This window comes from Eubalaena glacialis, chromosome 14 (genome assembly GCF_028564815.1).
Source record: "Eubalaena glacialis isolate mEubGla1 chromosome 14, mEubGla1.1.hap2.+ XY, whole genome shotgun sequence".
NCBI classification, from domain to species: domain Eukaryota; kingdom Metazoa; phylum Chordata; class Mammalia; order Artiodactyla; family Balaenidae; genus Eubalaena; species Eubalaena glacialis.
In genome coordinates, this window is record NC_083729.1 from 20,611,938 (window position 1) to 20,733,833 (window position 121,896).

Here is a 121,896-nt window from a genome sequence, read left to right on the forward strand (position 1 = left end):
AATTTATCCCTCCGCAACCCCTTTCCCTGCTGGTAACCATAAGTTTGTTTTCTACATCTGTGACTCTATTTTTGTTTTGTAAATAAGTTCATTTGTATCATTTTTTTAGATTCCACATATAAGCAATATCATATGATATTTCTCTCAAGAATCTTTTGAGGCTCCCTATTCCTTGTCTAACTTCCTAGCATGTCTTTTAGTCAGGCCCTACCAGGCTGACCCCACCATGCTTAATAATCCTCTCCCACACTACCATCACTCCAGTTATTATACTTAGTTTAAGAGCACAGGATTAGAATTTAAATATATGGTCTAAGCTTTCTGAATCAGCCAGGACTCTGTTAGTAGCAAGTAACAGAAATCAGATTCAAACTGGCTTAGAACAAGAAGGGAATGTAATGGCTTACCTCTCAGAAAAATCCTAGGATAATGCTGGCTTCAGGCACAGCTGGATCTAAACTCCCAAACAATGTCAACAGAAAATGGTCTCTTGGCTCTGCTTTCCTCTGCATTGGCTTTATTCTCTTCCCCAGTTTTCCAGCAAAGGTTCTGGATGTGAGTCTCATTGGCCTACTTGGGTCACATGCCCATCCCTGAACTACTGTGGTGGTAGTTCAGTAGTAGACCAGGTCTGGTTAGGCCCACCCTGGATTCAGGGGTGGAGTCAGAACACTGGTTGGTCTGAGAGTGGAGAGAGATGTTTTTCCAAGGAAAACCAGGATGCTAGATGCAGAAAATCGGAGAGAGGGAGGCTGAGCAAACAAAATCAACAGACACTCTCCAGTTTTCACTTTCTTTGTGAGTGGGAATCTCTGTTCTGTCAGATGCTTGAGGCTGCTGAGAAGATCAAAAAAAGAGCAGGGCTATTAAGTTTCTTTGAAAACTTTAAAATTCAATGGAAATGGGAGAGATTTTGAAGGTGAATATTTCTTTGCCTTTTCCTCACACTGTACACCTGTCCAGAATGCCCTTTGTTTGTTTATCCCAAGCCTACCCTTCCTTCAGGCCCTGTCCAGCAAGAATTGGACATTTCCTAGCAGCTGGAGCCTCTTGGGTACATGGGGATCCCCTCAGCCCACGTAGATTAGCATTTAATTAGATCTGGTCTTTCATTATCTTGTTTATTCATTTTTTTAGGGATATTACGGTTTATTTGACAGTTCACACATGGATCATCAACACTTACGGATGAACCGGAAACAATTCTGAGTCCCAGGATCAGGACACCTCCTCCCTGCCTCCTGGGATGCTTCACACTCTCACTGTTGCCCAGCTGGTGGCTGCTCAGGGAGTTCATGCTAATTTTCATTTTGGCTTAAAATAGAAACAAAAAATCATATCAGTTGTACTATTCCTTAGGCGTTTCACGTGCCTTGTTCTCCTCTCTCTGATGACTTAGTAGCCTCTTTGAGGGGAGACCCTGTGTCTCTTGTTCGCTGCTCCTCATAAGCCTCAAGCCACAGGGAACACATTTTAAGTGTGTACCCCTGTTGGTTGATTTAAAAGTTGACCTTGTGGGAATCCCCTAGCTGTCCAGTGGTTAGGACTCCACGCTTCCACTGCAGGGGGCATGGGTTCAATTCCTGATCGGGGAACTAAGATCCCGCATGCCACACAGCGTGGCCAAAAAAAAAAAAGTTGACCTTGTGAAGAAGCAGAAAAATAAGCCAAAAAGCTAGGTTGGAAAGGTATCTATTCATATCATAGTTAACTTAGTCCCAGGGCCAAATCTCCAGTTGACATCTGATCTTACCATGTACACTCTAGTCCCAGAGTTCTGGTGCAACCATGGAACATTTCCCAGGTTCCTTGCTTTGGCTTTTGTCTCTTCCTGGGGAGGTGCCATCTTACCACATCTTTCTTTCTTTTTTTTTTTAATACTGCTTTACTGGGGATGTTCCATCTTTTTTGCCTGATTAATTTCTAATAACATTATCATTAGTTTTTGCTATTCTTCTAATTCAATTTATTATTTTTATTTTTTTTTTAACTTTTTATTTTATATTGGAATAGAGTTGATTAACAATGTTGTGATAATTTCAGGTGTACAGTAAAGTGATTCAGTTATACATATAAATGTAGCTATTCTTTTTCAAATTCTTTTCCCATTTAGGTTGCTACATAATATTGAGCAGAGTTCCCTGTGCTATACAGTAGGTCCTTGTTGGTTATCCATTTTAAATAGAGCAGTGTGTACATGTCAATCCCAAACTCCCTAACCTTACCACTTACTTCTCTAGAGCTACTCCCTTTTTTGCCGGAGCCAAGAGAGAGTCTCTCTCTGTCATTCCCTGGAACCCTTGCATCAGTCCCAGTTTCTACTTTAAGGAATATATTGTCCAAGTACTTTTTGTCCGAGTAACTGGAAGAAAGGCAGAGCTTGAACATGAACCTCTCCTTCCAGAAGAGACCCTGCCCTCTCTGACAGACGGTGGATAGTTCCTTCCAACCCAACAGGTAGCCCTACTTTAACCATTTAATGCCCTTAATAAGCATACCACACACACACACACACACAAAGTGTAATGAGGGCTTATAGACAGAGTGTCGACCCAAAAAGTATCATTCTTTCAGAGGGATACCCTTCACTCTGGCAGGTCATGGGGAGGTATGTGGGGGACCTGGGATGTTCCTTTCACTTTCTTGTGCCTTCAGAAACCACTTCCAGTGCCTCAATGACACAAACCTAGGTGTTAGGTAGGTGGGCACAGCGTCCCATCCAGCGTTACCAATTTTCCCAGGCACAGGAGTGTGCTGAGGCTGCAGGCAAGAGAGGAAGCCCAACATAGAGGAAGGACAGGGCGTTGGTTCCTCAACTTGCTGAGACCAGAGTCGTGTAGCAAGACAAGCTGGAGCACACTCAGCATTTCTCCTTCCTGGCTTGGGTTTCACCCCGGCCGCACTTCAGTGGCAGCCCTGTTGGCTCAGAGGCTGAGGGATCCAAGAAGAGGAAGCTTGTACAATCCCTCATCTAGTAGGGGTGGGGGCAGGGTGGAGTTTTAAAGTAAGCCTCTGTCAAAATCTGAGTCAGTTATATTGTCCCAGTTCTGGATCTGGCTTCTCCTGCTTCTCTACCCCACCCACCCTGCCCTCCAGTCACAGCAAATTTCGTATCATCCCTGACCATTATAGGCATGGCTGCTGTGTACAGATTGATGAGTTGTGCACTGCATAATTCCTGGAGGTGCCATTCCCACAGACAAAGAAGTGAAAAGCAATTCTAAGAATTATGTACAATTGTACCAGGTAGCCCTGAGCCAGGTCCTTTTATGACTTCCTTTCCATGTATTGCTTCCTCTGCCAAGAATGCCGCTGTTTGCCTTCCCTCCCACCATATCTTCACCTGGTGAATCATCAAACACTGAGCTTTCAAATTCCACTCAAATAATGTTGATGAACACAAATGTAACAACCGAATCCTTTTAGGAATGCTCAAAGCCACTGAGAAGAAAACCTTGTATACAGGAGTCTCAAACTGGCGCACTGTTAGCTCATTCCACCTGGTAGTTTTATTATGTCTGTAGCGTGTTCTGAAAGGCAATGTAAGTAAAATCCATCAGAATGGCTAAAAAGAAAAAGACATAATAGCAAGTATTGGTGAGGATATGGAGCAACTGGAATTCTCATATAAACCTAGAAGGAATGTAAATTGGGATAACTACTTTGGAAAACTATTTGGTGGTATCCAGTAAAGTAGAAAAGATGCCTAGCTTATGACTCAGCAGTTCTACTGAAAATACAGACATATGTACACAAATAATTTGTGCAATCATGATCATAGCAGCACTATTCATAATAGCCCCCAAACTCGAAATAACTCAAATGCCCATCAACAGTAGAATAAATAATGTGGTATATTCATAAAATGGAATGTTACACAGCAACGGAAATGAATTAATTATTGCTTCACATAACAACATGGATGAATCTGACAAACATGTTGAGTGAAAGAAGCCAGACATAAAGTACATACTACAGGATTCCGTTTACATAAAGTTCAAAAACATGCACTGTGGTGCTACAAATTAGAACAGTGGTTATTCTGGGAAGAGAGGTAATGACTGGAAAGGAACATGAAGTTTCTGGGGTGCTAGTGATGTTCTAGTTATTAATATGGGAGGTGGTTACACAGGTGTGTTTATTTTGTGGAAGTTTATGGAGCCATTCACTTAGGACTTGTACATTTTTATGTATGTTTGCTAGGTTTCAATAAAAAGGATCACTTAAAAGAATAAAAGCAATGTCTACTTTTGGCTATGATGAAGTAGCAGGACCTAGATTTATCCTCTGCCTTAGTCAATTATAAAATTGAACAAAAGATATAAAACAATGGTTTTAAGACTTTGGATAACAGGCGGGACAGTGATCCCTGAGAGAATGAAAACAAATGAGATGAGTCCTACCAATGTCCCCGCTCACTGTCTGGAGAGAGTTTCCAGGCTACCACAGAGAGAGAGAGAACTCTTGAAGAGTTGGTGTTCCCACCAGCCAGAATAGAAAGACCTCCCAACACACTGGGCATAGATACCAAGCCAAATTAGCTCCCATCTAAGAGGTGTTTTGGACCCACCTAACAAAGCTTAAAAGCGCACAGTAAAAGGATTAAATTGTTTCCAAGTAACAACTGCATCCCATACTAAACTACCCAAATATCTAAAAGAAAAAATCCTAAAACAAAAAAAAATACTAGTACCCAACAACATAAAATTCAAAATATCTGGCATCCAATTAAAAAATTACCTATCATTCAAACAAGCAGAAGAAAAATCAACCAATAGAAACAGATCCAGAAATTATACTTCTAATTTTAGATAAGGACATTAAAACAGCTACTATTAATACATTTCAGATGTTCAAGAAGGTAGAGGAGAGCATGAGCATCATGAGAGTGAAGCAGAAGATATAAAAGAGGCCCAAATCAAAATTCTAGAGATGAAGAATATACTGAATGGTATTGATAGCAGATTAAACACTAAATAAGAAAAGATTATTGACTGTGAAAACATAGCAATAGAAACAATCCAAAATGAAACACAGATAGAAAAAAAAAAAGACTGGTTAAAAAAATGAACAGAACATCAGTGAGCTGATATAGCATTAAGCAGCCTTACACACATATAACTGGAGTCCCAGAAAGAGAGTGTGGGGTGGAGGAGAGGACAGAAAAGATATTTGAAGAAATAATGACTGAAAATTTTCCAAATTTGATGAAAACTAAAAACTCACAAATCAAAGAAGCTCAACAAACTCCAAGCAGAGAAAACATGAAGAAAACCACATCAAGGCACATCACAATCAAATTGCTAAAAAACCAATGATAAAGACAAAAATGTTGAAAGCAACCAGAGGGGAAAAACAGATGATGTGCAGAGGAACAAAGATAAGGATGGTAGCAGACATCTTTTTGGCCATGATGCAGACCAGGAGATAGTGGAGAGACATCTTTAAAGCACTGAGAGAGGACTTTCCTGGTGGCTCAGTGGTTAAGAATCCGCCTGCCAATGCAGGGGACACGGGTTCGAGCGCTGGTCCGGGAAGATCCCACATGCCACGGAGCAACTCAGCCCGTGTGCCACAACAACTGAGCCTGCACTCTAGAGCCCACGAGCCACAACTACTGAAGCCCACGTACCTAGAGCCTGTGCTCTGCAACAAGAGAAGCCACTGCAATGAGAAGCCTGTGCACCACAATGAAGAGTAGCCCCCACTCACCACAACTAGAGAAAGCCCGCATGCAGCAACGAAGACCCAGTGCAGCCATAAATAAATAAATAAATTTATTTATTTTTAAAAAAAAATGAAGCACTGAGAGAAAAACTGCCAACCAAGAACAAAAATATCTTTCAAAAATGAAGGTGAAATAGAAATACAAAAGCTGTGACTCTGCTTCCAGGTGTGACAGATTAAGATTCTACCACATGAATCTTTCCTACAGAAAACAGTGGTAAAATCTGGGCTCAATACCAAAAGGAACTACCTGAAGATACTGGAGACTCTCTACCTACCTCTCTGACCCACCTCGCTGACTCATGAATGGAGCATACAAAGTAGCCCAGCTAAAGGCAAACTGAACTGAGGCTGGAGCTGGTACTCTGCAGGTAGTGGAGAGTAAACAGAAGCAGATAGACTGAGCCCAAGGCCAAGTGTGTCCCAGGTTGCACACAAAGGGCAGATGGGTTCACAAGGAAAAACACACAGTCCTTATGGCCTGGGAAACCAGAAAAAAGAAGCCAGGAAAACAGTGAAGACTGAAGACAGTAGAACCTCAGAAAGAAGAGAACCAGAGAGGAGATCTCCAAAATCTGTCTACTCATATCTCTGACTGATTCTTGAACCACATATGCATGGAACAGACTCAAAGTAGCTCAGCTAGAGACAAATGACATGAACAAAGGATGAAGATGCTGCACAAGAAACAGGATTTGCCATTCCAGCCCAGCCAAGAAAATTTCCTGTTAAAACAAAGGAAATATACTCATTGGAGAAAAATTAACTGTACCAGACAGGGCTCTCCAGAGAAACAGAACCAACTGTGTGTGCGTGCATGTGTGTGCAGAGTGTCTATTGAACAGACACTTCATAAAAGAAGATATGCAATGGCCAATAAGTACATGGAAAGATATTTAACTTCATTAGTCATTAGGGAAATGTAAGTTAAAACCATAATGACATACCACAACACACTCACTAGAAATGTTAAAAATAAAAAGGCTGACAATACCAAGTGTTGGCAGGACTGTGGAGCAACTCTCAGTTTTTGTTGGTGGAAATGCACAAATCATACAGCCACTTTGGAAAAGAGTTTTGTAGTTTCTTATAAAATTAAACACACATTTACCCAAGAGAAATGGAAAAGTGTGTCTTACAGAAACATGTACATGAAGGTCTGTAGAAACTTTAGTTAAAATAGCCAAAACCCAGAAACAACACAAAAAATCCATTATTAATGGAGGGATAAGCAATTGGTGGTATGCCCATTCAATGGTATGCAATTCAAGAAATACAACTGATACATGCCCAACAGAATGAATCTTACAAGCATTATGCCAAGAGAAAGAAGCCAGACACAAAAGACTACAGAATGTATGGATCCATTTATATGAAATTCTGGAAAAGGCAAAATAACAGTGAGGGAAGTAGATAAGTAGTTGCCAGGGGCCAGAAGTTAGAGGGAAAGGATTGACTGCTAAGGGCCACAAGGGAGCTTTTGGTGTAATAGAGATATTCTATATCATGATTGTGGTGGTGGTTACATATCTGTATGCACTTGTCAAAAGTTATTGAATTGGTAAATTTTATTGTATGTAAATTACACCTCCATGAAGCTTACCCCCCAGAATTAAATACATAAAGGCCCACGTTACACACGTAGATTAACTCCTTGCCTCCTCTCTGTCTCCAGCATGCATACGAGTTTGCAATCCCTGACTAGTACTTCATGTTTTCAAAGCTCTTTCACATGCTTTAGAAAGGCAAACAGAATTTGCCTTTCAGAACTTGTCTCCTTGGAATCCAAGAGGAAGCAGAAGTTATAAAACTTGTTAAGATGTAAAAAGAGGGGAGGAAATACATAGGGCAAGGCCAGGGCTGCCACTAGGTTCTGCAAGTTAGGAAAAGTGTCCCCTTCCTCAAGTTAAAAACATTTTAAGTTAGCACATTGTTTGCACAAGCCGTGCAGTAGCGTGTGCTGGCTCAAATCCTGGGCTTGGCCCAGGCAGCCGGTCAGGGTCCTAGCATGAAGCATCCGTGGCTGCATTCAGGCCTACTCACACCTTTGCTCTTTCACACATAACCTAATGCCACTTCTTTCCCTTTGTCAACTTGTGAGCCCACCACAACTTCATCCTTCCCCCAGCTTCCTAGGTGAACTATGTCAAGTTTAGAGTTGGGGGAGGAGTGAGTGTTAGAAGTTGGGCCTCTGAGAGCAGCGAGTGGTGAGAAAAGAGACCTCAGGTCCACCCACCACGCACTTGAGACAGACATGGCTGGGCACTGGCTGTGAGTATGTGCAAGCGTTTGCTGTCAAGTCTGTGCATGGCTGTGTAGGCAAGTCGGGGTTTACATAGCAACCCTCCTGGGTTGCTCCAGCCAGGAGGCCTAGAATGTCTGCAACTGCTTGCCCATTCTCATTCAGGTTGGTATATGTCTGTCTGGCCATGAATGTTGCCTCCTTCAATGCGGTGCCTTTGTGGAGTGCACTATCTTAACCACTGTACCTGGTGGCCCTGGGTAAAGATCCCTAAAACCTCTCCTTCTTCCTGAGGAAGAACCCCTCCCAGTCACCTGAGAAACAATAGGTAGAGGTATCAAATCTATTTTCTTTCCACACCTCCCTGAATGCTAGTTATATGATACATGTCTCAAAGTCTCCATGCCAACTTTTCCACACAGTACCAGGAGGAGCTCTGTGGGCGTAGATGAGCAACCCCTACTGGCTACCTACATCCCTGCGGCCAGGCCACCTCATACAGCAGTCAGAGCCTCCTCCGTCCCTCATACCTGACCACCCAGAAGCCTCCTTCTTCCTTCTGACACCTTCTCTCCCAGAATAGCACAGTTGTCAGTCTTTGTATAGTTCACACTGTTGCTAACAAGTGACAGGAGACCTCAGCCTAGCATGGCCCCTTCCTAGGACCCTCTCTTTTCCACTGTGCAGATGCTGGGCCTCAAAGAAGGAACTGCCTTTTATGCTTTAATATGCAAAGGCTCATCTTTCCATTACATCTTGTTCCTTTTTTTTTTTAATTAACAAATCTATGTTGAGCAACTATTGTCTGTCATGTGCTGGCTAGATGCCAGCAATATTTCAATGAACAAAAGATATATATAAATATATACTGGACTTCCCTGGTGGCACAGTGGTTAAGAATCCGCCTGCCAATGCAGGGGACACGGGTTTGAGCCCTGGTCCGGGAAGATCCCACATGCCGCAGAGCAACTAAGCCTGTGCACCACAACTACTGAGCCTGCACTCTAGAGCCCACAAGCCAAAACTACTGAGCCCACGCGCCACAACTACTGAAGCCCGCATGTTGTAGGGCCCACGTGCCACAATTACTGAGCCTGCGAGCCACAATTACTGAGCCCACGTGCTGCAACTACTGAAGCCCGCGGGCCTACAGCCCATGCTCCGCAACAAGAGAAGCCAGTGCGATGAGAAGCCCACACACCGCAATGAAGAGTAGCCACCGCTCGCCGCAACTAGAGAAAGCCTGTGTGCAGCAACGAAGACCCAATGCAGCCAAAAAAAAAAAAAAAATATATATATATATATATACTTTCATGTCTTTATCTATTACATCAGGTTTTTTAAAGCAACCTAAGGACAATTGCCTTTACCAGATATTTTCTCCTCCCTGTGTTCACTGTCAAGGTAAATCTTTGCCCTCCAAAACTAAGTTCAAATAGCAAAGAGATTGGAAGGTACACACCACCAAATTGTTATCAATGGTGTCTTTATGGGTGGCTTTAAACGCCCTTTGTTTCTGTATTTTCTCAAATTTCAACAATTGTTATTTTTGTAAAGAAAAAAATAATAGAAGTTACTTTAAAACAAACAAAACCTCAGTTTAAATATCCCCTCCTCAGAGACACTTTCCTTGATCACCCGTCTCTCCAGTATGACTTAGGGACCCTCTTCTGGACACACAGCACCCTGCTCTTCCCTCTCTCCTCACGCATAGGAGAAGCACAGGAATCATTAGTGTGTGCCTCCTCCCTTGGACTGTGAACTGAAGGGCAGGGACCACGTCTTATTCATTTCTGAGTCCCCAGCCCCAAATTATTGGTGCCCAGGAGGAGTGCAGAAAGTATCTATTCAGTGAACAAATGGATGAGGTTATCAAGTCATGGCCTAGGAAACAGCACTGAGGTCCAGGGGCTAGACCTCCAGCAGTGAGGGAGGCAATGGATCTCACTGAAACACACCCTCTCAGGGTCCAGGTCAGACTAGAAAGTAAATTTGATGCTGAACCCTCTGAGATGGGGCTAAAGCCTCTTAAGTCTTCCAAGTGAGTATGGGAGGGGGAGGTTTATAGAACTTGAGGTATAGTTGAGCCTGTGGGAAGGAATTCAGTAATCCTAGGTGAGGAGTGTCACAGTTTGAAATGATCTACTGATTTGTTTGCTTTTCAGTTACGTGGTACCCCTCATTAGTGTGTGCACTCCATGAGGATAGGGATCTTATCTGACTTGTATCACAAGGGCTTGGACCAACACCTGCTGCATGGATGGCACTCAATAAATATTTGTTGAATTAATATTGAATGAATAAACTCACTCTAAACCAAACTCATGAGGGAGAGACCAGATACAGCATTATTCATTCATCCTGTAAAATATAATTGACAATAGGCCTGAAGAAACCCCAGTCAGCACATTCTTTACTCTGTGGGAAGGCGTAGTTTAGAAGCCAGAAGTAGATCTGAGAGTTGCTTGGTAAATACAGAGTCGGACAAAGTGACTTGGAAGATCTTAAGAGATTGTATCACTGAGCTGTGGCACCCCGATGAGTCATGCTTTCCCACATGGGGACAGACGTCCCTTGCCAAACAGGATCCTGCCTTGCCCAACGCTGCCATCCCTTTCCTGTCACTGTAGGGGAAACACTGACAGTCTGTCCTCCCCCATTCTTCCTTCTCTGTGCTTCTTATCAGTAATAATGCCTCAGTCCTTTAGGCTTGACCTCATGTTACAGTGTTGAGGATTACACAGTGTCCCTTATTGGTTACATTTTCCATTGTGGCTTCCCAGGGAGATTTCAGCCACAATTTCACATATCCTGCTCAAGATAAACAATCCTAGACCCCAGATCAAAACTTTCCACCAACTGAGCTGCACAGTCACTGGACCTCAGTTTCCCTATCTTTAAAAGGTGAAACAATAGAAATTTTTCATGTATCTCACAGAGCTGTGAAGCCAAAGAAATTGAAGACTATGAATATCAGAGGCTTAGAAGTTGTGCTTTGACCCTTATGATTAAAGTTCTATACCAGATTTGCCATTAATGAGCTACATGACATTAAGTCATTTTTATGAGGTACTTAGCTCAGTGTCTTGTTCTTAATAAGCCTTCACGAGATATGATATGATAAATCATATGATATGGCTCTATGACCATGGGATGAACTGAGACACCTCCCACTTTCCCAAGAAGAATGCTTGAGGAAAAGTAGTCGGTTGCTTTTCAGGTAGCTATTGTACTATTGCTTTGTTGAGTGTGTATAAACTTGAAACCAGGGACTTCCCTCAGTGGTTAAGACTCCTTGCTCCCAATGCAGGGGGCCCAGATTCGATCCCTGGTCAGGGAACTAGTTCCTGCATGCCGCAACTAAGGATCCCACAGGCCACAACGAAGCTCCCACACATGGAAACGAAGATCGCGCCTGCAGCAACTAAGACCCAGCACAGCCAAATAAATAAATAATTAAAAAAACAAAAACAAAAACAAAAAACCTTGAGACCATAGTTGAATGGTTTGGGGAAAAAAGGAGGAATTTCAAATGAAGTTGTATAGTAGGAGAGATGGAGAGAAGAGACCTGACAATAGGGTAGCAAGGGAGAAAACTTTGGGCAGAAGAACAGGTCTAGCTAGTCAAATGGAGGGATATAATTAAGTTTTTCATTGTGGTGTGCGATGTAATCCTCTTCTCCATCTTCCCATGAAGCCTTCAGTAAAATCTTATTAGTCATAAGTATTGTTGAATTTGAATGTATTGGGGAGGATACAAACAAAGTGCTCAGGCTGGCCTTGATGGTTAGAGGGAGTGACAGCAAAGCCAATCATCAATTTAAAAATGAGGAGGTGAATTTATGACTCTATGGGCTCTTCCATTTCTAATGTTCTGTGATTCTATATGTGTAAGAGACAGAATGTTCCCAGGAAATTCTGATGCAGTAGGTTGGGGTGGGGCTTGGGAATTCCCATTAAAAAAAATTTCCCCAGGTGATTATGATGCACACTAGCATTGGGCATCATTGTACACATGCTCATCATCTTCTAGTCAAATGTTTAATCACCCACAGAAAAATCACCCTCATCCCCAATCTCCAGCATGTCACATTGCTGACAAAAGCAATTGGGGTGTGATCAGAGAATATAAATTTACATTAATATTGTTCTAAGTAAAACATGTTTACAAAAACAATGTTGTATCCATGGAGGAAAGCATATAACAAATGGTTCTGGGGCAATTGGATAGCCGCACACAAAAGAATGCTGTTGGACCCCTACCTCACACCATATTAAAAAAAATTAACTTAAAATGGATAATATAACACACCATTGTAAAGCAATTATACTCCAATAAAGATGTTAAAAAATAAATAAATAAAATGGATCATAGACTTAAATGTAGGAGCCAAAACTATAAAGCACTTCAAAGACAAAATAGGAGTAAATCTTCTTGACCTTGTATTAGGCAATGCTTTTTTTAGACATGATACTAAAAGCATAAGTGAGAGGGGAAAAAAAAGGTAAATTAGACTCTATCAAAATTTAAAATGTTTGTGCTTCAGTGGATACCATCAAGAAAGTGAAAAGAAAACATAGAGAATAGGAGAAAATATTTGCAAGTCATATATCTGATAAGAGACTGCATAAATAACTCTTACAATTTAAAAAGACAACACAAGTCAAAACTAGGCAAAGGTTTTGAATATACATTTCTCCAAAGAAGATACATAAATGGCAATAAGCACATGAAAAGATGCTCAATATCATTAATCACTAGGGAAACGCCAATCAAAACCACTGTAAGATATTACTTAACCCATTAGCATAGCTAAAATAAGAAAGACAAAATAACTTGTTTTGCTGAGGATGTGGAGAAACTAGAATGCTTATATGCTGCTAGTAGGAATTTAAATGGTGTGGCTACTTTGGAAAATAGTTTGGCAATTCCTCAAAAAGTTAAATAGGAAGTTACCATATGGCTCAGCCGTTCCATTCCCAGGTATGTACCCAAGATAACTGAAACACATGTCCCACAAAAACTTGTACGTAAATGTTCACAGCAGCATAACTCATAATAACCAAAAGTAGAAACAACACAAAGGTACATCAATGATGAATATATAAACAAAATGTGGTATTTCCACAGAATGAAATATTATTCATCTGCTACAACATGCAAAAACCTTAAAAATATTATGTTAAGTGAAAGAAGTCAGTCACAAAAGTTCACATATTGTATGATTCTATTTATATGAAATGTCCAGAATAGGCAAATTCATAGAGACAGAAAGTAGATTAGTGGATGGTAGGGGTTAAAGGAAGGTTGTGAGGGGAATTGGGGCTGGGAAGTGATGCTTAATGGATACAGTTTCTTTGGGGGTGATGAAGATGGTCTAAAATAAGATGGTGGCAACAGTGGTACAACTCTGACTATACTAAAAACCACTGAACTGTATATGTTAGTAGATGAATTTTGTGGTGTATGAATGATATCTCAATAAAGGTGTTTTTAAAAAATGTTGCCTATACCACGTGACCACACAAAAAGTTCTTATACAAAATGGAGGATTTTAGATTATGCATTCCATTGCTCAACTGACAACACACACTCTATTAGTCAGGACTTCTTTTGCAAGTGACAGAAATCCAGTTTAAACTGGTTTAAGAAAAGAATAGAACGTATTGGCTCATGTAGCTGAAAATTACAGGGGTTGCTGGCTTTAGGCATAGCCAAATCTAGAGGCTCAAATGATGTAATACATCTTTCCATCCCTCAGCTCTGCTTTCCTCTGTGTTGGCTTCATTCTCAGGCAGACTCTCCCCAAGTGATGGCAGGATGGCCACCAGTGAATATGGGATTACAACCTAATTTAGCAGGGAAAGAAAATGTGTTTCCCAACAAAAATCCAGGATTAGACTTTGACTGTTGTGGCCTGGGTCATGTGTGTGGAAAGGGAGGCGTATTGGCCCAGCATTATGGTAGGGGACAAACTATAGTGAGTTACTGTTGATGCTTTCAATTTCAGAATTGGATTATTTAGAACAAGTCACCTTTGGGTGTTTTGGAAAAGAAAGATGGATACTTGGAACTAACATTAATTCACTTAAACAAATGGATCAGAATTCTTAATTTAAAAAAATAGATTGCTAAAGTGGCAGATAAGGGTAATGCTTGACATTTTGCATTTTGATTCTTGCAAGGCACTAGACAAGTTTTTCATGATATCTTTGTAAACAAAGACTGGATAATTGAGTTAGGTGGAATCATGTTTCATTGATCAGCCATTTCCAAAAAGGACTGACGAATGAGTCAACCTAGTAGATCTTGGTGGGTCACAGAGATCTGCTCTTGTGCTGACCTGGTTGACCTGTTTATTAACTACTTAGATACAGATACAGAAATCATGCTTATTAGATGGAGAGAGGTTACAGGACTAAGAGCAGTTAATACGTTCGATGACAGAGGCAAGATTCAAAATAATTTTCTTTTAATTTTTCTTTAGGATAATTTCAAACATTCACAGATTTAGACATTATAGTATAATAAACCCCATCTACCAATCATCCAGCTTCAACAACTTTCAACTTATGGCCCATGTTGTTTCTCCTATTCTCCTACCCCAACTTCCCTTCCCTCATTTTATTTTGAAGCAAATCCCAGACATCCTATTTGTTAAAAACAAAACTCTAACGTTATTATCACACTTAAAAAGAAAACTCAATAATTCCTTAACATCATAAAATATCCATTTTTCAAATTTCCACTTGTCTCACAAATATTAAAAAAAGTATTTTTTGCAGTTTATTTGTTCAAATCAGGATCTAAACAAAGTCTATACACTGTAATTGGTTGATATGTTAGGTCTTTTTTATTCTACCAGTTGCCCTCTCTACCACTTTTTACCTTGCAATTTATTTGTTAATGAACCAAAATAATCTTGATAACAAAATGACAGTTAGTAGAGATAAATAGATGTAATACTAAAATTAAATCTTATAAAGTCAGCTGGAACAGTACAAAATGTTGGAGACACCTGCAGTTCGTGAATAAAGGTCTAGGATTTTCAGTTGGCCACAAACTTAAAATAGTCAACACTATGATATAGTTGCCAAAGTCCCAATATATACTTAGGTTAGATTAACCCCAGTATATACACACACCACAAGATGTGGTGGGTCTTTTCTACCATACCAGGTCAAATCCTGCCTGGAATATTGTCCTGATTGTGCCTCCCAATCCAGTTTGTCAGAGGGACTGAAAACTGGCACACTTAGACAAAGCCCTGATCCTGGTTAGAGAGCTGAAACACACTTCCTTTGGCCAGAGAGCAGCGAGGGGAGAAGGGAGTGGGAGAGCTAGCTGTTTATTTGGGTGTGTGACTCAAGGCAGAGAGGGTCCTTAGAAACTGGGTATGCACAAGGAGATGGTGCTGGGAGAAGGAACATTCTTCTGGAATATTCACATTCAGGAGTTTTGAAGCTAAAGAAAGGGAAGAAGAAGCTCATTAGTTAGTGGGCGACAGAGAAATAATTAGGTGTGACTGCATGGTGGTAGCCAAGGGAACAAATTAAGAGTGCGTAGAATCATGGCGTCAGGACAGTGGTGTAGTGTGGTCTGGGCAGGCAGATGATCAGAAAACGACTGGCCCATGTGGGAATTATGGGAAAGTAGGTCTGAGTACCCAGAATTGAGACACAAGAGCTGGGGCAGCACTTGGTTTCAGGCCTGAAAACTTTGATGTCAGTCCAATTTGAGCAGAAGCCAATCCCCAGGCAGAGTGAAGGAAACTGATGGGTGTTGTGCACCTACTAAGTGCTATACATACACAACATTGTCTGACCCTCACAATAAACCTGCAAGGTAGGTATTTTATTCCTACTTTACAGACATAAAAACTGAGGCTTGGGACTTCCTCGGTGGTCCAGTGGTTAAGAATCCACCTTCCAGGATTTCCCTGGTGGCGCAGTGGTTCAGAATCTGCCTGACAATGCAGGGGACACGGGTTCGATCCCTGGTCCGGGAAGATCCACATGCCGCGGAGCAACTAAGCCCGTGAGCCACAACTACTGAAGCCCACGCGCCTAGAGCCCGTGCTCTGCAACAAGAGAAACCACTACAATGAGACGCCTGCGCACCGCAGCGAAGAGTAGCCCCCGCACATCGCAACTAGAGAAAGCGCGAAGGTAGCAACGAAAACCCATCGCAGCCAAAAGTAAACGAATAAAGTAAATAAATTTAAAAAAGAATCCACCTTCCAATGCAGGGGACGCAGGTTCGATCCCTGGTCGGGGAACTAAGATCCCACATGCCGCGGGGCAACTAAGCCTGCGCCGTAACTACAGAGCCCATGTACCACAACTAGAGAGCCCGCATGTCGCAACTACTGAGCCCATAGACCGTAACTACTGAGCCCATGGGCCCTGGAGCCTGGGCGCCACACCTAGAGAGAAGCCCACGCACAGCAACTAAGAGCCCATGTGCTGCAACTAAGACCCGATGCAGCCAAAAAATAAACAAATAAATAAAAATTTTAAAAAAACAAAAAACTGAGGCTCATAGAGGTCAGTTACTAGCCCAAGGTCATGAACGCCTAAGTGGCAGGGCCAGGATTCAGAACAGGCTGGCCTGGAGGCCAGAAGGATAGAGCTGACATGGGGGAAAAGCTAACCTTAGTGACTTAGCCATGGGGTCAATGTCTGGATCCTCCAGTCGCGGTGCCAGGGCACCAACACCTGGGGAATATATCATGTCAGCACTTGCTGTAGCTTCACATCTAGACCAAGAAATGGGTATAATAAGAGGACAATGGGGAGGGATGGGCTGGGATTTTGGGGTTAATAGATGCAAACTGTCATATATAGAATGGATAAACAACAAGGTCCTACTGTATAGCACAGGGAACTATATTCAATATCCTGGGACAAACCATAATGGAAAAGAATATAAAAAAGAATGTATATATGTGTACAATTGAGACACTTTACTGTACAGCAGAAATTAACACAACACTGTAAATCAAATATACATGAATTTAAAAAATTAGTTAAAAAAAAAAGAGGACAATGAGCATTCTCCACAAAAACACAGACCAAGAATTTGGTCTTCATGTTGCCCCAGCCCTGGTCTCTTCTGGGTTTGAGCCTAGGCATGGAATCCTCCTCTATAGGAGAGGGGAGGTGTCTTTGTATTTTCCTCTGCTTTTCTCCTAAAGCAAATCCCAGAGTCACCAAGCAAAGGAAGACTATCTTTGGTAGATGGTGGGAGATGCTGGGGCCCAGCTCATCCTTTCTACCCAGGGATAGATTCCTGAGCCCTGTCCATATCTCCAACAGCTCGGGGGTGGTCTTCAGCTCCCTTCAGAGCTGACAGGGGCAGTGCAAGGGTGGGAACCCCAGGTGAGAGTAAGGGAGCAAGAAGCCACCCACGGAAGAGGATGCTGGGATGGGGCAGGGCTGGGCTGGCCCAACCGGTTCAGCCCAGCCAGGAAAGGGCAAGTCAGATCTGGCTCAGCAAGGGGGACTGGGTGGGGGCGTGGTGCTGACTCAGGGCCTGGCAAGTCAGGTGACGGCCAAGGACAGCTGTTGCCTGGGTGTTTTTAGAAAACTGGCTGCCAAAGGCTCTCTCATGGGCTGCTTCTGCACCTACTCAGAAGCAGGCAGAGAAAACGGGGGCATCTTCTTTATAATAAGCTGTAGGCGTGGGGAATTAATAACCCGACCATACCCTGTTGATTCTTGCTTTAATGTACCTAGAGAACAGGAGCAGAAATTAGTCGAGTCTTCTGAATTCCCTCTGAATCCTTTGAAAATCACTAATCTGTTCCCCTTAGATCTTTTTAGGTACCTTGCCAGGAATACAGTGCAGAGGTTAAGAGAGCAGGTGCTGAAGTCAGGAGGGCCTGGGATCAAAACCCAACTTTATCACTTATTATTTGTATGACTTTGATCAAGTTTCTTAACTTAAAACAAAACATACTTTTAATTATGGAAAAATTCAAATATATACAAGTTAGACATAACAGTATGAATTTCCATATACCTGTTATCCAGCTTGACAGTATGAATTTCCTTATACCTGTTATCCAGCTTGAACAATTATCGACCCATGGGCAATTTGTCTCATCCACATCCTACTCATCCACCTCCCTCCCATTATTTTAGAGGAGATCCCAGGCATCATCTCATTCCATCCCTCTTTATTCCTTTAAACTTTTGTTTCCTCATTTGAAAATGGGGATTATAATAATCCCCACCTCAGAGTATTAATGTGAGGTCATGGATGTAAAGGGCCAGCACAATGTAGGAACTCAGTAAATGACAATTTATAGTATTAGATTAAAATATAAAAATAGGAAATGTCTCTGCTACCCTCCCATCTCTCTGCCTGTGCCCTTCTTTCCTCTTGGTGACCCTTCCTTCTATCTGAGGACTCTCTCCCCGGTCAGTACTAGGTCCAGTGCTGACATCACAAAAGGGTTAGGATGACTGCCCAGCTGTCCAGGCCTCAGGTTGGGCTGGGAGCACAGGGTGCTTGAGCCCTAGGGAGGGAGCTGGAGGAAGGCAGTGGAGACACAGGAAAGAGGGATCAAAAGTACAGCAGCCTGGGAATTCCCTGGAGGCCCAGTGGTTAGGACTCTGTGCTTTCACTGCTGAGGGCCGGGGCTCACTCCCTGGTCGGGGAACTAAGATCCCACAAGCTGTGCTGTGCAGCCAGAAAAAAAAAAAAAAAGTACAGCAGCCTTGGGAGAGAGACCGGCAGACAGGGGCAAATTCTGAGCAGGTCCAAGTGGCAAGGGCGGCAGAAGATAGGAAAGAGAAAGTGGACATGATGAGAATATCAGGCAAAGTTGGAGTCACCCTAGGAGTTCTACCAGAAACAAGTGTGTCCATCAGGAATCTTGGTTGCAGCACAGACTGACTTTGGCAAATAGAAGCAGAAAATAAATTTACTGAAGGGCTATTGGGAAGCTCTCAGAATTACTGGGGAGGCTGGAGAACCAGGCTAAGGAATTGGGGTGCAGAAACAGGCCACACATGCAGTCTGTTGAGGCCAGACAATGAGGTCATCACTGCCCTCTCCAGACACTAAAGAGATTCTGCAGCTGGCAGCAGGGCCAGCACTGGACGGGGGATACACCTAGCTCTGGGGCCCACAGGTGCCCTGGAAACCAGGTGCTCCTGCTGTACCCCACTGACTTTTCAGTACACACTCCACTGCGCCTGCTTCTTTGTGTCCTAAGCCCCTGTGTCAAGGTTCTGGGTTGGCGCTTGAGACTGGTAGAGCCCCACTCATGTCCCCACAGCCTAGGTGTGTGTTTGGGGGTGCAGTGGGGGTGGGTGCTGGGGAGAAGATAGTGGGAGGAGGGCTCTGCGTACTGAAAACTCACGGTGGAGAGTTTCTTAGTCAAAGAAGGGGGTTCAAGGCTGGGCAGCCAAAGACCTGTCAAATGTCCATTACACAAGGAAGGGAGTATGAATATGGGTGAGGGGTGGCAGACTGGCACTGGTAAGAACAAGGCAAAGAAACAGGATCTCCATGTGGCTGTCAGGGACACCAGAGCCCTGAGGTAGGGCAAAGGGTAGTGGAATGCTGGATGCACAAGCTACATGGGAGAGAGCCTCGCTTCCTCCTGGGGGTATTTTGGACAAAAGAGATGGCTGAGCTCAGATATTATCTTGGCAGTGTCTAATTCAATTGGTATGTAGCATGAGGGCTTTTGATACCCTGCGCTTCTACCCTCTCTCTGGCTCTGGGAAAGAGGTGGGGCAGCCTGCAAATAACTGGGTGCTTAGTCTGAAAAGCTGGGACCAGACAGGGCTGGGCAAGGGCTGACAAGGGACAGCTGAGAGCAGAGTACAAGCTTTGTGAACAGGCAATTCCATGAAGTCTGCGCTTCCATGATCAAATAAATGTGATCAAATCAATCTGCCACAAATTTTAAAATCTGCATAACTATTGTTATGCTATGTGTCAGTTAGGCATAAAAGCAAACAGCCAGAATTTGTGTTCTTTTTATCAAACCAAACCAAATATTTAGGGTTTTTTCCCCTCACTTTACTATTATTTTGATATCTATAAGGAGTATCAATATCAGTTTCCTCTATCTCCATGTACAATGTTAATCCCTTCCTCACTTTTTTTAAAGTCCTTATTTATTATTATTATTATTTTTTGCTGTGCAAACATCACCACCATTTATCTCCAGAACATTTTTATCACCGCAAAAAGAAATCCATGCCCACTAAGCAGCTGCTCCCATTTCCCCCAGCAACCATTAACCTGCTTTGTGTTTCTGTGAAATTGCATATTCTGGATATTTCATGTAAATGGAATCACACTTTATTCCTTTTCATACGTGTGAAAATAAAATATTTTCATACTTATGAATCATATAATATGGCCTTTTGTGACTGGCTTCTTTCACATAGTGTAATGTTACGGTTCATCTGTGTTGTAGCATGTATCAGTACTTTTTTCAAATAATATTTTGTTTATCCATTTGTCAGTTAATGGACATTTGTGTTGTTTCCATCTTTTAGCTATTGTGAATAGTCCTGCTAAGAACATTTATGTACAAGTTTTTGTTGAACACTTGTTTTCACTTCTTTTGGGTGTATACCCAGGAATGAAATTATGAGGTCATATGGTAATTTTATGTTAATTTACTAAGGAACTGCCAAACTGTTTTCCACAGTGTCTGTACTATTTAACATTTCCACCAGCAATGAATAAGAGTTCCAATTTCTCCACATCCTTGTCAACACTTGTTATTTTCCCTTTATTATTATATCTATCCTAGTGGATGTGAAGTAGTATCTCACTGTGGTTTAAATTTGCATTTCTTAATGACTAATGATGTTGAGCATCTTTTCACATACTTGTTGGCCATTTGTATGTCTTCTTTGAAAAAATGTCTGAAAAGACATTTTCTGACATGAAATGATCTGAAGAGACATTTTTAATTTATCTATTATTAATTTATTTTTTGGCTGTTCCATGCGGCTTGTGGGATCTTAGTTCCCCAACCAGGGATTGAACCTGGGCCATGGCAGTGAAAGCGCTGAATCCTAACCACTGGACCGCCAGGGAATTCCCCCTCTTGTTTTATCCCATTTTATATTTTTCCCTTCTCCCCTTCTCAATGTCCTCTCCCTCCACAGGTACCCTCTCTAATGTTGGATGGGTGTTATTAAATACCTATGAAACTTCATAAAATATAGTTTTGCATGTTTTTAATTTACATGAATGGCATTGTACTATAAATCAGTTTGTTTCCTTTGTTTCAGTTTTCTATGTTGCTGAATGTGTAGCTAGTTAGTAGTTTAATATTGCTATAAGGTATTCAATAGCATGTGCGGTAGGCCATGGGCAGGCCTGCTATAGGCCCAATAGTACGACAGGAATTTTCTTTTCTTTTAAAGTATTATTTTTAAAAAAAATTTGTGTATATATGTATTTATTTATTTGGCTGCGCCAGGTCTTACTTGAGGCATGCTGGATCTTTGTTGCGGCATGCGGGCTCTTAGTTGTGGCATGCGGGGCCTTAGTTGTGACATGCGGGATCTAGCTCCCCGACCAGGGATCGAACCCAGGCCCCCTGCATTGGGAGCACGGAGTCTTAACCACTGGACCACCAGGGAAGTCCCCAGCGGGAGTTTTCTTACATGGTAGATGGTAGACCCTTGAATGCTGACTCAGCCCCTCCCCAAGCCTAATCTTATAAAAACTTAGTCCTGACTGAACTCATTAGACAAGTTTTCTCCCTCTGAAAAGCCTGCTCTGATCACCAGAATTGGGGCATGTTTCTGTGAGGAACTAGGAAGGCATTGTTCTTTGCAAGTTTGCTAATTTATTAGTAAACTGAAGTGATAACAAACTTGACTTGGGTCTGAGTTGTCATATTAGCCAATTTTCAAACCCAAGCCAACTCTTTATCATCTGGACTAACTCAATTTGCATCCACAATGTTTTATTTACTCATCCCCCTAGCAAAAGACACTTAGATTGATTCCAACATCTAGCTGCCACAGAGAAAGCCGGTGATGAATCTATGTGAGAATTTCTCTTGGACACACCCAAGAGTGGTATTGTTGAATCACAGGCATGTATATCATTTAGTAAATATTGCTTGATTGCTTTCCAGAATGGCTGGACCAAATTGCACTCACATCAGCTATACATGAGAGTTCTTGTCTCTCTACATCCTCACCAACACTTGGTATTATCCATCTTCCTAATTTTTGCCATTCTGATGGGCAGAAAATTTTACCTTATTGTTGTTTTAATTTGAATTTCTCTGATTACAAGCAAATTTGAACTTTTTTTATATATTCTTCTCTTACATCTGTGAATTGCCTGTTCCTCTCCTTTGTCTATTTTAGATTTGTATATGTAAAATGTAATTTATATGATAATTTATTGAATGGCTTTAGTAACTTAATGGTTACAATGCAAGGTTGATCTGGAAGGCAGTTTCTTTTTTCTTTTTTTTTTTGGCCGCACCTTGCAGCTTGTGGGATCTTAGCTCCCCCACCAGAGATTGAACGCAGGCAGTGAAAGTGGGGAGTCCTAACCACTGGACCACCAGGGAATTCCCCGGGAAGGCAGTTTCTTCTCAGTCAGGTACCAAACCACCTCAGCCTTACAGAGTATCCCAACTGGCCCTTACTACTATAATAAGGTAGCCTGATCTGGGCATTTTCACAGGGTTACGTTATCAACTCAAGCACAGTGTTCAATTATGGATGCCACGTTCGACAAGGGACATGTGCAAATCAGAATGGTGGCACTAACAGTTATCTGAGGGTCATCTTATTTGAAGAGGGTTAGTTTGGAGCAGTTTAGAGGAAAATACCAATGCTATCTTTAAATAGTTGAAGAGTTGTCAAGTGAATATAGGGGAAGGTTTATTCTGTGTTGCTCCAGAGGACAGAATTAAAACAAATTGATGATATAACATGGAGGCACACTTAGACTCAGTATATGGAACACTCTTCTGTCAGAAATATCTAGCCCTGCAATCAGCTTTCTTGGCATCAGCAACCTCACTGGCAGTGTTCACACAGAGGCTGGACAGGCCATAGGTTGGTTTCGGCATTTCTTCACAGAGCAGAAATCAGTTTAGATGACTTCCAAGCTTTCTTCTAATGCAGACACAATTCAACCTAATTAATACTTATTGAGCCCCTATTACATGCAAGATACTGGGCTGGGTATTATAGGAGATACAACAGTGCTTCCTTAGATGGTTTACATCTTATGGGGGAAGAGAATCAGTATTTAATGAACCACTTGTTCTCCTGCCAGGTTCTTTGCATAGATTAGTTTAATCTTCACAATAGCTTGAATTTGGTAGCTACTGATAACCTCAGTTTCCAGATGAGGAAACTGACTTTCGGAATGCTAAGAAATGGTCTAAGATGACCCAGCTAAAATGAGACGGAACAACGATTCAAGATCAGATCACTGTGGGGACTTCCGTGGTGGTGCAGTGGTTAAGAGTCCACTTCCCAATGCAGGGGACATGGGTTCAAGCCCTGGTCCGGGAAGATCCCACATGCTGCGGAGCAACTAAGCCCATGTGCCACAACTACTGAGCCTGCGTGCCACAACTACTGAAGCCCGCGTGCCTAGAGCCCATGCTCCGCAACAAGAGAAGCCACCACAATGAGAAGCCCGCACACCGCAACTTAAGAGTAGCCCCTGCTCGCCTCAACTAGAGAAAGCCCGTGTGCAGCAACGAAGACCCAACACAGCCAAAAATAAATTAAAAAAAAAAAATCAGATCATTGTGACTCCATTATACCATGCCATGAGTCTACGAATTTATGTTAAGTGTAGCTTCATACTTCTTGTCTTGGCAAAGGGTTAAAGCATTCCCCTCTTGTCATTGTCTTTTTAAGTCGGATGAATCCTCTAGGTCTTGATGCTTGAGATACAGTTTTCTGGAGAGATATCTAAGTTTCTGTTCCATTGGGGTTCCAAGTCTTTCCTTGAGCAGACCTCTTTCCTCACTTTGCCAATGCTCCCCTGGGTTCTGCCTTTAGGAAGTGCCTTTTTTCTCCAACTCTATTCTGTCCTAACTTTTAGTGGCTTCTAGGATTTTTTCCAATCGTCTCATGCAGGTCAAGTTGCCATAACCTGTGCTCTCTGCCCTTTTCTCTCTCTCAGTTTACCTCAAGCCTTTTTTGCTCTTCAGAGCTCTGACCGCTGCTACAATAAATATCCCAGTTTTCCTTTGACAGCAGAAGTGTGCCTTATAGTCCTCTTTTGTATTGATCCATCTGGGGGTTTACTATGCACCTCTTCATGTTAAAAGAGAACCACTATGTTTGTTCATTTCTTGGTGCTCTCCATTTTCTAAGTAAAAAATGAATGAGCAGTTATTACTTTAATATATAGTTGAATAGCCAATTATTAGCAAATAATCATCCTTTGCCTTAGATGATTCTTTTGCTTTCCTTTAGACATTAAAAAAAGAGATTAACTTACATATTTACATTTTAATATGTAAATGTAAATATACAGTTCCTAGTGTGGTTAGGGTTCCTGCTTGACCGATAATCACTTTTAGAAGAGGCATAGAGTTGCAAAGATGGATTTAGGGGAAGTTTTTCCCTTCTAGGAGATCCCTATAGATTAACAGAATGCATTGTCTCAAAAATATGTGATTTTTTTTAAACTTATGTCCCTCTAGATTTGCTTTTTTCAACAAGCCAATGATCCCCAAATGGAAAAAGTTTTCTCAGTTCTTGTGGTGGTATTAACATTTCTGAACATTAACTAAAGGCCATACATTACGTCTTATTTCATCCTCACTCAACCCTATAGTAGTTTTTATCTTGTTCCTACTTTACAGATGAGGAAACAGGTTTAGAGAGGTTAAGTAACTTACCCAAGGTCTCTAACAAAGTGACGAATATAGAATCTTAGGTCCAGCCAACTCAAGGCCCATGTTTATAACCACTGTGCTGGACCAATTGCTCCAACAGAAGTCAGTAGAGATTCATCCGCTGGAGTTGATGGTGGGAAGTTTTTTTTTATCGGGGATAGTTGTCTGCTGCCTTCAGCCATTGTATTTCTTTCTTTTGGTCTCCTTTTGATGATTCCATTAAATCTTCACAGCTTGTCAGTTCCAATTCTTGTTTCTCCCAGTTTTAATCTTTCATTTCTCCTTCTGACCTATTCCTGTTCTTAGTTCAACTTCCTTTGGCACCATTTTTTGTCCAGGATGGCTTGTTGCTTTGATCATTTATAAGTATTCTAAATTTACTTGTAATTTTCTGCTTTCTTTTTCCTTATGGTGCAATTCATTGCTCTTATCTCTTAGTAATAATAGTAATCATTTATATTTGCATAGTGTTTTACACTATATAAAGTACATTTACTTGCATTATTTTATTTAATTTTTAAAAGTCTCATGAGGTACTATATTCTTTTGATGTATGAGGCTTAGTGAGGTTAAATGAATCACAGAGCTAGTCGGTAGCACAGTTGGTTTTTTAAAAAATTTTTATTTATTTTTGGCTGCGTTGGGTCTTCGTTGCTGCGTGTGGGCTTTCTCTAGTTGCGGTGAGAGGGGGCTACTCTTTGTTGTGGTGCGCGGGCTTCCCATTGCGGTGGCTTCTCTTGTTGGGACCACGGACTCTAGACGCGTGGGCTTCAGTAGTTGTGGCTTGCAGGCTCTAGAGCGCAGGCTCAGTATTTGTGGCGCACGGGCCCAGTTGCTCTGCGGCATGTGGGATCCTCCCGGACCAGGGCTCGAACCCGTGTGCCCTGCATTGGCAGGCGGATTCTTAACCACTGCGCCACCAGGGAAGCCCACACAGTTGGTTCTTGAGTCTATGTTATCTGATTCCAAGTTAAGTGTTCATTCCACTATATCACAGTTGCTCCATTAGTCCTAACAGTATTTCTTGTTCATAGAAATAAACTCTAAAATGGAGTTGAGTTCATGTATTTTCTAAAATTAATAAAATATTGCTCCAAAGGTATTATCTTCCCATTCACTTCTTTTGAATTTTCAATTCCACCCCCCCTCCCGCCCCCCACTCCCAGCATCTTGAAAGTTTCTCCAAATTAGTACTGCTTTCCAGGAAAAAAAAAAAAAGTGAATCTATCTCTGAATTTCATTTGCTTTTTCCTTCACTAAACATGTTTTGATGTTCTGATATATTCAAGGTACTGTGCAAAGTGATGTATGCAGTAGTCACAGCCCTCAAGGATATTCCAGTTTGAGAAAATAAGATATGTACATAAATGTCTTTCAGAAAATGTAGAAAATGTGTCATAAGAAATGTCTAAATAAAGAGTTGTGGGAAGAAGAATATCCACATAGCTATTCACCAAAATGCTAATAGTGGTTATCTCTGGGGTAGAATTTTTAATAATTAAAATTTTTGTTTTGCTTATCTGCAGGTTTTAAGTTTCTAAAAGTAAATATGTATTATTTGTGGAAATGAAAAGGAGGAAACATACTTGATTTTTTAGTGCTAGGGAGTTCAAAGGAGGAACAAGTTCCTTCTTAGAGAGTGTGCTGGGGAAGACAGGCTATGGTGAGGACATTTAAGTTGAAGGGATGTAGGTGGGGTGAGGAGCAGCGTGCATTTTGCATGGAGAGAATCACAGTAAACTAAGCATGAAATCAAGAAGATACAGAGTAACTGTGAGAAAGATGAGTAGTTCAGCCTGTCTAGAGACTAGTATGTGGAAGATAGATAGGGTAGGAAATAAAGTTCGTTGGCTAGGGCCTGGAGCTCCTTAAGTGCCAGGTGAGGAGGCCAGCATTTCAGAACTGAGATATTCCTGGAGATTAGAACAAACACATCCAATGTGCTGGGGAAGGCTCACGGGCCAGTAATTCTCAAACAGGAGGTAGGACTAAATCAAGATATGAAGGTAGAGCAGAATATTGGCAGGCTATGGTGATAAGAACAGTGGGTGGTAGCCTCTGGGCAATCAGTACTTAGCATCAGGAAGGTCAAACAAAGACCTTCCTCTAAGAAGGCCCTGGGGAAGAATGAGAGTGTGAACACAGGAACTAGGCAGTAGTAAATAGGCAAAGTCCCAGGAACTGGAGGGGTAGGTTTTACAGCAAGGTGATGACTTAGCAGTGGGGCTGCCATTCAAGGGACGATGTCATTCTTTTTTTTTTTTTTTTAATTTATTTATTTATTTATTTAATTTTGGCTGCGTTGGGTCTTCGTTGCTGCACGCAGGCTTTCTCTAGTTGCGGCGAGTGGGGGCTACTCTTCGTTGCGGTGCGCGGGCTTCTCATCGCAGTGGCTTCTCTTGTTGCGGAGCACAGGCTGTAGGTGCGCGGGCTTCAGTAGTCGTGGCATGTGGGCTCAGTAGTTGTGGCTCACGGGCTCTAGAGCGCAGACTCAGTAGTTGTGGCACACGGGCTTAGTTGTTCCGCGGCATGTGGGATCTTCCCGGACCAGGGATCAAACCCGTGTCCCCTGCATTGGCAGGCAGATTCTTAACAACTGTGCCACCAGGGAAGTCCCTGGGAAGACTTCATTCTTAACACGAACAGTGAGAGCAAGGGGCAGGGAGATTAAAGAGGAAGAAATCAGGGAGACAGACTGGAAAATGTATGTGGAAAGAATGATAAAGACAATCCTGAGTCAGTATCTTTTCACGCAGGGGTTTCTTACATGTTGTAGAGGCAGGTCCTGAAAGTTGAAGCTGAAGACTGGACCCATGAGCTGGCCAGCTGTGCACTTTCTAGAAAAATATAGAGACAATACCTTAATTACTGGTATGAACATATAAATATACCTATTTTCTTTCTTGGCTTTGCAAATATTTGGACTAGATTCTGTACAGAGCAATTTTTAAAAACAGGTATAAGCCCCAAGCTACTACTAAATTGGCTTTTTCACTGTTTCAATTATTATCAAATATTACTTTGCAATTCTAGGTTTACCTTTAGGCCTACATAGACTCCCATTTTATTCTTATTTTCTAGACTCAGAGATCATGCCTGATCACTCTAGTGGCCTTCAGTGGGAGACAGGGCTTGAGGCTTAGGCCTCACTGCAGCAAAACCTTTAATTAATTTTAGGGAAGCCAAACATTAAGTACTGGCTGAGCCTCCCAATTCTCACCTTCTTGCAGTATGATGTCCTGTAGAGGTGTTCTTCCCTTTTCCCTTGCGCATATAGTGGCCGGCTCTGCCACTGCCAGTGTGACCTCTGGCAAGTCCCTAACCTCCCTGAGCCTTAGACTCGTCTGTAAATTATGTGCAGGAGTTGAATTATGACTTAAAAGATATTACAGCTCTAAACTTCTAGGATCCTGATCCAATACTAAATAAACTTCGTTAATAGTATAATTAATTACTAAAGTTCCAGAATATTGAGTGCATGGAGAAAAGGCTCTAACTGATAAACCTGTTGGAAACAACTGGGATAAACAAAGAAATTTTTAAAAAATTATTTTTCATTTTTAGTTGCCCACTGTCCCCAACATTTATGTAGTGGAACTAATTAGGATTTCTATGTTTAAAAATCATAACTTTCTAAAATGCTTCACAACATTGGGGCTTGAGTTAATTGTAGTTCTTTTGAAAGGGAGAATCATATTAATACTGATGATTTTCCTGAATGTTATAACTCTGAATTGATGACAAACCTGTGAAGCACTGACCATAGCTCATTTTGTGATTTGCATGGCTAGGCTACTTTAGAATTGTGGCATTATTCCTAATAAGACATTCCCAATTGGAGAAAGAATGATTCATAGAGGATAAGGTTTAAATGACAAGAGCAATCCCAGAAACAAACTGGAGAGTGAGATTAAAGAAGACAGGCATCTTCAGAAACGAAGCTTTAGGGGTAGCTGGAAAAGAAGAATGTAAGACAAGTCTTCAAAGAACGGGAGACTGAAACACGATTACCCTACTGCCTAAAGACTAATTTTAATTACATTTTAAATACACAAACATTTTGGTGGTGGTGGGGTGTAAAAATGCAGTTTTTACTTCTCTCGCAATCCCTGTTTCTTGCTTTCCAGATGTCTCAGGGTTTTCTCCTGTATCGGGTTGAACCAGCCCACCAGGTTCAACTACTCTGCCATCACATCCTAGGTGTGCTTTGGAGCCATGACGCACACTAAGAAAGGTAGGGCAGGAGTATGAACATTTAAACTACAGAATGGAAGAAGAAAGGGAAGGTATACCTGAGACTGATGGAAAGAAAGGGAAGGAAGAGTGCTAGGCATATGAAAGGAAAGTGCAAGGAAAAGGCAGCGGGGTTGGGGTTGGCTTCACTATCTCTCAATTTGGTACACTGGTGGTTCGATTCTGGCAGCAGGGAGGGGCCCCGCTTCCTCTGCACGGTGCTCTTGGGCTCTCCCTATTGCAGAAGGGTGGCCAAGGGCTTCCCCGGTGGCACAGTGGTTAAGAATCCGCCTGCCAATGCAGGGGACACGGGTTCGAGGCCTGGTCTGGGAAGATCCCACATGCCGCGGGGCAACTAAGCCTGTGTGCCACAACTACAGAGCCTGCGCTCTAGAGCCACTGCACCACAACTACTGAGCCTGCGCTCTAGAGCCCCCGAGCCACAACTACTGAGCCCGCGTGCTACAACTACTGAAGCCCATGCGCCTAAAGCCTGTGCTCTGCAACAAGAGAAGAACCGCAAAGAGAAGCCCGCGCACCGCAACGAAGAGTAGCCCCAGCTCGCCGCAACTAGAGAAAGCCTGCGTGCAGCAACGAAGACCCGACGCAGCCAAAAATAAACATAAATAATAAATAAATTAATTAATTTTAAAAGAAGTGTCCAAGTTCTGGAGCCGGTTCTCCACGTAGACCACAGCACCGGCGCTTCCACTTGGCGGGGAGGTTCGCCCTGCACCCAAGTGTTCCTCGGCCCTCTACTCCTCGCCCTGGAGGGCAGATTACATCATCCCAACTTGAGCAGCGTGGCCAGTTTTTCCCATTTCAAACTCCTGCTCTCTTGAACGCCAACTCTGGTTCCTTAAGTAAACCGGGACGGAGCTTAATGTTTCCCCCGCCCCGACTAGCCACGAGAGAGGGCACTCCAGGATGCGCCTCAGTTTAGCAAAGAGGCTATTAAATGACCCAGGGCGCTACTTTTTCTCGCATTTACGAGCTACAGCTACACAGGAACACACGGCGACCCAAGCCCTTGGCTGCGCCAAGACTCTCAGCGAAACACACGCGCCAAACGCGGCCCGAAGCATCCTCAGCTGAGCCCGGAGAGCGACCACAGGAGGAAAACGGGGGACTGTCAAGGGGCTACTCCAGCATGCCGCGCCTGCGCAGTCACTAGGCAGCGCCCCCCGCGGGGCGTGCTCGTAACGCCGCGCACCCTATCAGACGGCCGCAGGGAGCGCGCCCGCGGCCTCGCCCTCTCTCGCCCCTCCCCTCTCTAGTCTCCATCGGGCCTTAGACTGAGGCTCGGAGACCTAGAGCTCCCCTCTGCGCCCCCGCGGGCCCCCACACCCTCTGGCGCGCGTGCGCAGAGACGGCCCGCAGGGCGAGGGCGCGAGGGGAGGGCGGGCGTACGTCCTTGCGTGCGTCTCAGGCAGCGCGCACGCCGGCGTGAGAGGGCACGGGGAAAAGGTGGCTTTGGCCGGGGCGGCTCGGCTTCCTGTGGCTATGTAGCTGAGCTCGTCGGCTCCGGGTCCTCCTTCGCTGCCATCGCCGCGTCGTAGCGCGGAGCGGCTGCTCGCGAGGGATACTGTCTTCACGCCCGCCGCTCTCCCTCGACGGCCGAGCTTGCTTGCTCGCCCGTGGGAGCGTCCCGGCCGAGCAGCCCTGAGGGGGGAGGGGAGGCCATTTTGTCCCGACCGACTCCCCGGAACCGGGCGGAGCGGCTGGGAGAGGCTGCGGAGCCGCGGTCGCCGCCCTCGGAGGCACCGGACGCAGCCACCGTCGGGGTTTCCTCGACGAGGCCGTTCCTAGGTCGCCCGCGCCCTCTCGAGCCCTCCTTTTTCCCACGCTTCCCCCGTCCTCCGGCCTGAGAACGCCCGAGAGAGGAGGAGTTGGCCGTAGTGAGAGGGACCGATCCCTTGGGGCCGCCGGCGGCGAGAGCCTGTGCCGCTCCTCCCAATGGCGAAGAAGACGTACGACCTGCTTTTCAAGCTGCTCCTGATCGGGGACTCGGGAGTGGGGAAGACCTGCGTCCTTTTTCGTTTTTCGGATGATGCCTTCAATACCACCTTTATTTCCACCATAGGTAAGACCTGTGGGAGGGTGCTGTGCGGTCTCTGCATCTGCAAACCGTTTCTTTTATTCCAGACATCTTGCTTCCAGTAATATACGCCTTTGTTTCAGTGATTCTGATTCCAAGCGACAGACCCAAGTTACTGTTTGAATCGGCATCGAGCTTTCTGGGGCGGGGTCTTCCCAAGCTTTGCATCCGGTCTTTTGCTTTCAAGTCTCTCACTCTGCTCAGTGCCTGCTGTTACAAAATATGCAGCATTAACAGCGTTTCAGAATCCTATTTCTTTAAGCGTCTGGATTGGCTTTTTCCATGTTTGTGTGGCGTTACTAGCTGTACGATATTTGTAAGGGATTTATTTTGGTGGTTGGGACCGAAGCACTAGGAGTCATTTGGTAAAGGCCTGGATTCATACTTCAGGGCAAAGAGAAGATTCCATGTGGTCTTAAAGTAAACTTGAGGATTTGTGTGAGGAATAATTAAGGCAAATTAGAAGGGAAAAGTGAGTTGCTCGGCGTTGACTAATCCATTGATGTGTCAAACAATCGGAGGCTCTTCGTGCTTGGGGTGGGACTCTCTGGCATGTTTGTTCACAGAGCTGTTCGAGACATCAACAGAAGCAGTAATCTAATGGAGACGATCAGCTTCTGTGCTCGAACCCGAAAGAATGAAGTTCTCCCTTCTGTTTTACTCTAGAATTTACAGGGAAGTGTCTTGCCAGTCATAGCCTTGGGACTTATAATGTACTTTTCACCTCATGTTTCAGAATTATTTAGTGTGAAAGTAAGAGCTAAAGATTGACCTTTTAAATCGGTTTCCCGTTTAGGAAAAGAAAAGGGAACGCTCTAGGAAAGTCCCATTTGACTCTGCTGAGAAAATTTAGTGCATTAACACGAATTGTGTTAAATGGGTTGTATGTGAAATCCGTTTTTTCCCCACACACAATAAATATTTTAAAGGACACATGGTTGTCTCTTGGGGCCCAGAACACAGCGTTCGGGCAGTGCAATGAAACCCATTTTTAAGTGTAACTAGTTTTATATTAAGATGATTTTTAAAAGAAGCAACTGTAGTCTTCTTTGAACTCTGGGCATTGTCACAATTAAGCTGATTTCAAACAGTTTATAGCATTTGGAATCGTTGATTTGGATTTCTTGTGGTAAATATTTGTCAGCTACTTAATTCATTTTCATAAAACAAATTTTACTGAATTTAAATTGGGCAAGTGATCATTTTAACTAGGTTTTGATTTTACTCCCTTTTTTGGGGGGAGGGGGTCATTGTAATCATTATTTTCTGAGTGTCATACTGCTCTCTAGACCTGTCATAAATTTCACGAAACTTAGAACTTGTTCTCTGCCTGTGGGTTAGCACTTCCTACCACTATGTTTACTTTTAATATTTCCACTTTTAGCTGTATCTGGGTGGGTCAGGTAGTTAGATAGTTCAGTAAATATTTATTGAGCACCTAATGCTAGGCACTGTTTTAGGCACTGGGGATAGATAAGTGAACACAATAGACCTCTTAAGGAGCAGTCTAGTGAGGACAATCACAATAGAGTGTGGAAAGTGCTACAGTGGGGGTAAGCATAGGAAGGAGGGGTGACTAGCCTAAATTAGGCGCTTGCATGGAGATGATGTCTAAAATGAAGTCTGAAGGACAAATAGGAATTGGACCACAGGGGTGGGATAGGGCCTTTCTGGAAAAGGGAGCATAGAATAAACCTGTAGTAAGATCAGGGATGTAATTCATGTGGTCAACTTTAACCTGCCGTTGAGAAGGGTAGGGGGTGGAGGGTAGGAAGCAAAACATTAACTCCATCTACTCTTGTCTTTTTTAATGAGTGCATACCCTCGACTAAAGCCCAATCCTGTAAGATAATGACATAATCTTCTTGTGTAGTCTTTCTTTTTTACTTTTTTTTTTTTTGGCTGCCCCGCAAGACTTGCTGGGACCTTAGTTCCCTGACCAGGGATTGAACCTGTGCCCTCTGCAGTGAAAGCTGGGAGTCCGAACCACTGAACTGCCAGGGAATTCCCTTGTGTAGTCTTTTTACTAGGGAAAATGTGTAGTAATTTGGGATCAAACCTGCTGGGTTGGAATCCTAGTTCCACAGGTTACTAGTTATGGAACCTTGGCAAGTTAATTAATCTCTGTCTGCTTGTTTCTTCTTTAAATAGTGTTAATAATAGTACCTATCACATAAGGTAGTTGTGAGGATTTTATGGGTCATTGAGAGCAAAGCACCTAGCATGGTGCCAGGCACACTGGAGGAGCACAGTGCATGCATATTAGCTATACATGGAACTTCTGACCCTTCTGCTGCTGAAGTGAGGCAGAACAAGTTACTTTATGGATTGACTGCCCTGCATGCAGTGGTCACACAAATCTTTGTTAGTGCTCTGCTAAACAGTTTCACTTTAGATTCTGAAATTTTCATATTTTGATATAAAAGTGTTTGATATGTGTGATATTTTGATATATAAGATATATTGAACAGTGTAAGCTGAGAAATGGATAAATACATGGGTGTAAAATTCTGAGTACAGCTCCAACACATTGCATGTATTAGCTCTGTGTGCAGGTTTAGAAGTCTGCTGGCATCTTACACCAGTGCATCCAAAAGAAATATAATGTGAGTCACATAGATCATATTTTTTAGTAGCCACATTTAAAAAGTAAAAGAAGTATTTAATACTGTATTTTAACTCATGTTATCCAGTCTTAAAATTTTATTATGTAATCAAGATTAAAAAATAGTTGAGACATTTTACATTCTTTTTCTCCAGAGTGTATGTTATATTTACAGCTCATCTCAATTTAGATTAGGCACATTTCAGGTGCTGAGTGTGGCTAGTGCTACCATATTGGACAATGCATGTTTAAACAGTATAAACTAGCCAGTTGGCTAATGTGCAGATGATTAGAGATACTTGGAATGTGTACTACTTCTAGGACATTTTAAATTTCATCAGTTGACTAGGATGTTTTTTTGTTTTGCTTTGCTTTTTAAAAAATCTAGAGCACTCTCTAATTATGAATGATACTGAAATTTGAGTTGTCACTTGATTGTTAAAACCTCTTGAGGTTTGGACAGGAGTAGTTACCTTGCAGGTGTTCAGTAGGGCCAAACTGCCAGTATAACGCTGGCCCTCATTATTTTAGGCACAGTCATTTCAATTACTTATTGGTTATTGATTCTTGGAAGAAATAATTTTTATAGGCTTATGGTGCTTACTTACAGTGCTTACACAGACTACCGTATTTAAATTTTTCTGTATATTTTCACTTCCCACACATCTATGCCAGAAATTGTGTATGATGTTTATGGTCAGATTTATTGCAGACAGAGCTGTAAAAACAAATTACTGGTATGTTCCACACTCACCAATCGCAAAGTGAATCCAAGGGCACTAGAATATAAGCTGCACAAGGGCAGAGGGCTTTGTCTTTTTTTTTTTTAGCTGATAGATGCTAAGCACCTAGAAGAATCCCTGCATTTAATGGGTGCATGGTAAATAGTGAATGAAGGCAGGCAGACAGACAGGTAGTAAGTATAATCAGCATCCTCTAGAATTGGCTAGTTTTATTTTAACATTTCTTGTCTACCTACTTTCTGAGCATTAAATATGTGAAGTAGATTGAGGTCAGATTTTACTTAAGAAAATCAGCTGTTTGGCTAATAGAGTAATTTTAGGGTAAAACTGGTCTTGGAAATTCAGATTGTTGAAGTATTTGCTAAAGAGAGTTACTGGTTTTGGATGAGCAGATTTCATTGGTTGATTTGGCTATAACCCTGTTGGCAGTATGAGCTCAGGAAAGCATTACCCTTTCGTGATACGGTAGTTACTTGGACTCGTCCCAAAGCAGAAATTTTTAGTAGGCTGTTATACTGAAAGTGCTATCTTTTGGTGTTGTTAATCCTCCCTCCACCCCTCGACTTCATATTACTTTTTCTATAAGGACTGTCTTTCACTGGGAAATGGAGTCTCTGGGTTCCATGTAAAAAATTAAATTGGTAAAGGCTCTTGCCTCTGGGAGAGGTATAATGAACACACCCTTTTTGTTGTCTTTCTGAGTGTTTTTACTATGCGTTGGAAGAGTAGGATGGTTCCACTAACATGCATTTAAGAATTGGTTTATTTAATTGAAATGAGCCCGTTTTATATGGAGAGGCTGCTTTTTAGAGAATTGAGCAAAACCTTTTTCATATTAAACGTGACAGGACTTTGCTGTGACACCCAGGCAGTGGCTCATGCTGCAGGAATGCCAGTGTGCCTAAAGAATTTCTTTCTTTTTTTAAAAAAATTTATTTATTTATTTTTGACTGTGTTGGGTCTTTGTTGCTGTGCGCGGGCTCCTCATTGAGGTGGCTTATCTTGTTGCAGAGGTCCGGCTCTAGGCGCGCAAGCTCAATAGTTGTGGCACGCGGGCTCGGTAGTTGTGGCTCATGGGCTCTAGAGCGCAGGCTCAGTAGTTGTGGCGCACAGGCTTACTTGCTCTGCGGCATGTGGGATCTTCCCGGACCAGGGCTCGAACCTGTGTCCCCCGCATTCCCAACCACTGCGCCACCAGGGAAGCCCGCCTAAGGAATTTCTTTCATTTGAACGTGTATTTTTTTTTTTTAATTTTACACTTTATTTATTTATTTATTTTTGGCTGTGTTGGGTCTTCGTTTCTGTGCGTGGACTTTCTCTGGTTGTGGCGAGTGGGGGCCACTCTTCATCGCGGTGCACGGGCCTCTCACTGTCGCGGCCCCTCTTGTTGTGGAGCACAGGCTCCAGACGCGCAGGCTCAGTAGTTGTGGCTCATGGGCCCAGTTGCTCCGCGGCATGTGGGATCCTCCCAGACCAGGGCTCGAACCCGTGTCCCCTGCATTGGCAGGCAGACTCTCAACCACTGTGCCACCAGGGAAGCCCCTGAACGTGTATTTTTAGGATTGATTAAGAACTGTCCCGAGATTTTCCCAAAGAAGATACACAAATGGCCAGTAAACACATGAAAAGATGTTCAACATCACTAATCATTAGGGAAATGCAAATCAAAACCACTGTGTGACGTTACTTCACATCCATTAGGATGACTGACATCAAAAATTAACTTTGGTAAAAAAAAAGAACTTTGTCATAGACTTATCTGTTCGAGTCCCTGCTTTCAGTTCTTTTGGGTATATACCTGGAAGTGGCATTGCTAGACCATACCATAATTCTATTTTTAATATTTTGGGAAACCACCATATTGTTTTCCACAGTGGCTGCACAGCTTTATGTTCCCATAGCACTGCACCAGGGTTTTATTTCTCCACATCCTCACCAACACTTGTTATTGTCTGTTTAGCACCATTATTCACAGTAGCCGAAAGGTGGAAACAACCCAAATGTCCATAGACCAATGAATGGATACACAAGATGTAGCATATACATACAATGGAATATTATTCAACCTTAAAAAGGAGTGAAATTCTGATAGATTTTACAACATGGATAAACACTGAAAACACTATGCTAAGTGAAACAAGCCAGACACAAATGGACAAATACTGCATCAAGTCATTTATGTGAGGTACCTAGAATAGGTCAATTCATAGAGAAAGTAGAATAATGGTTACCAGGGCCTGGGGACTGGGTAATGGGAAGTTATTGGCTAATGTGTACAGAATTTCAGTTAGTGGGGAATTATTGCTTAAAGGGTACAGAGTTTCAGTTTGGGAAGATGAAAAAGTTTTGGAGATGGATAGTGGTAATGGTTGCACAGCAGTGTGAATATATTTAATGCCACTGAATTGTATACTTAGAAATGGTTAACATGCGCAGAAATACAAATACTGCATGATTCCATTTATATGAGGTATTTAAAGTTGTCAAATTCATAGAAACAGAAAGTAGAATAGTAGAAAGTAGAATGATGGTCGCCCAGGGACTGGGGGGAGGGGGAAATGGGGAGTTGTTTAATGGATATAGTATAGTTTTAGTTTTATGAGATGAAGGAGTTTTGGAGATCTGTTGTGTATCAGTGCGAATACACTTAACACTACTGCACTATACACTTAAAACTGGTTAAGTTGGTATATTTTTATGTTATGTGTTTTTTTAACTGCAATTAAAAAAATGGTTTAAATGGTCAATTTTATGTTATGTATATTTTACTACCAAAAAGCCCCCAAAAAACTCTTTGCCACTTGACACAGCTCTCTAAAAGAGCATTTAATCACAGACAGCCCCTCACTGTTTCATGTGATAGCTACTGTTAACCAGTGGTCATTAAGTCAAGAGGATCCTTTAAGGTACTTTCCCATGCTTTATTATTACCGGTCTGTACTTTCAGATACTGAAGGCAGGTTTGTCTTTTTGTTGTGTGTATCTACATAGATCTCCTTGGAATATTAATACAGGAAAGCACCCTGCAATGAATTTTTTTTTCTTTTTTTTTTTTTAGCTGCGTTGGGTCTTAGTTGCTGCGCACAGGCTTTCTCTAGTTGCAGTGAGCGGGGGCAGGGGCTACTCTTCATTGCGGTGAGCGGGCTTCTCATTGCAGTGGCTTCTCTTGTTGCAGAGCACAGGCTCTAGGCAGGCGGGCCTCAGTAGTTGTGGCACGTGGGCTCAGTAGTTGTGGCTCGTGGGCTGTAGAGCGCAGGCTCAGTAGTTGTGGCGCACGGGCTTTGTTGCTCCGCGGCATGTAGGATCTTCCTGGACCAAGGATCGAACCCGTGTCCCCTGCATTGGCAGGCGGATTCTTATCCACTGCACCACCAGGGAAACTGAGTCAGGAAACTGAGACTGATGAGGGGAAGTAACTTGCAGAAGATTATATGGCTAATTAGTGAAAGAGTTTTGACTAAAATCCACATCCAATCCTGTTCATGGCTGTGTTTCTCATCCTGAGAATTTCATTGTTTTGTTTGAAAAAATTAATGATAGGATCATTCTCCTACTCATCAATTTTAATTTGAAAAGTGGAGTTACAGTGGTTTATTGTTGTTTTGTCTTTGTTTTGACAGAAGTGGGAAAGTAACAAGTCTCAGCACCAAATACCAAGGGGTTTGTTCAGGTTACTTGTCTTTTGCAAACAGAGCATACCACAGCAGAGCTGAGCTTATAATGTTAGAAATAATTATTTTATTTTCAAGAATTATGGTGTATAATGGTATACGAGATGTGGCAAAGGAAATACTGATATTCCTGTTTGGTTTGTAAAGGGAAAGAATGATAGGAGAAATACTGTCAATCTGTTTCAACTTTTAACAGTACAGAGTTGCCCAGCCAGTGCTGTGATAGCAATTGTGATTAACAGAGAAATAGGGGCTTGTTGAGTTGATTTACAAATAAGAGACCGTTATTTAGCACAAAATATAAATTTGTGAATAGCTAAGAGATCTGCATGGGAAGACTGCTTATGGAGATGGTTCAGTCATAAAGGTAGAGTGTAAAAGAGCTATAGAGAGTGTTGAGACCATTGTCTGAACGTAAAGACTGATAAAAGTCTTGTAAAGGTCATGGATTTGCTTCCTTCAAAGAGGTGAATATTGGGGGTTAATGGACTAAGTCCTTTAAATTTGGGTTATAAGAAAAGGAATTTGAAAAGATGACTAGAGTAAAATTTTGGTGAAGAAAACTCATCTGAAGGTAAATCTCAAATGAGAAAAAACATTATCTTTGAAGATAGTAGTACCATATATTTTGAGTTACAAGCAAAAGTGATTGCTTGATGTTTATCCTTCTTTCCAGAGATGAAAAATCATATTTTTGGGGAAAACAGCAACTGGTGATGGAACACTAAATTTCCAGCATGACCCAGAAACAGAGCATCCAAGGTTGTAAAACATTAGAAAATGGAAAAAACCATTATTCTGGAGACCCAAAAAGTACAATGTAGCAAAATCAGAACAGAGGACAGTATTGATTTGTTTCTTTCATATCAGTAGCAATGCTTATGCAGGCTTTTTTTAATTGACATTTTTATTAAGGCAGTTGTAGATTCACATGCAGTTGTAAAAAACAATACAGAAGGATCCCTTGTACACTTTGCCCAGTTTCTCCTAATGGTAACATTTTGTGAAACTGTAGTATAATATCACAACCAGGATATTGTCATCTGTTACAGCACACCAGTCTTACTCAAATTTCTCTAGTTTTACTTGTACTCATTTGTGTGTGTGTGTATGAAATTCACTACAATTTTTGTCACTTCTGTAGGTTCACGTAGCCACCACCACAGTCAAGATACTGAACAGTTCCAAGGGACAAGGATCCCTTGTGTTCTTTTTTAACTATACCCATTTCCTCCCTCCACCCCCCCATTCTCTCTTCCAAAAATTTGTCCTCCATTTATAAAATTTTGTCATTCACAAATGTAATATAAATGGAACCATATGCGATGTAACCTTTGGGATTTGGTTTTATTCAGTCGGCTTTATTCCCTGGAGATTCATCCAAGTTGTATGCATCAATAGTCCCTTTTTTATTATTGAGTATATTTCATGGTATGCATTCCCCAACTTTGGTTAATGACTCACCCATTGGGGAACACCTGGGCTGATTCCAGTTTTGGGCTGTTATAAATAAAGCTGCTATGAATTTTTATGTAGAAGGTTTTGTATGATCATAAATTTTTGTTTCTCTGGGATAAATGCCTAATAGTGCAATTACTGGGTCATATGGTAATTACATGTTTAGTTTTATAAGAAACTACCGAACTGTTTCTCGAGTGGCTGTACTATTTTATATTCCTTCAATAGCGTGTGAGTGATCTTGTTTCTCTGCATCTTCACCAGCATTTGGTGGTTTTACTATTTTGTGTTTTAGCTATCCTGATAAGTGTGTAGTAATAATCTCATTGTTGTTTTAAATCGCATTTCCTTGGTAGCCAGAGGTGTTGAAAAATCTTTTTATGTTCTTATTTGCCATCTGTGTGTTCTCTGGTGAAATATCTGTTCACGTCAGTTGCCCATTTTCTAATTGCATTCTTTTTTCTTTTTTTTTTTTTTTTTACTATTGAGTTTTATGAGCTCTTTATACATTTTATTTATTTGGCTGCGTTGGGTCTTCGTTGCTGCACGCGAGTTGTGGTGAGTGGAGGCTACTCTTTGTTGCAGTGCGTGGGCTTCTCATTGCGGTGGCTTCTCTTCTTGCGGAGCATGGGCTCTAGGCACGTGGGCTTCAGTAGTTGTGGCGCACAGGTTTAGTTGCTCCGCGGCATGTGGGATCTTCCCGGACCAGGGCTTGAACCTGTGTCCCCTGCACTGGCAGGCGAATTCTTAACCACTGCACCACCAGGGAAGTCCCTTGAAAGCTTTTTAAAGTTAATTTTTATCAGTGATGTGTACACATATTTGAAGTTAAGTAAACTGCTAAAAGATTTATAGTAACAAAAAAAGCAGTCTCCTGTCTCATTTCCTCTCCATCTTCAGTCCTGTTCTTTAGAAGCATCTTCTACCTCTTCTGTTATATACTCCTGTATTTTCAAAAGATAAGGTATACAGCCATCTCTTGAGTATTAATTTAATATTAGATGAAAATTTTAACCTGTTATAATCTCATCCCACTTTTATCCCAGTTTTTTTTGTTAAATTGATATCCAGTGGTTACATTAATATGCCCATGTGAATATTCCCTATCAAGCCAAATAGTCTGTTATGACTCTATTTCCTTTTTTCTGAAGTTGAAAGTTCTTTTTATTTGATTAATTTCCTTTACGCATTATCAAGTCTTCCTACATCCTCCAACAACCTCTCAGAATGAATTTCTACACAGTCAAGCCATTAGAGATATATATATTTCTTCCTGGATACCTCTCTTCTAGGTCTTTCTCCTTCTTGCTTCAGTTCCCTTAGCCTCTCTCATGTGAGATACTGTTGTTAATTTATTGCCTTGGATCATATCATTCTCTAGTAGCTTCTTGCAAAAAGGGTACATGGCAAAGGAAATTTTTTGAGACTTTCCATATTTGACAATGTCTAAATTCTTTCCTTTCACTCAATTGAAAGTTTGACAGGGCCTAGGATTCTGGTTTGAAAATAATTTTCCCTTAGGATTTTGAAAGTATTACTTTTGTCTTTTAGCTTCTGATGTTGTTGGCAGGTACAATACCATTCTGATTCTTTATCCATCATTTATGGCCTAGTTTGTCTCTGGAAGTTTTTAGATTTTTAATTTTTTTGAATTCCTGGTAACAGATCATGTACCTCAGTGGGTGGGTCTTTTTTTAAAATAAATCTATCATTCTCGATACTTGGTGGGCCTTTCGAGGTCCTTAACTTCTTCACGTTTTCTTACATTTTTCCCTCCTGTGATTTTCTTCCCTTTATTTTCTGTTTTTAGTTGGATGTTGGACTTCCTGGATTGATTGTATAATTTTCTATTTTCTAGTTTTGCTAATTCGTTCTTTCTGGGAGATTTCTTTGACTTTACCTTTTAACTTTTCTATTGAAGATTTTATTTCAGCTGTAGTATGTTTAAATTTCTAGTGCTTTTTCTGGTTTATTCCTTAAAATTTGTTTTTTAAGCATTCTGTTCTTGTTTTATAAATACAGTATCTTTCTTGGAAGATAGCTTTTTTGACATTTTCTTCTTGACTCTCTTTTTCCTTCGAGTTTTCCATACCCATGTTTGTTTTATTCTGTATTTTATTTTAGAGGCCTTCCTCAAATGATTGGTGATTTCAGGACATACATTCATAATTAAGAATGGGTCGTTGAATCAGCTGCACTTCAATAAGATTTTTTTTAAAAGTGCCAAAAAAAAAAAAAAGAATGGGTCTTTGAAAAGATGTTAGTGAGCTTTGTAAACATGGGTGGGGCTTTTTAATCTCCCTGGTTTTAGTTTCATCTCCACACTCCACTGAACCTCTTGTTCAGAGGTGTGTCAGAGTGTGTCAGTTTCAGATTTTCTAGAGAATAAATCTTTAGACTCCTGCTAGGTCTTGAGGAGTGGTAATATCTGGTTATGTGAAATGGAGGCTAGGTCTTGGGGTGTCCTTATATAAACCTTCAATCAGGCCTTTACTTTCTGCCTGGTACCTAATACCTCCTATTGCTAAACCTCCTATTTAGACATGAATTGGCTTGCTCCTCATTGGTATTTTCTTCAGTGGGTTCTGAGGTCATAAACTTCTTCATCTATTGTGGTTAGTTACAATGTCTGTCCATTGCAATGAAGGTAAACTCTTTATATTTCTTGTTTTCCTTAACGTTTTGGTGTGATTTTGGAGAGAAGGGATCAGAAAGATTTTTCTCTTCTAGTTTAACTGGAATTTGAAGTAATTTTTGACTCCAAATGATTTTTGACTCCACTTTTTAACTCATAAATAACATCCAGTAGGATTAGGGATGGATGATACTTTGCTACTGTTCTTGTAAATATCTAGTCCATCCTCAAAATACTGATATTTTTGTTATTTAGGGTAGTCGAATGTAGTAGGGAATCAGAGTATTCACAACAGCACCATTTAAAGGAAAGAGCTTTAATTTAGATGTATAATTCTTGGCTGATTTACTTGGGGGGAAGGGAGAGTATTTTTTGCTTTTTGAACAAAGTATGACTGTAGTCTTAAATTTCAGTCTTTTGCTCTCAATGTATACTATTTTATAAAATACTGACCAACAAATGATTCAGCAAACTCATAATCTATCAGAGGATTGCAGTGGGTCCTATATATTACAGCACTTGGCTTTAAATGATAAGGTATCGCCTGCTTGATTTTTAGCTGGTTTGAAACCTACTAGTAAATATTTTTCCTTACAAAGTGTGAGTAGAGTTATTCTACCTCTTTGTATATTCTCAGTCTTACTAAAATGGCTCTGCCTTCCTTAAATTAGACATTAATGGATACGTGTGAATTTTTTAAAATCCATTCGTGTCTTTTTGCATATTTTTGTGTGTGGGAATATATACTCAGCATAATAAGTGGACAAGAGTGCTGTGGAAGGTAAATATAATATCAAAATAACTGTTCAAGTGTTAGCTCTTTGCTTAAGTGAGTAAGAATTCTGAAAACTTTTTTCTTCTTTTGGAAAGTTTCAGACCTACAGTAAAGATACTTATTATAATGAATTCTCTTATATCCTTCCTCTAGATTCACCAATTGCCAATATTTTGCTACATTTGCTTTTATGTCTCTTTAGATAGTTTATTTTATGTATGAAGTGGTGTCTGATTCAAAATAGATTAAAGATTTGTATGCCATAGTCATTTTTCAAAAATAAAGTAGGAAATTAAGCTATAATCCTTTGCACTTGCCGTTGAGGTTTTGCAATGTGTCAGGCACTCTCTGTGAGCACCAGAGATGCAGTGGTGAGTAGTACAACTTGGTGCCTGTCCTTGTGGAGTTTAAGTTCTAGTGGAGAATTTTGAAAAGTGCACCAACATACCACTACTTTCTCAGCACCTAAGTTAGAATCTGATTCTCAATATCTTTGCTGCTCTTCTAAGACATTTCATATTTGTGGGAAATACAAGCTTTATGCCCTTTAAGACACCTTATTTTTCTGTTCTGTTTTCTTGTCTTACAAAGTTATGTTTGCTATACCTCATGAAAGAAAGTTTTGTTTTGTTTTTTTAAGATACAGAATTTTAAATAGTCAGGTAGTAACACTTACATGTATCTAGAGACTAGTCTTCCATTAACCTCTGAACATAATCCAGACGAAAACAAATATTATATTCACAAATCACCTAAATTAAAGCCACACGTAGTACTTAGTGTTTTCTTAGTGCCTTACTGACTTTGTTTTTTAATTCCATTTTATTAGACCCTGAAGAAGCAGCAGACTTTTGTTTTTATGCCGGTGACATGTCCAGCCAGCAGAAATGAGACCAGATAGACATTTAGGTAGGAGACCTGAAAACTAAGACAAAGATTAAAGATTGTATTACCGTACGATACAGTTACAGATTTGTGAATTGATGATTATGGCCAATGAGAAGTTCCTTTTTTTTTTTTGGCCGTGCCGCACGGCTTGCGAGGTCTTAGTTCCCCGACCAGGGGTTGAATCCCGGCTGTGGCAGTGAAAGCACCGAGTCCTAACCACTGGACCGCCAGGGAATTCCCTAGAAGTTCTTTTATCTTTAGTAGTCTCTGTTGAGGTAGAAAGTTTGATATATTTTGGAGACATAATAAAAAATGAGTTTTGGTGCCTTATGTATGTATAATCAGAGTTTAACTTTTATGGAATAATTTTTCCACAAGATGCTGGATAAATGCTTTCTTATAATAAAATGAAATTATTTCTTGTATTCAGAAAGAATTTAAAAAATTGGGATGCATTGATGGAAAAGTGAAGCCTGAAGGTGAATATAATCCAAACAAAGTTATGAGCTTGGATGAGGTAAATTTAAGATTTACTCACTAGTTCTCAAGTATTAGGATTGTTGGAGGATTATCCTTTAAAATGTGAGTGAACAGTTTGGGGGATAAATATAAGGATTTTTTTTTCATGTTGAATGAAACATTTACAGAAGTAATTTCTCTATTTTAAATGGATTCAAAAAGGGTCTGCACAGATGTGTAAATGTCAGGGCCATAAATAGCATCTTAATGAAACTGGCTTATACCTAAGCTCTAAGATGGACTTCCAGGAAGTCAGCCATGCTCTTAGCTTATATGCCTCCCTCAAGAATAGTGGGCTTTTTGAATAAGTCAGACAGGGTTTAGCAGTTTGTATTTCTCTGTACAATAAAATATTCTAATAAAAGTATTTAATAGTAATATCTTATATAACACAGGTAACTATAAATTAAGCAACAGGTGGACAGTTTCCTTTGTGGGGTATTTGTGACTGATGATCAATGTGTGCTTAAGGGAATAAAAATAATTTCAATGTTAACCTGATATACTCAAATAACTAATTTTTACACTATAATATCGTGACTTCCCCCTCTAATTTTTCTTTTTCTTTTTCTTTTTTAAAAAATACGGACGCAGTCCTCTTGGGTGTGTATTTAGGGGTGGGATTGCTGGGTCATGGTGTACGCATATGTTTAGCTTTGGTAGGTACTAGCTTTCGCAGATAGTACTGAACAATTTTACAAAGTGGTCCTATCAATTTTGGTTCATCTTTTTTTTTTAATTTATTTTTATGTATTTATTTTTGGCTGCCTTGGGTCTGCATTGCTGCGCGTGGGCTTTCTCTAATTGCAGCAAGGGGGCTACTTTTCATTGCAGTGCTTGGGCATCTCATTGCGGTGGTTTCTCTTATTGTGGCGCACGGGCTCTAGGCACACAGGCTTCAGTAGTTGTGGCGAGTGGGCTCAGTAGTTGTGGCTCACGGGCTCTAGAGCACAGGCTCAGTAGTTGTGGCGCACGGGCTTTAGTTGCTCCGCGGCATGTGGGATCTTCCTGGACCAGGGCTCGAACCCGTGTCCCCTGCATTGGCAGGCGGATTCTTAACCACTGTGCCACCAGGGAAGCCCCTTCCCCCTCTAATTTTTCTTCAATTTCTCTTCTGAAAAACTTTCTTTAATAAGATGTCTATATGTAGGTGCCACAGATTACAGGACTTTTTTTAAACTTTCTTCTTTAGCCCCCAACACATATTTTCTTGAGCTGATTTTTACTTTTTTTCTACGTTATGCTTTTTAGCAGGCACTGTTTAAGTCATTGGTGATGAATGTATATATATATATATGAATGCTCTTATTCTTTGCCCTAGGTTGTGGTCTTTCTATTAAATGATGATTTCCAACTCCAGCAGTGATTTAGTTAAGCACAGTTTGCCTTTTAAAACTTGCCTCAGTCTCAGGTAACATCCTCATCCTTGACATTCTGTCTCCCTTGGAATGCGTGAGCCCCCTGGAATGCTTTAGCCCCTGCTGAATGGACTGTTTCTTCAAACATTTGCCTTTTTTCCTGATCTTCTATTGAATTTTAGCAAACCTACTGAGTTTAAAATTGCTTCAATTGAGTGAGAGTTTTTTAGGGAACTGTATTTTCAAATACAGTTTGTTTATCATCCGTCGTTAGGTGAATTTGTTGGTTGATGGAAATGAGTGGCTAGAAGGGAAGAAATGGAGGTCTTAAAACATTAATTTTAAGGAAAGCATTATAGGTAACTTAATTTCAAGAGTAAGTAATTAAAAATTTTTGTTAGTTTGTTCTTGACTCTTCTACTGTAAAACACATCTTCCTGAAAGCAATGGTGTCAGTGTGCCTGCTTGGTATTGTATGATATATGCAATGCAATTGTACATATGTTGTTTTGTAGATTTTGAAATGTACCATGGAGTACTATTACAGCTTGGCTTATCCTCCTTGCTATTTGTCAGTTAAATTTTCTCACATAACTGCCATGATCTGCTTCAGTGGATGATTTTCTTTTAAGACCATATTTGACTTTCGTCAACCATTGAATTTGAACAATCTGTGGTGGGTTGATTTTCTTTAAAGATGATAAAGAATGATCCTTTTTTTTTAAATACCTTTATTGGAGTATAATTGCTTTACAATGTTGTGTTAGTTTCTGCTGTACAACAAAGTGAATCAGCTGTATGTATACATATATCCCCATATCCCCTCCCTCTTGAGCCTCCCTCCCACCCTCCCTTTCCCACCCCTCTAGGTTGTCAACAAAGCACCGAGCTGATCTCCCTGTGCTATGCAGCAGCTTCCCACTAGACATCCATTTTACATTTGGTAGTGTATATATGTCAGTGTTACTCTCACCTCGTCCCCTTCCCCACCGTGTCCTCAAGCCCATTCTCTATGTCTGCATCTTTATTCCTGTCCTGCCATTAGGTTCATCAGTACCGTTTTTTTTAGATTCCATATATGTGCATTAGCATCTGGTATTTGTTTTTCTGTTTCTGACTTACTTCAGAAAGTCAGAGTCTGTATGACAGACTCTAGGTCCATCCACCTCATTACAAATAACTCAGTTTTGTTCCTTTTTATGGCTGAGTAATATTCCATTGCATATATGTGCCACATCTTTATCCATTCATCTGTTGATGGACATTTAGGTTGCTTCCATGTCCTGGCTATTGTAAATAGTGCTGCAATGAACAAAGAATGATCCATTTTTTGAAATACGCAATGACTGTGAAGACAGTGGTTCCAAAGTGTGGATCTCTTCACAGCAGCACCAGCATCACCAGGAAACTTGCTGGAAATGCAAATTCTCACGTTCTACCTGTCAACTGTTGAATCAGAAATTCCTTGGGTAGGACTCAGCCATCTGTATTTTGACGGGGCCGTCCAGATGATTTCCATACAAGCTAAAGTTTGAGAGCCAAGGTTGTACTATTAAATACATCACAGAAGTAGTTGTATTTTACTTTTTTTCCTCCCTCCACAGTGTATCTTGGAGATCATTCCTCATGATTAGTTTCTTCATTTTTTAAAAACTGCTGCATAGTGTTCTATTAGATGTATCACGATTTAGTTAACCAGTTCCCTGTTTATCAACATTTTGGGTCTGGAGCATAAAGTGTTTAGAAATTATGTGGTGCCAACTGTGAAGGGCCTTATATGATCTGGCAGTAAGCTTGTACTTCATCCTGTAGATGGGGTAGTGAGTGGCAGGATTAGATCCATGTCACATAATCCTGATGCTACCACTGGCTGGGCGAATCGGTGCCACTAACTTAGGGAATATGCTAGTTAGGAGCATGTCTCACAGGCATGACGGTAAGTTTTTTTAACCAAAATGCGAAATTTGAGAAGTACATGGTAAATATTCCAAAGGTTTATTGGGGCAAAAACCGTGAGTACTTTAGGATTACGATTATCATAACTAGTCAGATAATTTAAAAAATAGAACTACTGTATGGTTCAGCAGTCCCACCTTTGGATATAGATTCTGAGGAATTGAAAGCAGAGTCTTGAAGAGATTTTGCACACCCGTGTTCATAGCAGCACTTGTTACAGTAGCCATGAGGTGGAAGGAACCCAAAGTCCATTTGTGCTTATCAGGAGCTGGGGGAAAAGGGGCAAAGGAGCGTTGTTTAATGCATGTAGTTCTGCAAGATGAAAAAGTTCTGGAGATCTGTTGCACTACAGTGTGAATATACTTAACACTACTGAACAGTACACTTAAAAATGGTTAAGATGGTAAATTCTATGGTACTTTTTTAAAAAATGAATTTATTTATTTATTTTATTATTTATTTATTTATTTTGGCTGCGTTGGGTCTTTTGTTGCTGCGGCTTTCCCTAGTTGCGGTGAGCTGGGGGCTACTCTTCATTGCAGTGCGCTGGCTTCTCATTGTGATGGCTTCTCTTGTTGTGGAGCATGGGCTCTAGGCATGCGGGCTTCAGTAGTTGTGGCACACAGGCTCAGTAGTTGTGGCTCATGGGCTCTAGAGCACAGGCTCAGTAGTTGTGGTGCGTGGGCTTAGTTGATCCCCGGCATGTGGGATCTTCCCAGAGCAGGGCTCGAACCCGTGTCCCCTGCATTGGCCTGTGGATTCTTAACCACTGTGCCACCAGGGAAGCGCTGGTACTTGTTTTTACCACAGTTTAAAAAACCCACATCACAACTAGGTTGGGATTGTATAGCATACATAGTTCAGGCCATACCACCATGGTCATGTCCAAAGCGCACTCAGTACAGGCGTACCTCATTTTACTGTGCTTTGCTTTATCGTTCTTCACAGATTCTTAACTTTTTACGAACTGAAGGTTTGTGGCAACCCTGCATTGAGCAAGTCTGTTTTTCCAACAGCATTTGCTCACTTCGTGTCTCTGTCATATTTTGGTAATTCTCATACTATTTCAAAAACTTTTTCATTATTATTGTGTTTGTTATAGTTATCTGTGGTCAGCGATCTTTGATGTTACTATGATTTGCTGAAGGCTCACATGATGGTTAGTATTTCTTAGCAATAAAGTATCTTTAAGGTATGTGCATTTTTTTAGACCGAATGCTATTACTGAATAGACTACAGCGTTGTATAAACATAACTTTTACATGCACTGGGAAACCAGATGATTCATGTGACTTTCTTTATTGTGGCATTTGCCTTATTGTGGTGGTCTGGAACAAACCCCCAGTACTTTGAAATATTTCGAGAATTATCAAAATGTGACACAGAGACAGGAGAAAGTGAGCAGTGCTGTTGGAAAAATGATGCCAACAGACTTGCTTGACACAGGGTTGCCACAAACCCTTCAATCTGTAAAAATGGGCAACGTCTTTGAAGCACAATAAAGTGAAATGCAATAAAATGAGGTATGACTGTACATTATTTCAGTTCATTCTCACACTAATCCTCTGAGGAAATTTGTATTATCCCCATTTTGTTAATGAGAAAATTGAGGATTAGGAACATTAGGTAATTGAGCCAAGAAGGTCACACAGCTAGTAAATGGTGAAACTAGAATTGTTAATCCCGGTCCCTCAGACTCTAAAGCCCATATACTTTCCAGTACATTATACCAGAGAAGCTGGAAATACAGACTTTTACAAAAGTGAAATCATTTTTAAAAACCTAGAACAAAACAATACTGGCCAGACCTGAAATATTGGTACAAAGGCTACCATTTTGTGACTCATAAAACTTTATTGAAAAGTATGTTTTCGGACTTCCCTGGTGGCGCAGTGGTTAAGAATCCACCTGCCAGTGCGGGGGACACGGGTTTGATCCCTGGTCCGGGAAGATCCCACATGCCACGGAGCAGCTAAGCCCATGTGCCACAACTGCTGAGCCTGTGCTCCAGAGCCTGCAAGCCACAACTGCTGAGCCTGTGCACCACAACTACGGAAGCGCATGCGCCTAGAGCCTGTGCTCCGCAACAAGAGAAGCCACCGCAATGAGAAGCCCGTGCACGGCAACGAAGAGTAGCCCCTGCTTGCTGCAACTAGAGAAAGCCTGCACGCAGCAACGAAGACCCAATGCAGGCAAAAAATAAATAAATAAAAAATAAAAGTAGTTATCAAAACACACACACACACAAATGAGAAGAAAAATATCTTTTACAAGAGTAATTTCTTTGGGTACATAATTTTGGGGATGGTTATAAACAGATTAGATGTAGTTTCTTTATAGACAAAGAATTTGACTTGCTTTTCATATTTTTAGGTTGAAAGAGCTGACACATAGTTGAGATTTTTTTTTTTCTATTGATCTCTTTTGTTGATAATTTTAAGCAGCCATTGCTCTTCCCAGCATCAAACATCATACCCCTTAAATGGGACTCACTGGAACGTCAAAATCTCTAACTACCACCAGCCTAAGGTTGTAGGAGGTTTCAGAAAATGGTTGGAGTTGGTTTCTATATATGACATTTTCTTTGGTTTAGAATATTTTTATCATGTGGTAAATCACTGTAGTAAGTGCCTTTACTCCTGGGTCAGGAAAGTGATTTCCAATGACAGGTGCATCTGTTTTTATTTGAATAATATTTTTTTAAAATTATATTTAAAGTAATGCCTATTAGCTTAAAAACATAGCATTAGAGTGTATAGCATAGAAAGGATAAGGACTGTGATGTCCCTCTTCTTTGCTGCTAATTGTTCCACATCCTTAATGTAATTTTGATGGCAATACTTTTTTTCAGTACATTTATGTATTAGGAGGTGACAGCTCCTTGCTTTTCCCTGCCCCCCCCCCTCCCCCCGCCAACCCAGCTGGCTTAAACAACAACAAAATGTTTATGTGTCACTTTTAGGGTTAGTTTGTTAAATGCTCAGCAACCTCACCAAGAACCCAAGTTATCTTTACATCCTGCCACTCAGTCAGTTAGTTTGTCCTCAGGCTAGTTCTCTTCATTGGTGTGGAGATACATGCAGCAATTTTAGGCTCCAGACATACTGAGTCATAACATCAGAGGAAAAGGGACAATTTCTTCCTCGTGTCTCTTTTTTTCCCTTCCAGCTTTTTATTTTAAAAACTTTCAAATGCACTGAAAATTTGAAAGAATATTGTAACTATTCACATATATGTCCTTCATGTAGATTTTCTATATTATTAACATTTTGCTGCATTTGTGCACTCATACCATTTGTATTTGTATTTCTTTTATTTGCTAGGCCATTTGAAAATTTGTAAGTAAGCTGCCGATATCATGACACTTCATCCCCTAAATACTCCAGTACGTATCTCCTCAGAACAAGAATGTTCTCTTATATAACTACAACCTCATAGTTACACCCAAGAAATTTAATATTAGTCAGTAATATATGCTTTATAGTTCTTATTCAAACTGCCTCAACATTTTTGCCTTTTTTGGGGAGTGGTTGGTGGTGTAGGTGTCCAGAGTCCAATTCAAGATTATGCATTGAATTTAGTTGTCCTGTCTCTTTACTTTTCTTAATCTAGAATAAATAAGATCGTGACATTGACTTTTTTGAGTGAGTCTAAATATTTTATTAAGAATGGCCCACATTTTGGATTTGTTTCCTCATGAATAGATTCAAATTAAACATTTTGGCAAAAATACTACCTAGATGATGTGTCTTTCTCAGTGCATCACATCTCAGTGCATAATGTCATTTTGTCCTATTATTGGAGATACTAAGTTTGAGCCCTTGGGTAAGATAGAGCCTGCCGGATTTCTCCATTAAAGGTACTTTCCCCCTTTGTAATTAATAAATTATAGGTAGGGTGATGATTTGAGATGGTGCAACTATCTTATTCTCTAGTAACATTTTACCTGTTGGTTTGATCTATGAATGAATCAGTTATTACATTTTTGGTTGCAAAAACTGTTTGTCTTTCATTTCTTTTTCTCTTTTTTTTGGGCGGGGGGCACACCTCTCAGCTTGCGGGATACACCTCGCAGCTTGCGGGATACACCTCGCAGCTTGCGGGATCTTAGTTCCCTGAGCAGGGATTGAACCTGGGCCCCGGCAGTGAAATTGCCTAGTCCTAACCACTGGACCACCAGGGAATTCCCCCATTTTATCTTTTAAGAGCATAAAAACTCTGACCAGAAGCCCTTTGGCCGGCTTACTTTCACATTTCAATAGCTAGAATTGTGTTAACATGGCCATGATTAAGCAAGCATTTGCCTGACTTTTTTTTTTAAAGTCATATTTCTAAATCATGTGATTATACTGCTGTTTATTTATTAATTTTAGACATTATTTGTTGATTTCCTATTGTGGAATATGAGAGTTTGAGTCCAGACATTCTGGAGCCAGAATATATAGGAATATAGGAATGGAGGAGTCATTGGTACATGGTGTGTTTGGGGACTGCAGGTAGTACAAAGAGGCTAGAATTCGAGGCATGACAGGACATAAATTGGGGCTAGATTGTAGAAGACCTTAAAAGTCTTGTTAAGGAGTTTGGATTTTCTAAGATATCATCAAGTAGGGCAATGAGTTCAGATTTAAAGTATGACATTTTTCTCTCTTTAAAAAGTGTGCTGTAGTTGGCCCTCTGTATCCGAGTTACAGAGGGCCAACCATAAGGGACTTGAGCGTCCACTGATACCGAGGGATGACTGTATATATACTTTGATGTGTGTGTTAAAAAGAACACAAAGAGATATATACCAAAATATTAACATGGGAATTAATGGAGGCAGAGAGACAGATTTGCAAAATGCTAGGTAGAATCCAAGAGAGAGAGATGATGAGGGTCCAAGCTGGGAAGGTGAGAATTAAGATATTAAAGATCTGGTGTGATTCATGCTGGGGACAAGATTGGTGAGATCAAGAGACCTAACTTAGGTAACTAGGAACTGATATCTTTAACTGAAGTAGTTAATGGTAGGGTGGGGATGGGGATTTCCTCCCCTTATTTGTGAATTCATTTATGTGAGGTCTCTACTAATCCATATAAACTCTATTGGAAAGATCAAAGGGATGAGCTCTTCAGTAAGTTGGCAAACATGTATTCAGTACTCACTATGGGCACTGTGCTAGGTTGGTGGAGAGTGAACGAAGTTGAGTATGCCTAGTGGCTGAAGTGACCATGTAATTTATCATCCAGACTGAAGTCTTGAGAGTGAAAGGGGTGCTAAAAATAGTTACATAATTTGTTGAAATATTTGACACTGTTTTTATTAATTTATTCCAAAACTATTTTTAAAAATAAGAATTTTTAATTCTTAAAAATGAATGTCTGTTTTCATGAAAGTAAAACTTTTTTTTTTTAGTATCAAGTATTTGATTGTTAAAAACATGATCCAGGCAGAATAGTCTTTGTGTCATAGTCATATACCTTTATTAACTATTAACTTTGTCTCTAATGCCATGTCCCTTGTATTTCTGTGAAGAATGTGTTCTTTCCAGTATGGTTGCGTTTTTTAAGTAGAGTTTTCTGCAGTTCTCTGAGTTGTATTTTAGGGTTTATATATTGCAAATACATAATTGGAAATTTCATTTGGCACTTCGCTGTTTGCGACCTCTTATTTTCAAGAACTGCAATTTGCCAAAGGCTTCAAAGCCTGAAGATGTTTTTGGCATTCCACTTCATAAGTACTTTGATTAAATACTTCCAGCTGATTTTTAAAAATGCAACCAAAATTTAGAAGACTCATTTATTAAAAAAAGTTCAGTACCACTGTAGGATAGTTAGATTCATGAAGTAGTTCTTTAAAGGCTCAAACACTTCTAAAATATGATTGAGGACATGTAACAAATCACATGCTGCCCGTTCATTCATATGTATTATTAACAGCTTGATCACAGGTTTTATAGTTGAGTCACTGTGTGTATTTCTAAGGTTTAACATCTAAAGCTTGTCTTTCAGTTGGCAGAATATTGTAGCCTTTTTGTATGCAGTTATTTATTTTAATTTTAAAAAATTTATTATTTAATTTATTTATTTTTGGCTGTGTTGGGTCTTCGTTGCTGCGCGCAGGCTTTCTCTAGTTGCTTTGAGCGGGAGCTATTCTTTTTTTTTTTTTCCAAGTATAAATTTTTTAAAAATTATTTATTTATTTTTGGCTGTGTTGGGTCTTCGTTTCTGTGCGAGGGCTTTCTCTAGTTGTGGCAAGCGGGGGCCACTCTTCATCGCGGTGCGCAGGCCTCTCACTGTCGCGGCCTCTCTTGTTGTGGAACACAGGCTTCAGACGCGCAGGCTCAGTAGTTGTGGCTCACGGGCCCAGTTGCTCCGCAGCACGTGGGATCTTCCCAGATGAGGGCTCCAACCCATGTCCCCTGCATTGGCAGGCAGATTCTCAACCACTGCACCACCAGGGAAGCCCCAGGGGCTATTCTTTGTTGCGGTGCGGTGGCTTCTCTTGTTGTGGAGCACAGGCTCTAGGTGCGTGGGCTTCAGTAGTTGTAGCACGCGGGCTCAGTAGTTGTGGCTCGCGGGCTCTAGAGCGCAGGCTCAGTAGTTGTGGCGCACGGGCTTAGTTGCTCCGCAGCATGTGGGATCTTCCAGGAGCAGGGCTCAAACCCTTGTCCCCTGCATTGGCAGGCGGATTCCTAACCACTGCGCCACCAGGGAAGTCCCTGCAGTTATGAATAATGTGTTCCACAGTCATTCCAAGTATATTTTTTGTTGTATAGGTTTTTTGTTTTTTTTTAAGCTTAGTGGAAATACTGTCTTACCATGACATCTGTACTCCGCTGGAATTTGTATCCTCATTATCACTAAGAGAAAAAAAATTGTCTTCAATGTTACATATATTTTTAACTCAATTCACAGTAGCATTCACAGTAATATCAGATGTTTCCCCTTCAATGGAATGAACTTACAGAAGCTTTACTCTTATTATTATTTATTTACCCACAACACTTTATAGGGGAGAGGTGTGCCTAGGAAATGGGAGTATGGCAAAACCAATAGTTGCTCAAGTTCTAATTCTCTAGTGTTTTCATGATGAGTCCACTTGTGAAACAAAACCTCTTTAGAATAAAGTCTCCAGTTTTTTACCATGTGCCTTAAAGTGATTTCTGTTCCTGTTTGTTGCTCACATAAAGGCTTATTTGGTGTTTTTAGAAAGCACTTGTAATGACCCTGGGACTGACTTTGAAAATACAGTATTTTCAAAATTTAAAAAAGTGCAAATAACCATTTTGCCATAATGTTCATATATAACTAACTTCTTAACATGTAGTTTTCAAATTACATTCTGTTTTCAGTGCCAAAAGCTTAATTTTCATTCCATAAATTGGACAAAGTAAAACATGCCATTAATGGGATGATGGTTTTTCTATTTGAAACATGACTATCTCTTTGTCAAGTTATTCTGCTAATGAAGCCAACAGATTAATAATTATTGATTCATTAAAAATTTTTTTGAGTGACAAGAAACTTGGAATTGAAAAAATGAAAAATTAATTTAGAGGAACAGTCATTTGACCTAAATTAAGTCATGCTTCACAGAATGTAATGGCATCTTTTGTAGCTGCATGTGTTATTGTCATCTTCAGACACAGTGTTACAGTAACTACTACCTTCTGAATTAAATGCTGATGCTGCATCAGATTTTTTTCTTCTTGTCAGTATTATCACTTTAACCATAAACTTTTTCTGAGTAAATTGCTGCCTAGAGGGCTTACTGCAAAATATATAGATTAATTGTAGATATACATTGTATAATATAAAATTATCGTAGCAGAAACATTTTTACTCTCTGTATACTTTATAAAAGAACATTTCACATACACGTATAATTTTCCATGTTTCCCATTTATCCCACTGACTGGTGACCTGATGACTTCTTGCATCTTGTTGAGGCAGCAGCTTCAAACTCTCTTCCCAGCATCTGTTAAAACCAGAGGGAATTGAGGACTTCCTAGGTGGTCCAGTGGTTAGGACTTGGCACTTTCACTTCCATGGCCCTGGGTTCAATCCCTGGTCTGGGAACTAAGATGCTGCAAGCAGAGCGGTGCGCCACCCCCCTCCCCCCACCAAAAAACCCCCCAAAACCCCCCAAAAAAAACAGGGAACTGGCTGCCTTTTATTACACTTTGTCAGGTTGCTATGCTGGAAAGGGAAATGTCAGTTATTTTGCATTTGTAAAGGGTTGGGAAAGAGCAACAGGTTATCACTGGTTATCTTTTTAGATGCAACCATGTGTTAAAAAGTGATAACTGTTTACACTGGACATTTGTCTCACATAACTACTTGGTAAGACCTTGGCAGAAGTTAGTACCAATTCAAGGTCTGCCAAACCCTCTCCACATACTTTAACGCAGCTTTGTTAAAAATATGAAATCTGAGACATAGTAAATTTGGACAGGACATTGGGAAACATGACAAATGAAGACTGTTTTGGTCAAACAGACTTAATGATCACCATACTTGCAGCAATTTGGTGGGGGTGATGTGATGCATATTCATCAAACAAAAACACCAAACCAGAGTAGTCTCTAATTAGATAATTACTAGGAATACAAAATATATTGTGAAATTAGAATAAACAGGTTCTTAATCTGTTTCAGGGAATGGGGAGGCAGCTCATGGAATTCGGTCCTGAGGAATTGGAATTTATGCTGTTATCTGAGATATTATTAGAAGTTAGGTAGGAGAAAAGAGTGAGAAGGAAGAACACTCCAGACAGAGGAAGTAGTCAGGAAAAGGTCCTTGGTGAGTAAAGAAGCTTATCTAGTTCAAAGAACAAAAAGGTCTGTGTTGCAGGTATGAGTCAGGTAAGGTGAGCAGAGCAGTAGATGTTGAAGAGGTAGGCGTTGGCCAGATCATCCGGAGCCTGGTAGTCCATGCTAACGATTTGAATTCCAGTGAAGGTCTAAGCAGGTATGTGATGTGGTCAGATTCAGCTTTGAAAGGATGGTTGGCCCAGACAATGTGCAGAATGTATTGGAGTTGGAATTTTCTAGTGAAAGACTTAACAAAGGTGTGTTTAAACTCTTGTTTGTGTATTGAGTGATTTAATTTTTAAGGATCATGATAGAGTATATGTGAAAGTGCCTATTGGTGACTGACAATGAGCCTTTAATTTTTTGGAAATAATCTTTTAGTGCCCAAGTATATGTGAGCCGGGGGACAGAATTCTAATCATGGTTAATTTGCTCTGTGAGCTTGAGCAAGTAATTTAACCTCTGAGCCGCTTTCTTTATCTGTAAATTGGGCATGTTAGAGAAATGCGTGTTTAACCTAATTGTGTTAATCGCTTAACTCATATTGGGCTGAGTCTTGCTGAGTCATTTTCTCCGACTGACTATGTGGGCAAGGCTTAACAAAGGCCAGTTAAACTTAATGATATCTCATACCTCATCTGTAGAAGTCAGGGGAAAGAAAGAGTCGTTGTGTGTATGTTTTATTTATTGTTTTTTAATAAAAGGGTTTTTTGCAGAGCAGTTAGCATATCAATTCATGCAGATTCGTTGTTGAGGAGAGAGAATACAGTACACTATAGCTAGGGGACAGGACTACTGAGGCACCTCCTTGTATTTTAAATTTAAGAATTTCTGATTTGCCTTATGCCTATTATGTCTATAATCTCATATATTTTTTAAAAAATTTGAGCTGCTAATACATTCTTAGTGTCTAATGCAGCCTCTTTTTCCCTCTAAACAGCATTGAGATGCTTTGGAATTTTTTGCCCCAAAAGTTGGCTTTAATAGAAGTGGTTTAAATTTTCTGCAGCAGGACTGTGGTTGAAGCTAGTTGTCCTGTCACCAGTAGCAAGCACCTACCTAGTAGCATCAGTAAAACTGCATCTTTGTCTCTGTAAATAAAAACCATAATCCTAACTGTCCCTGGAACTGTTGGATTGCAGTGTTCCAGCATTTACAGATTTATGTTTTTCCATAATTTAAACTTTTTGAGGTATATCTTGAAGATATTAATGTATTAGATAGCAAGGTGTTTAAAAAACTTTGCTCAGATAGCTTTGTTGGTAACAGTCTTGGTGTGGAGCATTGTACTTCATTGCGTGTTAGTCTTAGATTTCTCTTTACTTGTCATTGCCTGTTATATTGAGCCATAGTGGACGTGTAAGCTACAAGTATTCTATGAGAGCTCCTTGATTTTTAATGCTTGGGCCCTTGAACTTGAAGCTACGCATCCTTGGCTTTATCACGGAAGTTGGTCTTCTTGGCTTTAAGTTTCTCTTTTTCTGTGTTTGACTTCCTGGCTTTTTCACAGAGTGTAGAGGACTTGATTTTGGTTCTTCTGGGGAGTTCAGAAATTCGAGCTTACTTCAGAAGGATAGGCTAGAGAGCTCAATAAGATTTGGTGGGGAAGACTAGATCAAATCATGAAGTTGTGATTTGAGCAAAACAGTATTAAATCTGGTTTTATCTGTTTGTGTGTGTGTTTTACCATTTTAAAAAACATTTTTTCACAGTCACTTAATAGAGTGACTGTACATCTTTTTTAACCTCAAGGACTGATTTTTTCCTTTTTGGAATTGATTTTTTTTATATATATAAATTTATTTATTTTATTTATTTATTTTTGGCTGCGTTGGGTCTTCGTTACTGCACGCGGGCTTTCTTTAGTTGCGGCGATCGGGGGCTACTCTTTGTTGCAGTGCACAGGCTTCTCATTGTGGTGGCTTCTCTTGTTGCGGAGCATGGGCTCTAGGCCTGCGGGCTTCAGTAGTTGTGGCTCACGGGCTCTAGAGCGCAGGCTCAGTAGTTGTGGCGCATGAGCTTAGTTGCTCTGCAGCATGTGGGATCTTCACAGACCAAGGCTCGAGCCCATGTCCCCTGCATTGGCAGGCGGATTCTTAATCACTGTGCACCAGGGAAGTCCTCCTCATCTGTTTTTTTAAAAAAAGGAACCAGTGAAATACATAATGAAAGCGTCTAACATCGTATGGCATGTAAATAAATTATCAACAAATGTTAGTGTACCTCCATGGTTCTCAAAATTTGGATCTCCACTCTCCCCACCTGGGGATCTTTTTTGACCAGATAGTCAAAACTATTTTCATATTAATTCTAAGATGTTATTTGCCATTTTCATCATGGTACAGAAACAATGGTATGTAAAATTGCTGGTCTCAGTGTGAACTAAGACAATGGCACCAAGCTGGCCTAGTTAGTTATTGTATTCTTCACCACTATGGACTCAAACAGGAGAAAACAAAGCTTAATTTCACTTAAAAATGTCCTTGATGAAGCGGAAAGAATTTTCAGTTTTATTAAATCTTGACGCATGAGCACACATCTTTTTTCTGTGACAAAATGGGAAGTAAATGTAAAATACTTCTGCCTCATTCTGTGACAGTGATGGTTGTCTCAAGGAAAAGCACTTGTGAAATTGTTTAAATTGGCCTCCTTTTTCAGGAACTCGATTTATTCTTGAAAGAAAACTGGCATCGTATGGTTATTCAAACGAGTATTTGGCAGATACTTTCTCAAATGAATGAAATGATAGTATTTGTTGCCAATGATAAATTCATGCTTTTAAATGAAAATTAGAATTTTGGAAAACTTGGGTCTGCCTCCATGAGCTTGACAGCTTTCCAGTTCTTAGAGATTCTCCTGATGAGGTCCATGGTGATATTAATGAATATGATTTTTTTCATATTGTGTAATGAGATGTGTCAACATTTGGAACTTACGTTGTTAAGCTTAGTGAACTGATGTTTTCCAAAAAATTAATGTTTTATATGTTATAAAATCATGCATGGATAAAAAGATCCACTCAAAGTGTAAAGTAACTGATGGATTTAATGTAATAGAATGTGAAAAATTCATTGACATGGTTTTAGGTTCCACATTGCAACTAATCTTTAAGAAAGTACCACTTGTTGAGTTTGGTAGTGTCAAAGAAGAATATTTAGGGTGATCTGAAAAGGCTCTTAAAATATTCTTCCTTTTTCCAGCTACATATCTGCATGCAACTAGACTTTCTTCATATACTTCATATTCTTTTTTTTTTTTTTTTTAAAGGAATTCCTTTATTTTTATTATTTATTTATTTATTTATTTATTTTTGGCTGTGTTGGGTCTTCGTTTCTGTGCGAGGGCTTTCTCTAGTTGCGGCAAGTGGGGGCCACTCTTCATCGCGGTGCGCGGGCCTCTCACTGTCGCGGCCTCTCTTGTTGTGGAGCACAAGCTCCAGACGCGCAGGCTCAGTAGTTGTGGCTCACGGGCCCAGTTGCTCCGCGGCATGTGGGATCTTCCCAGACCAGGGCTCGAACCCGTGTCCCCCGCATTGGCAGGCAGACTCCCAACCACTGCGCCACCAGGGAAGCCCACTTCATATTCTTAATGCGTTTCAGTCAGAAGAGCATATCGCAACAGACTGAATGCCGAAGTAGATGTGAAAATTGTGGTCTGTTAAGCTGGACATTAAAGTTACAAAACTATAAAATCATGCCACTCTTCTCACAGTTTATTTTTGTTTTGGAGAATATAGTTATTTTTCATAAATATGTTATTTATGGGTTTGTTGTTATTTTTAAATATATTAGTAAATATTTTAAAATGTTTTTTAGATTTAGTATCTAATGTGGTAAATATAAATTGATGTAATCCACATAAACAAAAGCTTGTTGGGCTCTTTAGTAATTTTAGAAGTATAAAGGGTTCCTCAGCACAAAAAGTTTGAGTCCTGGTGGTCTACCTCTTTCATTGCTTCTATGTATGGTCGATCCTAACTCAGTTTATAATCTAGTAAGATAGACTGACACAAAATGAAAAGTCAGATGGTAGGATAATGTATGAAATAATGGTACTGAGGAAAGTCACTTAAAGGGAATCCATTCAAAACAGTAAAAGAAATTTCCTAACAAGTAATGGAAAACAGACAAAAATGTTGGGAAATTGTTGAGAAATAAAATTAAAACTTATGAAACCTAGTTTGTTTTGTCTTGTATTTGACAAAATTTAGATTATAATTTTGATTCCTTGTTACTGTTAGGCACTGAGAAAAAGAATCTAACGTTGGAAGTGTTGGCATACTTTTTCTGACAAAATTATATAAATAAAATCCTTGAATCTTACTTTTGACTTTTATAGTATGAACATAAAAAGCCATTAAAAACACGTTTAAACAATATGGAATAACAGGAGATTAAAATAGGGCAGAGGGATCCAACAAAGAAGCTATTCTAACTATGAAAAATACATTAAGTCCATGGCAGTATCTCAGACTGTTTTATTTTGAAGTGATATTACCTCAATTCGCCCAAAAAAGTAACACAATAACATACTGTTATGATTACAATTTGTTTAGAAAATAAACATACATAACACCTTCAAAAAAAAAAAGTTTGAGTCTTACTCATTTCTTCAAGGGACTCTCTTAATCCTTTGTTCATATAATTTTTTTAATATAAATTTATTTATTTAATTTATTTATTTTTGGCTGCGTTGGGTCTTCGTTGCTGCCCACGGGCTTTCTCTAGTTGCGGTGAGCGGGGGCTACTCTTCATTGTGGTGCGCGGGCTTCTCATCGCGGTGGCTTTTCTTGTTGCAGAGCACGGGCTCTAGGCACGCGGGCTTCAGTAGTTGTGGCACATGGGCTCAGTAGTTGTGGCTCGAGGGCTCTAGCATGCAGGCTCAGTAGTTGTGGCGCACGGGCTTAGTTGCTCTGTGTCATGTGGGATCTTCTTGGACCAGGGCTCGAACCCGAGTCCCCTGCATTGGCAGGTGGATTCATTACCACTGTGCCACCAGGGAAGTCCCTGTTCATATAATTTTAATTTTAGGCCCACTTGTGCTGCCATCTTTATCTATTTCTGTTTATATGTTAACTGTCCACTCCTTTGTTTGTCAGTGACTTATTTCTTCCCTATCATTTTTCAGTGCATCTTTTACTGGATTTCCAGTCTCTCTTTATAATTAAGTTTACACTATATTATTAGAACATCTGGTAAGAGACATACCAACGATGTCTGTGTGATGGCTGAGGGATAGATGCTAGTAACTTGTGTATTTATTAGTATTTTCATGGTGTTATAACTTTAGCTTCTTTTTACAGCCTTGTGACTTGGAATCTATCAGTAGACAAGGAAGACTTCCGTAGGCATGCATGGAATCACACATGTTTCAGGAAATGTAAAGAGCAAATGAGGGTACTCCTTTCAGGAAGTTTGGAATTAATGCTTTCTGTATTGTTATTACAATTGTTAATTTCTGTTTGATTTAGAAATAGTTAATTTTAACAGTGTATTAGTAGAATGTTTTTAGCAGTCTAGGAACTCTCAAATAGAAAAACAATTCCTTATTCTGTGTTTGCAGTGAAAGATAACCAAGGTAACCAATTAATGGGAGGTTGATATAAACCAATATGAGTTAGAAATGGGCTTGAACTTCTTAGATTTGTGACTATCATCATCATTCTGTAGCACAAAGAGTAGAAGAAGAAAGAGCAGTTGATGAAAGTTATGGAATGGAGAGATTAAGAGTTGAGTGACTGAATGAATCCTTGGATTTTTAAACTAATTCCAGAGGCTATAAACTGGAATACTTTCTTTGTTCTGCTCTGGAGTAATCTTTTGGTAGTATAGTAGTAGACAGAACTTTGTATTGGAGACAGAAAACTAGCTTTGGTAACAGTAAATTTTTTTAATAGGCAAATGACTTCATATCTTGGCTTTCGTTTCCTGTCTGTAATAAAAGTGATATGATCTAACACTTAGGCTAACTAATGTGCTGGGAACTGTACTAAGGGGTTTATATGGATTGTCTTTGTGGTTCCTGTATTAGCATGGTCTGAGAGATGGTTTGTGCAGTCCTACATGTAGAGAAATAGCAGTGTACCAGCAGTAGTGCCTCTGTGAGAGAATAAAGAAACATTTCTTTAAGAGATTTGGAGGAAAGTGACTTAACTGATATGCAAAATAACTTATATACTACTTTGGGGCTTCAAAAGGGAGCAGTAAAGTGAAAGGCTATGATAGCAATGGTAGTGTTACATTGATTGGATCTTGAGGACTCTTAAATCTTTCCACCTTTTCTTTGTCATCTGTCACCTCTGGAAACAACATAAGATTGGTCCTATAAAGGAGGGAGAACCATTGGTCTGATTTCTTGCACAGGCATTCTGTAAGTTACAGATTTTATTTTTCAAGGTAAAAAACGGAAGCGGTGGCATTCATAGTTAAGAGCGTGGACTTTGGAGTCAAACTGACGGAGTTAAAAAGCCAGTCTTAGTAGCCATGTGTAAATGAGCCTTGGGTAAATTACTTATCCTCCTTGTGCCTTAGTTTTTCTCATCCACAAAACCCTAAGAGCTACTATGAGGATTAAATGAGTCAATGGGTGTAAAGTGCTTGTGTCTGGCACATAGTAAGCAGTATATAAGTGTTAGATAAAACAAAAATAGTAACAAAAGCCAGGGACCTCTGGGAGGAATAAGAAGTTGGGGCCAAAGGCAGAGGTTCTTCTCCCACATTTGTTGTGAGTGGAAACTGAGATTAATTTGGAGGTCTTGAAGAGGCATGCCTGGTTCTAAATTTTGAAGCAGCTACATGCAGCAGTGTGAGAGTACAGGCTTCCTAGACAGTAGAAGAAAAAAGATGCCAAGATGAGATAACTGCAAGTGGAATATTGCTAAGGAATTAGAGAACATTATGCTTAAATTTTATTAGTACATCCCTTTTCCCCACATCAAACATTCTTAACAAGCCATGTCTCCTAAATTCTTAAGTGCCAAAAGTAGAGCTATCCTTTATTTTCCAGTAGGGAAAACAGTCCTCATCTCCTCCATTAAGTCATTTATTGCCTGTTGCCATTTGAAGATCCTTCCCATCCACCTCCTCCCGGTTCTCTATTGGAATGAAATGGTTTTGTGCTTTGGCTGGCAGTGTCCTGAGTGGATCAGCACAGATTTAACTTGTTTAAGCAGATGTTTTTGTCTCTCTGATAAATAAGCTAGAGAAGAGGGTTACTTGAAAGGTTTTTTTTGTTTTTGTTTCTTAAGACTAAAAAAAGGAGGACTTCCCTGGTGAGTCAGTGGTTAAGAATCCACCTGCCAATGCAGGGGACATGGGTTCGAGCCCTGCTCTGGGAAGATCCCACATGCTGCGGAGCAGCTAAGCCCGTGCGCCACAACTACTGAGCCTGTGCGCCTAGAGCCCGTGCTCCGCAACAAGAGAAGCTACTGCAACAAGAGAAGCTACTGCAACAAGAGAAGCTACCACAATAAGAAGCCTGCGCACCGCAACGAAGAGTAGCCCCTGCTCGCCGCAACTAGAGAAAGCCCGTGTGCAACAGCAAAGACCCAACGCGGCCAAAAATAAATACATTAAAAAAATAAAAAGACTAAAAAACGAAAAACATTAAATAAAACCTCATCTGAAATCTAAAGGGGAGGAGGACTTAAAGATTTGGGGAAGTCAAGTGAATTAGCAGGAATTTAAAGTGGCTATGTTTTATCTAATACAGAATAAACAAATGCCATTGCAAAGTATTATTCTGATGTAAAAATTTCGTGACTAAATAAGTTGTCATATTACTTAGAGAGTAACAAGCATTATTCATTAATAAGTTTGAAACAGTTGATCAACAAGTCCTAGAGTCTGAAGATTTGGTGGCCTTTAAAGATAGTATATGAATTCATTTTAATTATTTAGAAAACCTTTTAATACTTGAAAAGTTGCAAATATCCATAAAAGAGGAAGGAAGATAGAAAGCAACAAAGGGTTAGAAGATAAGTGAGCAAGTTCTGGAAAAATTGAGAACAATGTTGCTGACTTGAGATGCTGCTTGGAATACAGTCTGGTCTGGATCAAGGAGGTATCAGGAGAATAAGATAAGGGCAGGCCAAAAAGAGGACAGTTTGACTCACTAATGGCAAAGCGTTAAGACTGGGAGAAGGCTGAAATTGGGTAGCTAGAGTAATGTTCAGAACCAATGTAATAGCTTAATTGAGGGCTTTTTTTGTGCCATCCTAGACTTTTTTTTTTTCTTTTTAATTAATTTATTTATTTTTGGCTGTGTTGGGTCTTTGTTTCTATGTGAGGGCTTTCTCTAGTTGCGGCAAGCGGGGGCCACTCTTCATCGCGGTGCGCGGGCCTCACTGTCGCGGCCTCTCTTTTTGCGGAGCACAGGCTCCAGACGCGCAGGCTCAGTAGTTGTGGCTCACGGGCTTAGTTGCTCCGCGGCATGTGGGATCTTCCCAGACCAGGGCTCGAACCCGTGTCCCCTGCATTGGCAGGCAGATTCTTAACCACTGCGCCACCAGGGAAGCCCCATCCTAGACTTTTTACACATTAATCCTCATGTAATCCTTATGTAATCCTCACAGCATACTGGTGATAGAAATTTTAATTCCTCTTGTGGATGGGGGAAACAGGTCTAGAGAGGTTAAAGTTTCACCCAGTGCAACACAGCTAGTACGTGGCAGAGTCAGAGAGCATGTTTGTCTGTATCCTCTTAATCACTGTGGTCCATACTGCCTTTCTTTTTCTTTTTTTAAAATTTATTTATTTATTTATTTTTGGCTGCATTGGGTCTTTGTTGTTGGGTCTCTGTTGCTGCACACGGGCTTTCTCCATTTGCGGCAAGCGGGGGCTACTCTTTGTTGCGGTGCGCGGGCTTCTCATTGTGGTGGCTTCTCTTGTTGCAGAGCTCGGGCTCTAGAGCACAGGCTTCAGTAGTTGTGGCACGTGGGCTTAGTTGCTCCGCGGCATGTGGGATCTTCCCGGACCAGGGCTTGAACCCGTGTCCCCTGCGTTGGCAGGTGGATTCTCAACTACTGCGCCACCAAGGAAGTCCCCATACTGCCTTTCTTAATTCCTAAAGTTAATTCACTGTCAGCCCTAACCTTATATTTGCTTATTGATGTGTAGTGTATAACCTAACAGATCATCAATATGATTGGAGTAGTTTGGGAGGGATCATGATGGTTATTTGAGGCAGAGTTACTCTTGATGCTGTGGTACCAAATAAGAACATATGAAGATACCGCCATGTTCTAGAGAACACCACCTTCTGGAAGATGCCTCCAAAATTTTGAGTAATGGAAGTAGCAACAAAAGCAGCTAATGGTGTTTTATCACAGAATCTACTTGCTCAGTTCTTTGACATGAAAAAAGTTTCTCTTTCCTTTTTAGAAAAGTGTCAAAGGAGCATTATAAAAGCAGCTCAGGAATAAAGGAATGGAGGAAGTTCATTAGGGACTCAAGGAGTTAACTACACATGCCAAATTTAAAACTACCTCTGGAAATGTATGACTCCAATAAAACAAATCTTATGACTTCTGTGAAACAAAGCAAAACTTATTAATTTCTACTACACTAATTTTGAATTCAAAATAATTAAGACATATTAAGTGGGTTGTGTTTTACTTTTTCAGAGCGTTTGAGTTTTCAGAAATTGTGTGAGATGTACATGTGAATTGGTTATATTTTTTTCATTTTTACCAAATTTCGTAGGTGGTAAAATGCAAATTCTAAGTAAATATTTAAAATGCCACATGGATATTACAAATATAGGTATTAAAGGAAACTTTAAATTTTCAAATAGGAAAACTTATTCTGGCAGGTCGAGAAAAGGCATCACATCTTTTGTGTATAGAGAAACATGTTAATTTTCTGTTTTTGTGGTATTGCTTCTCTTGCTTTTATATTACTGTCTATTAACTGATGTGGAATTTGTCAGATTTCCCAGCTGTCTTTTCCAGCTATATTACTTGTGAGAATCCTAATGACTTTATGAATTAGAGGAGTGTCTCTAAAATTAGTGCATAACAAATAAGACTTTCTTCATCCTGACTTACAGATACAGCAGTTCTTGGGCTTTATTATATATTACCGTGTGATGTCAGCTTCTTTGGTTTACTTGGATGAAATTATTTTTGTTAGAATGACTTTTGTTGGCATTTGTAATGTAATTTTAAGGTAATATAATGTACAGATACTTTAGCTACTTTGGTTTTTTAAAGTCTATGAATGAGACATAAGAGCAATATGCAGAAATGAAATGTATTTATATACACTGGCAATGAAACATCCAAAAATGAATTTAAGACAATAATTCCATTTACAGTGGCATCAAAAGAAACCAGTATTTAGGAATAAATTTGGCAAAAGAACTGCAAGACTTGCACACTGTGAAAGTGAAAACACTGTTGAAAGAGCTTAAAGAAGATCTAAGTAAATGGAAAGATTACCCCACTGTTCATGGACTGGAAGACACTGTTAAGATGGCAGTACTACCCAAATTGACCTACACATTCAGTGTAATTCCTATCAAAATCCTAGCTAGCTTGTTTGCAGAAGTTGACAGGTGGCCCCTAAGAGTCATGTGGAAATAGAAAGGACTCAGAGTAGCCAAAATTACCTTGAAAAGAAGTACAAAGTTGGAAGATACACTACCTGATTTCAAAACTTAAAGCAAAGCTACAGTAATCAAGACAGTGTGGTACTAGTGTTAAGACAGACATACAGATCAATGGACTAGAGTGGAGAGTTCAGAAATCCTTACATTCTGGTCAATTGATTTTTGTTAATTTGATATTAAGTACTGCAAAATACTGTCCTTTCCAATTCACCCTTCTGTCTCTACCCTCTCAACTTCCTTCCATTACTTAAATCAACAGGTGTTTATTGTGAGCACATAGGACTAGGGTGACTTCTGAGGTGATTTATTCACATACATCTGGCCTGACAGAGCTGGCTTGTACTCTAAGGACTTGTATCCTAGAAGAATGCCGGCTTTTAACAGCAGTTAGAGAAGAATGGTGAATAAGTATGTATATGAAATATATACATTTATAATTCAGTATCAGTGTTGCTCTTGCTGGTGGCTAGATTTGGGATAGTAAAAGAAAATAATTCGCTTTTTAATAATTATATAATGAAAGAAAGCTAATTACAAAATCGGGTACAAAATCCAGATTACTTTGGCTTTGTTTCTTCACTGTGTAGTGTCAGACTGCCAGTATATCATCATGAAGATATGTGAGAAATATTATCTGTCACAGGTGGAGAAAGAATAATAGCTGGATTGTTTCTGAACTTTGTAATAAACTTTAAAAAAAGAGCGTCTCATTTGATTTAAGAAAAAACTTCCTTGGCTCAGATACTTTAATTTCAGACTTAGCAAGTTTTCAGTAAATAAAAATTGGCCCTAAAACCTGGAAAGAATGATAGTTTAGTGTACCAATACTATAAGTTACAACCCTCTGGAACAATAGAAGGTGGGGGGACTGGGGCAGAGGCTATGAACTCCCTGAAATTCTACTTACAAATTTTGTATGCATGCACAGTGGTGTGAGGGCATGTGCAAAGGATCCATGATTTTCATTAGGTTCTCAAATGATTTGGAACATATCCCAAAAAAGATTAAGGATTGCTTAAACCTTTAAAAGACAATAAAGCTGTTGAGAACTTTTACTTCTGGACATTACAGAGTAATTTACTGGTACCAGATTAGCCCTCTGGCCATAAATAAGGAGGAACCTGGATAAAACACATACAACAGGCAGGGCAGGACTGCATTCCCTGAGAAAAGGAAAATAAAATTCAGCCCTGCGAATCTCACAGGCTTTCTTTCTGAAACTAGATTCCAGTTAGAATCTAAGTTAATTAGAATCTAAGCAGGGTGAGGCAGTCTTGTTGGGCCAAGGAGGTAGAAGTCAGAGAATAGACTTGGGAGGCTGGAATTTGCGGGGGTGATTACCATAGAAGATGGGGTTACACAGACAGTGAAATCCAGAAATCTGCAGAGGAGTTCCTTTGACTCTTTGGCTGGATACTAAGCTTGGTGGGCATAGGCTGGGCAAAGAACAACTTTGCCCATAGGCTGGGCAAAGAACAACTAACTATTAGAGGAAGAACAACTACCAGAGACTTGGTAGAAGTATTGGGACTTAACATTGGGTTGTGAGACATTTCTAGTTTTGACCAGCCAGAATGGAGAGACTTTGTGGAATATCAGAACCATTTGGGAGAGTCCCCATATGGTACTCCTTAGGAGTAGGGCCAAAGTAACTTTAGAAAAGAGGCTACTCAAGTCCCACCTTAAAACTGTGCTGAAAAATAGGCCTCAAAAGGATTAAGCTGATTCTCAACTAATTTAGCTGCCCACCTGAACAGAACTCAACGTGTAAGAAACCCATTGAAGCATTTAAAGGAAGCATGAACGTGAGAGAAATGTAAGATGTAAAAAAGGTCTGTTAGAACTCCTAGAACTGAAAAACACAATATCTGAAATGAAAAATTCAGCTGATGGGCTTAACAGCAGATTAAAAGAAGAAAAGACACTGCAGAAGAAAAGATCAGTGTAAGGTAATAGAAACTGTGCAAAATGAAACACAGGGGGAAAAGTCTGGGGAAAAAAGGGAGAGAGCCTCAGTGATGTGTGGGACATTATCAAGCAGTCTCATGCATGTGCATTTGGACTCCAGGACGGTAGGTGGGGGTCCTGTGGTTGCAGAAGAAGTATTTGAAGAAATAATGGCTGAAAATTTTCCAAGTAATGACGAGAACTATAATCCCATAGACTTTATGAACCTAGGTAGGAGGAACATAGAGAAAATCACAGTGAGACACGTCCTAATCCAGTGGCTAAAAACCAGTTACAAAGAGAAATCTTAAGAGAAGCCAGAGGGAAAAAAGACCACATTACATATACAGAGGGACAAAGATAAGAACAGCTGTTGACTTTTCATGAAACAATATAAGCCAACAAATGAGCAACATAACCACACTGAGGAAGAAGAAAAGAATAATCAAAATACCTTTAGAAAACAGTATTTGATTAGCTATTGTAAGACTAAAGATAAAAAGAACTGTAAACATGCATTTTGGTAAATCTGATTTCTCACAAGGGTATGGGTTAGCAAGTCGGAAGCTATGTATATACTAGGAATGAACATATAAGTAAATATATTTTAGATGAGAGCCAGGTTTCTATTGTTAAAGAGGTTAAGGAAAGGAAGAAGACTAGAAAGAACTCTGTGATGTTGAATTGGAATCAGAATTATCAGTATGAACTCATGGTTTTATGTATTATACCTGCAGATGGTTGTAGAAATACAGGTGTGTGTATATGCATGGATTAGTGTACATAAATATATTTTCTCACTCTGTCCTCTGGGAATGCCTAGAAGAAGCAGTGAGCATACCTAGTGCCCGGATCTTGGACTCTACATTCAGTTTTTCAACAAAAGGAACCAGGACTCTTAAAAAGAACTGACTGATTCCAGAACTGAGATATATGGGAGCATCTTTGGTGCCAGAAAATGAAGAAGTGCTCAGAAAAGGATGGGATATGTCAAAAGTATTTAAGAACCGGGCTTTCCTGGTGGTTCAGTGGTTAAGAATCCGCCTGCCAATGCAGGGGACACAGGTTCGAGCCCTGGTCTGGGAAGATCCCACATGCCGTGGAGCAGCTAAGCCCGTGCGCCACAACTACTGAGCCTGTGCTCTAGAGCCTGTGCGCCACAACTACTGAGCCTGCGCTCTAGAGCCCTCGAGCCAGAACGATTGAGCCTGCGGGCCACAACTACTGAAGTCCACGTGCCTAGAGCCATGCTCCGCAACAAGAGAAGCCACCGCATGAGAAGCCCGTGCACCGCAATGAAGAGTAGCCCCCACTCGCTGCAACTAGAGAAAGCCCGCGTGCAGCAACGAAGACCCAACACAGCCAAAAATAAATAAATTAGTCCAAAAAAAAAAAGTATGTAAGAACCAGCCTGAAAGAGCTTCTAATGTCCAAAGCTGCAATGAAATAATTACAATATTGCATTACTACCAATAGAATAAAATAGCCATTAGTCCATATTGGTATGTATAAAACAAACAGGTAGGTTGGTAGGTAGAAGGGACAAATCATAAATGAAGAATTCCAATTAATAAGTGTAAAACCGTGACTGAAACAAAATCACCATTAGGCAAATACTGCAGTAATAGTTGTCACAGGCAGTCCAGTGATGGAAGGTAAAATCAGTGGGTGAAGGTACGATGAGAAACATTTGCATAGTCTCAAAGTATTTTCTCCTAGAAATTATTGATTACAAAGGGAAAAGCAGCAAATTTACAGTGAAGAGAAGCTCTGTAGATACCACCTTAACTAAGTTATTAAGGTTAATATCATAGAACGAAGACATCCACAATATATACTTGATATAATGAACCAAGAAAGGCAAAACATTACATCTGTGGTGTTTTGTGGTATTCTTATCAAAAAATGCAAAACCTTACTCTAATTATGAGAAGACAGCAGACAAACCCAAATTGAGGGAGAATTCTACAAAATACCTGACCAGTATTCTTCGAAAGTATCAAGGTAATGAAAGACAAGAAAAGACTGAGTAACTGTCACAGATTGGAGGAGACTAGGGACGTATGACAGCTAAATACAAAGTGGGAATCTGGATTGGATTCTGGAATACAGTGACATTAGTTAAAAAAAAAACACAACTGGTGGATTAGGTCTGTAGTTTGCATTGTACCAGTGTTACTTTCTTGTTTCTGATAAATGTACTATGGTTATGTAAGTGTTAACATTAGGAGAAGCTTAGATGAAAGGTATATGTGAACTCTGAGCTATTTTTGCAACTTTTTTGTAAAATAATTTCAAAATAAAAAATTTCTTAAATCTATAGTTCTCCCCAAATTGGGGAGTTGGAGAAAGAAACAGTGCAAGCCAGAAGACAGTGAAATTACATATTTAAAGTTCTGAAAGGAAAAAACTATCAAGTTAGAATTTAATCCTAACAAAAATATCTTTCAAAAATGAAGTCAAAATAAAGACATTTTCCATACAAAAGCTGAGAGAATTTCTTGCCGGCAGTCTTGCACTATTACAAATGTTAAAGGAAGCTTTTCAGGCTGAAGAAAATCATTCCAGATGGAAACTCAGATCTGCACAAAGGAATGAAGAGATTAAGAAATGGTAAATATGTGGGGAAATATAAAACACTTTTTTCTCATTTTAGTTTATTTCAAAGACAATTGACTAAAGCAAAGATTTTTATGTTTTATAGGATTCATAATATTTAGAAAACGTAGAAGTATAACATGTAGAAGAAAAAAGATTTTTTAAATAGCCCAGTAATAGGAGAAAATGGAAGTATACTGCTATAAGTGTCTTATATTAATACCAGAAGTGGTATAATACTGTTTGAAGGTAGACTGTCCTAAGTTAAAAATGTATATTATAAATGCTAGTGCAACCACTTAAAAAAAATTAGGTATATCTAATAAGCTATTAATCATAAAGCTCAAATGACTATTAATATTTGACAAAATAGATTTCAGAGTGAGGGATAAATACAGACTTTACAGTAATACAGACTTTTCAGAACAATAAAGTTGTCAATTTATCATATTTATATACCTAATAACAGTTTCAAAGTACCTGAAGCAAAACCTGACAGAATTGGAAGGAGAAATAGACAATGTACAATTACATAGCTGGATGTTTCAACATTCCTCTTTAGTAATTGATTAAGTAGACATCTATTAAAGAAATTGAGGGACTTACCTGGCGGTCCAGAGGTTAAGACTCCGCGCTTTCACTGCAGGGGACACGGGTTTGATCTCTGGTCCAGGAACTAAGATCCCACATACTGTGCGGTGCGGCCAAAAAATTTTAAAAAAATTAAAATAGTAAAAAAATAAAAAGAAACTGAATCTTAGTTTAAAATTCTCTGAAAGAAACCTCAAGGCCCAGATGGCTTCACTGGTGCATTTTATCTAATGTTTAAGGGAGAAAATACCAATCTTAAACTACTTCAGTAAATATAGGAGGAGGGCACACTTCCAAATCATTTATGGGACCAGCTTTATCTTGGATACTAAAACCATATAAAGATAAGACCTATTCCTAATGATCATTGACATGTCTTTCATGAACATGTATATAAGAACTCTTACCTAACTTGCAAATCAATTCCAGGAACTTATAAAACGAATAATATGTCACAACCAAGTGGGATTTATTTCAGGAATCCAATGTTGACTTCACATTCAAAATCAATTTTAATTATCCACCTTAATGGAATAAAGAAGAAAAATCATGAACATCTTTAATACGTATAGAAAACCCTTTGACAAAATGCAACCTCATTTTGCATCATGATACCTCAGCAAACTAGGAATAGGACATTTCCTCAACCAACTAAATGATGTGCAGTTAACACGATACTTTAATGGTGAAACTTTCGGTCTAAGCTTTCTCTCTTGAGGATCAAGTACAAAACAACAATGTATTAGAGGTCCTAGCTAGTACAATAAGGCAAGGGAAAGAAGCAAGTCATAGAGGTTGAAAAGGAAGATGATATGGAAGTGCCTTTATACAGACTACCTGATTAAATACATTGAAATTCTAAGCCACCATCACCCCCCCTCCGAAAAAAAAAAGAGCAACTGTAATTAATAAGTGAATGTAGCAAGGTTGCAGGATACAAGGTCAATACAAAAATAAATTGTATTCTATATTTAGCACAAAAAAAACAGTTGGAAAATGAAACTTAAAATTATCATTTACGGTATTATCCACAAAATGAAGTAGGGATAAATTTAACAAAATATGTGCAAGACCTAGGCACTGAAAACTACAAAATACTGTTGAGAGAACTTAAAGAAGACCCAAATAAACAGAGAGCTCTACCATGTTCATGGATCAGAAGACTCGTTATCACTGTACCCAAACTCCTGCTTATCTTTCCTGAACATGCCAAGCACATTTCTACCTCAGACCCTGTGCACTTATTGTTTCCTCTACCTGAAACACTCTCCTCACGTATTTTATTTTTTTGTCTCCTCTCCCTGGAATGTAAATCCCCTCAACAGAGGATTTTGTCTGCTTCATTCAGTGTCAAATATATCGTAAGTGTGGTTTATTCTGCTGTAACTCAGTTACTATAATGTGAAATAGCTTGTAGACAATACATATATAGACATATATATTACATTGCACTAGAAATGCTTGTGTTATCCCTTTATTACATCTTAGGATGTAGTTGGAAAAGTTGAATTTAGCTTTGGTTTTGTCAGTAACTTCTCAGTTCCCAGGAACTTATCCTGTCTCATGCATTTCAGAAATTAAAATCAGTGTAGTTAATGGCATGCAGCAAAAGAAAAAAATAGATCATTTAATTGGACTTCATCAGAATTAAAAACTTTGATGCATCAAAGGTAATTAAGAAAGTGAAGACAGCCTATAGAATGGAGGAAATATTTGCAAACCATATTTCTGATATGACTCTGTTTTCCAGAAGATATAAAGAACTCTTACAACTCAACAACAAAAAGATAACTTGATTTAAAAATGGGCAGAGGACTTGAATAGACATTTCTCCAGAGAAGGTATACAAATGGCCAGCAAGCACATGAACTGATGTTTAGTATCAGTAGTCATTAGGGAAATGCAAATCAAAACTACAGTGAGGCACCACTTCATATGCACCCCCTAGAATGACTTACAAAAAGGAAAATAATAAGCATTGGTTAGGATGTAGAAAAATTGAACCCTCATACATTGCTAGTGGAAATGTAAATGGTGCAGCTGCTGTGGAAAACAGTGGTTCCTCAAAAAGTTAAACAAAATTACCATATGACCCAGCAATTCCACTCCTTGTATATACCCCAAAGAATTAAAAACAGATACTCATATAAACACATATACATGCATGTTCATAGCAACACTTTACCAAGGCCAAAAGGCGAAAACAGCCGAAATGTCCGTCAACAGATGAGTGGATAAGCAGATAATGGTGTATATACATATGATGGAATATTATTCAGTCATAAAATGGAATGAGGTACTGACCAATACATGCTACAGTGTGGGTGGACCTTGAAAACATTATGCTAAGTGAAAGAAGCCAGACACAAAAGGTCACATGTTACATGCTTTCATTTATATGAAGTATCCAAAATAGGTAAATCTATAGAGACAGAATGCAGACTGGTGGTTTCCAGGGGAGTGGTGGGAGGGGATAATGGAAAGCCACTGCTTAATGGGTATGGAGTTTCCTTTTGAGATGATGAAAATGTTTTGGAACTGGATAGAGGTGCTGGTTGTACAATATTGCGAATATACTGAATTGTTCACTTTAAAATGGTAAATTTTATGTTATGTGAATTTTACCTCAGTAGAAAATAGGTTAAGAGCATGCATGGTCTGCAATCAAACAGACATGGAATTGAGTCCTGGTTTTTGCCGCCTATTAATTCTGTGACCTTAAGTAAATTACTGTGTATTTTGTCTTCTATAAAATAGACATATTAGCGGAATTCCCTGGCAATCCAGTGGTTAGGCCTTGGCACTCTCATTGCCAGGGCCTGGGTGTGATCCTTGATCTAAGATCCTGCAAGCTGTGTGGCACGGCCAAAGTAAAATAAAATAAAAAATAAAATAAAATAGGCATATTAGTACTTTCTCAGAGGATTTTTGTTAATATTAAATGAGATAGTATATGTGAAATGCTTACAATATTTAATTATCCAGTGAATATTAGTGTTAATTGATTTTTCTTTTGCTGCTGCTATTGGTTTTTATTTCACTTTTCATTTGTAAAATAGAAATAATACTATGGACTAGGATTGTTCTGATGACTTAATGAGTTATCTATGCAAAGGGCTTAAAACAGTGCCTGGCACATTGTAAATTCTCAAAGTGTTTACTAAGCTATTGCTATTAAATGAAAGGATCTTTAGAGGGAACTTTTTTGCATTCTCCATTTTCACATCCATATGGAGATGTCCATTATGGAAAATGGCCTTTTCAAAATTTGTGCTGTTAATGACAGAGCTAGGACTAGACTTGGTCTTTTAAATTTCATACTAAGCTACATTCAAAGGATTGTAAGTATGAGATTTCTATTTCCTCTCCTGGTGTGGTGAAAACACTTGATTTTCTTTCACCTGTTAAAAACCACAGATATTGATCATTTAGCTATAAGTTGTTAAACTTTGGTTGTCTGGAGTTTATTATATAGGTTGTTTCTGCCTGCATTAATTACTATTTTTTTTTAAACATCTTTATTGGAGTATAATTGCTTTACAATGGTGTGTTAGTTTCTGCTTATTAATTACTATTGATGTGTCATCAGAAGCCAAGCTTTGGAGAACTGATATTTATAGTGACTAGAAGTTGCAGTTACTTTTCTTGCCACTGGATGGTGCAACATCATTAAGGCAAATGTTTTGCCTGATATTGTTTCTCACTTTCCTGAGCAACTGAAAGTTGATAAATGAGTTAAACTGTGGTAAATTGAAATACTCGTTTGAACTGGGTCCCAGGAATCTGTAAAAAGTGAGGATTTCCTCTAGTATGTTTTTATGTAAGCAAAAGCTGGAAAAGAATCGCTGGTTGGATCAAACCCTATGATTTTGCTCTAGTCTGTGGTAATTTAACAATGATAGTGTTGCAGGAGAATCTGATTCTTCCTGGCATAATCGTAAAGGGTGATAGGTTTTCCTAGCTTCTCTTGGCAACTGAGTTATTGATTTTGCCCTAATCTTTAAATTGTATCAAAAACTTTTCTACTCTATCTTAAATATAGGTTTTTTCAACCTATGTTTGAGGGTGTGGAAAGTACGTGCTGGAGTGACTAAGGTATTTACTTGGGAAAAGTGCACAGTTGTAAAAGTTGTTTTTGAGAGTGACTATAGAAAGAAGGCTGGAAGGAACGAGACTGTAGCGGTGGCTTGGGGCCATGCTAGAAGTTCGGTGATCAAGTCGGAGTGTTTGCGTAGTGGAGAGAACATTTGTAAACATACCTCCTCCTGTATTAACCTAATTTTTGTTTCTATTAATGTAATAGCTACAGAGTTTTAGAAGTTAGTACTTTAAGGCCTGTGACAACAGCAGCAGCAACAATAAAGCCTTGCCCCATGCTCACTTGTGTGTTACCTTTCCCAAACATTTTTTGGCCTTTACTTCTGATATTCAACCCCATATTCCTTAGTCATATGTTTTTAGCTTTTAAAAAGACTAATTTGAGAAATTTTCTCTTGTCGTTATGGAAGATGAGAATTGGAATACTCTAATACCATGAGGCATTCTTGGTGCCTCTCCCTTCATCTTCTCAAATAGTTATAACACGTTTTGTTAACTGCTAAACCAAGTAGTGTACTATAATTGCATTTCCTTTCTTGGACAGCTTTCTGTTTTTACTGAGTTTACAGTCCCTTCATTGTTACATATGCTTAGATTTCAAGGCACTATTCATACTTTATCCCAAACTCTACAACAGAATTGCCAGACCCTCTGAACTCTTCTTTTCATTTAAATTCCATTAATACCATTTCATCCCCTCCCTCTCTTAGGAGGCATACCTCTTGGCACTTTCTCTGCATTTTAGCATTTTATTCTGTCCTGTTGTTTTCTGTCCTCATTCTCTCCTGAACTGGTTGCTTCTCTAGGCCAGTTTGAACTGCCCTTTACATCACTCTTTTTTTGGGGGGTAGAAGGGTGTGCTGCATGGCTTGCGGGATCTTAGTTTCCCGACAAGGGATTGAACCCAGGCTACGGCAGTGAAAGCACCGAGTCCTAACCACTGGACCACCAGGGAATTCCCTATATCACTCTCTTTGCTGGATTCTTTTTCTTCCTATTCTTGGTAAAGCAATCTCTCCTAGTAGCTGTCTTAGAAAAGATGCACGAGAGCTAAATATTTTGAGATCTTTCATCTTTAGAAATGCCTTTTTTTTACTCTTATTTGATTTTTGGCTGGATATAGGTTGAGAATGCTTTTTTTAAAATTAATTTATTTTTGGCTGCGTTGGGTCTTCGTTGCTGCGTGCGGGCTTTCTCTAGTTTCAGTGATGGGGGCTACTCTTTGTTGCAGTTCACGGGCTTCTCATTGCAGTGGCTTCTCTCGTTGCGGAGCACTGGCTCTAGGCATGCGGGCTCAGTAGTTGTGGCGCACGGGCTTAGTTGCTCCACGGCATGTGGGATCTTCCCGGACCAGGGCTCGAACCCATGTCCCCTGCGTTGGCAGGCAGATTCTTTTTTTTTTTTTTTTTTTTAAACGACAAATACTGTTTTTTGTTTGTTTAATTTTATTTATTTATTTATTTATTTATTAATGGCTGTGTTGGGTCTTCGTTTCTGTGCGAGGGCTTTCTCCAGTTGCGGCAAGCGGGGGCCACTCTTAATCACGGTGCGCGGGCCTCTCACCATCGCGGCCTCTCTTGCTGCGGAGCACAGGCTCCAGACGCGCAGGCTCAGTAATTGTGGCTCATGGGCCCGGCTGCTCCGCGGCATGTGGGATCTTCCCAGACCAGGGCTCGAACCCGTGTCCCCTGCATTGGCAGGCAGACTCTCAACCACTGCGCCACCAGGGAAGCCCCGGCAGGCAGATTCTTAACCACTGTGCCACCAGGGAAGCCCGAGAATACTTTTTATTTACCTTTTTGTATTCTGGATTCTAGTGTTGCCGTTGAGTAGTTCAGAGTTGTTATTCTTGATTGTTTAATATGGCCTGGTTTGTTTCTCTGCAAGCTTTTATAATATCTTTATTCCTGAAATGTATCTTTAGCCCTGAAATTTCATGATGATATAATTTGGTATAGATCTTATTTTATTCATTATGCTAGGCACTAGGTGAGTCTTTCAGTCTAAAATAGATTCCTTTGATTCTGTTAAGTTTTCTTGCATAATTTTTAGATTACTATTTTCTGTGTGTCATTTTCTCTGTTCTTTCTTGAACTTCTGTGAGTTAGATATCAGATCTCCTGGTATGATCTTCTCACTTATATCTCACATATATTCCATTCTTTGTCATTTTGTTGTATTTTTTGAGAGATCTTAATTTTCCTTTACAGCCTTTCTGTTGAGTATATTATTTCTGCCTTTTTAATTTCCAGGAGTTTTCTAGTTCAGATTACTGTTTCTTCCCCCCTCCCCACCCCATCTTGTCTGAGAATATAAAAAGAACTATATCTTTTCCTCTGTATTGCCCCTGTTTCCTCCAGGTTTCCTGTTTTGTTTGTTTTTGCTTGTTTATTTTGATATCTCATTGGAACTTTGTCCATCATGCTTTTGCCTGAAGCTCTAAAAAGCTGACTGGAAGCTAAGTAGGCAAGTGTGGAACTTGTCAAGTGGTGAGTTTCGCCCTAAAGTTGAAGTATCTGTGTCTTTTCTCAGGGACCCTTTTATTTTCTCTAGAAAATGTCGTTTATCTGTTTATTCAACAGTGATTTCTTGAATGCCTGCTTATATGTTAGGCATAGCTCTAGGTGCTGGGAATTTAATAGAATTGAACAGATAAAAATCCCTACCCTTGTTGGATCTTATATTTGGCAAAGGGAGGCAGAAAAAGAAAAGGAATAAGTAAATATATACAGTATATTTAAGGAATGTTAAAGATTAAAAAGTAAGGAATAGGGTTAAGGGAGTATTAACAGATAATGGACATGGGGTAAGGGGCATGAGGAAAAGTTGCAGCTTAGGATATGTTAGCTAGGGGAAGGAGCTCTGATGGAGAAGAAAGTATTCCAGGATGGGAGAACAGTATATACAGAGGCCTTGAGGTGGGAATCTGCCTGACCTGTGTTTGGAACAACTTGTGGAAGCCAGTACTGTTAGCTAGATCAGAGTAAGATGATATAGAAAATGCTGGGACTTCGCTGGTTGTCCAGTGGGTAAGACTCCGCACTCCCAGTGCAGGGAGCCCGGGTTTGATCCCTGGTCGAGGAACTAGATCCTGCATGCATGCCGCCTGCCACAACTGAGGAGCCCACATGCTGCAACTAAAGATCTCGCATGCCGCAGTGAAGGCCCAGTGCAGCCAAAATTTAAAAAACAAATAAATAAGTAAATATTTTTTAAAAAAAGATGGTATAGAAAATGCTGAGGTCAGAGTGAGCAGGGGGAGGTGGACAGAATGTATAAGACCATATGAACTATTTTAGGGACTTCTGCTTTTGGTCTTTGTGAAAGATGAGATTTGGAGATAGCCAGTAAGCAGTTGGGTATCTTAAGTTTGGAGTTCAGGGGAGCAGTCTGGGCTATGATATAAAATTTGAGAGCTGCCAGTGTGTACATGGAATTTAAGGCCATAAAATCAGGGAAAGAAGTTCACTCCAATTTTTAGAAAAGTTAGATGAGGAGAAACCAATAATGAAGATTGACGAGTGGCCGGAGAGGTAGGAACACTAGCAGAGTTTTTGTGCAGAAAAGAATGAAGAACTGCTTCAACTGCTGCTAATTATTTTGAGGATAGACAACATGAGATGGAGAGGGAAACTCATGGAGTCTAGGATGAGGTTTCTGTCTTGAACAATTAGGTAGATGGCTTAAAACAGTCTAAGTTCTTGGACGTTTTCCAGTGTTACCTGGTTTCCATCACAAAGGGTTTGGAGCTTTCAGACTGTCCTAATTTCACTTCTATTCAGGAAAGTTTTCTGAAATAGTATTGGCTGTCAGGTTTGTCATTAAGATTAATTAATAAATTCTATGCCTAACTGGGATTGTTCAGTCCTGTTCAGAGTTGTTCTTGACAACCAGGTCATTTTAGGACGATTTTCTCAGTAATTCCTAGAGAAACAAAAATATGGGCTGTAGACATAGTCTGAGGTTTGTAAGTGTCAGACAAATGGCCCTCTTTTTTTCTTTTAATTGGGTATGGGAAACAAACTGAAAGGGCCAAGTTGAAGATTTTAGTTAGTTAAAGAGCAGGCAGATCCTGGGGAACCTATAATACTTTTGCTTCATGTACTGTGACACACTGTGTTACTAGATGCATAAACATCCAGTACTTTTGCACTTTCTGATTCATTGACCTGTTCATCATTATGAAATGACCCTCTTTATCCCTGGTAGTATTCTTTTCTGCCAGCTAGTGAAGGCTATGTTTTTTGCTAATAGGAAACATCTTTTTATTCTTTTGCATTAAAATATTAGATATTAAAAAAATTTTTTTTTAATTTCCTAATTGTAAAATCTCTCTGTATATAACTATTTCTTCTACTGTCTTGGATCTTATATCACACAGGTTTACAGTTGGACACTTTTGCTCAGAATTGCATACATAGTAAATTTCCAGAACCAAACAAAAAATTTTGAACGTGTGTTTTTACACCAATTAATTTTAGTATAGCCATGTTCAGAGCCATAGATACAATTTACCTTTTTTTTTCTATGTTGTAGGAATAGACTTTAAGATCAAAACAGTTGAATTACAAGGAAAGAAGATCAAGCTACAGATATGGTAAGTAATGCTAATTTATTCACTTTATGTAGTAGAATGTTAAGTTCCTGAAGGTTAGGCAGTGAAATCCTTCCTTGTCAACTGTTTAAATTCTAGGAAACTTCCCATTCTAAGCCAGTAGTCAGGTGACCTTCTTTCAGTGATGTAAAAAAAAAATTGTTGCCATGGACTTCGGAGTCTGTGAGATCTGGCTTGAGTGTTTTACCTTTTCTACTTACAGTATGAACTTGGGTAAGTTACATACCACCGTGAGGCCCTTATATCTTCATATGTAAAATGGAGATAATATCACCTATCTCAAAAGATTGTTATAAGGATTACATGAAATAATCTAGGTAGTGCCTTTAGCACAATACTTTGCTCAGAAACACTATATAAAAATTAATATAATCTTTTTGTTGTTTGGAGAGTCTTAAGCTAAAAATGTATTTAATGTGTTTATAACTTTTTATAGGCATTATTATTTTCATTAGTTTGTATAGGATTTGCCCCATAGAAGCACAATAAAGTTCTTTAAATTTGTATTCAGATATGAATCATAGACTTTAAAATTATAATAGCAGCATTTTTCAGTGAATATTAGGTGATCACAATGACCCTGTGAGAGATATATTACTCCTTTTTTTTTTTCTTTTCCTAAACAACCTTATTGAGGTATAACTGGCATACAATAAACTACACATATTTAAAGTGTACAGATTGGTAAGCTTTGACATATATATAAATCTGTGAAACCATCACCACAGTCAAGATAATGAACATATTCATCACCTCAGAAGTTTCCTTAAGCCTCTTTGTAATCTTGCCTTCCTATCCCCAGTCCCCAGGCAACCACTTTTCTGCTTTCTGTCACTATAGACCTGTTTCCATTTTCTAGTACTATATACAAATGCAGTCATATAATGTGTTATTTTTCTTTGTCTTTTTTGAGGGGAGGGGTCTGGCTTCTTTACTCAGCATAGTTATTTTGAAAACCATCAATGATTTTATGTGTATCAATAAGTTCATTACTTTTTATTGCTAAGTAGTGTTCCATTGTTAAGATAAATCACAACTTGTTTATTCACCATAAAGCTGCTACAGATCTTTGTATAGGCAAATGCTTTCTTTTCTCTTGGGTTATTCCTATTTTATAGATAATGAAATGGAGGCATTTTGAAATAATTTAACCAAGGTCATACAGCATGTAAATAGCAGAGCTGGGATGCATTACATGCTCAGAATGTAGGGTTGAGAGTGACATTCTTAATTGCTATACTTCCTCCTATAAATAGTAGTTTGTCAATTGATTTTGCTGCTCTTTCCAGTAACTATCATTTTTCTTTCTTCATTGCCAGTCAACAGTTGTGTTAAATATGAATTCATGTTAATCTTTGGTCTTACTGTAATAAGACCTATCATAGAGTGGTTATGAGGATTAGCGATACATGTAAAGCACTTAGAGCAGTCTCCAGTGCATAATTAATGTTCAAGAAATCGTAGATATTATTATTTGGGGATCTCCCATGATGAGGCTAGAACCCTAAGAATGGTAACATTTTTGAGCAGAGGAACAAGTTAGCAAAGGAAATTGCAAAGCCATTGTTGAAGAGTTAGAAAGGAGAATTAGAACAATGCCCCAGAATCCAAAAGACAGTTTCAAAAAGTTAGGTATAATTAGAAATCGGGTATGTCTAACCAGAATGTCTTTGTTACCTGACCATGTAATTAGAAGTGCAATCTTTATAACATCTTTAAAATTTAATACAAATTTAAATAAAACCTAGACATTTTAAAGCATTTCCTAAATTTAATGATTCTCTTTGAAGCACAACCCACTTGATGATCATTGATTTTTTCTTTTCTTTAACTGGGAAATAACCTGGCAAATGAAAAATGCCTCATATTCTATTTCATTATAATTAAAGTGATCTCAAGGGAAAGGATGTCAATTACTTATTCTGAATTTCAACCAGCCCCTCATGTGTTATTCCGACCTTGTCCGTATATATCGTTTGTGTTTCAAGCCCCCTCCTAGGCCTTGCCAGACTGATTGGCTCTCTTCTTAACTGTATCCCCTCTGTATAGGGGATACAATTATTATTTAAGCCAATAATTCTCAAACTTTTTTGACAGTAGGTAAGATACATTTTACATTGTGACTCTGTGACTCAATATACACGTACATGTATATGTGAGTGTGTATATAACAGAAATAGCATACAAAACAATATTTTTTAAGATATATTTTTCTTTATACAATATATAAAACCTTTGCCCTACTGAATATGTCCTGTTCCTCCTCCTACACACTCTGTCCTCCACAGACTCTCCCTTCTGTTTCTTGACCTGTGGCTTTAAACATTTTCCCCTCCTCTTACCATTTTAGTTTCTGTAGCTTTTAGAAGTAAAGAGTAACACGTAACTAACACTTGGTTTTAAAAAGAGAGCCTTCCTCAGAAGGTGCTCTTTTGAAATAATAAGTCCTCCAGTGTAGCCTTCAAGATTAATCTAGAAAAGATTTCTAGTGTACCTATAAAATCAAGTATAGCACAGAAATGGCAACATTTATAATTTAGAGTTGTTTATAACACTTTAGAAGGAAAATTTGATGTAGTTTAGGTTTTCATGTATACAATTGACTGCTTTTAATATATTTTTTTAAATTAACATTTATTTATTTATTTTTGGCTACATTGGGTCTTCGTCGCTGCACGCTGGCTTTCTCTAGTTGTGGTGAGCGGGGGCTGCTCTTTGTTCTGGTGTGCGGGCTTCTCACTGCGGTGGCTTCTCTTGTTGCGGAGCACAGGCTCTAGGCACGCAGGCTCAGTAGCTGTGGCTCGCGGGCTCTAGAACGCAGGTTCAGTAGTTGTGGCGCACGGGCTTAGTTGCTCCGTGGCCTGTGGGATCTTCCCGGACCAGGGCTCGAACCCGCGTTCCCTGCACTGGCAGGCGGATTCTTAACCACTGCGCCACCAGGGGAGCCCTGCTTTTAATTTTAAATATCCATTTTCTTATAAAGATTAGGAATGAGTGACTGGTTAAAATTTGTGATTAATAGTTTTCAAGAGGTTAGCATTATGCCAGCTGATTTTGTTTTCTTTGCTTGAGTTGATATGCATGTTAATATTCCAGGGAGAAAAAAAGTCATGTAGCTCCAGGTTAAGAGATCTGCTGGGATATGCTGCAGTGATGCAAGAAAGCTTTTAGGATGAAAAACCCCATTACTCTTAACTTATGATGATACTAAAATTCAAAATGCTATTCTCAACTTTAGTGCTTTGCTTCCAGTTGCTACTAAAAAAAAGCACAGTGATTTTTATCTCTCTTTAGTTTGAATGAATATATTCAGGTTCTTGTTTCAGCATGAAAAGTTGTTCTGTGACTGAATATTAGTTTTGGAAACTTTCTTTAGTCTGTGCTAAAGCTTTGTCTTATTTTTCTTACTCGAATGGTCTTCGCTCATTTCTTTCTAGGAATCTTTTAGTTTAACTGTTGCACAAGGGTCTCACCTGTCCAAGGCACATGTGTGTGGGCCTGAAATTAGCTTGTTTGGCTGATAGAGAAGCAGCTAGCTATGGTTTTTAAAATCCCAGATCTCTAGAAAGTTTCTACCAAAGTATCTTTTGCTATCTACATTTTCCATAGAGTAGTGGGTCCTGCCAGGAAAACAGTCATAGTGAGTTACTTTAAGTCTGCCTTTTCTTTCTGTTTTTTTCTTTTTTGTTATTTTTGTTTGGGAGGGGTCAGAAATGTTCGCCACTGTCAACATCTGTATCTTGTACCAGCAGCAGATTTTAACATCAGCACCGTTACCAGAAACCAGTCAGTATCATATTGTAGAGAAATTAACCATTTACATACATAAAGTGCCAGATACACGGGAGCCATCTTTGAGTTTTCCCATTCCCTTAACCCCAACATCCAATTTAGCAAGTCTTATTGATTCTATCTCTAAAATATGTCTAGAATCCAAATACAATCTGATGTCTGCATTGTTACCCCCTAGTTCAAGCCACCATTACCTCTTCTTTGGACCATTGCAGTAGGCTTTTAATATTCTAACAGGTCCTTACTTCCCCTTTTGCCTTCTTCCAGTACTTTTCCCAGGTAACAGCCTTAGTAACCTTTTTCAAATATAAATATGATCATGGTTGTCATTCCTTCCCCTATTTATAACCATTTTGACTTTCCATTGCATTTCGAATGAAAGCCGAAATTCCAAATCCAAACTCCTTTCCACAGTTTACAGAGTGGTCCCCTGCCCGCTGTTCTGACCTCCTTTTGTGCTCCCTGTATATATAGTCTCTACCCACAGCTGATCTCCTTTCAATTCCATGAACATGGCAAGCTCTTTTCCAGTTTAGGACCTTTGTACATACCCTGTAGATCCCCCTTAACCCACCCAAGTGTAGCTAGACTAATAAGCATTCTGAAGTACCTCTCCATTCCAGAGGCGTCCCATTTCAACAGAAATAAATTTGAAAACTCCAGGTTCTGGCTACTGCCCCTTCTGACCTCATCTCTTACCAGCTTTGCTCCAGCCAGTGTGGTCATTTTTTCCTCTCTTGAACATGCCAAGCATATTCCCATCTGTGGGCCCTTGTTATTCACCTGTTCCTTCTGCTTGGAATGCTTTTTATCAGATCTTTGTGTTGCTGCCTTCTCTCATTCAATCTCAGTTCATTGTTAGCCTCTGAGAGAGGCCCTGCATGATGACAAGCTAAAGCCACTGCAGTCTTTTAGGCACTATCGTGTTTATCTTAGTTTATGTTTGTCATAGTATTTTTTTTAGTATCTAAATTTACCATATTTAAAAAATGTGTTCATTGTTGTTCCCCCCACTAGAATGTCAGCTTTTTGAGGGTGGGGATGCCGTCTGTCTGATTTGTGGTTATGTAACCACCTCCTACAACAGACCCTGGCAGATTCAGATGCTGAATAAATATTTGTTGACTGAATGACTTTGTTTGATTGTTTTCTGTTCATACTTCACTTCTCACTTACCTTAAACATCACCTCTATAGAGAGGACCTCCTTGATCATACTATCTAGATTACTTCCTCCCTCCCCTTTACGTCATTCTTCATCACTCCACCCTGTTTACCTTGTTAACATTTATCACAATTTGGAATTACATGTTTATTTACTTGTTTGTTCCTGTCCCCACTGTAACGTAAGCTCTGCAAGGGTAGGTATCAGGCTTTTGACTTTTGACCCGTTTTGGGCAATGAAGATGAGCATAATTTAAACTCACGGTATTTTGGGTGTAGAGAAGTTGCATATCTGTGAGGAAATCCAGGCCTTGTTAAAATAAAACTCAATGTGAGAAATTTAACATCCTAATTTATAAAGTAAATAAGTTCATTATGTTACCAAAAGCACAAAGTTACGCAATCTGGGGTCTCTGCCTTGCCGAGCAGCTTGATGTTGTCTCTGGCCTGTTCTAGTGCTGTCAGTGTCCAGACTAAAAATAACTGTCATAATAGCAGCCAGAGCACTTGGCTTCTTTGACCCTGTGTGTGGGACTAACAATTAAGGAACTAAGCTCTTTTAGTTCCTAGGAATATATCACTCCTTTCATTATATGTCAGTGGGAAAAAATAGGATTTTACAACATTCTCTTAGCTGTGCATCCATCATTTTATGTAAGGAAAATTCTATTGCCATTGATTCATAATTTCAGAAATCTGATTATACTACATAGGCTGAGAAGAAAAAATTTTTAATAGGAGAGGAAAACCAAGTGGTTTTGAAAACAGGCTCAAAAACCTGTAATATGGGACATAAAAAGATAATGTGAATATATACAGTGTTTAGTTGCTCTTCAGATAATAAACACCTGCTTTTGCTGATTGGCGTCAACCTGCTGTCTTTAGACCTGGGTGTATGTGTTTTAGGTTTTATGCAAACCTAAAAATAAGTTGACCATGAATTAGCAGCTGTGGCTATTTTTAGCCCTGGGCAGAGGGTCACCAATTAGCCTAGAGGTAGTGAGGCAGGGACTCCCTTTCTGGTTTGAAATAAATTGTTGATTGCATTAACAATTGGTAGGGATTGGTATTAGGAGGATCCAGAAAAAGGATAATTTTAAAAGACTTAGCAAGGAGAGCATATAAAAAGAAGGAAGAGGAGGATTAACCAAGATGGCGGAGTAGAAGGACGTGCTCTCACTCCCTCTTGCGAGAGCACCAGAATCACAACTGGCTGCTGGACAATCATCGACAGGAAGACACTGGACTTCACCAAGGAGGATGCCCCACGTCCAAGGACAGAGGAGAAGCCACAGTGAGACGGTAGGAGGGGCGCAATCAGAGTAAAATCAAATCCCATAACTGCTGGGTGGGTGACTCACAGACTGGCGAGCACTTATACCACAGAAGTCCACCCACTGGAGTGAACGTTCTGAGCCCCACGTCAGGCTTCCCAACCTGGGGGTCCGGCAACGGGAGGAGGAATTCATAGAGAATCAGACTTTGAAGCCTAGTGGGAATTGATTGCAGGACTTCGACAGGACTGGGGGAAACAGAGACCCCACTCTTGGAGGGCGCACACAAAATAGTTTGTGCATCGGGACCCAGGGGAAGGAGCAGTGACCCTGGGGGAGACTGAACCAGACATACCTGCTGGTGTTGGGGGGTCTCCTGCAGAGGCGGGGGCTGGCTCTGTTTCACCGTGGGGACAAGGACACTGGCAGCGGAGGTTCTGGGAAGTACTCCTTGGCGTGAGCCCTCCCAGAGTCTGCCATTAGCCCCACCAAAGAGCCCGGGTAGGCTCCAGTGTTGGGTTGCCTCAGGCAAAACAACCAACAGGGAGGGAACCCAGCCCCACCCATCAACAGTCAAGTGGATTAAAGTTTTACGGAGCTCTGACTGCCACAGCAACAGTCAGCTCTACCCACCTCCAGAGCCTCCCATCAGGCCTCTTAGATAGCCTCAACCACCAGAGGGCAGACAGCAGAAGCAAGAAAAACTACAGTCCTGCAGCCTGTGGAACAGAAACCACATTTACAGAAAGATAGACAAGATGAAAAGGCAGAGGGCTATATACCAGATGAAGGAACAAGAAAAAACCCCAGAAAAACAACTAAATGAAGTGGAGATAGGCAACCTTCCAGAAAAAGAATTCAGAATAATGATAGTGAAGATGATCCAGGACCTTGGAATAAGAATGGAGGCAAAGATTGAGAAGATGCAAGAAATGATTAACAAAGACCTAGAAGAATTAAAGAACAAACAAACAGAGATGACCAATACAATAACTGAAATGAAAACTACACTAGAAGGAATCAGTAGTAGAATAACTGAGGCAGAAGAACAGATAAGTGACCTGGAAGACAGAATGGTGGAATTCACTGCTGCGGAACAGAGTAAAGAAAAAAGAATGAAAAGAAATGAAGATAGCCTGAGAGACCTCTGGGACAACATTAAACGCAGCAACATTCGCATTATAGGGGTCCCAGAAGGAGAAGAGAGAGAGAAAGGACCAGAGAAAATATTTGAAGAGATTATAGTCGAAAACTTCCCTAACATGGGAAAGGAAATAGCCACCCAAGTCCAGGAAGCGCAGAGAGTCCCATACAGGATAAACCCAAGGAGAAGCACGCCAAGACAAATAGTAATCAAAGTGGCAAAAATTAAAGACAAAGAAAAATTATTGAAAGCAGCAAGGGAAAAACGACAAATAACATACAAGGGAACTCCCATAAGGTTAACAGCTGATTTCTCAGCAGAAACTCTACAAGCCAGAAGGGAGTGGCATGATATACTTAAAGTGATGAAAGGGAAGAACCTACAACCAAGATTACTCTACCCGGCAAGGATCTCATTTAGATTTGATGGAGAAATCAAAAGCTTTACAGACAAGCAAAAGCTAAGAGAATTCAGCACCACCAAACCAGCTCTACAACAAATGTTCAAGGAACTTCTCTAAGTGGGAAACACAAGAGAAGAAAAGGACCTACAAAAACAAACCCAAAACAATTAAGAAAATGGTCATAGGAACATACATATCGATAATTACCTTAAATGTGAATGGATTAAATGCTCCAGCCAAAAGACACAGGCTTGCTGAATGGATACAAAAACAAGACCCATATATATGTTGTCTACAAGAGACCCACTTTAGACCTAGGGACACATACAGACTGAAAGTGAGGGGATGGAAAAAGATATTCCATGCAAATGGAAATCAAAAGAAAGCTGGAGTAGCTATACTCATATCAGATAAAATAGAGTTTAAAATAAAGAATGTTACAAGAGACAAGGAAGGACACTACATAATGATCAAGGGATCAATCCAAGAAGAAGATATAACAATTATAAATATATATGCATCCAACATAGGAGCACCTCATTACATAAGGCAACTGCTAACAGCTATAAAAGAGGAAATTGACGGTAACACAATAATAGTGGGGGACTTTAACACCTCACTTACACCAATGGACAGATCATCCAAAATGAAAATAAATAAGGAAACAGAAGCTTTAAATGACACAATAGACCAGATAGATTTAATTGATATTTATAGGACATTCCATCCAAAAACAGCAGATTACACATTCTTCTCAAGTGCGCACGGAACATTCTCCAGGATAGATCACATCTTGGGTCACAAATCAAGCCTCAGTAAATTCAAGAAAATTGAAATCATATCAAGCATCTTTTCTGACCACAACGCTATGAGATTAGAAATGAATTACAGGGGAAAAAACGTAAAAAACACAAACACATGGAGGCTAAACAATACGTTACTAAATAACCAAGAGATCACTGAAGAAATCAAAGAGGAAATCAAAAAATACCTAGAGACAAATGACAATGAAAACACGACAACCCAAAACCTATGGGATGCAGCAAAAGCAGTTCTAAGAGGGAAGTTTATAGCTATACAAGCCTACCTAAAGAAACAAGAAAAATCTCAAGTAAACAATCTAACCTTACACCTAAAGAAACTAGAGAAAGAAGAACAAACAAAACCCAAAGTTAGCAGAAGGAAAGAAATCATAAAGATCAGAGGAGAAATAAATGAAATAGAAACAAAGAAAACAATAGCAAAGATCAATAAAACTAAAAGCTGGTTCTTTGAGAAGATAAACAAAATTGATAAGCCATTAGCCAGACTCATCAAGAAAAAGAGGGAGAGGACTCAAATCAATAAAATCAGAAATGAAAAAGGAGAAGTTACAACAGACACCACAGAAATACAAAGCATCTTAAGAGACTACTACAAGCAACTTTATGCCAATAAAATGGACAACCTGGAAGAAATGGACGAATTCTTAGAAAGGTATAACCTTCCAAGACTGAACCAGGAAGAAGCAGAAAATATGAACAGACCAATCACAAGTAATGAAATTGAAACTGTGATTAAAAATCTTCCAACAAACAAAAGTCCAGGACCAGATGGCTTCAGAGGTGAATTCTATCAAACATTTAGAGAAGAGCTAACACCCATCCTTCTCAGACTCTTGCAAAAAATTGCAGAGGAAGGAACACTCCCAAACTCATTCTATGAGGCCACCATCACCCTGATACCAAAACCAGACAAAGACACTACAAAAAAAGAAAATTACAGACCAATATCACTGATGAATATAGATGCAAAAATCCTCAACAAAATACTAGCAAACAGAATCCAACAACACATTAAAAGGATCATACACCACGATCAAGTGGGATTTATCCCAGGGATGCAAGGATTCTTCAATATACGCAAATCAATCAATGTGATACACCATATTAACAAATTGAAGAATAAAAACCATATGATCATCTCAATAGATGCAGAAAAAGCTTTTGACAAAATTCAACACCCATTTATGATAAAAACTCTCCAGAAAGTAGGCATAGAGGGAACCTACCTCAACATAATAAAGGCCATATATGACAAACCCACAGCAAACATCATTCTCAATGGTGAAAAACTGAAAGCATTTCCTCTAAGATCAGGAACAAGACAAGGATGTCCACTCTCACCACTATTATTCAACATAGTTTTGGAAGTCCTAGCCACGGCAATCAGAGAAGAAAAAGAAATAAAAGGAATACAAATTGGAAAAGAAGAAGTAAAACTGTCACTGTTTGCAGATGACATGATACTATACATAGAGAATCCTAAAACTGCCACCAGAAAACTGCTAGAGCTAATTAATGAATATGGTAAAGTTGCAGGATACAAAATTAATGCACAGAAATCTCTTGCATTCCTATACACTAATGATGAAAAATCTGAAAGAGAAATTATGGAAACACTCCCATTTACCATTGCAACAAAAAGAATAAAATACCTAGGAATAAACCTACCTAGGGAGACAAAAGACCTGTATGCAGAAAACTATAAGACACTGATGAAAGAAATTAAAGATGATACCAACAGATGGAGAGAGATACCATGGTCTTGGATTGGAAGAATCAACATTGTGAAAATGACTATACTACCCAAAGCAATCTACAGATTCAATGCAATCCCTATCAAATTACCAATGGCATTTTTTACGGAGCTAGAACAAATCATCTTAAAATTTGTATGGAGACACAAAAGACCCCGAATAGCCAAAGCAATCTTGAGGGAAAAAAACGGAGCTGGAGGAATCAGACTCCCTGACTTCAGACTATACTACAAAGCTACAGTAATCAAGACAATATGGTACTGGCACAAAAACAGAAACATAGATCAATGGAACAAGATAGAAAGCCCAGAGATAAACCCACGCACCTATGGTCAACTAATCTATGACAAAGGAGGCAAAGATATACAATGGAGAAAAGACAGTCTCTTCAATAAGTGGTGCTGGGAAAACTGGACAGCTACATGTAAAAGAATGAAATTAGAATACTCCCTAACACCATACACAAAAATAAACTCAAAATGGATTAGAGACCTAAATGTAAGACTGGACACTATAAAACTCTTAGAGGAAAACATAGGAAGAACACTCTTTGACATAAATCACAGCAAGATCTTTTTTGATCCACCTCCTAGAGTAATGGAAATAAAAACAAAAATAAACAAATGGGACCTAATGAAACTTCAAAGTTTTTGCACAGCAAAGGAAACCATAAACAAGACGAAAAGACAACCCTCAGAATGGGAGAAACTATTTGCAAACGAATCAACGGACAAAGGATTAATCTCCAAAATATATAAACAGCTCATTCAGCTCAATATTAAAGAAACAAACACCCCAATCCAAAAATGGGCAGAAGACCTAAATAGACATTTCTCCAAAGAAGACATACAGACGGCCACGAAGCACATGAAAAGATGCTCAACATCACTAATTATTAGAGAAATGCAAATCAAAACTACAATGAGGTATCACCTCACACCAGTTAGAACGGGCATCATCAGAAAATCTACAAACAACAAATGCTGGAGAGGGTGTGGAGAAAAGGGAACCCTCTTGCACTGTTGGTGGGAATGTAAATTGATACAGCCACTATGGAGAACAATATGGAGGTTCCTTAAAAAACTAAAAATAGAATTACCATATGACCCAGCAATCCCACTACTGGGCATATACCCAGAGAAAACCATAATTCAAAAAGACACATGCACCCCAATGTTCACTGCAGCACTATTTACAATAGCCAGGTCATGGAAGCAACCTAAATGCCCATCAACAGACGAATGAATAAAGAAGAAGTGGTACATATATACAATGGAATATTACTCAGCCATAAAAAGGAACGAAATTGAGTCATTTGTTGAGACGTGGATGGATCTAGAGACTGTCATACAGAGTGAAGTAAGTCAGAAAGAGAAAAACAAATATCGTATATTAACGCATGTATGTGGAACCTAGAAAAATGGTACAGATGAGCCGGTTTGCAGGGCAGAAGTTGAGACACAGATGTAGAGAACAGACATATGGACACCAAGGGGGGAAAACTGCGGTGGAGTGGGGATGGTGGTGTGCTGAATTGGGCGATTGGGATTGACATGTATACACTGATGTGCATAAAATTGATGACTAATAAGAACCTGCAGTATAAACAAACAAAGAAAACAACTAATACTAAACTTTCATTGGGTTATTTGTATGGAAATATGTTAATATAAATGTTTCAGACATTACATGAAATTTCTAAAAATCTTATATGTTCTGGTATAATGTTATAAGTCATAATCCTAGTTATTACTTTAAAATGTGTATCTTAGAAATAACTAATTTTCTTGTCAACTGCATTATTATGAACTTTCATCAAATCTTTAACCGTGGTCATTTTTAAGTCTTTTGTCATTTACAGACAGTTCTGGGTGTACTCTGATGCTTTTGTAAATATGTTCCTATAAAAGGGTTTCATCTTCAGGAAATTCATGGAAAAGACTCTGACAAGTACAGGTTTCTGGTACCGGACTGTACTGCTGAACTGAATGAATAAGCATTTTCAGAACTCTAATGAAAAACTGATGAGCTCATAAAAGTGCTAACATAAGATCAAGATGAAAAAAAAAAATTAATTACATGGGACTGAGTGAACTGATGAGGATGAGTATAATTTTTGTGACTTTCTGTTTGAATTTAAAAAAAGAAAAAATCCCACAAGGACTCAGAGGCAAAGAATATACAAATCAATTTTCACTGCAAAGTAAAGGAGCTGTTACAGTGGAGGATTACTGGAATGAATGTCAATATTATGACATAGTATGAGTGTGTTTCATGTTTGGTAATTGCAATCATTGTTGCTTTTGTTGTGGTCATCCATGTACAATGCTTGGTGTCAGTCTATTTATCTCTTGTAAAAATAAAATACAGTGTGTGTGCGTGAAAAAAAAAAAAAAAGAAGGAAGAGGGGGTGTAAGAAGTTTTGGGAGATGGAGGAGACAAAAATCAAAGAACAGATGGAGTAGTATGCCATCAATCAAAACAAAAACTCTGATTTTGTTTTGAAATCATGATTACTTTTTCAGAAGGACCATTAATATTTCAATATCTTTTATATCAGTATTTCATAACTAAGCAGCATAATAATATAAAAATAAAATTTCCTCTCCAGGTGCCATTGATTTAGATTTAGCTAGGTAGTTTCTTTGCAGTGTGTTTTTTCTTGGTGGAGAATTTAGTCATAGATTTGACACTGAAGTGTGTATATAATTTGCTAATTGTGTAGTGTGAATGAATGGGGATGTGAGCCATATAAATACCTGGGTGTAACAGTGTTCCAAGAATGTTAGACAGTGTTGGGGGTGGTATTCATAGCAGAATGCTGTGGAAGATTTTTTCCCTAAATTGTTATTACTTATGATAAAAATTGAAATGCAAGTTTTCTATCCGTCCTACATTATAGCTGTTAGACACTACTGGAAGCCCGGTCCTGTATGTTCTTTGTCTTGGATAAGTACATTTTTAGCCTGGATTTTAGGTAGGAAACTTTAACCCCTCTCTAATGGGATAGAATTATTAGTTAATTTATACTTCTTTTTGCAATTTACAAAAGAACTAAACTATTTCTACTGTGATAGGACAAATTTGTATTGTTTTTTCATGAAAACATTTATAATACATCTGTTTTAAGGCAACTTGTAATTAAATAGATTAATAAAAGATAAAATAAGAATTTGGAATTGAGAAAAATGGAAAATGTAAATATACTGTCTCTAAAGGACAACTCATTTGCTATGCTTAATTTGTAAAATTTACCTATAAACTTCTTGGCGTCCAACACAAAAAGGGCAGGGAGGGAGGGCTACCAACAAAAAAAGTAAGTTATTCTTTTCAGAAATAACGTAAAAAAGCAGGAAAGAACAGGTCATAACTAATACACAATAAGTTTTCATAAAGCTATTTGTAATGATTCTAATTTGTTGACATAATATTGAGATAATGGAGATAAAATTGTGGTCTAAGAAGGTATATAAATACATAAATACAAATGCATACATGTGCGTGTGTGTGTGTATGTGGCCTCTTAGTAGTCTAACCTAATTTAAGGATGCAGCATAGAAAAATTGATAGCAAGTCTATTAGATGGTTTTTCTTAAATGTCATTTTTTGGGATAGGTATTACATTACCTCCTAACTCTGCTTTTGCACACACACCCATTTTTAACACAGTAGACAGAACATTTTTTTTTTAAACCTAGATTAAGTTATTCCTTTTCGTAAAACCCTCCAATAGACTTCCCATCTCACTCAGAGGAAAAGCTGCGATGCTTGCCGAGGCCTATAAGATCCTACACGATCTGCACTGCCGCCCCACCACCTCTCTGATCTCCTACTAGTCTGGCTTCACTCCTTCCATTCCAGTCACATTGATCTCCTTTCTGTTCCTCAACCATGCCTCAGGACCTTTGCACTTGTTCTTTCCCCTTCTTGGAATACCGTTGCTCCCACGTATTTGTATGGCTCACTTTCTTATTCCCTTCACTTCCTCTACCCTGTTTAAAATTTCACTTGCTTGCACCATCCCCAGCATCAGCTCCTAGTCTCTTTACTTTTTGTCTTCTTGGCACTTTTCACCCTCTGAAGAAGTGTAATTCCAGAAATTAGTATGACAGGGCTGAGATTCTCTTAAGAAAATTGAAAAGTCCAGCCAAATCTTTAACTTGGCTAAATAAAAAAACATATTATATTACTTTTATACAGAAATAGGCTTCAGGCAAAGCCAGGGTTTTCCTTGTGAAGCAATTTTGATTATAGCTTAAACACACACAACTATTAACTTGAGAGAGCTCTGAATACCATAGACATAGAGCATCTCTATAGAGATGGTTTTGACTTAGGACATTTTAAAAGCACGATTAAATTTTGGGTCACATATAATGATATTATTACATGTTTGCATATTTTTATACTATAGATTCTTTGGGGTTATCTATAATAAATACAAATTAATTATAAAATTTTACTTTAGTTATCCCTACTACTTTGTAAAAAAAAACCCCAAAGATTCAGGGAGGTTAAATACCTTCAGGGTCACTCAGCTGGAAGGATTGGAACCTGACGATAAAGTTGGATCTGACTCCAGACCCATGTTCTGTGTGTGTTCTTGCATAATGCCTAGCACATGGTAGACCCTCAGTATATATTTGAATTGATGGATAAATGGATAGGTGTCAGATATATGAACATGTAATGTACACTGTGATTAAATGTAAGGAATATTAATGTATTGGTAGTTCTTTTATATTCCTTGCTACTTATATTTTTAGACATATAAGCACTATTTTTAAAACTGTACGTTTTTAAGGGTCACGTAACTAAATTGGAATGCCTTGATTCTAAAATATAATAAAGGACTGCTAGGTAAGATTCTGAAATACTGACTCATTAACAAACATTTGAGTGTTTATTCACCATGTAGATACTGTGGATTCTGCAGTGAACAAGACTGACAAATCTCTGATGAAACCTACATTTTAGAGGACATGGGAGACAGTAAATAAATCTGTAATAAGTGCTTTGCAGAGAAGTAAAGCAAGGAGATGGAATGGAGAGAGACTGGATGACTATTTAAATTGGATGGGCAGAGAAGGCTTCTGATAAGGTGATGGTTAAAATGCAAAGATGAGGTGCCAACCATGTACAGGACTGTGGGCACAGCTAGTACAGAAGCTCTCTGGTGAGACCAAGATTGTGAATTTGGAGACATGAAAAAAATGTGGTTCTAGCTGTCAGGGAAAAGAGTGCCTCAAAATTTGGGGGGGCTGGTGAAAAGTACAAATCCTGTAATACTTTGTAAACTTCAGGGTAAGGATTTTGGGATTGGCTCTGGTTATAATGAATTGCCATTGGAATTTTTAGTTTGTTTTTTTAAGCCTAGTCATGTTTTCCGTTTGTTTACTTGTTTTGTAATGGCTTTATTGAGACATAATTCACATACCTTATAATTCACCCACTTAAAGTGTACAGTTAAATAGTTTTTTAGTATATTTGCAAGGTATATTCACCATGATCACAATTTTAGAACATTTTTATACTTCTGGAAAGAAACCCGTACCCTTTAGCAGCCTCTTTCCATCCTGCCCAAACCCTTCATCCAGGGTAACCACTAACCTACTTTCTGTCTCTGTAGATTTTCCTATTCTGGATATTTCATAGAAGTGGAATTACATTACAATATGTGATCTTTTGTGTCTGATTTCTTTCACTGAACGTAATGTTATCAGGGTTCACCCATGTTGTAGCATATATCAGTACTTCGTTCCTTTTTATGGCTGAATAATATTCCATTGTATGGATATACTACATTTTATTTACCCATTCATTAGTTGATGAACATTTAGGTTGTTTCTACTTTTTTTTTTTTTTTTTAAATTATTTATTTATTTATTTTTGGATGTGTTGGGTCTTAGTTTCTGTGCAAGGGCTTTCTCCAGTTGCGGCGAGCGGGGGCCATTCTTCATCGCGGTGCGCGGGCCTCTCACTGTCGCGGCCTCTCCCGTTGCGGAGCACAGGCTCCAGACGCGCAGGCTCAGTAGTTGTGGCTCACGGGCCTAGCCGCTCCGCGGCATGTGGGATCTTCCCGGACCGGGGCACGAACCCGTGTCCCCTGCATTGGCAGGCGGATTTCTAACCACTGCGCCACCAGGGAAGCCCAGTTTGTACTTTTTGACTGTTATGAATAATGTTGTTATGAACATTCTTTTATAAGTTTTTGGGTGGGCATATGTTTTCATTTCTCTTGGTAATATACCTAGGAGTGGAATTGCTGGATCATTTGGTAGCTGTATGTTTAACATTTTGAGGAACTGCCAGACTGTTTTCCAAAGTGGTTGCATCATTTTGCATTCCCACCAGCGTTAGAGGGTTCCAATTTATCTACATGCTCACCAACATGCGTTATTGTTTGGTTTTTTGATTATACCCATCCTAGTGCCTGTGAAGGGGTTTTAATTTGCAACTTCCTAATGATGTTGAATATCCTTTCATGTGCTTATTGGGCATTTGTGTATCTTCTTTGGATAAAAATCATTTATCCTTTATTGTTGAGTTGTAAGAGTTCTTTATATATTCTGCATGTACAAGTTCCTTATCAATATATGATCTACAAATATTTTCTTCCATTTTGCAGGTTTTCTTTCCACTTTCTTGACGGTGTCCATTGAAGCATAAAACTTTTTAATTTTGATGAAGTCCAGTTTATTTATTTTTTCCATTGCTTGTGATTTTGGTACAGCATGTTTAAGAAACAGTTGCCAAATCTAAAATCATGAAGATGTTCTCCTATGTTTTCTTGTAAGAGTATTATAGTTTTAGCTCTTAACATTTAGGTCTTAGATCTGTTTCGCATTAATTTTTATATAGGGTATGGGGTGGGGTCCAACCTCATTTTTTTGCATAAAGATAGCCAGTTGTTTCAGCTCCATTTTTTCCCCATTGAAGCTTTTGGAAATTTTAAGCAGAAAAATGATATGATCACACATATATTTAAAGATCACTCTGCTATTGTGTAGAGAATGTCAGCTCCTACTTCTCTAAATGTTAGAATGCCAACAAAAGATACTGAGAATTGAGCAGAAACATGGTTTCTGAAAAGTCATGAGAATAAAATGTTTCAAGAGAAGGTGGTCAACTGTGTAGAATCCTACTGAATGATTACTGTATATGTAAGGGAACTAAATACTGGATTTGGCCATCAGACTTTTTGAACAAGAACAGTCTTGGTAGAGTAGTAGTAATAGCAGTTGGATTAGAATTGGTTGAGGAATGAATTTGGAGAGACAGAAACTAGAGATAACTATTTAAAGAAGATTGCCAGGAAGATTTTTTTTGTCAGTGTAGACAAGCTTGTCCTAAAATGTGTATGAAAAGGCTAGAATAGCTAAAACAACTCTGACAGAAAAAGAAGTGAGAGGAATCAGTCTCCCTGATTTTAAGAATTTATTTAGCTAAAGTAATCAAGACAGTACAGTATTGGGGGAGGCACAGATACACAGATCATTGTAACAGAATAAAAAACCCAGAAATAGATTGAATCATGGCCTACTGGTTTTTGCTAAAGGTGAAAAGCAATTCAATGAAGAAAGGATATTTCCTTAACGTTTTCAACAAATGGTGCTAGAGCAGTTGGGCATCCATGAGTAAAAAGGTGAACCTCTACTCAAAATTCACACATTGTACCAAAATTAATTCAAACTGTGTCATCAGTTTAAATGTAAAATGTAAAACCATGAGACTTTGAGAAGAAAACATAGGAGAAAATCTTTGGGACGTAAGATTAGGTGAAGAGTAGATATAACACTAAACCACAATCCATAGAAGATTTTTAAAAATTAATAAATTGGATTTCAACAAAATTAAAAATATTTGCTCTACAAAAGACCCTGTCAAAAGAATGAAAAAACTAGTTACAGACTTGGAGAAAATATTCCCAAACCACATAACCTGACAAAGGACTTACATGTAAAAAGAACTCTCGACACTCAATAGTTTAAAAAAAAAAGGGGTGGGGGGGAGCCATCCAATTAGAAAATAGGCAAAAGAGGGAATTCCCTGGCGGTCCACTGGTTAGGACTCTGTGCTTCCACTGCAGGGGACACGGGTTTGATCCCTGGTTGGGGAACTAGGATCCTGCATGCTGCACTGTGCAGCTAAAAAAAAAAGAGAAAGAAAATAGGCAAAAGACACAAATAGACATTTCACCAGAGAGGATATATGGATTGCAGATAACTACATGAAAAAGTGTATAACATCATTAGCCATAGAGAAATACAAATTAAAATGATGAGATATCACTGCATGGCCTATTAGTACAACTAAAATAAAATATAGTGAGAACACCAAATGCTGATGAGGATGCAAAGAAACTGGGTCTCTCATACATTGCTAGTGGGAATGTGTTAAAGTAGTATAGCCACTCTAGAAAAGTCTGGCAGTTTCTTATAAAGTTAAACATATACTTACCATCTGACTCAGCAATAACATTCCTGGGTGTTCATCCCAGAGAAATGAAAACTTATGTACACACAAGCTTGTACACGAATGTTCATAGCAACTTTATTTGTAATAGCCAAAAACTAAAAACAACCCAAATATCCTTACACGGGTGAGTGATTAAACAAACTGTGATGAGTCCATTCAGTGGAATACTACCCAGCAATAAAATGAAACAGACTAGTATTACGTGCAACAACTTGGGTAAATCTCAAGGGCATTATGCTGGAAAAAGTGAAAACAACCGTTTCAAAAGGTTGCATTATGCATGATTCCATTTATATAACATTCTGGAAATGGCAAAAGTAGAGAAATGGAAAACAGACTATTAGCCAGGGTGTAGGGACTATAGGAGGTAGAGGAATGAGTGATACAACAGTTTTCTGCCTTCTTTGTGGCAGTGACTACACAAATCTATACATGTGATAAAATTGCAGAGAACAGTACTCTAATAATGTCTGTAGATTGTACCAGTGTCAATTTCTTTTTGTACTATGATGTAAGATGTTACCATTGGGAAAAACTGGGTAAAGGGTACACAGGACTTCTTTGTACTGTTTTCAAAATTTCCTGTGAGGCTATAGTTATTTTAAAACAAAAGTTTTAAAAAGAAGTTTCCTGGGAAGGGGAACAGAGAAATGCAGTGTTAGTTGGAGGGATGTGGGGTTGAGAGTGGGGTTTTTGGTTTGTTTGAATTTTGTTTTTTTTTAGAAAAGATAGGGGAGGGACTTCCCTGGTGGTGCAGTGGTTAAGAATCCGCCTGCCAATGCAGGGGACTCGAGTATGAGCTCTGGTCCGGGAAGATCCCGCATGCTGCGGAGCAACTGGGCCCGTGCGCCACAATTACTGAGCCTGTGTTCTAGAGCCCGCGAGCCACAACTACTGAGCCCGTGTGCCACAGCTGCTGAAGCCCACACGCCTAGAGCCCGTGCTCTACAACAAGAGAAGCCACCGCAATGAGAAGCCCCCACACCACAACAAAGCGTAGCCCCCGCTCGCCGCAACTAGAGAAAGCCCACGCACAGCAACAAAGACCCAACGCAGCCAAAAATAAATAAATTTTAAAAAAAAAAGGGGGGAGACTTAAACATGTACATAAGCTAATTATAATGATCCATAAAAAGAAACCAGTGATGCAAATGAGGGAAAAATTACAGGAGCAAAATATCTTAAATCTTTGGCTTGAAAGCATTGAAAAATACTACTATTTACGTATTTCTGTCCTGTTATTTATAAATGAGGTTATCTTTACAACTTTTTGTAAATGATTCTAAAGATAAATGTGGCTATACAATGGTATAGTCCTTTAATGTTCTAAAAATTCCACAAGCTTTTGTATTACATTATGGAACTAGATCACTAAATAAATGGAATTCCAAGAGTTTTTATCACACTTGCTGGTATTCGTCTTTAAATAACTTTAAAAAGAATTTTATGTCACTTTGTACTGTTTTCCCTTTCAGATTTTCATCCAGTATTGGTAGGTTGTTAATTTCCTTAGACTAGAAAGTATTTGCACATATATATGTTTACGAATAACCTTAATTGTTTACTATTTAAGAATTAAATGATTGGTGGTTCTATTTTGTTTTGTGTCATATAGTGGATTTTAATCTCTATTTTACCAAACTGTTCTACTGTTTTGCCCTTTATCTAGAACTTAGTAATATCAAAATGCTCAGTGCAAATTATTGGCTGTTTATTTCAGGGATACGGCAGGCCAGGAGCGATTTCACACCATCACAACCTCCTACTACAGAGGAGCAATGGGTATCATGCTAGTATATGACATCACCAATGGTAAAAGTTTTGAAAACATCAGCAAATGGCTTAGAAACATAGATGAGGTAAGACCTAGAAATAGTGTAAACCCTACATAAACACACATTTGTGTGCTTGGTTAAGAAGAATAAATATTCCAGTTGATCTTATAGTGTTTGCTATCATTACTATTGAATATTTCTACTTGTTTATAGGGTAATGTTATTTTTTGCCTACCTTTTTCTTAAAATTTTGGGCAGATCTGTTTTGAACCCCATCCAAGGCAATTACCAGATTACCCAGAAACTCTATACAGCCATCTTGTAAGATGGCCCCAAACAGAAGCTACCAGTGGTTTTACACACCTGTCTAAATGAATTCTTTTTTGGGGAATTTTTATTGAATGAATGAATTACATTTTCAATAGTAATTTTAAAAACGTATTTTTGGGAATTCCCTGGCGGTCCATGGGTTAGGACTTGACACTTTCACTGCTGTGGCCCAGGTTCAATCCCTGATCAGGGAACTAAGATCCCACAAGCCGTGTGGCATGCCAAAAATAAATAATAAATAAATAAAAACGTATTTTTAACTTATGGAAATACCGTATCACTTCTAGACATTTTGAAAGATACAGAGTACTAATACAGTAAAATGCTAACCAAGAAAATAGTGCCATATCATTGCACGTGAAGATGTCAGTTTTTATAAGGTAGTGTGTCAAAGCATATCTGTTTCTGTGCTGCAGCATAGGTAGCTTCTTATTGGAATTATTTTTCATGTCTTATTGCTACCTTCTATGCTTTGAATTTCATTAAGACTAACTCTTGGGAATTCCCTGGCGGTCCAGTGGTTAGGACTCTGCACTTCTACTGCAAGGGGCCCAGGTTAGATCCCTGGTCGGGGAACTAAGATCCCGCAAGCTGTGTGGCACAGCCAAAAATAAAAAACCTCTTTAAAGCCAACTTTTGGCTGGAAACACAAAGACCAAGTCTTAAGCCAGTATTAGACCCAAGATAATAATATCTTCAATGGTAGCAATCCTAAGGGCTTATTACTAACTTTTCCGTTGCTACAAGAAGTCTGTTAGTATTTAATAATCTATTAATGACACAGATTTTGAAACCAAAAACAAAGCCTCCATTTTAAAATTTCCTTATCCTTTATTTTATTGTTCGGCCAAGTAGCATGTGTAATAAGAGCAATTTATATAGAGAGACTATGCAATGTTCCAGCAGCAACCGATTTTCCAATTCTGTGACATCAACTGGATGTCCTACAATTCAATCCTGTTCTGACACTAACTACTCAGTCTTAGTGTCAGACTCCACAGGTTTAAGGACTCAATCCCACAAGACTGCTCTTCCTTCAAATGCAAGTCCTGGGTCCCCCAGGCTACCTGCACTTCTGTGTGACTTGGCTACAAATTTGGAGGTTCCCATGACCCATTTTGGGGTTCAGTAATTTGCTAAAATGACTCACGGAACTCAGGAAAGAGCCATACTTACAATTGTATTATAAAGGACACAACTCTGGAACTGCTAAATGGAAGAGATGCATAGACAGTGTATGGGGGTTGGAGAATGCAGAGCTTCTAGGCTGTCTCTGGACATGTAACCCTCTTGGCACCTTGATGTGTTCACCCAGAAGATACCCTAACTTCATTGTTTCCAAGTTTTAATGGGGGCCTCGTTACATAGTCATGATAATTAAATCATTGACCTCTGGTGATTGACCCTAATCTCTAGCCCCCTTCACCTCATGGCGGGTGGGGGTTAAAAGTCTCAACCCTCAGTGTTTGGTTCCTCTGGTGACCAGCCTCCATTGTGAAACTCTGTAGAGGCCCTGGCGAGAGTCCTTTATTAGCATAAATATAGGTAAACAGAAAGAGGCTTGTTATGAATAACAAAAGACACTCCTATCACTCAGGAAATTAGGAGCACTGTGCCAGGAATAGAAACAAAGACCAAAAATATGTTTTTTATTATACCACAGGCTCATACATTTAACTTGGTAGGCTGGATGCCTTAAGTTTCCCAGCATGAGAACTAACATACGTAAAACCCAGCCATTAAAAAAAAAAATGTTTTTCTGATATATGAGATTGACTTTGTCTAATTTTTAATGTGTTGTAGAAATTTAAACTTTAACAGCTGAATTGATCCAGCAGCATTTAAGAGAAGATTATATATCATGGTCAAGAGAAATTTACCTAGGAATGCAACATATGAAATAATGTAATACACCATATTAATAAAAGACAAAAACCATATGATCTTGTCAACAGACACACACAAAAAAACCCATTTGACAAAATCTAAAAGACATCTGTGAAAATCCCACAGACAACATCATCCTTTCCCCTACAATCAAGAACATGGTTAGGATGCCTGCTCTGGCCACTACTGTTTAACATTGTACTAGAGGTTCTAGCCAGGGCATTTAGGCAAAGAAAAAAAAGAGCACCCAGATTGGAAAGTAAAACTATATTTGTAAATGGTGTGATCTTGTATATAGAAAATCCTAAGGAATCCACACACTTCCACCAAAAAATAAAACTATTAGAACTAATAAACAAGTTCAGTACAGTTGTAGGAAGCAAGATTAGTATACAAAAATCAGTTGTATTTATATACATTAGCAGCAAATAATCAAAAATTGAAATTAAGAATATAATTTTATTTATAATAGCATCAAAAAGAAAAAAATAAGAAAAATTTAACCAAAGAAGCACAAGGCTTTGAAAACCATAAAATGTTGTTAAAAGAAACTAAAGAATATCTAAATAATTGGAAAGACATCCCATGTCCATGAATTGGAAGATTCCATATTGTTAAAATGGCAGTACTACCCAAAGTGTTCTGCAGATTTAGTGAAATCCCTATCAAAATCCCAGCTGTTTCTTTTGGATAGGGGCGGGGGTTGACAGGCTGATTCTAAAATTCATATGGAAATTCAAGGTACCTAGAATAGCCAAACAGTCTTGAAATAGGCAGTGACGTTTAAGCTGAGACTTGAAGAGATGAGTAGAAGGTATCCAGATAAGGATGGGGCTGGTGGAAATAATATGATGGATTCAAATTTAAGACAAACAAGTCTCATAAATTACTTTTGGTGTCCAGAGAACATAATTGTGTTGCTGCAGGGATATTTCAGGGAAGGGTGCATTGGGCCAAAGATAGACGATTTGAGATATTTTCCCCATCCCATGGGTTGCTTTTTCATTCTGCTTATAGTGATCTTTGACACACAGAAGTTTTTAATTTTGATGAAGTACAATTTATCTGTTTTTTCTTTTTTGTTGCTTATGCTTTTGGTGTCATATCTGAGAAATCATTGCCAATTCCAAGGTCATAAAACTTTTTCCCTATGTTTTTTTCTAAGAGTTTATTTAATAGATTTAGGTCTTCTATTTAGGTCTTTGATCCAATTTTGAGTATGGTGTTGTAAGTTAAAGATCCAGCTTCATTCTTTTGCATGTTGATATCTGGTATTCCCAACACCATTTGTTGAGAAGACTGTCCTTTCCCCCATTGGATGGTCTTGGCACTCTTGTTGAAAATCATTTGATGGTGTACACAAGAGTTTATTTCGGGTATCTCTATTCTGTTCTTTTTGTCCATGTCTGTCCTTATGCCAGGAGCACACTGTTTTGATTACTGTAGCTTTGTAGTAAGTTTTGAAATCAGGAAGTAAGTGTGAATCTTCCAACTTTGTACTTCTTTTCAAGATTGTTTTGGCTATTCAGGGTCCCTTGATATTCCACATGAATTTTAGAGATGGATTTTCCTATTTGTGCAGAAGATGTCATTAGGATTTCAGTGGAGCAACATTTGTTTTTAACTGATTTTTGTGCATGGACTCCCCTAGCAATGTGACTTTTTGATACTCTAAAGGCTCTATAGAATTTTAAACTAAGGTTTCTTATAGGGTAATACACATTATCTAAAATCATGGTCCAGCTTGGATTTAGACTATGTGTAAGAAATTACAGTTTCAGATCTTTTGCATATGTCCTCTCTTGTTGAGAATGTTTCTAGAAACTAGACAGCCTCCTATAAAGTCATTTTTATTAAGCCATAATTCATGGTAGTGTGTAAATTAAAATTTTATTTCATTTTAGCATGCCAATGAAGATGTGGAAAGAATGTTACTAGGAAACAAGTGTGATATGGATGATAAAAGAGTTGTACCTAAAGGAAAAGGAGAACAGGTAAAAAGCTCTGAATGAGACTAATATGCTGCCCTTTCTTTGTGAAGATGGTGTTGCATTTGATTGTTTTTACATTAGTGGTAGTGGAGTGCACTTGAGCTATTCGCATCCTTTTAAAAATGCTATTGGAAATGATAGCTTATCATTTGAGTGAATTTTTGTTTGTTTGTTTGTTTTTTAAGGAGCTTGACCATTTGAGTCTTGACCCATTGAAATAATCTGTTCATTTTAGATAACCTAGTTGAGACTACTACCTTTAGAACAGTATTACTATTTCCTTTAGGATGCTAAAGTCATCAATTGGTAACCTATACTTGATAATTTTATGATGATATTTTGCTTCTATTTTAGATTGCAAGAGAGCATGGTATTAGATTTTTTGAGACTAGTGCAAAAGCAAATATAAACATCGAAAAGGCGTTCCTCACATTAGCTGAAGATATCCTTCGAAAGGTAAATTTCTTTTTTCTTTTTCTTTTCTTTTCTTTTTTTTTTTTTACTGCTAAGGTGCCTGGTGTCACATTTGAACATTTCATGTTTTCTAAAGTACTAGATTTACATACAGAAATTGGGTTTGGGTGGTATTGTTTCTAAACTTTTACCCATCACCAGTATATAATCCTCCAAAGTAAAGAAAGGAGCTGGAAGGAACAGGCAGCCATCTAGAAATCTCTAGGATCTAGTCAGTGGTAACAGTTGATATTCTGAGCTCCAGTACTCAGTCTCTAGCCTAATTTCATACTCCTTTTTCCAACTTTTTGTCTGGTCCATGGTGTTATGGCTCTTCTGTTTTATTTCTCTTATATATCCTTTGCATTCCCATAGATAAAAAATTTAAGATAAGAGGTGAATCTATGATGCAGTTATTGCTACAAAATCACTATTCTTCTATATAGTCATTTCTCAGACGTGCCAGTGAAGGGCATGTATATCCTATATACTGAATAAATAGAGTAAGTCTGCCCCCAAATTTCATTTACCCAATCATTTCAACCTGTAAGGTAAAAAAAAAAAAAAAAAAAAAGCTGAAAATTGATCTCGGGGAATTTTACCTCGAGGTTAGTTTCTGGGTTTAATTTGTGAATCCCAAAATTTGCCAGTACAAGCAACATGTAGCAAAATTGGGAAATCTGATTTTCATATATTTCCCTCAAATGACTAGATAAAATACACAGTTATGAATTAAGTTTATGAGTCCTGAATTCTCTATTCAGTCTTAATGGTATATTTAAACGCAAATAAAATAGAGAAAATCTGACACAATCCTGAAGGAGAAGCAAGTATTGTATGAGAGAAAATTTAATTGCTTCTAGTAACCCTTCTGTTTTTATACTTGAGATATCAGTATTTTTCCCCCAAAAAAAACCCCTCAAATTTCATACACACACACACATATAAATCTAAGCTGTAATAGAGGTGGTATTATCAAGTGTAAATCTAACGAAATTTCTGAGGAACCAAGCAACTTAATTTTTTTGAGGGGAGAGCTATCTGTTTACTGTAGTGTTCAAACTAGAAAGAACAGTTATCACTCATTGCTGTTTAGAGTAACTACAAAAGTTGTGCCTGTCCACATCTGCCGACATCCTGCATATCATGTCTGATATCTATAATGTATTGATATATTGAGTAATAAAAAGCGAGTTAGGATATAACATGTGTGGTAAATGATCTTTTAAAAATTATATATGATACCAAAAACACATGTACACATACACACACACACATTTGGTTATGCTTAGCAAATAAGGATCTGGAAGGATATATACCAGACTCTAAGTAGTGAGTACTCTAGTGTGATGGTGGGAAGGGGAAGGGGATACAGGACAGAATCACTTTTACCTCATGTACAGTTTTGTTCTGAAATTTTAACTTGCTTCTTTTTAAAGTTATAAAAACAATTAAAAAGATATTTGTACACAACTGGATATAGGTAAAAACCCATTAGAATTCCTTGAGGAAATATATTTTTATTTTAAAATATTCCTGTAAGAAACAAAAATTAAAGTAGAACAGAAAAATACTAGGTAGACTACAAAAAAACATTTGCATTTTTAATTAAATGAAAGGAATAACAGATAGAAAAATACTTTAATTAGTGGAAAGTATAATACTTTGTATTTCTGAGATTGGTGGGTTACAGTGAAAAATTATTTCAGTACTTATAGGAATTATCACAAAACTTACTGAAATACCCGTGTTCTCTGTGTTTTTTCTCTTTCTGGAAATTTGGTCTTCTCCATTGTTTCTGACTTCTTTCTGTATTATATCCCTTGATCTTCTTCCAGATCTTTGCATTTCAAAAAAATAGTGCTATATAGGCATATAATTTGTGTGTCAGTGAGGTAGATCTCCCTTATCATATTAAAGGTTAAAAGGTATGGATGCACCAATAAATAAAGATCTCAGTCTAGAGTCTTCCCCAGGTAGGCAGGCCCAATTGTGAGGCAGCATTTTTTCCCCATACACATACATGCACTTTTCGGTGTGATAAAGTTATGAGTTAAAACATCAAATGTAAACTTGCTTTAAAAGATGTAAAATACAGTAGTGATTCCGGACTAGCAACCTTCTGTGCAGTGCTTTTTCTCCTGAGTTGATAAAAGAAAAAATAACTTTAGAATGAAAGCAATTTAAAACATTTAAAACTTATTTGAATAGATAATTCATTCCCATGATTCAGACATTTAAAATAAAAAGAGTAAACATACAGAGAAGTTTCTCACTATATTCCCCCAACTCCTCATCCCTCCCCCATGGGTAACCAATAATTAATTTCTTAGTTACTAATTTATGAGTAAATATGAATATATATATATTTTATTCCCTTCCTTCCTCCCCCCCCCCCCTTTTTTTTTAAAAAAAAAAAAACAGGTATGGCAACATGCTCTGCACTGTTTGGCACTTAATATAAGTTTCATTTTTAAAATAACTGAGTGCTACTCCTTTGAGTATTATAATTAAACAGGTTTCCCAATGAGGGACATTTAGGTGATTTTCAGCCTTATTATCTCATAAATTGTGTTGTAGTGAATAATCTTTATATTATTTTACACATGTGCAAGTATATTTGAAGGACAGATTCCCAGAAGTGGCCAAAGAGCATATAGTACATTTATAATTCTGATACATGCTTGCCACCTTCTGCCTGAGGGCTGTACCCTTTTATACTCCTGCCAGCAGTATATGAGAATGTCTGTTTACTCAAACTCTTGGCCAACATAGTGAATTATAAGACTTTCAGATGTTTTCCAACCTGACAGGTGAAAAACACAGATTTAATTTGCAGCTCTCTTATGAATAAGATGAGCACTTTTAAAGATATGTTTAAGAAGCACCTTTGTGTTTCCCTTTTCTGTAAACTTTTTTGTTTATTCTCTTGCCCACTTTTGCTATTTAGTTATTGGCCCTTTTTTTTGAGAGTCTGTTTCAAGGGTCTAAGTTAAATTGTGCAAGGACAGACTGTGAGTGATATGCTAACTGAATAAATGTAGTGACCTCCCTGGCTATAAGCACCCATATATCTTTAATTGACCCACACCCAGGAGTCCCAGAGAAAGAGTACTGCCTATGCAACTTTTCTTGCTGTGGCCAGGTGCTGAGCTGCATATTTCTCTTCTGTGCATTTTTCACAAAGACCTTTTTAATGCAAAACTTGCATCTTTAACATACAGTGAAAAGAAGAATTCCGTAAGGCAGTGAGAGTAGGTGGGTTAGCTCAAAGTGCAAGTAGAAATTTCACCTCAGTATGAATTCAGCAGGCCTCTCTTGGGCTATGTGAGTTTTAGAAATTATTTTAATTTTTTCCCCTTGAGCTACCTTAACTTTATATTGTTTCCATGAGAAAATAAGTTCCCACTTATATCCTAGCTTTTAAAATTCCATTCATGATGAACACTGTTACACACACAACAGCATGGATAAATCACACAGGATAAATTGCACAGGCTGATACTGAGTAAAAGGAAAAAGAAATCAGATACAAAAGAATACATAAAATATGGTTCCATGTATATGAAGGTCAAAAACAGAAAAAACTAATCTATGGTGGTAGAAATCAGAGTATTGGTTACCTTTAGGAGGGTAGTACTGACTGGAAAGGGACACAAGGGAGCCTTCTGGGGGCATATTATGTTCTATATTTTGATCTGGTGGTTTCACAGCATATATTAAAAATCCATCAAGCACAGTTAAGATTTGTATACTTTACTGTAGGTATGCTATCCCTAAAATAAATTCTGCTTTCATACATATAGGCTATCCACTTAAAATAGTATATTCTTCTGATTATACCAGTAATATTTAGGATGTTGGGGGAATACAGGATTATACAAAGAGGAAAATAAAATAATTCATAAACCCACCACCTAAGGGTTACTACTATTAACATTTTGGTGTCTCTCATTTTGATTTTTTTCTGTATCCATTTTTAACATGAATTATACAACTTTGCATTCTGCCCCACCCTATTTCCTCCACTTAATGTTAGTGTATCATGGTTAAAATTGCCTTTTTAAAGCAATGCTATGGAAATACAAGCTCCAATCTCAAAAGGCAAGTAAAACTAAAGAGAAAAGTGCTGTTTCACTACTCTGAAGTTAGACATGATCCATCATTGGTTTTATACATATGCTTGATGATGCTTTTTAAGTACTAAATACTCAGGGGTCAGGCCAAGAGATAACATACCTCTCTTCACAAGAGTTAGGGCAGAGAAGGTTTCAGAAGTTCTACAAAGGAAAGCCAGGAGGCCTCGACATTTCACAACTTGGAAGAAAAAGGCAAAATGAAGATCAAAAACAAAACTTCCATTTCTTTACTTTGCATGGGAGGGAAAACCTATCTCATGTGACTGTAATTGCACTGTGTTACTTAAATTAACATTTATGAGAATATTGCTGTTAAATCTTGATTTATCCACGGCAGTGTTTTTTCATGGGTTGCTTTCCTTGTGTGTTTGTTCCAGACCCCTGTAAAAGAGCCCAACAGTGAAAACGTAGATATCAGCAGTGGAGGAGGCGTGACAGGCTGGAAGAGCAAATGTTGCTGAACGCTCTCCTGCTCCATCAGTTGCCATCCGCCACCCTGTTTTCTCTTCCTGCTGCAAAATAAACCACTCTGTCCATTTTTAACTCTTCAACAGATATTTTTGTTCCTCATCTTTTAACTCTTAGTCCACCTCTTTTATTTGTTCTTTCATCTGTGACTGCTTGCTGACTTTATAATTTTCTTCAAACAAAAAAATGTATAGAAAAATCATGTCTGTGAGTTCATTTTTAAATGTACTTGCTCAGCTCACCACTGCATTTCAGTTGTATTATAGTCCAGTTCTTATCAACATTAAAACCTATAGCAATCATTTCAACTCTATTCTGCAAATTGTATAAGAATAAAAGTTAGAATTAACAATTTTATTTTGTACAACAGTGGAATTTTCTGTCATGGATAATGTGCTTGAGTCCCTATAATCTATAGACATGTGATAGCAAAAGAAACAAAAGCCAGGAAAACACTCATTTTCGCCTTGGATATGTAAATGGGGTTAATTTTGTTCTGTGCCTTATGTGGAAAGGAACTTCTTTGGTTTTTCCTTTTTTTGTTTTGGTGGAAGCATGTGCAGGAGACACATCATCGAAACATAAAGCATTAAAATGTTTGTGGTTTGCTTGGCTGTAATTTTCAAAGTAGTTAATTGAGGACAAAGGATAATGCAGAAATGATAGCTTTGGTTTGCGGCGTCTCATTTTAAGTGGCCTTGATATTTAAAACTATTCCTGCCACCGGTTCTTTTCCTTGGCCACTTTTTCCTTGTGTCTCTTCCTGCATGCTGCTTTATTTGCTTCTCCCCCACCACCCTGTGGTATGAGTTATTTAAAAATGAAAGGGGTAAACTAGCAGGTTTGTCGAGTTTAACATAAAGCACTGATTTAACTTGCTAAGTAAACTGAAAGATAAATTCTAACTGCCTGATATCAAATGTCAGTTAACTGTGCCCTCCCCTCATTTTCTCTCTCCCCTAAAGCTTCTGTCCCAGATTCCTTCATTTGCTGTTCGACTTCATGTTCCTCTTCTCTTTCCCTCTTTGTTCCCTTCCTGTCTCTCCATTGAGTTTATGAAATGGAAGAGTTAATTGCATGCACTAGTGTTTGGAGGGTGTTGTGGTTTGTCTCTCTAATTAGGTGTATAGCCTATTCACTTTCCTAGAATAAATCTCTTAACCTAAATTTGAATAGTCTCCATTTTGGCAACTCCTCTAGCAGTTTGGTAGCCCAGTCAAGGTTGTTTCAAAAAGGTGGGAAGGAGGAGTGAAATTTATTAACATGTTTGCCAAATATATTGAGATTTGGCCTTTGAAGAACATTTTTTCAGTGTTAAGTTGTCTTTACCTTAAGATTTAGAAGTACTTTAGAATATTATTAATTTTAAGTCCTATCTTCACATCCCTTTGGAAAACTTGTATTACCATGGATTTGGAAAAAGGACAACAGAGGCTTTTCACGTGAAGATAAGATACTCTAGCTCTCTCTCACCCTGTCATTTTTTTACTTCATTTTTCTAGTTTTGCTTCATTGCTTATCATTAGGATAGGGTAAGTTAAGTTTGCTATGCTGCTAGCATCCTAAGATGATACCTTTGTTGAAATAATTGTGAATAGCATGATTCATTTCTAGCAGAGGCTGAGTTTAGGACAGCAGCTTCCATTGAAAAGTCTTTTTGTGTCGTGGATAGCATTTTAATGACCTCTTGGCTCACATAAACAACATAGGGACGTATCTGCTATGAACATCCATGAATTTTCAGATAGTGCCCTAAAAGTGATTTTATATGCCTCACTGGTGGTTGTTGTTAGGTTTTTTCCCCTCACTTGACTTTATCATTGTTTACTACTAGTAAAAGCAGCATTGCCAAATAATCCTTAATTTTCCATTAAAAATAATAATGAAATGATGTTAAGCTTCTCAAAAAGTTTTAGGTTAAACCTACTGTTGTTAGATTAATTTTAATGTGTTTGTTGCTTTTATCTGGAATGTGGCAGTAGCTTTTTTATTTTTAACCCTCTTTAATCCTTATTCAGTTCAGTGACTTAAGGTTTGAGAGCTAAACACTGGGATTTTTGGGTAACAGACTGACAGTTTTGTTGTTTGCATACTTATAATTGGCATTGTACATAGAAAGGATATGGCTACCTTTTGTTAAATCTGCACTTTCTAAATATCAAAAAAAAGGGAAATGGAGTATAAATCAATTTTTGTATAACCTGTTTGAAACATGAGTTTTATTTGCTTAATAATAGGGCTTTGCCCCCTTTTCTGTAAGTCTCTTGGGATCCTGTGTTAGAAGCCGTTCTCATTCAACACCAAACAGTTAAGTCCATTCTCTGGTACTAGCTACAAATTCGGTTTCATATTCTACTTAACAATTTAAATAAACTGAAATATTTCTAGATGGTCTACTTCTGTTCGTATAAAAACAAAACTTGATTTCCAACTGCGTGGCTTGGTTTTCATTTATTATGGAGTTTAAGATGGAGGATTCCTTCTGCAAATAGTGCAGAATAGCAAACTGGGTATTAGAGGAGAAGAAATAGAAGGAGAATAACTTTTTCAACTGGGGAATGCTGGGAAGGCAATTTCAAGGGCTATCATTGGAAGAAACTGCATTTTAAACGCAGAATCATCCTGGCATCAAGTGCACAACCATAGTCACTCCCCAGCTAACACTTGCTAGAATGTGCCAGAGGCCAACTACAACTGAAGTCAGCTGATTACCCGGGGGCACCAAGGTAAGGCTGCCATGCTGGAGGATGAATCCTTGTTTTAGCAGCGACTGTCCTCCTATCTGAAAAATGTAAAGTGTTTCCTACTTTTTTTGTGAACCATAAAAAACAACTTTGGCTTTTTTTATATGTAGTATTGATGAAAGAAATGTTTGATCCTGTATTAAGGCCTTATTAGTCAATAAATAAAGATAAATATTTGTTGACAAGATTATCTCTGCTGGAAGGATATATAGAGGTTTTCTCATAGTGCAGTTTTTATAAGGATCACCTAGAGTGATGTTCATGCTTCCCCGTTCACTCCCATCAACACAGAATTTTGTGTCTCGGGTGGGGCCTATGATTTCTGCCTTTAAGATTGGTATAGGAAAACAGACCATGGCCTCTGCCCTTACATCTATGATCTAGTTTAGAAAGCAGAAGGAATTAGTGATCAGGTAAACATATACAAGAGCCAAATAGTTGTGGTCCAGATTTAAGTGCTGTATTAATAGAAGAGCAAGTTCAGTTGGTGAGAGTAGTTGGGGTGGTGTTTGAGAGAGGAGGGAGGGACATGAATTGGTCCTCAGATACGTGGATTGAATGGCTAGGGCTAAGGGGAGGTTAAGAGACCACGAGCACATTAGAAACAAACTTTGCTTGTGTGGCAGACTACAAGTCCAGCTGGACAATGTGATAGGCAGTAGGAGTCCTGGTGAGCCCTGCAGAGTGGTGAGAGCAGTGTGTTTGAGGAAAGCGAGTCTAGGTGGGCTGGAAGAGGAGAAACAAGGGTTCTAGAGATCAGACAGAAGGTTGCTGAATTATTGCGATTTGAATAAGACCAGACTAAAATGATGGCAGAGGGCAGGCTTAATATACAGGGGAGTATGTGAAAGAGAAAGACTGTCTCTTGCCTACTAGGAAACGGATTAGGTACTTGTGGCCCTGTTCTTTGGGTTATGTCATCAACAACCTGGTCAAGGAGTACCATTTGTACAAAATGAACTGTCTCAGGGTTAAGTAATTTGCTTCAGGTTGCACTGCCAGTTGGTACTGGAGTTGGATTTTGAAACCAAGCCAGTGCTCAGTCTATTTTCACCTTCTCCATATCACAGTTTCTCAGGATAAGGTCCTAAGGTTTGGTTATACTGATTATAATGGGGATAATAAAACAAACATGTGCCAGAGCCAACAGAAAGATAGAATGCTGGAGTGTAACTTTAGCTTATCCAGTTAATGTAGCCATTTAGCCTAACCTTGGTACCTCGAACAAAGAACAATGGCCTTGAAAAGTACTTAGCTCAGTTTACTACTTTTTTTCTTGAAACCTATATTACCCCTTAACATCTTGTTAATTTTGTTTCCTCCTACTTCAAACCATCTCTTGGCTAGAAGTAAATGATGATGAAGTTGCTTTTCACGGTTCTCTTAATTGGCTTTCTGAGGCTATGTACTTTGAGGGGGACTTTTGTTACTTAATAATGGCCACAGCAGTGAATAATAGTAGTGAAGTAAGTCAAAATACAGGGGCGGGGGGAAAGGCAGCTGGGTATAAGTTCATGCCAACTTCCTAGGTGGATTTGAGATCAGTATGACTCCCTAAGATCAAGAGCCACGTAGGGGATATGAGTGCTCCAAGTCAAAGTGTTTTGCTGGGACGTCGAATTTAGGTCTGAAACTTCCAGCACCAAGATAAAAAGAGGTGGTGTGTTCCTGTTGCATCTAGTCAACGGGAGAATAAGTTGCTTAGGGAAAAATCTGTAGCAAAAAATTCAGGAACTTCTAACATTAATTGTCATTGAACTACAAAGTGAAAATGTCTCCAGTGCAAGTTCAGAGAAATCCAGACATTTTATGTATCTTCTGACAACACAATACTTTCTATGCTGAGGCCGTGCCAAAAAAAAAAAAAAAAAAAAGATCAAACCTCAGGTCAAACTTACCTAGATCCAACTACCAATTTTACAGGAAATCTAAGGACAGAGAAATGTATTAAACTACATCAGTCAACAAAGTCCAGACTGGTAAATTTTACAGGATAATTGATCCAGTCTCTTCAACAATTAAGTTTCAATGGAGAGAGAGAGAGATTGTAAATTAACAAAAGATGGAAAGGAAAAGGGAAAACTAAACCTTAATGTGTTTAGGGAAGTACAGAAATAATATAAAGAATATTAAGGAAATGATTACTCTAAAAGTCAGGTAGGGGTATTCTTAGCCAGGAGGGAGGAGTTACACATTGTAGGGGGACATGAAGGGTTTTGGGGATAGCAAAATCCTATCTTATGACATGGATGTTGTTTACAAGGGTGTTTGCTTTATAGCAATACATTAATCTACACATTTGTCCTATGAGGGTTTTAAAGTTTGTATTTAACCATAAAGGGTGCCGTGTGTGTGTGTGTTTAAATGATATCACAATTTTCAGGACTGTAGAACCAGTCTGAGAGGCTATGCAGCCAAGACCAATGCTCAAAATCAAGCTTAGCAGAATTGGTCTGCTAAGGCGCTACAGTCCCTGCTGCTGAGCATCAGGCCCCAAGAATTGTCACTGAAATAGGGACTTCCCTGGTGTTCCCGTGGTTAAGACTCCACGCTCCCAATGCAGGGGGCCCGGGTTTGATCCCTGGTCAGGGAACTAGATCCCGCATGCCGCAACTAAAAGCCTGCATGCCGCAACTAAAAGACCCCTTGCAGCCAAATAAATAAATATTAAAAAAAAAAAAGAATTGTCACTGAAACAATATAGCTGCCACCAATGCAAAATCTTTGCTAAGTCTATATAGTTCAGCCTCTGTTTCTTTGTTTTCAGTAGCTTTCGCTGCAAAGTCTGGGTTGGTTGGTGGAGCCCAAATTCCAGGCAAGTGAGGGAAAGGGAGTATCTCTTGTTTTCAGCTTCAGAAGTGGGGGTGGGCTCTGACTCTAAGGGTCGGGGATTCAGATGCTGGGTGGACAAAATGAATGATAAATGCCCCTGGTGTCAGTGATGCTCAAACTTTACTGCACATTAGAATATCTGGGAAGTGCTTTTAAAAATACCAATGTCAAGATTGCACCCCAGGCCAATTAACACAGGATCTCTAGGGTGAGACTGTTAGTGGTTTTCTTGTTTGACTTCCTGTGTGATTGCCATGTGCAGCCAAGTTCATGAACCAGTGCCTACACTCTTGCTACTCAAAGTGTGGTCTTTAGGTCAGCCACATTGGAATCACCTGGGAGCTTGTTAGAAATGCAAAATCTCAATGCCAGGCAAGCGCACACACACACACACACCATGGCTGTATTGAATTAGAATTGGATCTTGAAACAAGAGCCCTAGGTGATGCTTGTTACGCACATTCCAATTTGAGAAGGGCTGATCTACACTGTTCTTCCAAGGCCAGCCCAGGTCCCACCAGCAAGGATATTCCCTACTCCTGAGCAGGGAAGTGACCTTGCCCTTCTCCATCCATTCTGTAGCACTTTTGAGCTACATTTCCACTGGGCATGTATTGCAGACTTCCTTGTTTGTGGTTAATTGTCTTCTCTTGGCTCATCTCCTTACCAGACTGTAAGCTCTGGTGGGCAGGGACCCTGTCTCATCTCCTTTGTGTCTTCACAGTACTTAGCGCACTGCCATCCAAACGGCGGGAGCTCAGGATGTGTGATCAGTGAACCAGCGACGGCCTTCTCCATCTTTCTCCCGCTGCACTGGCCTCCTTGTTCCCACCCCGACTTTCATGCATTCACATTTGTATTCCAATTTAAAGGCAACTTCAAATATAACCATAAAAGAACCTTAAAATTCAAGCCCAATCTATTTCTACGACTACCTCCAGACACAGGATAAGCTGGATGACTCCGTGGATCTCCGTTGCCTTGGAGGAGGTGGGCTAGGAAGCCCCCGGAGACTCAGTCCAATGTAAATATTCTCTGATTCTGTGGTTCCCCTCTGCCTGATTAACCAAGACTCAAAATACTCTTAACTCTTGCAAGTTGGCAGGGATGGCTATGGAGAAATTATAAATTAAGTAGAATCACTGAGCCACCTTGTGACCATTCCTGGGAACTGCATGTCTTCATTGTGCACCGGAAACTTGAACAGAGCCCATCAGTCTGAGATCCGTCATCAAGAATTTACAGTAGGGGGCTTCCCTGGTGGCGCGGTGGTTGAGAGTCTGCCTGCCAATGCGGGGGACACGGGTTCGAGCCCTGGTCTGGGAAGATCCCACATGCCGCGGAGCAACTGGGCCCGTGAGCCACAACTACTGAGCCTGCGCGTCTGGAGCCTGTGCTCCGCAGCAAGAGAGGCCGCGATGGTGAGAAGCCCGCGCGCCGCGATGAAGAGTGGCCCCCGCTTGCCACACTAGGGAAGGCCCTCGCACAGAAACGAAGACCCAACACAGCCATAAATAAATAAATAAACAAATACTTAAAAAAAAAAACAGTAAAATCCTGTCCCATATTTAAAAAAAAAAAAAAAGAATTTACAGTAAACTCAGCCACACAAAATTAAGTTCTCTCTCCCAACCTCCAATAAGATGGGAGTAAAGGAATTTACAAAGTATAATCCTACAAAAACCAAATAAAGGCAAGAAACATCTGTAAGAATAAAACATTTTACTTATGCAAATATTGACCTAGGTCTTTAAAAAGTGGGCGATGGAAAACAGCGCTAACTATTCTAGAGCAGAAGTTACAACCTAAGTGTTTTCAAAGGTGGATGCCAATAAAAAGTGAGCAGATTCACCCTGAATCCCACGAGTTCCAGAGTTTAGCGGTACTAGGGACCATGGAGAAGATAAACATGTGGTGATGGGTTAAAAATGAGGATGGGTAGAAAGTCTGTGTAAGAAATAATGGGATCCCCAGGTGTCCCCGCCCACCTCTTGCTGCCAGGAGTTGCTGCCACTCTTCCTGGAGGCTTTTTTTTTTTTTTTTTAATTTATTTATTTATGGCTGTGTTGGGTCTTCGTTTCTGTGCGAGGGCTTTCTCTAGTTGCGGCAAGTGGGGGCCACTCTTCATCGCGGTGCGCAGGCCTCTCATTATCGCGGCCTTTCTTGTTGCGGAGCACAGGCTCCAGACGCGCAGGCTCAGCAATTGTGGCTCACGGGCCTAGTCGCTCCGCGGCATGTGGGATCTTCCCAGACCAGGGCTCGAACCCGTGTCCCCTGCATTGGCAGGCAGATTCTCAAGCACTGCGCCACCAGGGAAGCCCCTGGAGGCTTATTATTTGCAGAAATGGAATGACAGAACCTCCAGACTTCAGGACACAGGGCATGGGGAAAGGTGGAGGTGAGTCAGAGGGTCGAACACCAGGAGTTCAGTGAATATCTGCATTGGGGTTTTTTTTTAGTTTGTTTATTTATTTATTTATTGGCTGCATTGGGTCTTTATTGCTGCATGTGTGCTTTCTCTAGTTGCGGCGAGCGGGAGCTTTTCTTCATTGAGGTGCGCGGGCTTCTCACTGCAGTGGCTTCTCTTGTTGCGGAGAACGGGCTTGAGGCACGCAGGGGCTTTAGTAGTCGTGGCTCGCGGGCTCAGTAGTTGTGGCGCACGGGCTTAGTTGCTCCACGACATGTGGGATCTTCCCGGACCAGGGCTCGAACCTGTGTCCCCTGCATTGGCAGGCAGATTCTTAACCACTGTGCCACCAGGGAAGTCCCAATATCTGCATCTTGAACGATGAGCTCCTCAGATTCCTTCCTTCCTTCTCCCCTCCCTTTCCCAGAATTTTGGCAGCCAGACACACATAGCCAGGCCAAAGATTTGGAATGTCCTCTCTGGAAAACCTGTCCCAAAAGAAAAGACTCACAAATACTGGAGGTTCACCAACTACAAGTTAGGCTCATTGCGGATTATTCTATGTTGAAGGTCTCCAGTCATCAAGATAGATGACTATACATAAAGTTTCCAATCTACCTAGAATATATATATGAGATCATTTAAACACAGAAACATATAGACAAATTAATAAAAATCCACGTTCCTGACCCTCAGACTTAACAGATATTTGCATTCAATCAGATATTCAGTTCTTCACATTAACATAAATGAGAGAATAAAACAACAAACAAAAAACAGAAAAAGGAAACAAAGGGGGAAAAAATGCAGAAAATCAAAGAAAAATCCCAAACTCGCTTTCATTAATATTCTTGGATATGAGATGATATTGTATCCAAAAAGTAAGATTAGGATGTCATAAAAAGAGAAACAAAGAATGAGAGAGAATTCTCTAAAATAAAAACTGTCAACTGAAATAAAAGATTCAAGAGAATTAGAAGATAAGAGTCAAGGAAATCTTCCTGAAAGTAAAACACACACAAAAAAGAGTGAGAAATGGAAAACAGGAGGAAATGATAAGAAATTTAGAAGGCCAATCTAAAGGCCAAAATTTGATTAGTTGGAGGTCTAGAGAAAGAAAATAGAGAGGAAAGCTGAAGGAAGGTGGTTATCGAAGAGAGAATATAAGAAAACTTCCTAGAATTGAGGGATTTTAGTCTCCAGATTGAAAAGGCCTAGCACAAAAAACAAAAAATTACCTGCACCCAGGAATGTCATCATGACATTTCAGAATTCCAAAGATAAATGATTTAAAAAAAAAAAAAAAGCAGAGAAAAAACAGGTCACATACAAAAGAATCAAGGACCTGAATGAGTTAAATGTTCCTAAAGTAATACTGAGACCTCGAAAACAATTCTGAGTGAAAAGGATATTCTATGTATAATTCTATACTCATTCAAATTACCTGTTAAATGTGAAATGATGTATTCAAATATGCAAAGAGGTAAATGTTTCCTTCCCTTACTCGCCTTCTCAGGAATCTATTGGAGGATATATTCTAGCAAAATGAAAAAGTACACCAGGAAAGAGGGAGACCTGAGATCCTGCAGGGCTGTGCCGCTGGCCTAGGAAGCAACCGATCTCGAGTGGACCCGGAGGACGTGGTCTCCAGAAACGCAAGTGGGAGAAATAATATTGATAGGTGATGGATGTTACAGAGCTGATGGAGCATGTGAAAAGAGTGAGGAAAGGGACCAGGCTAGGGACCAGGCTCTCTGAGAGCAGGGAGAAAATCTGCCTGGTTTGCCACTGGATCTCCAGTGCCTAAGTGTTCCTGGCACATAGAAGGTGCCCAGTAAATCATGTTAAAGGAGTGAGTGAATGAACGCATAAATGAGAGTTGATCAAGCTTCACGTATGTGCTTTGAGCCAGGCAATACAGCAGACACCTAGAAATACAGGATAAATGTAATTTTAAATGCATAGCAAAATTCTCAAGAAAGCAAGGATAACTGAGGGACAAACAGGTCACTTAGAAATCATATTGCAGGGCTTTAATTTACAGATGTCCAGAGATGCCACATGACAGGCTCAGCATCACACAGCTGACAGTAACTAAGTGGGCGGGGAGCCCAGGTGGCCATCCTCCCAATCCAGGCTGTTCCCACTTTATCCCTCCCGGCGCCTCTCCACTTACTTGAGAACTAGAGGAACCAAGTACAGGGGTTGTGGTGATATTTAAACCTCCACTGCTGGGCTGTGATAAATCCACACACTCAGTGAGATGTAGAAAGCGGGGTGAAACAGCCCCTTGAGTTTCCCTTTTTAAACCGGTTACAATAATTAAAGAGAACAAAACTGAGTGGAGAATTCTGAAAGAAAATGCTTTCCAGAGAAGTGGTTCCAAACTATTTAGAATAGGGGAAATCTCTTTTAACGTTTCACACAAGAGTAGGGCAAACAACAACTTGAAGCATGCTGGAAGATCTCTAATACTTGCCAAAAAGAAAAGCACCCTCCCTTGATTCCCAACTCCATATCCTCTCCAGCTCCCACCCATTTCTCTACTCCCTTTTTTTTTTTTTTTTTTTTTTCTCTACTCCCTTTTATAGCAAAACTCCCTGAAGGGCTGTCTATATGCCTCTCTGTTCCTTCTCCTCTCTGCTCAATTAAATCAGGGCTGCATTCCCATCACCCCATCAGGAAAGCTCTTGCCGAGGTCAGAGCGGTGCTGAATCTGAAATGTTGACTCATTAATCTCACTCCTTCCTGAAACACCTCCTTCACTTGGATCCCAGGACACTGCTCTCTCCCTCCCTCACTTGCCCTCCTCAGTCTCAGAGCCGGTGTCTTCTTCATCTTCCTTTTTTTTTAAAATGGAGTATAGTTTACTTACAATGCTATGTTAGTTTCAAGTGTACAGCAAAGTGAATCAGTTATACATATACATATATCCACTCTTTTTTAGATTCTTTTCCCATATAGGTCATTACAGAGTATTGAGTAGAGTTCCCTGTGC

The 121,896-nt window shown here is 39.2% G+C and overlaps 1 protein-coding gene and 1 non-coding gene across 2 annotated transcripts; both read left to right on the forward strand.

Annotated features, from left to right (window-relative positions):
• The first annotated feature begins 30,471 nt into the window (after positions 1–30,471).
• RAB10 (RAB10, member RAS oncogene family) lies at positions 30,472–113,302 on the forward strand. The gene is made up of 6 exons (XM_061211051.1): positions 30,472–31,162; positions 80,962–81,022; positions 101,593–101,731; positions 105,769–105,858; positions 106,210–106,311; positions 110,825–113,302. Exons 1-6 carry the CDS (start codon positions 31,036–31,038, stop codon positions 110,906–110,908), a joined length of 603 nt encoding a protein of 200 aa, XP_061067034.1. The 5' UTR covers positions 30,472–31,035; the 3' UTR covers positions 110,909–113,302.
• TRNAR-UCU (transfer RNA arginine (anticodon UCU)) lies at positions 102,481–102,553 on the forward strand. The gene has a single exon. It is a non-coding gene; the product is annotated as a tRNA-Arg (tRNA).
• Positions 113,303–121,896: the final 8,594 nt, after the last annotated feature.

What these genes read in the sequence shown, in the direction of transcription:
- RAB10 (XM_061211051.1), top strand. Translation starts at nt 31,036, where the DNA reads ATGGCGAAGAAGACGTACGACCTGCTTTTCAAGCTGCTCCTGATCGGG. An exon ending in CACCTTTATTTCCACCATAG is followed by an intron (nt 31,163 to 80,961) that starts GTAAGACCTGTG and finishes TCTATGTTGTAG; the next exon opens with GAATAGACTTTAAGATCAAA. An exon ending in CTAAAGGAAAAGGAGAACAG is followed by an intron (nt 105,859 to 106,209) that starts GTAAAAAGCTCT and finishes CTTCTATTTTAG; the next exon opens with ATTGCAAGAGAGCATGGTAT.